At 47.2% G+C, this 127,823-nt stretch overlaps 9 protein-coding genes, 1 long non-coding RNA gene and 4 pseudogenes across 24 annotated transcripts; 9 read left to right on the top strand and 5 right to left on the bottom strand.

The window, feature by feature from the left end:
- The first annotated feature begins 7,526 nt into the window (after positions 1–7,526).
- On the top strand, positions 7,527–13,538 carry LOC136498322 (CBS domain-containing protein CBSX5-like). Of its 14 annotated transcripts, none has more exons than XM_066494267.1 (7): positions 7,527–8,272; positions 8,377–10,700; positions 10,864–10,907; positions 11,997–12,084; positions 12,219–12,311; positions 12,419–12,507; positions 13,212–13,538. In XM_066494267.1, exons 1-2 carry the CDS (start codon positions 7,941–7,943, stop codon positions 9,260–9,262), a joined length of 1,218 nt encoding a protein of 405 aa, XP_066350364.1. In that variant the 5' UTR covers positions 7,527–7,940; the 3' UTR covers positions 9,263–10,700; positions 10,864–10,907; positions 11,997–12,084; positions 12,219–12,311; positions 12,419–12,507; positions 13,212–13,538. The 14 variants fall into 14 exon arrangements, with proteins under 14 accessions (XP_066350364.1, XP_066350357.1, XP_066350365.1 ...); XM_066494260.1 differs by having other exon boundaries at positions 12,419–12,638; XM_066494268.1 differs by lacking the exon at positions 13,212–13,538 and having other exon boundaries at positions 8,377–10,541; positions 10,645–10,700; positions 12,419–13,203.
- Positions 13,539–24,452: 10,914 nt separating this feature from the next.
- Positions 24,453–25,844, top strand: LOC136495493 (rubisco accumulation factor 1, chloroplastic-like; annotated as a pseudogene).
- A 10,567-nt stretch (positions 25,845–36,411) lies between these two features.
- LOC136496243 (actin-binding protein wsp1-like) lies at positions 36,412–37,735 on the top strand. Its single transcript, XM_066491912.1, has 2 exons — positions 36,412–36,554; positions 37,039–37,735. The coding sequence occupies exons 1-2, from the start codon at positions 36,412–36,414 to the stop codon at positions 37,733–37,735; spliced, it is 840 nt and encodes a 279-aa protein (XP_066348009.1).
- A 4,605-nt stretch (positions 37,736–42,340) lies between these two features.
- Positions 42,341–45,644, top strand: LOC136497688 (uncharacterized). The gene is made up of 3 exons (XR_010769384.1): positions 42,341–43,569; positions 45,128–45,188; positions 45,269–45,644. It is a non-coding gene; the product is annotated as an uncharacterized lncRNA (long non-coding RNA).
- Positions 45,645–51,804: 6,160 nt separating this feature from the next.
- LOC136497001 (stem-specific protein TSJT1-like) lies at positions 51,805–53,073 on the top strand. The gene has a single exon (XM_066492786.1). It carries the CDS (start codon positions 51,905–51,907, stop codon positions 52,688–52,690), a length of 786 nt encoding a protein of 261 aa, XP_066348883.1. The 5' UTR covers positions 51,805–51,904; the 3' UTR covers positions 52,691–53,073.
- On the top strand, positions 52,908–54,894 carry LOC136496242 (uncharacterized; annotated as a pseudogene).
- An 11,182-nt stretch (positions 54,895–66,076) lies between these two features.
- Positions 66,077–71,676, top strand: LOC136497997 (cold-responsive protein kinase 1-like). 2 transcript variants are annotated; one of them, XR_010769489.1, is made up of 8 exons: positions 66,077–66,554; positions 67,662–67,814; positions 68,132–68,247; positions 68,347–68,557; positions 68,664–68,901; positions 68,991–69,138; positions 70,820–70,986; positions 71,162–71,297. XR_010769489.1 is itself a non-coding variant. In XM_066493917.1 (7 exons), exons 2-7 carry the CDS (start codon positions 67,745–67,747, stop codon positions 71,507–71,509), a joined length of 1,131 nt encoding a protein of 376 aa, XP_066350014.1. In that variant the 5' UTR covers positions 66,081–66,554; positions 67,662–67,744; the 3' UTR covers positions 71,510–71,676. The 2 variants fall into 2 exon arrangements, 1 of the variants encoding a protein (XP_066350014.1); XM_066493917.1 differs by lacking the exon at positions 70,820–70,986 and having other exon boundaries at positions 66,081–66,554; positions 71,162–71,676.
- A 165-nt stretch (positions 71,677–71,841) lies between these two features.
- On the bottom strand, positions 71,842–75,373 carry LOC136497998 (clathrin light chain 1-like). The gene is made up of 3 exons (XM_066493918.1): positions 74,915–75,373; positions 72,734–72,887; positions 71,842–72,446 (listed from the first exon to the last, which is right to left on the bottom strand). The coding sequence occupies exons 1-3, from the start codon at positions 75,232–75,234 to the stop codon at positions 72,024–72,026; spliced, it is 897 nt and encodes a 298-aa protein (XP_066350015.1). The 5' UTR covers positions 75,235–75,373; the 3' UTR covers positions 71,842–72,023.
- A 2,854-nt stretch (positions 75,374–78,227) lies between these two features.
- Positions 78,228–82,413, top strand: LOC136497995 (uncharacterized). Its single transcript, XM_066493915.1, has 2 exons — positions 78,228–80,553; positions 80,622–82,413. Exons 1-2 carry the CDS (start codon positions 80,405–80,407, stop codon positions 81,409–81,411), a joined length of 939 nt encoding a protein of 312 aa, XP_066350012.1. The 5' UTR covers positions 78,228–80,404; the 3' UTR covers positions 81,412–82,413.
- Positions 82,414–82,511: 98 nt separating this feature from the next.
- Positions 82,512–85,278, bottom strand: LOC136497994 (probable polyol transporter 4; annotated as a pseudogene).
- Positions 85,279–85,489: 211 nt separating this feature from the next.
- LOC136497996 (uncharacterized) lies at positions 85,490–89,055 on the bottom strand. Its single transcript, XM_066493916.1, has 9 exons — positions 88,615–89,055; positions 88,424–88,494; positions 87,979–88,043; positions 87,853–87,897; positions 87,691–87,771; positions 87,036–87,103; positions 86,744–86,792; positions 86,161–86,321; positions 85,490–85,806 (listed from the first exon to the last, which is right to left on the bottom strand). The coding sequence occupies exons 1-9, from the start codon at positions 88,800–88,802 to the stop codon at positions 85,743–85,745; spliced, it is 792 nt and encodes a 263-aa protein (XP_066350013.1). The 5' UTR covers positions 88,803–89,055; the 3' UTR covers positions 85,490–85,742.
- Positions 89,056–92,049: 2,994 nt separating this feature from the next.
- Positions 92,050–93,719, bottom strand: LOC136496466 (protochlorophyllide reductase-like). The gene is made up of 2 exons (XM_066492148.1): positions 93,485–93,719; positions 92,050–93,385 (listed from the first exon to the last, which is right to left on the bottom strand). Exons 1-2 carry the CDS (start codon positions 93,587–93,589, stop codon positions 92,333–92,335), a joined length of 1,158 nt encoding a protein of 385 aa, XP_066348245.1. The 5' UTR covers positions 93,590–93,719; the 3' UTR covers positions 92,050–92,332.
- Positions 93,720–100,300: 6,581 nt separating this feature from the next.
- Positions 100,301–102,004, top strand: LOC136498022 (UDP-glycosyltransferase 92A1-like; annotated as a pseudogene).
- A 4,292-nt stretch (positions 102,005–106,296) lies between these two features.
- LOC136497789 (phosphatidylinositol N-acetylglucosaminyltransferase subunit P-like) lies at positions 106,297–107,839 on the bottom strand. The gene is made up of 3 exons (XM_066493651.1): positions 107,349–107,839; positions 106,926–107,044; positions 106,297–106,820 (listed from the first exon to the last, which is right to left on the bottom strand). Exons 1-3 carry the CDS (start codon positions 107,627–107,629, stop codon positions 106,702–106,704), a joined length of 519 nt encoding a protein of 172 aa, XP_066349748.1. The 5' UTR covers positions 107,630–107,839; the 3' UTR covers positions 106,297–106,701.
- Between the last annotated feature and the right edge of the window lie 19,984 nt (positions 107,840–127,823).

Raw genomic sequence — 127,823 nt, 5'->3', positions numbered from 1 at the left:
AGTGAAATACAAACTTCTCTAGCTCTACAAGGGTTGCAAGCCACCTATCCAATAATTCTAGTTGCAATGATTACTAGGCACACAACTTGCAATATTACTACTCACTAAGAGCTCTCAATCTTGCTACTCTAAAGAGCTCCACCAGATAAACTTAAAATAACAGAGCAAGCTCTTAATTCTAATTACACTAAAGAGCTTGCCACAACTAGTTTGCAAGAATATAAATGAGTGAGTAGAGTGATTATACCGTCGTGTAGAGGAGTGAACTAATCACAAGGTGAATATTAAATCAATCACTGGGAGAATACCAAATGGCAAGAGACAACCAATTTTCTCCTAAGGTTCACGTGCTTACCAACACGCTACTTCCCGTTGTGTCGACCAACACTTGGTGGTTCGGCGGCTAAGAGGTGTTGCACAAACCTCGTCCATACAATTTGGACACCACAAGAACCTACCCACAAGTGAGGTAACTCAATAACACGAGCAATCCACTAGAGTTACCTTTCGGCGCTCCGCTAGAGAAGGTACAAATCCCCTCACAATCACCGGAGATGGCCACGAACAATCACCGACTCGTGCCAATCCTCCTCCGTTGCACCAAGCTGTCTAGGTGGTGGTAACCACCAAGAGCAACAAGTGAATCCCGTAGTAAAACACGAACACTAAGTGCCTCTAGATGCAATCACTCAAGCAGTGCACTTGGATTATCTCCTAATCTCGCAATGATGATGAAACAATAATAGAGATGAGTGGGAGGGCTTTGGCTAAGCTCATAAGGTTGCTATATCAATGCAAATGTCCAAGAGAGTGAGCTTGAGCCGGCCATGGGGCTTAAATAGAAGCCCCCACGAAATAGAGCCGTTGTACCCCTTCACTGGGCACAACTCGGGGTGACCGGACGCTCCGGTTAGTTCGATCGGACGCAGGACCCCAGCGTCCGGTCGCCCGATGCTTGCCACGTGTCATCGGCTTCAAACGCCGATCGCTCGATCTCAACAGTGATGACCGGACGCGTCAGTTAGAAAGTGACCAGACGCAGGACCCCAGCGTCTGATCGTTTCCAGTAAGGTTGAAACGCGAAATTTCACGACCGAACGCGTCCGGTCATGCTCGACCGGACTCACCCGGCGTCTGGTCACTCAATGTTTCCTCTATGCGCCTCACGCCAGCGTACGTCAGCACTGACCGGACTTAGACTATGAGCATTCGGTCAGTTTACACGCCAGCGTCCGGTCACAAGACCGAGACCATGTGCTTACTGCTGTCACTGACCGGACTATGAACCCAGCATTTGGTCACTGCACCACTAGCGTCCGATCACTCTATGAATCCCTATCTTTTTTGTATAGGGTGCCGATGGCACCATCTGACTGTCCGTATTCTACAGGCGGACACTCCGCCGCTGAAGTTTCTAACACTTGCTCAAATGTGCCAACCACCAAGTGTATCACCTTATGCACATGTGTTAGCATATTTTCACAAGCATTTCCAAAGAAGTTAGCACTCCACTAGATCCTAAATACATATGCAATGAGTTAGAGCATATAGTGGCACTTTGATAACCGCATTTCAATATGAGTTTCACCCCTCTTAATAGTACGGCTATCTAACCTAAATGTGATCACACTCACTAAGTATTTTGATCACCGAAATAAAATAGCTCCTACTATTTATACCTTTGCCTTGAGCCTTTTGTTTTTCTCTTTCTTCTTTTCAAGTTCAAGCATGTGATCATCACCATGCCATCACCATCGTCATGATCTTCGCCATTGCTTTATCACTTGGAGTAGTGCTACCTATCTTATAATCGCTTTGATAAACTAGGTTAACACTTAGGGTTTCATTAATTAACCAAAATTAAACTAGAGTTTTCACATATTCTCAAGGTGCTCAACCTCAGCCACGCCCGAGCTTCACCTCTATTTATAGCCCCCAAGCCAAATAGAGCCATTGGAGCCTTGGAACACATTTCTACGCGGTCATCGAACAGCAACGTGCGGCCACCAGACATAGGGTGATAGTGTCCAACTGTCGAATTGCAATGGCTATTTTAAACTAGCCGTTGGGACCCTGGCACCAGACATAGGGGGCGGTGCACTGCCCTATGGGTGGCGGTGCCCCCCCCCCCCCACGAAGTTCCCCCCTCTCTAGGAAAAAGTGGCGGTGCCACACCGCCATGGTCACCGGATAGTCGAGTGACCCTAACTTGCTCCAAATTAAGATTCACCACTTCAGATTTGTAGAGCATTTCATTAGCTTTCCAAAAAGTCCTAGATCATCAAAATTAGAGTTCAGAGTTAGGAGTTATGCCCGAAATATGAAAGGGGTGTTGCTGCTGTTTTTGACACGCCGCAGGGTGGCGGTGCCACTGCCCTAGGCTGTCCGGTGCACACCGGAAAGGACGGTGCCACCCTCAGGAAGGGCTGCGCGTTGGGTATAAGTTTGGTTGCGTTTTCCGACCCTCGGACAATCTAAACTTGCTCTTTTCTTCATATTTTCTTCTTCAACTTCACCAAGTTGATCCAAATCAACTCCATTAACTTCTTCTTTGCAAATATACCAACACCATCAAGTGTACACTATCATGTGCATGTGTGTTAACTTTTTATAAATATTTTATCAAAGGATTAGTACTCAATTCACCACACCACTCAACCCTAACAATGATGCAAAGTTATATCATTCGAGCGGCACTAGATGATTGATATGCAAATAAGTTTGCCCCTCTTGATAGTATGGCCATCTATGCTAAACCCGGTCATAAACTACTCTACACACCTATGACCGGTGAAATAAAATACCCTATAAGTTATACCTTTGTCTTGCGCATTCTATTTTATCTCCTTCAATGTTGGTGCACCACATGCACCAACCTTGATCGACAAATGATATGATCAACTTCATATCATCACGTGATCTTGTTGGTTCATCAATTTTGACCTCACTTATTTTTCATCGTTGCCTACGTCCATCGGCGCCAAGTCTTGCTCAAGCTTCACCGCCACACGGTCCATCGCTCCAAAGCCTCCAACTTACCCTTCACGCTTACCACCGGTCCATCAAACTGAGTCTTGCCTTGATCTTTTCTACCTTAGTCACATGACTCTATGTCATATCTCATATATAATGAGTTCATTCATCACATGTGTGAGTCTGGTAACATATCCAAGCCATTTCACCTTCATAGCATAGGTTACTCACACATGATGTAATTGTGAACTAATCATCTGTGTATCTCACTTAAACACATATTAGTCCAGCTAAGGCTGTCATTCAATTATTAAAACCAAACAAGGACCTTTTAACGTTTATAGGGATAAGTGGACGCTCGTGTATGTGATATGTAAGTGGGTCTCGCAAAAAAAAAATCAGATTTGGAGAACGAAAAAAAATTACTTGTCTCAAATCTCGAAACGCAATGGAGTCGTTGCCTCCATCTTACTGTGTAGCCATGCATGGGATGCATGAACATTTGCAATAACCTAAGAGGGGAAAAAAATAACCATTTCTGTACAGCGTTGAGATCGAACGATGGATCGTATATCACCGCCATGCATGCATCCAGCTGCACACCATCACCATCCCTGCCAGTGCCAGAAATTAAAACGAATCTCTGTTTGTTCTGCAGCTCTGGATCGATCATGCCGCTCGGACCCTAGATTGCAGCCATGCCTAGCTTGGTTTGTCGTGCCTTTTGCTGTTTTGCACGACCGCTGCTAGCCTGCTGCTGCGTTCGAGTATGTAAGGCGGTGTTTGATGCCGTGACTAAAATTTAGGACGTACGTTGAGAGAATGATATATGAGATATTTTAATATTAATAAAAAATAAATTAGATAATTCGTCAGTATTTTACGAGATGAATTTTTTAAGTCTAATTAATTTATTATTAGCATATGTTATTATAGCACCACATTGTCAAATCGTGGACTAATTAGGCTTAAAAGATTCGTCTCGTAAATTAGTCGCAAACTATGCAATTAGTTTCGTAATTAGTCTATATTTAATACTCTATACATGTGTCCAAACATTCGATGGTACAGCGACTAAAATTTAGGAGGAGCAACCAAACACCACCTAAAACTGTCTCGAAGAGCACGTGCAAAGGACAACCCAAACATAAAATATATCATGCACAGTATTTTACGTCCAAAAACACGCTCCAACAGAGGACACATTCAAAGCACCCATTTTGAATACCTAACGAGTCAGAAAGTAAAAAAGTGTCATCTCTCTCGATGACGCAAAAGCATAGCATAAAGGAGGAGCTGAGGGGGGCTTCGGCTTGAGCTCCGTCCACCCGCGTACCTCCGCCATGAGAGATCCCAAGCCGAGGAGAAGCCAAGCAGCCCCCACCCTCGCCGCTAGGCTACGGAAGCACTCCACCCGGCTCCTCCTCTTGCTCTGGTTCGCCCTCTCCCTCGCCCTCTTCCTCTATGCCACGCCGCCCGCCGCTCCGCCGCTCCTCCTTCCTCCGCTTCAAGCCCCGCTCCCTCGCCGCCACCGGCACTAGCATCGGCGCAGCCGCGGCGCCCCCCGTTCGGATCTACGTCTACGACCTCCCCGCCCACTTCAATCCGTGACTGGGTGGCCGCCGACGCGCGGTGCGCGCGCCACCTCTTCACGGCCGAGGTGGCGGTGTTGTCCTTGATCCCCTCTTGTGGCTAGCGGGGGGGGGGGGGGGCTGTAGTAGCTGAAGGGCATCTCGGTGTCGATGGAGGTGAGCGAGTTCACCTTCACGTTGAGGTAGTCGCCTGGGTTGTACTTGTGCGGGTAGCTCCCCGGGTGGTAGAACCCGCGGGCGCCTGGCAGCGCCGCCGTGACGGCGAGGAGGAGGAGCGCGCGGGGGCGGGCCATGGATCTGGATCGGCGGGGGCGCGTGGATCTAGGCCCCATGGCAGTAGGGTCTAGGGTGGGCGGGCGGGTCGGTTGTGGCGCTTGGCCCTGCTCCGACGAGGAGCTCGCTGGAGGAAGGCGAGGAGGGGGTGTCGGTGGCGGCGGAGCAGATCTAGTGGGGCGGGGCGGGTGGGGATGAAATGACACGGGGGGAGGAAGCGGGGGCGGTGGTGTGGTTGCTCGGGGTCTGTTGGAGAAGGCAGAGATTTAGGTCCGTGACCTTTTCACTATAGGTGACGTATACTATTGAATGGATATCGTGTTTGGGTTGTTTCTATTGGAGACAGTCTAAGGGCATGTACAAGAATGAGACAGCTGCTGTCTGTAAACTCTTGGAATTTACAATATAGACGGTTAAACAGACAGTTCGTACAATCCACAGACAACTGCTTTCTGTTTGGCTGTCTACAAATCGTTTAATGCTTGCTTATAGCCATGATCAATTATGAGTATCATTTCTATACAAACGGAGGGGAACTTGGACTGATGGAGCCACCACATCTGCCAAGTGAAAAGCCAACTGCGCCAAATCCGACTGGGAAACCTCGTCTTCCATTGATTGAGGATGAATTGAACCTGCAGAGGGGTTGGGCGCTGGGGATGAGCTGTTTCCGCAACCGACGAATGCCGCTGCCGCGCCGTTGCTGAGACCAGCGAGGTTGGGTGCCGGGGCCGAGCCGCTTCCGCAAGGAACTCGGCTCGCAGCCGCAGCCGCCACCTCCGCCGGCGCCGTAACCGCCCCCGTCGCCGCTGCCACTGCCGCCGCCGCCGCCTTGTTCTTCGAAGGAATCGCAGCCTTCCTCTTTGAAACCATTGACATCTTGCTAGACATCGCCGGAGAGGGAAGGGGCGGCTCCCGGTGATGGCTCACGAGGGCGGCGGAGACTGTCGAGGCGGGGGAAAATAGCAAAGACAAAACATATATGGTGGGAGATTTGGCACGCAATCTTCATCCAGCACGGGCAGCAGGATCCGTGCGGCGTCGACTGAAGACGGTGGCTCCGTACAACGCGCAGCCAGCCGTCTTCTTCGCCTGGGAGCACGAGCACTCGCTGTCGTCTCACCGTGCGACAGCTTCGTTACCCCTTCTCATTTACTGTAGCAACCGGTGCTCGGAGACGACGGCCAGCACGCCGTTGTACGTGCCCTAAGCGGGCATGCGGTTGTAGCATGTGTGCGTGTAGACTCGCTGATCCTCCTGCTGTCCTGCAGTTGATCCGTCGTCCCCGGCCGTCTGCGCGCAGCCGCGCACCGCATCCGGGCGGCGGAGCCCTTCATTGCCTCAGCTCGCGCAGCGCGTGGTGGTGACTGGTGCAGTGGTGCTGGTGCCTTCGCGCGTGTCCACTTCCACTTGGCTCCGCCCGCGCAGATGCATGTCGCACACCTGCCCGCGTGCAGGCCCATGCATATCATGCAGTGTCCCCTGCGCCGGGTGCGACGACGCTACACACAGTCACCACTCACCACCCGTGTGTTCGTGAATCCGTGTCCGTGTCCGTGTCCGCTGGTAATACGGGACGGGAGCGAGCAAGCTTGTATTTTTTTCTCTCTCTTCTGCAATAAAAAAAAACACAGTATAACAAGACGCATTACGCGAGCGAGCTTGTGGGTCCATTCCCCTGCCACGTCCTTGGATACGTATAAAGGGCACACACAGACACTGGTCTTTCGAGTTAATAATAATGATGTACGCGCGTACTTGCCAACCCATGCAATATATACTACACTGACCTCACTTTCGTTGAACAACAAGCGGCATGCACGTGTGATAAATACGTAGGTGCCAGCCGGCGGTCATACATACGGTTACCGTGAGGATCTCGTCTCGCATATGCAAAAACACGTACAACGTATAGGACTGACATACTCGTGAGCTGTACGTACATGACACGTCTTTCTGTACGTGCATCTCAGATTGTTGGTTGCACGAGCCTGCAGTGCTACGCAGCTCCGTTACGCAGCCTGCTCGTTTGTTGATTTCAGCTAGAGCTTATCAGTCAGTCAACTGTGGCTCTGTTCATTTTGGCTGAGTTGGCTTATAAGCTATGGCTGAAAATACTGCTGGCTGGTTTGGTGTGAGAGAAAAATATTATTCATTGGCTAATAAACCAAGGCTTATAAGCCAGATACGAGCTGCCAAATAGGCTGAGTATTTTTCTCTCACAACAAACCAGCACCAGCCAAGCTTATCAGTCCAGAAACCAACCGGCCATGCCGATGAAACGATGAAACGAAACTACAGCGTCGCGCGTTTGACCTTCGTGAAAGCTCTAATGGTTTTTTTTTTCATCAGGGAAGTAGCTAGCAATTGACCTTGGCGACATCTTGGTAGCCACATACGTACGTATAGAAGACGTCTACAACTACGCTAACACAGCCACGTTGCCGCCCTTCTTCTGTCGCGTGACAATCAGAAACCTACTGTATTGTTTACCAACTTCAACGTCTGACGGTTATCCAGCAAAGTGTCATGTATGGCCCGAAGCCCTGGACGATCGAGCGACTTTAACGTCCGACAGTTAGACAGTTAGTCAGTTGTTCAGCAGAGAGTGCGCACGATTACGTGTACGTGTTGCATTCCATGATCAAATAAATACTCCTATAATAAAGCCAGCAGGATATAACCAAAAGAAAACCAGACATCAGTTATAAGCCGGAGTAGCTAAAAGCAGCAGAGAAAGGACAATAACGGGCACAAAGTTTATCTTTGTTTTTCAGGTTTTCATCATCATGTGCTGCCTTGCCACGTCTCCCCCTCCATCGCTGTCCTATGTCCTCACCGGCCACGGCCACATTCCACAACCCATTGCCAGACTGCCACTGCCACTGCCATGGCAGGCACACACATCAAAAACCTCCTGCATATTTAACTCGCGCCTGCATTGTTCTTCTCTGAGCTGCAGCTCGCCACCTCGCACCAGTGACCACCATCCACCGCCGCCGCTGATCGAGCGACGCTAGCTTCTTCCTTTTCTTTTCCCATCACCCACCGCCCGCTCCCAGTCCCGGCTCACTGTACGTCGTGCACCGCACCGGTGCATGCATGGCGGAGCGGCTGCTCCAGGCGCACAAGGTGTCGGACCTCTGCATAGGCAAGCCGGCGTTGAGGTGGCTGCCGCCGCAGTCCACAGTCGCCGACGCCATCGCGGACCTCGAGGCCGGCGGCGGCGGCGGCGGGGACGCGGCCGTCGCGGTGTGGGACGGCAGCGAGGGGTCCGACGTGGCCGGCCGGGTGTGCATGGCCGACGCGCTGCTCTTCCTCTGCGCTGACGCCGCCCACCTGGCATCCCCGGCCGCCGCGCTCCAGGCCACGCTCTCTGACCTGCTCGCCGCCGGCGCGCTGCAGCCGGTCCGCCGCATCGACCCGGACGCGAGGTTGCCTGCCGCACTTGCACGTGTACATCAAAAATTCCGGACCGGGTCCAGTGAGTGTTTTGGTGATCTGATGATGGGGTCGGTCGTTTGGTGTCTATCGGCAGCGTGCTGGAGGCGGTGGAAGCGTTCCTGGGCGGCGCGCACACGCTCGCCGTGCCGATCAGGGAGAGGTGGCGCGCCGCCGCCGACCGTGGCAAGCTGTGCTGGCTCACGGTGGAGGACGTGGTGCGCTTCCTCCTGAGCTCCGTCGGCGTCTTCTCCGCCACGGCCTCGCGGTCCGTCACCGAGCTTGGCGCCGTCCGCCCCGCCGCGCTCGCCGTCGCCGCCGGGGACAGCGCGCTCTCCACCGTGCCGCTGCTCCGCGCCGCGCTGGCGTCCCACGCCTCGGTAGCAGTCGTCGCCGGCACCGGCACCGGCTTCCCCGCCCGCCGCCTCGTCGGCGAGATCTCGCCGTCCGCGCTCTGCTCCGGCGGCGTCGCGTCCGTGGCGGCCATCGCGGCGCTCTCGGCTGGCCAGCTCGTGTCGTTCTTGGACTGGGGCGGCGCCCCGCCCGCGGCCACGCTCCACGCCGTCCGTTCCCGCCTCCGTCGCCGCAACCTCCTCGGAATGCTCGACTTGCTCTATGGTGGTACCACCGACGCGTCGTCGTCGTCGTCGTCTTCCTCCTCTGCTTCGTCGTCATCCTCCTCGTCGTCCGACGAGGACGAGGACATCGTCGACGCCAACGGGAGGAAGCTGATTATAGCATCGCCGCACAGGCACGGCAGCTCGTTCTTGGGGAGGCGACGGGCAGAGGAGGCAACCGTGTGCCACAGGGGAAGCTCGCTGGTGGCGGTGATGGTGCAGGCCATGGTGCACCGAGCGACGCACGTGTGGGTGGTGGAGGAGCAAGAGCTGGTGGGCGTGGTCGGCCTGCTCGACGTGCTGCGTGTGCTCAGGCGCCACCTGGTTGCTGGAAGTGGATGTGGAATGCATCCTGATCTTGATTGATCCCATAGCATAGAATAAACCGGTCAAATCAAATAATTTGCATTGGTAAATACGGTAAATGAACGATACAAATTTATATCAATCTCTATATCTATCTCCTACTATAATATATAACTAAAAGAACAAAAGTAAGAAAACCGAATGGTGCCACAAAAAATTGGGCTCAGCTCTGCCGTTCGACGTGCGATCCTCCACCCGACGGAACAAGATCTTCTCCGCGCCCCCGCTCCCCAATCACCGCCAATCAGCGCCGCCTCCCCGCTCCCCCAATCCGCGCCACCTCCCGCTCTCCCAAACCGTGAGCTGCTCAGCCCTGGCCAGGCACTGCCCATCGCGCACGCCGCACGCCCCGCCCCTGCCCCACTGCGCCGCCACCCAGCACGTGCTCCGCCACGCCTCCACGGACCTTCTCGCCGCTGCGAGCATTGTAACCTGCGACGCGCCAAGGCCGTGCCATCTCCGGGACACGCCGCCCGAGGGTCTTCGGCAGGACGGACGAGCCACCTCGACGACGACTGACACGACCGCACGGAGCCTCGACGCGGGGGCAAGAATCGCCGCTGCGGCCTCGACGAGCGTCGACTAAAGAGGATGGGTGCCGCCGCCACGCCCCGACACCGGCGCTGTCATCATCGCTCCCCCGCACCGGTCCCCTCCCGGCCGACGGTGGCGCGCACAGCCCCTTCGTCCCGACCGGCGGAGGCCCGCCCGTCCTTCCTTCACCACGCGCGGCGCCGGCAGAACCGTCGCACGCCCACGATCCTCCCCCATCTTCTCCACACGCCGCCTCCGCTGCTCTGCCCCATCGCGCCGCGGCTCCATTCCCGTCCTCCGCCAACGGAGGGAGAGGTGGAACGTGGCGTCTACAACTTCACGGCGGAGCCAGCAGCGCTCCCGCCCTCCATCCTCAAGTGGGCGAAGGCACAACTGGTGCTTGGTGGACTACCATGGCTCCGGGATGAGAATCATGGTGATAGCCACCGCGGGAAGGAGTCCGAATCCGGCCTGCGCGCGCTCATCGTGGTGCCCGACACCCACTTCGTGCTCTTCCTCCAGGATGGTGCCACCACGCAGTTCACCGCCGTGCCGCTCAACCTTTGCGCCGGACCTTTTCGACCCTGCCGGATTCGCAAGGCCTTCAAGGCGTCGGCCTCTCCAGAAGATGGTGGACTCGGCTTTGGTTCTTTTTTCCCTTTTCATTCTGGGGATATTTATTTCCGGACCTTTTCGACCTGCCGGATTCGCAAGGCCTTCAGGGCGTCGGCCTCTCCAGAAGATGGTTGACTCGGCTTTGGTTCTTTTTCCCTTTTCGTTCTGTGGATTTTGTTCGTTCATTTCTTCATCTTTATTTCTATGCGTGTGTGTATGTGAATCGGGTGCAGCAGCATGCGGTTGCGGTTTGAGGCAGCTAGGGCCTTCGGCAAGATGATCTAGATCGGTGCGTTTCTTCTTTTCAGTAATTTTTTCTGTCTTACTGCCTTTTTATTTGCATATAAAAATTACTTGTAGGAATTCTACTGAATTAGTGAACTTCCCATCCCTTTCTGCACTGCTTCCTATCAAGGAGCTAGTTGCCTTTGATTGATTATTGTTGGCTGCAGAACTTCTAAAACTTGAAGATGAAGCAGGTGTGGATAACTAAAAGGTAATAGATATAGATAATCCATCATTGTTTATTGCTCTGATGTTGGCCTGTATGCACAAATACCTACAGTTTCAATTTGTTGCTATACATTTTCCTTCAACGCATTCTGGTTGCTCGAATGTTCATCTGTGAAAATACTGTAATATGGAATGATTTTGGTTCTAATCCATGCCTGTGCTGCATCACTGGTTTTGTGTTCCTGGTATGTCGTCCATATTTTCTGCTAAGCTACTTTTAAATTTCTTTTAAACCCCTTCTTGTGAACCAAGAAAAATCAAATAAAATTATATGTATGTTGTTTTGTGCTAATATTTAACCTCAAGATACAAAAGAAGGGATTGAAGACATTGTTGTGCTATACAGCTAGAGTTTTTATTCCTTTAACTTTTGCCTTGCTCATCGGCAATATCGCTTTCATGATAGAACTTTGTGATGAAAAACCATTGATTATGCCTCAAATGAGTATGGGTAATAGATCTGTCAATAGGAAGCACATAGAGAAAATGAAATTTCATATCTGTTTTTGGGTAGGAAGGCAGCATATGTTATGAAGCATTGCCTCTGAACTGAAGTCTAAGGGCCGGTATGACTTTTACTATTATTCTAAGTCTATTCCAGTGCATAAGTCATGTTAAATGGTCTCTTGCAAAGGAATAACATAATTTTTTGACTTTGACATACTTATGGCTAACTCAAAGGTTTATAGTCGCTTGTCTATTATTTTGTTTTGTCAGGTCTGATGCATCCATGGACATGAAACAATCTATGTAAAAAAAGAGAGTTAAATTGATTGATTTCTATAGATTTACACTGACTTCATGTTTCCTTTACTGATTTGTCTCATAGGTTGGTTAGCTAAGATAGAGTTAGTCATATATTAGCTGCATATCAAGTTATTTACAGTTCAATCTTGCTTCATGGTACAAACATATTTATTATTCTTGAATGGAGCCTGAAAATATGCCTATTTTGATCCTGACTACTTTTAGTGTCTAGCTAAACATATAGCAATAGTACAAAGTTATTGATGCAGTGATTTAAGTTAGTAAAAGATAATATAAGTTTTGATCAAAATAGTATTTTTTCCAGGTTTACCATGGTTCTTGGTGGGGAGATAATGCGCGTGATTATGAGGAGCCTGGATCATGCCGCCTGGTTAGATGATGACATCTGTGAGGTTCTATTATTTCTCAGATTTTATATTGCATTTGAGAATTGATGTAATACTTACATTAAAGTTTGCTATTCGTGATTTCATACTATAGAGTGCAGGCTTTACCATGTCTTGTTTGTTGCTTCCTGTGGACACAGATGGTCGTTTCATGGCTGCAACCTGCAAGCTGCAAAATGTGTGCATGGTTTTAACTAATTATTATTATGCATGGACACATATGGTCGTTTCAGGTCCGACTGATGATAGTTTGTTTATTTTTGCAAAGTGTTATTAGTAATCTTAAAATAAGGATCAAGTGACTTTGCATGGCTTTAACTAATTATTATTATGCATGCAGCGGGTGGTGTGATTGCAACTCTTCTCGTATTCCTGTCCGTTGGTTTAGTTGGTGCTACTGATGGTATAGGCTTCCATTCAACTAGGAAGGTAGTAAACTAGAGTGGCATGCCCTTTGCTATTGGTATTTATGGATTTTGCTACTCCGGTCATTCAATATTTCCAAATATCTACTGGTCAATGTCCGATCGCTCTAAGTTCCCTAAGGCACTGTTCATATGGTATGTTTGGCCCGATTCCTGTTTTGGTTTACCTTATTATGGAATAATGATTTTTCTTTAGGTGTGCTGGTGTTTTGCACTTTTGCAATATGCATAGTAATATATGGTTCTTTTGTTGTCATTGGCTTTCTAATGTTTGGAGAGAACACTTTATCACAAATCACTTTAAACCTTCCAAAACATTCGGTTGCCTCAAAAGTTGCACTATGGACCACGATAACAACTGCATCCTGACCTAAGTTTACTTTCTCAAATTCTAGAAATTTTTTCTTTATATTATTTTTAAAACGAATTTTCTATAATATTACTCAGTAATGTTTTTGTATGTTTTCAGGTGATCAACCCTTTCACCAAGTATCCTAGTAGGGGACCGTGACGCCTAAGAGGGGAGGGGGTGAATTAGGCAACTTAAAATTCTAACTCTAAATTAAAAAAATTAATTCGAATGACTTATTGTGCCCCTGTTTTATTGTATGAATTTATTCTCTCTAGTGAATTCAGTACGGCATAATTTTTCATTCACCTGTAATTTCTACAACATCGCCTAATAATTACTGTTGCTGAAATATGCAGATGCTGAACACTCGTTGTATCGTGTATGACGCGACTGAGGCAGGTGGCAGTGCCACTGGGAATGAGAACTGTGATCCACCCTGGCCTCCTCCTCCACCGTACACCGCGGAACAGTTCTTCGCACAGTTCCTTGGAAGTCAACGCAACATGGAGGGCATGCAGCAGAGACCTCTTTTTCTAACCCTAGCAAAACCTATGCAATAGATAAACTATTTAAATGTGCAACTCCGATTTTGCTAATGTGTTGCTATCTCTACCGCAAAAGAAGTAATACAATCAATGTAAATGCGGAAGCTAAAGAGCAAGGTAGAGATATGCAAACTCCCGTTGACGACTCCGATATTTTTATCGAGGTATCGAGAAGCGCGCAAGCTTCCCCCTAGTCCTCGTTGGAGCCCCTCATAAGGAATCCCTCGCAAGGGCCAAGCTCCCGGTTGGGTAACTCCGTGGACAGGCTCGGGCCTTCCCCACGTGCAAGTGGGTCTCTGACGTGTCTTCCAGCAAGCCTCTCCCGGATGCTCCCCGCCATCTTCACTATCAAGTTTCTAGAGGAAACGTCGCGGGCCTTGTTCCCTCCGGTACACGGTGGCGGCCACACCACAAACGCGGTTGGTGTGATCTCGCAAGACTAAAGATGGCAACGGGGCCCTGATACCCGACGGGTATTTGATCTATTAGGGGACGGGGATGGGATCATATCCCGCGGGCATCTAAATGGATAAGAATCTATCCCCGATGGGTATAGCGGGTACGGGAACGTTCCTTGTTTACCCGTCCCCATTACCCGTTGGGGAACCCGACTATTTGAGCTGTCATGCGAGTATTAGGCCCAAAGAAGCTCAACATAGGTATTTTGGTCCAAATCTGAATAATCATACATATAGTTTGTGTGTTCTAAGAACCCTAGTTTAATTTTTTCTTACCATCTTCGCCAGCAGCACAAGCACGCCTTCCTCATGAGCGCTCATGCCCCTCGCTTCCTCAGTTCGGTCTCTCTACCACCTTTGCTCGTCCTCCTCGTAACCTCGCTCCTTCTCCTCGGCATCTTCGAGACTCCGACACTTATACCCGGGTGAAGAAGAAACATCTCCGATTGCAAAGTTGTGACCCCAAGTGTCCTTATTTATCGGGTATGCAGTACCCATCAGGTATCTGTTATCCGACCGATGCTCGATGGGTACGGAGATGGACAAGAATCTATACCCAAGACAGTTAATGGGGACGGGGACGGGGACAGGATGAATTCTCCGTAGTGGGGAAGAGAACGTTCTGGCGATACCCGACGGGTACATCCCCATTGCTATCCTTACGCAAGACTACAAGCTCCTCCAATGTACAACAATGGTGCGCGCAAGCACCGAGTGGTAAGAGGTATGCAAACCTCACTAAACACTAGGCCTAAACCTAGAGCAAGTGCATAAGCGGTGGTCTAATCAACCTAAGCACTTCGCAAAGCACCTACGCTAATCACCTAATAAATCACTAAGCACTATGCAAATGGAGATCACTAAAATGGTATATCAACACTCTTGATATGTTTCCTTAGCTTCACACATCTCAAATGGCCGGTTAGGGGTTGTATTTATAACCCTCATTGAGAAAGTAGCCGTTGGGGATGAAATCCCGCTTTTCTGCTACTGACCGGACGCTGATCACGTCCTGACCGGACGCATCCGGTCATCCCGACTGTTAGAGCCGCGATCAACTGATCGGACGCTGCTAGCGTTCGATCACCTGCAACCAAATGCGCCTGGTCGCATTTTCGCCGCTCTGGAACCTCTCTGTACTCGATCGGACGCTGCTATCCTACGTCCGATCGGTTTGCCGCCAGCGTTCGGTCAATGCTGAATGTGTTGCCGAACTGATGAATAGTGCCATTAGTGCGTCCGGTCATTTTGCTTGTTCAGCGTCCGGTCGCTGCTGTTGACGCCTGTTGTAGTCGAGTCACTGATCAGAGCGTCCGGTCACTTTCCTCCAGCGTCCGATCACCTCTGTGAGCTCGTTTCTTCGTGATCTTGCGTGCGGCTTGGTTCCTATCTTTATGCTTAGACTTTGTTTGATATCTTGGGTTTTCTCTTGTGCTCCTAAGGTCTTGCTTAAGGTGTTGATCATCGGATCATCACGTCGCCTTCGTCCAAGTCACGTCTTGCACCCTATTAAACTACAAAACAATCACTTGCGAATTCATTAGTCCAACTTGGTTGTGTTAGTCATCAAACACCAAAATCCAAAGTAAATGGGCCTAGGGTCCATTTTTCTTACAATCTCCCCATTTTTGGTGATTGATGACAACACGACCAAAGCAAGCAAATAATAGAATTTTGAAATTTAAAAACTACCTACTTGCTAGGATACAATGCAGGGGGCAAGGTTATATGATGCTAAAAGATATTACTTGTAAAACTAAAGAATACCACATAAACACTTATCTTGCTCTTGCAAATGTCCCCATGTGGTATTATGGATTTAAGCCTTGCTTCCTACAAATTCTCCCCATTATATAGACTAATTCATAATCCACTAACCTTCTTTTCTCGGACTATTACCATTTGTAGACCATTATCACTTGTAAATTATTATGATCTAGCTTTTGGTCCTACAAATTAATGCTTGCTTTTGATCCTCTAAATTCCCCCCCTTTGGAATCAAACACCGAAAAGGAAGACATTAGTAGCACAAGGGAGAGGCAAACTTTGTGATCCTTTGTGTGGAGAGTGAAATAGATCACAAAATTTGACTCTCATATTATATAGACTAAGCTTCCCCTGAATATATGCATACATATGGTAGAATGCAAAGCATATACATAATTGGCAAATTTTTGCTCAAGGGAATTTAATCTATATAATGCTTGGAAAAAGCATATAAATATCAAAATGAAATCAATATGATGATATCGGTTTAGAAATACCACATGTGGAAACTAATTTGATTTCTACCACTTACAATAGGTGGTGGATATTTGAAGTGTGATGCTTAACTCCGGAGACTCCATTTTCTTTGTAATGAGACTACTACACACATAATAAGCTTGAAAATGTGTTAGTCTCAAAGCATCCAACTTATAGAGTAACCTCCCCATAAATTTGTGCACACAAGTATAGAATACTTGTAAAAAACATGCACATTGATTTTAGAATAAAAAATACCACTTGAAAGATGACATCATATGAATGTTAGAGTCATTTTTGAAGGCGATATTTGAGAGAAATTATCTACAATTTGAACTTTGGCACATATTAGATGAACAATCGAAAGACAAGTTATGTGCCGTGCTTCTAACCAATTTTAAACCATGTAGGATTGCTCCAAGGAATTAAGAATGAAACTGAGTAAGCCTACCATAAGATATACCTATTGTATGCATGACATAAGATATAAGCATGCAAATATAAACATAGGTATGAAAAGTAACTAGACGCTTAAAAATACCAATTTGTAAGAAATACCACTTATAGAAAATGCAAATTGAATCTAGTTACCTAACATGGGAAGGGGATTTTGGGTCCATAGTATTCACTAACCCACTTGGCAATGATTTTGTCCATCATGATGCACCCCATTAAATGCATCCATACTTTGCCAAGTCTTCAAATTCCCCGTATTCCATCGGACTTCTCACTTCCCTTTCAGGATCCAAACCTTCTTGGTGCTCTTCATATTATAAATGATTTTCTTTGGCACCCAAAAGTGTTTGACCCCATTATTGGCTTACTTGTTCACCATGATGGCCATCACTTTATCATTTTTCTTCTTCTTTAACAAGTATGGTGTAGAGGCCTTCTTGTCCACCTTGTTGGTGTAAGTGTTGGAGAGCTTGCTTGTTTGCTTCTTCTCTTTCTTCTTTGCTCCTCCCCCATTCTTCACGTTGCACTCATAGGACTTATGCCCTTTCTTGTGGCACACGTAGCAAACCATGGTTTGTCCTTCATCAAGCTTCTTCACTCCTTTAGCGGTGTTATCTTGATGAAGTTGGGCTTGCTTAGCCTTGCCTTTCACTTGAGTCAAGTCCTTGATGAAGCAAGCTACTTCATGCTTAAGTTACTCATTCTCCTTTGCAACATCTTGTGTGCATGTATCTACAACAACTTTCTCAACACAAACTTGGTTGCACAAGGGTGAGTCTAAACATAAATCGTTACAAGAAGTAGAGGCATCCTTTTTAGACATGTTAAAGATATAACTTTTCTTTTAGATGCCTTGGTGGGAGTTGAACTAACGGCTTCAAGATTAGTAACTTTATTAGTTAGCTCATCATAATGTTTGCACATGGTTTCTATTTTAGCAAGCAAACTTTTATAAGCATCTTATGAGCTATCCAACTTTTCTTTTAATTTTTTATTTTTCTTTACAAGTTGCTCATCATTGATTGTGCATGCATTTATTGTTGCACTAGTCTCAAATTGCTTAATTTTAGTAGATATTTCAACATTGAGATTAGCAAAGTTCTCATATTATTTAAGCAAAGTTTTGTATGCTTTTTGTGAACTATCTAGCTTTTTTTTTAATTTTTCGAGCTTCTTTTGTCGACTAGTGCAAACTTTAGCATAATTAAGATTTTATTGCACAATTTTCTCATAAGAAGGCATTTCATCATCACTATCACTCTCACTAGAGGATGAGCTTTCGTTACCTCGTACCATAAGGCATATATGAGAAGAGCTTAATGATGAGTGCTTATGCCCTCGCCTTTTGTGATGGTGTTTTTCTTCACTTGAAGAATCATCCCATGACTTTATTGATATGAGGGCTTGGTTCTTGCATGCCTTCATCTTTGTCTTGGGTGTGGGCTTGTTTGGACAAACTTCCACAAAGTACCCCAACTCGTCGCATCCATAATATCCTCTCTTTCTTTGCTCATTTCTTTGACTGGTGAAAATGAGATCTTGAATTCGGATGGGCACACCCTTGACATTGAACCTTTGGATCATCTTCTCCACCTTGTTGATAAGTTTGATTGATTCTTCATCAAGGTCGGAGGTGGAGGATTCATCATCATCATCATCATCTTCTTCTTCTTCTTCATCATCTTCACTTGAGGAGCTTAAGCTTGAGCTTGTCTCAACTTGCTTTCTCTTCATCTTCTTTTTCTCGCTACATGCGAGAGCTTTGCCTTTGCTTGATGAAGAGGCTTCTTCTTGACCCATCTTACGTGACATTTCAAATGCCACTATCTTGCCAATGACTATGCCCGGAGTCATGGTGCTCAAGTCCTCCATGTTGTGGAGGATGGTGATGATACTTGCATATTTCTTTTGTGGTAGTACGGAGATGATCTTCCTCACGATGTCCGCATCATCTAGCTTTGTTAATCCTATTGAATGGAGCTCATTGATAATTAGATTCAAATGAGAATACATATCATGAACAAGCTCATCATCATTCATTGTAAAGGAATCATAATTTTGTTTAGCTAGACAATGTTTTTGCTCACGGACATTTGATGTGCCGTCATGGAGCTCTTGAAGTTTTAACTAAATTTCATGTGCCGTATTTAAAGTGAACGCTTGGTTAAACACATCCATGCTAAAAGATTTAAACAAGCAATTTTTAGCTCTAGTATTGAAATGAATTTTCTTTTCTTCACTCTTTGTGGGTTTATCGGGATTCTTAATGGGTTTTATCCCGTCACGAGTGACTCTCCAAACACCCAAATCAATCGGATCAAGGTGACAAGCCATTCTAGCTTTATAATAGGGAAAGTTAGTGCCATCAAAGTGCAGAGGCCTAGAGGTATCCATCCCAACCACTCTAAATAGCGTCGGCTCAACGGCGGTTAAGCCAAATGTCCTAATTAAGCCAACTGGCTCTGATACCACTTGTAGGGGACTGTGACACCTAAGAGGGAGGGGGGTGAATTAGGCAACTTAAAATTCTAATTCTAAACTATGGCATCTTTTTCTAACCCTAGCAAAACCTATGCAATAGATAAACTATTTAAATGTGCAACTACAGTTTTGCTAGTGTGTTGCTATCTCTACCGCAAAAGGAGTAATACAATCAATGTAAATACGGAAGCTAAAGAGCAAGGTAGAGATATACAAACTCCCATCGACGACTCCGGTATTTTTACCGAGGTATCGAGAAGCGTGCAAGCTTCTCCCTAGTCCTCGTTGGAGCCCCTCGCAAGGAATCCCACGCAAAGGCCAAGCTTCGAGTCGGGTAACTCCGTGGATAGCCTCGGGCCTTCCCCACGTGCAAGTGGGTCTCAGACGTGCCTTCCGGCAAGCCTCTCCTGGATGCTCCCCGTCGTCTTCACTATCAAGTTTCCAGCCAAAACGTCGAGGGTCTTGTTCCCTCCGGTATACGGTGGCGGCCATACCACAAACGTGGTTGGTGTGATCTCGCAAGACTACAAGCTCCTCCAATGTACAACAATCGTGCGTGCAAGCACCGAGTGGTAAGAGGTATGCAAAGCTCACTAAACACTAGGTCTAAACCCAGAGCAAGCTCATAAGCGATGGTCTAATTAACCTAAGCACTTCGTAAAGCACATACGCTAATCACCTAATAAATCACTAAGCACTATGCAAGTGGAGATCACTAAAATGGTGTATCAACACTCTTGATATGTTTTCTTAGCTCCATACATCTCAAATGCCCGGTTGGGGGTTGTATTTATAAGCTCATTGAGAAAGTAGCCGTTGGGGATGAAATCCCGCTTTTCTGCTACTGACCGGACGCTGATTACGTCCTGACCGGACGCGTCCGGTCGTCCCGACCGTTAAAGCTGCGATCAACTGATCGGACGCTGCCAGCATCCGGTCACCTACCACCAGACACGTCTGGTCGCATTTTCGCCGCTCTGGAACCTCTCTGTACTCAATCGGACGCTGCTGTCCTACGTCCGATCGATTTGCCGCCAACGTCCGGTCAATGCTGAATGTGTTGTCGGACTGATGAACAGTGCCATCAGTGCATCCGGTCATTTTGCTTGTTCAGCGTCCGGTCGCTGCTGCTGACGCCTGCTGTAGTCGAGTCACTGATCGGAGCGTCCGATCACTTTCCTCCAGCGTCTGGTCCAGCGTCCGGTCACTTCTGTGAGCTCGTTTCTTCGCGATCTTGCGTGCGGCTTGGTTCTTAACTTCGTGCTTGGACTTTGCTTGATATCTTGGGTCTTCTCTTGTGCTCCTAAGGTCTTGCTTAAGGTGTTGATCATCGGATCATCACGTCACCTTCGTCCAAGTTACGTCTTGCACCCTATTAAACTACAAAACAATCACTTGCAAATTCATTAGTCCAACTTGGTTGTGTTGGTCATCGAACACCAAAACCCAAAGTAAATGGGTCTACTGTCCATTTTCCTTACAATCCTTATCATCAAAACCTCGAAATTTCAGTTTTCTAGGATAACATTTTTATTTTAGTGCCATGATTTTACTTATTCTAACTCTTTGTGGAATTGCTTCATCCTTAATTACAACCAGATATGCCTTGTTGGTAAACCCATTAGCTCTAAGTTTCGAAGAGTTGCGTGCTGAAGGTTTTATGAACGAAACATCGTGCTCTATTGTAGCAAGGACTGCCCTTGTTGCATCAACTGTCTGCATTGCTTTCCTTCTGCCGTTCTTTGGTTAGCATGCACCCATTTTTTGAATTGTGCATCCCACATCACTGTCTACTTCTGTTATCCTAAAAATTTTCTATATATTGTATATCCCACAAATCAGTTCACTGTCTTGACTGAACCCCTGAACTATCTGCTTCGTGTTTCAGGTCTTGTGATGGCTCTCATTGGATCTCTTCTTAGTATACTTGTGGTAAGTTTTTTTTTCATTTAACTTGTTAGCACTGTACTGAGCTGTATTGTGAGACTACTAAGTGGCAAACTTGTTGAGATAAAGGTTGCTATGCTAGACTTACAAAACCAATATTGACACTTAGCCTTCATCTCTAAATTTCCTAACTTGCAGGTACATCATTCTTCTGAAAAAATTGAACTGTTTCACGAGAATAGTGGTCTTGTTTAGTCCCCCCCCCCCCCCCCCCCCCCCATGTACCATGCATTGTTTCATTATTACAATTAACAGTCTACAACCTGTGACCGGAAGGTCCCGGGTTCGAGTCGTGGTCTCCTCGCATTGCACAGGCGAGGGTAAGGCTTGCCACTTACACCCTTTCCCAGACCCTGCACAGAGCGGGAGCTCTCTGCACTGGGTACGTCCCTTTTAAACTTATCAGACAAAACTTTCTGATATACCATGCATTGTTATTTCATTTGTTACCTAAGAAAGAGGCATGGCTGATAGATTAATCATATTTTATTATAGAATGTGGTTAACGGGTGTATACTATTCATAATTACAGGCAGTCATAATGCCAGCCCTGTGCTTCCTGAAGATTGCACAGAATAAAGCAACTTGTTCACAGGTAAATGATCGTCAAATTGCAGTTATCACAAAATGAATTTTCGTCTCCGCATATCGGGCTCTCAACTGGAGATCTCTAATGATACTGCCGGGTGGAAGCATTCTTTTTTTTTTTTTTTGAAAACCTGGTGGAAGTATTCTTTACTGTGGCAATTTGCAAACTTGGTCGCTGATATTGTTACTTCTCAATCTCCAATTTCAGGTAATCTCAAGCATTGGTATCATAATATTGGGCGTCATCAGTGCTGCTCTGGGGACATACTCCGTGAAAAAGATTGCAGAAAACTACTAAGCTCTTGGACAATTGCTGTCTGCAGAGGATACCACCCGATTCCATGTATGGAACTCGAAATGGTCAGGTTTTACGTACGATCTAAATTTTGCTAGAACTACGAGTTTCCTGTAGATTATTACTATTATTATTCGGACCACAATAGTATACTACAGTAAAAACTACATCATCACTTGCAATAATGTAATCATGCGCCCTTTTAGCTGCTTCTCTATCATTTTGATGTACTGTAGAAAGTTCCTTTGCTGCCGAATGTTCCTATAAGATCCTGCTTTTTACTACTTGAGGTTTCTATACGTAAGCTTTATCTGGGCTTTTGCAGTCAATGAATCAGCTTTAAAAGTTTGAAGATATAACTTTCACATTATTATTATCTTATCGTATGATACATGTGTTTTTAGTATAAAAATTTAGCTGTCCCACCACCTGGTATACGTAATATTTGCTCAAGCCGAGTTGTGCGCCAACAGTCGACAGTGACGCGCGTGGCGAGCCCTGAGGAGCACGCATATTCCTGACACGCTAGAGGTGGGTTGGCGCGCGTGTGATGTATGGGTCACGAAGCGGACTTTTTTTCCTAGGGCTTATTTGGCACGGCTCTCGCCGGCTCCGGCTCTGCACGGTAGCGCTACTGTAGCACAGAGCCGGAGGAGCCTGAAACCGTGGTTTCTCCGGCTCTTCCTCTTCCCAGTTCATTTTCCGCCGCAATTTCCGAAACTGCTCCTGCTACAGTGCCCAAACAGTGTGCTACAGTGCCGCAGAGGAGGAGCCGGAGCACCTAGGAGCTGCGCCAAAGAGGCCCTTAGAGCATCTCCAAGAGTTTGTCAAATTTTACTTGATAAATCTTGTGATTTGCCAACTCCCAAAATTATATGCCAAGTAAAAAAACAATCCATCTTCAAGAGTTTGGCATTTTTGACTTGGTAAAATAAAAAAACCCGTTAACAAAACGAAGAGGCCCGCTAAGCGAACGAAGAGCCCCGCTAAGAAACGAAGAGCCCCGGATGCCAAGCCGTATACGCGCGCGTATATTTGAGCGCGCGGAGGAAAGATTTGCCAAGTTGCTATTGATGCCAAGTTGTTTTGCCAAACTGTTGGAGGCTATTTTTTCTGTTTTGCCAAAATTATATGGATGCCAAGTTGAGATAGCAAACTCTTGGAGATGCTCTTACTTCTCAGTCTAGCTTCAGCCCATGCAGCCCAATCAATCTATTTTTTCATTTCATGTTTCTCCTGTCTAGTTTAACCCATGCAAATGTGGGAGTTGAAACGGACGGGGGATGATTTACTTCTATGTGGATGCAGGACCAGTACATACATAATTGATAGTCTTACGCTCCAGAAAATTTTGTATGTGATTACTTGACTTAATATATACAGAAAACTAAAAAAAGATATATAAAATAGAAATTCAAAGTTATTTCTACACTAATACTAGCACTAGAATATAGTACATCTCATTTATCGAGATATATAAGTCTTTGTTTGTAGCTAATAGAAAGGACATGCAGCTTGCATTTTCAGTTATAGTAGTTTTCATTAATACCCTTAAAAACAATGAGACAAGATAAATAAATAAAATATATAAAGTTAAACTCTGTGCGCCAATTAAAATAAAAGTTATATCAAAATAGAATGGGAGTTCCATGCATGTGCTCTTGATGTCTACCGTGTAAAATTTTTTCATTATATAGCCTCGTTCGACTTGCTGAAACTTAGCTAAATTGATTGAAAACGCTGTTCTGGCTGAATTGTTGTGAGAGAAAAACGTTGTTCTGGCTGAAAAAACAAGCTGAATAGTGCGGATTATAAGGTAAGTCGAACGGGGCTATGGGTATATTCATTATCTTCCAAAATTATATATTCAGAAAAAACTTCCTACATGCTACCGTAACATCTATCGAGCTGCATATCTGTATTTTTATATACGAAAATTCAAAACTTTCAAATATATATTTAATGACTTTGTGCATATCTAGCTTTCACATATTTTAAAACCCTTTGCACAGTAATTTTAAAAAAAATTAAATTTAAAAACCCTTTCCTATCGTATGTACTCAATGTTGCACGTACCATTAGACAACGCGGCGAGAAGACCGGCGAGACGGCGATCTCGTGACTGGAGCGGCAGGATCTGTACTCTGGACGGGCGTCGGATTTGCCGGGGCCTCTCGCTCCTCTGGAATCTGGACGTGCACTTGACTCGACGTCCCTCAGCCTGTTGGAATATGCCCCTCCGCTCCACATCGACGGTGAAGATCAGTAGGTGGCGCACGAATCATGGCTGCGGCGGCGTCGACGGAGCCTCCGCCTCCGCCTCTGCCTCCTCCTCGAAGAAGAAGAGAAGCGCCCGATGAGCGCAGAGAAAGGAGAAGGAAGAGAAGTCCCGGATTTAGAAGCGAACGCGACAGCAAACGGGACAAACGGAAAGTACCTGACCGAAAGGGAAACTGAAGGCAAAACAGGAAATGCGCGCCCGTGTGGCGCACGCTAGGACAAAGGATAAGCCCTGGGTTCCGTTCCGTGCTTCCCTGACCCTCTCATTCCTCTTCTCCCCTCCCTGATCCCCTTATCGCCACCATGCTGTCACTCTCCCACCCCCACCCCGCCGCGTCCACCACCGCGCCGCGCCACCAGCGCACGCCCCGCGGCGCCGCCGCCACCGCTCCTCCCGTGTGGCGCCGCCGTCGTGCCAGCCACATCGCCGCGAGCGCCATCCTGCTCCCGGGAGGCGGCAGCACCGCGCGGCGGGGGTGGGCCGAGCGACCGGAGGCTCCCCTTCACACCACCCCCGATAGCACCGCCGGGCCAGCTCTACCAGCCGTTCCACCCGCCGCCGTCCCCTCTCCCGCCCAGCCTCCGCAACCTCGACCTCACCCAGCGCCTCCAGATCCTCTGCGACCGGATGGGCCTGTGGCACGAGTACGCACCCCTCATCTCCTCGCTCTCCCAGGATGGCTTCGACCCGTCCTCCATCCAGGAGGCCACGGGCATCTCGGGCGTCGAGCAGAACTGCTTCGTCGTCGCGTCCTAGGTCCGTGACTCGCTCCTCGACGACAGAGGCGCCGCGTTCCCGCCCGACCTGCTCCCATACTTCGACTCCTATGGCGGGCCCGACCTCCTGTATGAGCTCCGCTTCCTGAATGCGCGCCAGCGCGCCGACGCCGCTAGGCACGCCATCAACTACAGGCTCGAGCCCAAGGGCGTGCGGGAGCTGGCGCGCGCCATGAAGGGCTTCCCGCGCTGGCGCGGGGAGGAAGGCTGGGAGGCGTTCGCGAGAGACTCCCCCACTGACTGCTTCGCCTACACGTGGTTCCGCCAGTCGTGGGAGGCCATCGACGTGGAGGACCACATCGCGGAGCTGGAGCGCGTGCTGCAGGTGGTGGAGACCGAGTCCGGCAGGGCGTGCGTGGAGCTCAAGCTGGAGCACACTAGGAAGAAGGCGGCCGGGGAGGAGGTGGTGGAGGAGGAGGACCCTACCGCCTCGCGGCCCGCCGTCACGGTGGTGTGGCTCCAGTACGGCGAGGTCGCGGAGGCGACCACCGTCTTCATGCTGTCGGTGGTCAGGGAGACGGACGGCGTCGCGGCCATGGAGTCAGCGCCCAGGCAGACCAAGACGGACGTGGACCTTGGCGTCGTGGAGGTGGACAGGGCGTGGGCGCGATGGGCCGTGGTGCTCGGATGGGCCCCGTGGACGAGGCAGTGGACGACGCCGTCGTTATCAAGTTGGCTGACGGCCGGAGGCTGCCGTGGCGAACGGTCGATGAGGAGCCGGTGCTGGTCATTGCCAATCGGAGCAAGAAGGAGATCGTGGAGCAGGGGATATACGTCCTCGAGAAGGAAGGCCGGCTTGTGGTGGAGAGGGGGAAGAAGCTGGCTGAGCAGGGCATAGCCGCGGCGATGGCCGAGGTGGTTATCGTTGTTCGGCCGCCCAAGGATGCGGATGACATGATTAGCGACGAGTGGGACTGATGACTGATCTGGATTCTAGAGAGGTTTATCAAGGGTTTTGGTTTTGAAGATGCCAATTTCTCTTTCTCCATTGGGTGGTAAAGCTTTCCTCTTCTCTTCTTTACAGCCTCGAGTCGATGGATCGATGAATAAGAGGAACGAATTGCCTCCTTCTGTTGTTTCAGTACATGCCATAGGAGCTTAGCCTTAGCCTTGCATCGCTGGCTATTCTATGTGGAGATGTCTCCGGATATAGTTATAGTATGGCTAACCAAAATGTTCAACAATATCTTTCGATCAAACAAGATGTCTGAGGAGTGAAAAAGAAATATATTGGCACCAATCTACAAGAACAAGAGAGATATCTAAAGTTGTACTAATTATCAGAGAATTAAGTTGATGAGCCACACTATGAAGTTATGGGAGAGAGTCATTGAGCAGCGCATGCGAGAAACGACGCAGATATCAACAAACCAATTTGATTTCATGTCTGAAAGGTCAACCACAGAAGCAATCTTCTTAATAAGACATGTTATGGAGCGATTTAGAGAGCAGAAGAAGGACCTCCACTTGGTTTTCATTGACTTGGAGAAAGCTTATAACAAGATAATAAGAAATGTTATGTGGTGGTCTTTGGACAAACATAAAGTCCCATCAAAGTATGTGACCCTCATCAAGGACATGTACAACAATATTGTGACTAGTGTTCGAACAAACGATGATAACATAGATTACTTACCGATTAAAATTGGACTTCATCAAAGGTTAGACTTAAGCCCGTATCTCTTTGCTTTGGTAATGGATGAGGTTACCAGGAATATACAAGGGAATATCCCTTGGTGTATGTTGTTTGCTGATGATGTAGTGTTAGTGGACGAAAGCCAATCGAGAGTAAATTTGAAACTAGAGTTATGGTGGCATACCTTTGAGTCTAAAGGTTTTAGATTGAGCAGAACTAAAACCGAATACATGAGATGCGAAATTTGGCGGAGTTGTACAGGAGGAGGGAGATATGAGTTTGAAAGGTCAAGTAGTGCCTAAGAAGAATACCTTTCGGTATCTGGGATCGATGCTATAGAGGGATGGAGATATTGATGCGGACGTTAGCCATAGAATCAAAGCAGGGTGGATCAAGTGGCGACAAGCTTCTGGCATTCTATGTGACAAGAGGGTACCACAAAAGCTAAAAGGTAAGTTCTATAGAACGACGATTAGACCGGCTATGTTGTATGAAGCAGAATGTTGGCCTACAAAGATTCGACATGTTCAACAACTGAGTGTTGCAGAAATGCGTATGTTGCGATAGATTTACGGTCACACAAGAATGGACTGAGTTCGGAACGATGATATACATGATCGCCTAGAGGTAGCACCAATTGAAGAAAAACTTGTCCAACATCGGTTGAGGTGGTTTGGCCATGTCCAATGGAGACATTCAGAGACACCAGTGCATTGTGGAGTTCTAAGCCAAGTTAATAATATGAGGAGAGGTAGAGGAAGACCAAAATTGACATGGGAAGATAATAAAAAGAGATTTGAAAGCTTGAGAAATACCTAGAGACCTATGTTTGAATAGGAGTACTTGGAAAGCAGCTATTGAAGTACCTGAACCGTGACTTAGGGATCTTGGTGGGTTTCAACTCTAGCCTACTCTAACTTACTTGGGACTGAAAGGCCATGTTGTTGTTGTTGTTGTTGTTGTTGTTGTTGTTGTTGTTGTTGTTGTTGTTGAATATATATATCAAATACATCAATCATATGACATTACTGATAATGGTAAAACCTGTCTACCAAGAACTGAACTCAATAGCCAAAAGGAACCGTGTACTGGCACAAGGCAGCCATCTAATTTGCCGGTTAGGACACTACTACTATCAGGGCTGCGCCCCTTAAACCTGACTAGAGTCAGGGAAAGCAGGACAACATGGATACCTGGCTGGTTCAGAAATCATCAAATCAAAGCAGCAATCCAAAAAGGCTATCAGGGGGCAAGTCTTCTTTTGGCGAAAAACTTATCCCTATGACCATCGACTAGGCAAAAGATGCAGCAAGAACATTAAGAACAATTTCTGTCTGATCTCGACGCCCTTTCCCCTGATGAACTGTCGCATTAAAAATCTAAGTCTTATGAGTGCCAATTCTACATTGACAGTTGATTATGAGTGGTTTAATGCCATTTTGGGCTGGCCCTTGCTCAAAAGTTTTAATCTTAAAAAAAGTTTTACACTCAAAAAAAGTTTTAATCTTAAATTATGCACAAACTTATAAATTAGGAATCACCTGTCCAAACCTGACCAATAGCTGTGCAAATTCAGCACCCTCAAATGTCACAGTTATTGAATTTGTGGACAATGGGTCTAATACAAGTGAGGTTAAACAACTGCTGTGAGAAAATGAATTCATCAGGACAATAACCATTATATGTATCAGTGCAATAATCATTATATTTAGTTCTTCTATTTTCTCAAGGGAACCTGTTTTCTTTTTTGCCTTTTCTTTTCTTATATAAATATTTGCAACAGCAGGGACTTCCCCTACTGTTTTCGATTAAAAAAATATCACTATATGTATCGCATTGGTCAAGATCAATAATGAAACTTACATATATACATCATAATAGAGAAGTACCCATGGAGGATGGAAACTATTGTTAAGTAATGGTAATGAGCCTAAGCCATATATTAAGATAATGCTTTCACAGCAGCTATCTCCAGTGCACTGTGCACGTGACTAAACCACAGGATAGTCCCAGGATCCCACTTTACATTTCAATAACTGGTAAATTCTGCAGAAGGGACATTATTGTTCTACCTTCCAAAGGAACAGCATTCAGATCCCAAACGGAAAATGACAAGGGAGAAGAGGACAATACCAAAAGATTGGTGGCAAGCTGCGCTAAAGACAATAATACCAAATGATAAAAGACGACACCTCAACGGATTATGCATCTATGTCATGTGGAATTTGTGAACGAAAGGAATCGACGGATTTTCCAAAATGATTGTTCCACGCCTCTATCGGTTGCACTACGTACAAAAGAGGATTATGAGCAACGACAACGTGCTTTTCAAAACTAGTTTAGTTTTGGGGGCTTTCATCTTGTTTTTTCGTTTCTTTGCGGGATGGCCCTCTCAAGAGCTTGTGGTTGTCCTGTAGCCTGTTGATGTGTGTCTGCCATTGAGGCAAAACCTTCTATTTACCTTACTTCAATGCAAGGCCTCCCGCCACTTTCTTTAAAAAAAAAACAAGGGAGGAAAAAAACAAGAGAGATGAGATATAACATTTTTTTCACGATCGTGCCTAGGCACGTTTTTCATTAAGCGGGAATAGAGTTTTGTTACAACACTAAACGGCTATGGTAATCCCATGGTTACCGAAGCCCTTACCAGCTAAGCTCGCACGTGATTGTAATTACACACTAAAAAGTTTCGCGACAGATGGAAACGAGAGTGGCCCGTTCTTGGACCAAAGAGATGAGATATAACATATACAGTCTGTTCGCTGGTTGATTTCTAGGCTGATAAGTCCGACTGGTGCTGGTTTGTTGTGAGAGAAAAATACTGTACCATGGCTGATAAGCCCTGACCGAAACCAACAAGCGAACATGCTGATAGGTAGAACTTAGATACAGAGGATTATGGCGGCATCATGGTGATGAAAGGTAAGTGAAAATAAGGCAATAAACTAATAAGTTTTCAATTCTACATGATTGTATAAACCCAAATAATTTACTACTATGACATTCTGTAGTCCCTAAGGCTTAGCCAGTTAGCCTTACATGTTTTTTTTAATTTCCTATTATGACATTCAAACAAAGTAAAGTAGAAAAATATAAAAACGTACAGTAAGAAAACATGTGTTATGATAAATCGAGCATGTACCAAGAGATAAGTATGTGTTATATCAAAGAACCTGACAAACCCAACATTCCAACAACTATTGGAGCAGCTTGTAGTGATCCAGGATTCCGAGACGGTGATGAAATCTTCCAAGATGACTACGGAGATAAACCGTGGTTCAAGACCTGCAATCTCAGACAACTAAAAAGACTAAAAGTAAGACTTTCTTGGTGCGACTTTTTTTTTGGGTCGCTGCTCCCTTCCGGCCATGCGATACCCCACGCGATAGAAAAAGAAACTGTCATCCCTGCGATCCCTGTCGGCTTTAAAGGAAATAAATCGATCACCTGAGGCCATGTGTATGGAAGGAAACAATAATCATGCATGTAAGAAAACAATTGGCAAAGATCAAGCAAGGCTCCTCCCTTCCGGCCATGCGATACCTCGCGCGATAGAAAAAGAAATTGTCATCCCTGCGATCTCCGTCTGCTTTGAAGGAAACAAATCGATCACCTGAGGCCACGTGCATGGAAGGAAACAATTGGCAAAGATCAAGCAAGACGACTCAATGAGGTTGGCCCTTAATTTTAGTGTTTCCAGCATGCAGACCTAAAATTAAAAAATGGCTGCTCGCCTGCTCCTTGAGAACATCAGTGGTGCCAAATAAAAGATGTGCAGATTATACATGGTGAGACTGGTGAACCTTCGACAATTTCCTAAACGAATAGTCTCACCATTCGTATATAGGTCCATTCCCATGCGTTTCTTGTGCTCCAATTAACATATAATATGAAAGTATTGTTGTGTTCATCACGACTTGCAGTTGACTACTCTCATTAGCATATACTTCCTCTGCCTCAAAATATAAGTCGTTATGGGATGTGTGCAGGTCAAACTTTTTCAACTTTGACTAGGTTTGTAAAAAATACGTGCAACAGTTATATCTTCAAATAAGTTTATTATGAAAATATATTCAATGGTCTATGTAATGATACTAATTATGTATTATAAATATTAATATTCTTTTATATATAATTGGTCGAAGTAAAAAAAAAGTTAGACTTCTCTGGAAATGAGAATGAATTCTATTTTGGGACAAAGGGAGTATATGAAAACAATATTAAAAATATTTTAACAATCAAGTTCGTCTTTGTCTGATTGATAAGCTTAGACATCATAATGGCATCAAAAATTTTGACTCTCATGGACACCCTCATGAATCAGTGCAAAGCATCCCAATCCTACATCATACACAAATGACAACCTTAAAGTTATGATATTTTCAAATGGTGGACAATAAAGACCATCTTAGACGTTCTGGCATTAGAGTATATACGTGCAGACACATAGACATGGAGGTGCAAGTGAGCAGCCAGCAGGAGTCGAGAGTTAGGGGGTGTTTGGATCTCAGGACTAAACTTTAGTTCCTGTCACATTGAATTTTTAGATATCAATTAGGAGGACTAAGCATGAGCTAATTATAAAACTAATTACATAAGTTGTGGCTAATTCGCTTGCCAGCGCCGTGTACAGGATGGTATGGAGATGTGGTGGAACTTATTCGTGGATTTATTGGCGCACGAAAGAAATGGATATCGGAAATCTCTTCCTGCCGATATAAAAAATGATCTTAGCCGCATCACGGAAAGATCTACACAGTAGAGTTTGTGAGCCTGTGACGCCATGCTCTCTGTGATTGTGTAAATTTCACGAACTTAGCTTTTTGGATTAAATGTCACTTTAACGTCGGTCATATACTTTTACAGTATTGTTATCTTATCGTGCGATCCGTGTGTTTTTAGTATAAAAGTTTAGCTGTCCCGTAGCAACGCACATGTACGAACCTATTTACATATATACTCGAACCTGTGTGTACATGATTATATGGAGATGCAGTGGAACTTATTCATGAATTTATTGGTGCATGAAAGAAATGGATATCGTAGAATTCTTTCTGTCGATATAAAATATTATCTTAGCCGTATCACGAAAAAGTCTATACAGTCGGCCTGTTCGCTGGTTGGTTTCTGGGCTGGTTTGAGCTGGCTGGTGCTGGTTTATTGTGAGAGGAAAATACTGTTGGCTGGCTGATTTGGGCTGGCTGAAACCAACAAGCGAACATGCTAAGTAGAGTTTGTGAGTCTGCGATGTCGCGCTCTCCGTGACTGTGTTAATTTCACGAACTTTACTTTTTGAATTAAATGTCACTTCGACGTCGGTATTTAATTTAACAGTATTATTATCTTATCATGCGACTCTTGTGTTTTTAGTAAAAAAAAATTAGTTATCCTATAACCACGTATGAACATACTACGTAGTGAGAATAAACTAAATATGGGATCGATCATATGTCCGACCCATGGTATAATGCTCAAAATTGGATTCTTTTTTTTTTGGGGGGAACACTTTGGCTGAAACCAGTAAAAAGGAGAAGAGGCATGTTAAAAACATGATACCTTTTCTTGTAAGGAAAACCAGCGGCGGTTACGTTGCACATTTTCCAGTGCCTTTTGTAATGTGGCCATTTTCTGATAGGCCTAAACACTGCAACATTGTAGATCTCGTTTCTCTAATAAAGTTGTGACTGCCTGATCAGACTGTATACATAATAGTCTCAATCATTCGTCCCCCCTTTACAATGTGGATGTACTAATTAGAAAAACTAAAATTCAAGCATATAAATTTCCATTAACTTCATCCATGGGTTAGCATCATCAACAAGCCTCTGTGAGTGTAAATACCGTATCATCTTTGACACATACATGTTGAAGCCTGGCTGATGTGGATAGACAAGCCATGAGCTCATTCATTATGTTCTCGAAATTGGAGCTGCAGTTGCTCCTAATCCATTTTAGGTGCTCAATCAATGGCCATCTCTACTTTTTTTTTTGAAAGATCCGGTTGCGCGGCACATTGATTAAGAAGTGAGTTTTCGGGGGCCAGGTGACCCCCCTTACAAGCGCGAGAGGCGCTACCACTTACAGCAGACCGCTGTAGTGGTTGAGATCTCTAAGCTAATTACTCAAAAAAACAAATCACGATCTAAAAGGGGCCTGAGAAACGTCCCGCCAGCCATGGACCAAAGAGAGCAAACATCCTTGACTTCCATGGATACTGCATGTGCCGTGCGTCTTGATTCTCTGAATACAACTGCATTACGTTGTTTCCAGATGCACCACAAGCTGAGAATGGTCAGGGAGTGCGCAGCCTTGGTGCCTTCTCTGGTCACAGCCATGAACCAACCTTGGCAATCTGACCCATCTGTCCATTGTGGCGGCCACAAATTTTGGCAGCCACTCCATGCTACAACCTGACGATTGGTGTGTGAATTCAAGTTGGCAACATTAGATGAAACATTACACATAACACTCAGTGCTGCTTTTGCGATACCCATTCTCCAAAAGCACCCTAAAAATTAATCACCCACATTTCTTCGCCCTAGCTAGCTGCTTTAATTTTGCAAAGACTCTCACAAAGGTGCGCAAGCATCTCATCTAGGCGCAGTACACACTACACAGGCATCCTTTCTAGGCGCAGTGCAATCCCGAGCGGAGCTTCCGCTTTTGCTTCAAGAATCACCAGATCCATCCTTCCTTGGCGGACGATCAGTAAGCCGGTGGGTCGTGGTTCTGGTGCGCACCACCACTACCAGCCCGTATTGGCCTGTGAGGCCTCAGTTTATTGGGCACCACGCTGGCTCGAAACTTTGGTGGACTCGGACTGGTAAATCCACCGCTTTCACATCCACTGATCAGCTGTTGCTAAAAAAAAACATCCACTGATCAACTCCAGACTCCAGCCGACAGAAACTTTTTATTTCTAAAATACGCTACACTAACTACTGGATAGATTGAGGCACTTTATTCACACCCTTACGTAGTACACCTTCCAAAAATTATAGCCTTTTTCATATAGTCATATACTTTTCAAGGCAAGTTTAGTGAAGGTGTGAAATTACGCATGTGCCCCTCCTACATCTTCTTCTGATGTGCTAGAACTCAAGAGTAATCTAGAATGTTTCTTCAAAGTACCATACGGAATGAGTTGGTTTTTCAAAGGTGCAATGTTTTTTTATTGGTGGGGTCCATCTGAAAAGATAATCTAAACTCTAGGATTACATGAATTTTGGGACAAAATTTGAACCGTAGGATTACATGTTCTGTGGGACGGACGGAGCATGCAGATAAAACTCATATAATAGTTGTATTTAACGATGAAAATCTGCAACAATATAGTTCACATCATTTCCGTTTGAAGCCACCTTGGTACTTGAATAATCGTTTTAATGTTTAGATCTAGAAATGTAGATCTGAATATTATATCAAAATTTTAATACAAAAGTCATAGATCGCTTGTTTCTCTACAACTTTCATATTTCATATAATTTTATCTTCATCTAAGTTCATACTTAATAAAAGTATTGTTTTTCCTATGTTGAGCTGATAGAAAAGAAGATTGCGCCCCCGGGTGTCGTTGTTAAAAAAAAGAAGAAGAAGATTCCGCCAATTGAACCGGGCGGCAGTAGTATAGTTTTGAATTTTTTTCGTATTAGGACAAATTATTTATGTAGAAAGCAAATTTAAAAAATATAGAAATAAACGGCAGTGGTAGCATCTGGATGTTCGGATGGATGCCCGTGCTGCACTCCTGTTTCCCGCGCTCGGGCTAGCACGCCCTCGTCCGAGCCTGCATTTCACACGCTCACACGGAGCCCGCGCCCCCTTTCGCTTCTCACACGTATTGCAACATGTGCAACACCCGATCTACTTTCGCAACATACGTCTAAAACAGCCGAAACACTTACAACATACGTCTGAAACACTTACAAAACAACAGAAAAACTTGAAAACACGTGTGTAGCCATTGCAAACATATGCAAACATCAAGATGAAACACTAATAACATATGTAAAAAAAACACTTGAAAACACTTGCATATATATGTAACATTCTATCTAGTTTTGCAACATCTAAATAAAAAACTTGCAACATACGTCTGAAACAAATAAAATCTTTGGAACATTCACTTTGAACATAGGTGTATAGACCATTGCAACATCCCAATCTACTTTTGCAACATTCTTATGAAACACTTGCAACATATCTCTAAAATACCTGAAATATTTGAAGTGTACATTTACAACATGCATCGTATCTCAGTGCAGCCTCATCTGCCGTCTACATTGGAGCGTTGTAGCCGTTGCAAGAGGTGAGGCCATAGGACCTCCGTGTCAGGGCACGACGCTTCTCCTTACGCAGCGGCCTCAGTGGCTAGCTGCGCCACACATGCAGGCGAAGCGTGCCGCAGAGCAGAAGCAGCAGCAGGAAGCAGTGGAGCGGCGTGGTGGATCAGGGGAAAGAACAGCGCGGGGTGACTGTCGACGGCGGAGCGAGCGGCAGAGCAGGAGCAACGGGGCGGGTCACGGAGCAGGAGCAGGCGGGATCGATCACCGTCGACATGCGGAGCAGACCGGAGGAGGTCTCTTGTCTCTTTCTTCTTTCCTTATTCAACCGGACTGGTGCAACGGAAAAGACGGACGTGGATATCTAATAAAAAATAAGCGAGCGTGGAGAATTATTGGGTTGATATGCAGGTCCACGAAGGGGCCGTTCTGACGGACGGACGTACCATTTCCGTTTAACAAATCCCGGTTTGACTCGATCGCGATGGCCTGCTGGGCGCGAGAGGCCCATGGAGGCATGATGGATTGCCATCCTAGTATTCTCGAAGGCCTTATCCAAAAATAATATAAAATGAGCAATTAAGGGCAAAGGCGTCTAAGCTCAACCAAAAGTATAATATGCGTGTATTTGAGCATAACTTTTGGATAAAAAAAATATTGGGCGCACGTATGTACACCCATGCACTGTACACGTAGGACCGATCCTCCTGAGTGCAATGCATTAATTTAACAAGAAATACTCACCCGAAAGCGACCACTGTTGTCTTGTTCCAACTTTATATTCTCGATCTATCTAAGGGCCTGTTTGGAAGACAGGTTTTCAATCCAAAACAGATGTAAAATACAGGCCCGTAATCTTTTACAAGCCGAATTGAAAAGTAGTGTTTGGAAGCCTGGTGAGCCTAAAAAAATAGAGAACACTGGTTTTGAGCGAATACAGCCGGAAAAATAAAAACGTCTGAGCAGGCCACACTTTTTTTCCGACAAATATCGGGCCTCCTCGGTCCGTCTCTCACGAGTCTCTCACCCTATGCCTCATCTTCTTCCCGAGGCTCTCGAGATCTCATCTCACGGCGGAGCGGCGACGTCGAGGGCTCGAACGGCCCCTGCTTCCAAGTCCCAGCCAACCACCTCTGCTTCCGATACCGCGCTTGCAACTCCAGCGACCGCCGACGCGGTGAACACTGTCTACGGCATCGTCACATGCCTCGCAGACGCCGAGACGTCGGATTGCGCCGCTTGCCTCGCCGTCGCGTCAGTGGAGCTGCCTGGGACGAGGTGCGCGAGCCGTAGGGACGTGGTTCCCAGGGTCACGCAGTTTCTGGTGCGCTTCGAACAACAACGCCTCCTTCCTCGGCGTAGCGGAGATGTCGCCGGTGCGCTGCTTCGATTTGCCCAGCACGAGGCCCCTAGCAACTTCTCCAACTAGTCAAAGTCAGAAACTCTGGATAGTCGGATGCTCACCGCGGCAGCAAAGTCACTGCCAACACGGACACCACGCTGCACGGGCTGGCGCAGGCAGTCCTTGCCTGGCATCAGTGTCTTGCTTGGCATATGCTGCGCGGACATGGCCGGCGTCAAGCTCAACGACCAGCTGCTATCTGTCCCTGTGTTCATGGTCCGGCAAAACGCCGCCCGTGCTGCTGCTGATCAACCTCATGACGAGCCCATGGAGCTCCAGTGGCCAACGCCGGCTGAACGGGCCAGGAGGTATGTAGGAGACTGTCCATTGATGAAGCTCAGCTTTGCTCATTCGAATTATGTTCAGATCGAATTGGACACAAGAGACGAACAAATGCTGGCTGATTTTTTGCGTGTACTACTTGCATTTGGATTTTGATTTCACGATCCCTTCTCGCAAAGTAGAGACTTGGTTACTGCGTCTCCATTCTTTTTTTTAGGGTTGAGAAATAATTCATATGAACCAAACACAAGAAAATACAATGGGAAGTCATTTCCAGGTGAAAAGAATTACAAGGCTTCCAAACATGCCCTTATCGAAAGAAATCCAACCTCGTGCTTATCTAGAGCAAAGACAAATGCAGGACTATGCATGCCGTAGCGGACGGCAAGAGCGCGTTTGTTTGTCTGGACCAACCGGGCTACTGTGCCGTGGGCTGTAACTTGGCCGCCTATTTGTTTGCCCGGACGTGGTTGGGAGCCCGGCCCACACAGTCATCAAAGCACCCCTCAGCCAGGCCCCGGGGAAACGAAGGGCTCGGCCCGAGCAGACGTTGCCGTCACCTCCGGTCGCCTCCTCCAAAGAATCCTGCGTCGCCCCTCCGGCTATCCCCACCTCGCCATGGGCAGCGCCGCCGCCTCCCTCCCCGCGCCTCCGCCCCCTTCCTTCCTCCCCAGCGGCTCCCCTCCTCCCTTCCCTGGCGGCCTTGCCTAGCCGCAACGCGAACCACGACGACGCCCTCGGCGGCCTCACGCGAAGCGGCGACGCTCCTCCCTCATCTCTGGCCCGGGCGCACCCAGATCTGCCCACGGCGGCCTTGCCCCTCAAGGCTGTGATGGCGGCAGCCTCGCCCCTCCTGGCTGCGACGGCGGCGGAATCGCCCCTCCCGGCTGTGATGGCGGCGGATCCGCCACTCAAGGCTGCCGCTGGGGAGCACGCCGCGAGCGCGGGCAACGCTGCTGCGCAGGCCGTAGGCGCGGGCTCCGTGGCTGCTCTAGCCTCCAACGACGTGCTCCCTCCCCTCCATCTCCGTTCTCTTCTCTTCATCTGTCTCTACTCTCTCTCAGGCGCTGGTGTGAGCTTGAAGGTTCCCCTCCCATCCCGTTCTCTTTCTCGTTCCCCCTCTCGATTCGATCCCCTGGTGGCGCGCCATGGCCGCGAACTGAGGATGGTTCGGCTGCTCACGCCATGCCAGTTTGGTGCTCGATGAAATGGCAATGAGGTGAGGAAGAGGAAGAAGGTGTGGTGGCAAGGCTACCATATTCCTGAGGGAAAATTAGTACAGTAACATTAAAAGATCCGATCTTTAGAAAAATACCATTAAAAGATTCAACTATAGAAAAATACCAGCCATCTAGCACATCTGCTAACTCAACGTTAACTCCTATACCATTAAAAGATCCAACTATAGAAAAATACCAGGCATCTAGCACATCTATTAACTTAACGTTAACTCCTATTGAAAGGTTCATTTGAGCAGCCTTTCACACTCAATTCATTTCAGCGAACATATAAAAAAAAGCAAACACTGAGTAGCCCTCCAGACCTAACTGTAGCATATATGTTGTTGCCTTGTCTAAACCCACAGGATATAACACTCATCAAGGTAGAAATTTCAGCATGATTTCTTTAGAAGTTCTAGCAAGGTTTATTCAGAAATTACACACATATATATAAGACCATAATTCACACACTACAGCATGGTTTCTCTAAAAGTTTCAGCAAGGTTTGTCTAGAAATTACACACATATATATAAGACCACAGTTCACACACTATAATACTAATATAGCTAATTCATCTACTCAATGATGAGCCTTCGATTGATTCCACCAGGTGAGATTGCAGCCATCCTTCTAGTTGTTACACTTGGGCTAGTCAGAGAAATGGATGACATCCTTCTAGTTGTTACACCCGGGCTTGAATGAGGCATTGGAGAGGGTTCAGCAGCTGCTGTAGATGTCCTAGCATTAGTTGTGGAGGCTCCAACAGATTCAGAGTTGTTTATCCTACATTTGAAAATTTGGATTGGTAAAACTACTTTTTAAGCACGTAAAAGAAACAAAATATTATATTACCTTTGTTTTTCCCCTTTTTTGGACAAGGTGGTGGAAGTTCTTGTTCTAATTCACCTTGTGATGGTTGTCTAAAAAGGTAATTGCTTTAGGACATTCAGTTCCAATTTTCTCCAACAATGCATCATGGCTTCGAGCTATACATGCCCATGCAAGAGGCCACATGTATTTCAACACCTCACCTCTGAATTTCTTCCTAAAATTAGCCATTAGGTGCCTAAAGCACTCACAGTGCTCTGCATCACCTTTGAAGACTTTGTTGACACCATATGCTAATCCTTTGCACGCATCAGTATGGATTGTCAACTCAGGTGGAGTACCAATTGCTTTCTTCAGGTTTGCCATGAACCATGCCCAGTTGGCATTTGTTTCCTTATCAAAAATCCCATACGCAACTGGATACATCCAGTTGTGTCCATCAATTACAGTTGCTGCAGCCAATTGTCCATTATATTTTTCAGTCAAGTGAGTAGAATCGACACCAAGATATGGCCGACACCCTGACAAAAAACCATCAACACATGCTCTAATGCACACAAACATCCTTGAGAAATGTATTTTGCCTTTGATCTTCTTGCAATCAATCTCAACAATGCTATCCGGGCATGTTTCTTCTAGAGCTGCTTTGAATCTCCATAATATTATGAAACTCTCCTCCCAAGTGCCATGAATATCATCCATTGCTGATTTTTTCCCAGACCACACTTTAAAATATGACAACTCAATATTGTAATGCTTTTCCAATCTTCTCTGTAACTTCTTTGCGCTAAGAGTGGGATCTTCTTCAATAATTTGTTTTGATCTTTGAGATATCCAGGCTATAGAAGCTTGATGGCCTTTCACCGTTTCTGAACTAGGACAAGTATGATCATCTAATTTTGAGAGTTTGACCACCTACAAATAAATTTGATTATAAGCTACAGCTTGAAAAAAGTATCATTGTACAACGAATATTTGATTATAAGCTACAACTTGCAAAAAATGTATCATTGTACAACGAATATTTGATTATAAGCTATAAAGAAAGAATAATAACCATGAATGTGTCACCACCATGAAGTCTCTTTGCAAAAATTCTCCAATCGCAGTTTGCATCAGCACACCTTGCCCTATACCTCTCTTTGTCACTATGTTCAACCCTAGTACCAAACTCATTTTTATGGCATATGTCCTCAAGGTCATGATGAACTCGTCCTTGTCTTCAAATGTATCTCCTTCATTAATGATCGAATTCTCTTTGTCATATGTTGTGAAAGGTGCAGCATAATCATCTAGCATAGTAGCCTCATCATTATGAACACATTCAGAATCAAAGTCTAGAACAGGCCTTGCCCTCTTTCTTTTCTGCACCTCTACTTCAATATTTTCTATTGGCTATGCATCATTAACTGCAGCATCAACTGGTTTTAAGTATCTCCACTCTTCATCTACTCCGGTTGGCTCATCCCCATCAGGGTCACACCCAACAGTCATGAAGTGCTCCTTCTCCTCCTCTTCAGGCATTGGTGGCCCTGCTATGGTTTCTCCATATTGTGGTATTTCTGTCCATTCAAATCCCTCAAATTCCATCTTCTTATCAACAGCTGGCACTTCATTAGGCATGCCCTCACAATCCATGATCACTGCAGGAGGCATCTCATCCCCCTCTACACGATTGCCCACTATCATCATAAATTTCACCAATTGAGATGCCCTTAGCAAGCTGTGAAGCTGACCATCTGAAATTAATTTGTTCATCCAATGCATCCCTTTTACAACCCAGAAATTTGCCTGCTGGTTGTTGTCCCATGTAAAGTGCGAAGCAATATCCTTCTCTAGATTAATGACTGAATATTTTTCTGAATCAACAACCCAGCTTACATTTCTGCCCCTATTGTAGACCTTTTTACCATGTACAATACTAAAGTATGAGTTCACTGTGACCTCTACTCTACAAGCATTCTTTGGATCAATCCTATGATATGCAACCCGAAATACATGGAACAGAGGGAAAACAGTAAGGCCCAATTTCACAAAAATAAATCAGGTCCTCATTCAGTATGTTCAGATAGCTATGTCCACCCTAAAAAAACCTAGCAAAATAGATACAAATTGGAAGAATATAGAATGTGTCCAAGGAGATTATCCTTCTGGAATTTCAGTAGCATCCATCTTCAATCAAATTCCTAATCCCTTGTCACAGCACTACAAAATCCCTAATACATAGGGTTCAGACCATAAGAAGAGGACAAAAAGAATGGAGAACAAGAAAAGTAGGGAAGAAGAGGGGCTCACCAAGGAGGATAGGCCTGTGAAGTCACTACCACTGCTGTCGTCGTCGAGGGGAGGAGCGCTGTCGCCGAGGGGAAGACCGCCGCTGCGAGAGAAAGAGTGCCGCTCGAGGTCGCGCTCAGGTCCGAGACCTTCTCAGGCTACGTGCGTTTCTGCTGTTGGCTCCGTTCTTTTTTTTTAATTTTCCCTTCAGCTAACGTGCAGTAAACGGGGATGGTAAAAGATATAACGGAGAAACCTTTCAATGTTACTTTTCTGCAGTTGAATCTTTCAATGGTAGTTTTCTAAAGATTGGATCTTTTAATGGTACTGAGCTAATTTTCCCTATTCCTGATGTAGGGTAGGCATACCCGTTTGTACATGCAAACAAACACAGTCTCACCCTCAGTCAGCTCCTACTGCGTTCAGCCAAACAAACAACCCAAACGCAAACAAACAACCCCAGTTGCATCGTCTGGGCCCATCCAATGATGTGCGGGCCCAGTTGATATGCGCCGGCCACCCTAGTGCAGGCAAACAAACACGCCCCAAAGTGATTGTTTCTAAACACGTCAGCATCGTAGTGGGCAGAAGGGGAAGCGAATGGAAGCAGTCGCCAGTCGTTTTTGCACAAATCCAAGCAAGTAAATGCCTCGTTCGCTTGAACTTATCCGCCATGAAATAATATTTTTCTCTCACAACAAATCAATTTTAGCCGACTTATCAACCACGTAAACCATCAAATGAACAACAGTGACAACGTCGCCTTCCTAGCTATAGCAGTCATCAGTTGTCCTGGATAAACCATAGGAACAGTCATGGTGTCGTGCCATTTCGTATACTAGCATTAATTAAGAACGAGAGGCTAAGAAACGTGATTTGCACACTAATCCTATCAAGATTAGCGGACGCCAACCGACAACATGCCGTGGCAGTTCAATTAGTCTGACTTTCTAACGCGCTTGCTAACTACAATGCTAGTATAGGATAAACAAATTCATTTGTTAGTTTCAGTCAGAGTTTTATCAGTCATGGTATAGTATTTTTCTCTTACAACAAACTAGCACCCGTCAGGAATTTTAGAATACCTATCTATAATAATAATATAAAAGTTTTTAAACGTGGTGATCCACCGTTTCCTCCACCCAAAAAACTATTCATCCATACTTCTTTTGTTCCAGCCATCCGATCCCACCTGCTAGCAGCTGATGCCCGCCATGCCCACCAGGCCCCCATGCCCCCACGCGGCCATGCTCAACCTCGCAACCTGCACACCTCTAAGGGTCCCACCGGGGCCCATGGGCCAGGCCACCATCCGCTGCCTCAAGCGTGGTGGTCCGAGGGCCACACAAAAAGAGACGGCCTCCATAGAAAAAAGAGAGCAAGAAAGATGGTGACGGCATCGAGGTCGTCCACCGCCTCTGCGACCTCCGCAGGCTGCGGCGTCGCCCCACCGGAGCGCAGCCTCTCCTGCAACCTTCGGCCGCCGCCCTGTAGCAGCGCCGCCGCACCCCTCCCCCTAGGGTTGCGATGCTGGCGCTGGTCTCCACGACGCCGGAATGCCACAGGTCCGCCCTCTCCGCCCGCCTTGACTTGCTAACGCGCTTCACCTCTCCCAACAGGTTCGCTCCACCACTCCCTCCTCCCGGCTCTAGCGGCCCGATGCTGTGCCGAGCCAACACGGGAGGCCCGAGGCGGGCAAACCCTAACGGCGCACCCCAACTGTCGGCGCGCTCAATGACGGCTGGGTCAATCCTTCCTCGATCTATTCCATAATATTTGTTTTAGCTTTGATACAGGCAAAACATGTTTCGATGAATGTGTTGCTTTAGTAATCTTCATTTGTCATTCGGAAGATCATTGCTTGCATGTGGCCTCTGTACCTACATGTCCTCAAACGAGGATCATATTAACCAGTTTTAGAGGTTCTTAAACAAAATAAATTTTTCGTTGTGCTTACGTTTTTGCTTCATTTCCAGAGGTATACTTATTCAGGGTTTCATATCCAGTTACGGCAAAGTGTGACCATAACAATTATATAGTCTTCTAAATTTCCATTCTAAGATTACTATGATTGCCTCCTATTAATTAAAAAAATGCATTTCCCTTCTTGCCTGCTATTGTATTATGATGCTGAATCTTTTTATGTTGTTTATAATAGATTAATTATCGTCCTATTACTTCCCTAAATCATTCTAATCAGGCACTTCTTCTGTATGGTTCATTCCTATCAACTCTCATAGTATACCTACTAAGCACCGCCAATTTGAAACCTCTACATCTTAATACTAATTTTAGTTTATGGCTTTTTTTGCATATACAATTTGAGTTGTTGCACTGGTATGAAGTGTGCAAATTTATTTTCCCTATCCTATCCAGTTGCGCTGCACTGTTTGCCATTTCTTTACAATGGATTTCGTTGGTTATTTTGATCACTATAAGATGTGCTTATCTCTGCTACCTCTTTTCGGCTGCCATATCTTGCTGCACAATTTATGGCAGTGGTTATTTAGTGACCATATGTTCATTCCGTGCTTCCTACAGTTCCCTATTTTGAAAAAGGATGTTGTGCATTTCTTTTTACACACACATTAGTTTATGTATATCATGATACACGTATCCTTCCTTCTGACCTATTCAGATTTGGCGTTTATCCATTGGCATGCTCCAGAGATCGGATGGATTGCATCTCCAACATAAAAACTTTGGTAACCCTGCATGGTATGGAATGTGCTCCTTCCTTGATTTGGAATTGTTATTTTAAGTGATTTTGGCAAGTTAGGGGGGGAGGGGATTTCTTCACATTGTTTGATCTGTGTGATCTTTTCATAAATAAAGTTCTTGGCTGATCCAGATAGAGCAGTAGTGCCTGGACCCACAACATCTTAGCAATTATGTTATTTGGCTAAGGTAGGATTAAGAAAGTCCTCATTGTTTGCCGGTTTTGGCTCTTTCAAATGCAATTACATGTCAATAGCAGTTATATACATTGGCAGTTACATAGACTCTTCTAAATTTTTGTTTTAAAATTCCTATGCTTGCCTCCTATTATTAATTTAAAAACTGCATTTCCCTGCCTGGTTGCTATTGCATTATGACAGTGAATCTTTTATGTCATTTCTAACAAATTAATTATCATCCTATTTGAGTTTTCGGCGCTTTTTGCCATATAGGATTGGAGCTCTTGCACTGGTATTAAATGTGCAAATTTATTTTCCCTGGCCATTTCACTTACACTGTACTGTTTATCATTTCTTTAGAGTGCATTTCGTTGGTTGATTTCAACAGAGGAGCCACACTATTGCCTCTTTTTTGGGTGTCATATTCTGCTGCACGATTTATGGCAATGGTTATTAAATGACCAGGTGCTCATGCGGTGCTTCCTAGAGCTTCCTATTTTGAAAAGGATGCAGTGCATTTGTTAGGGTTGCAAAAACAAACTGCATTTTAGTTACAATGTGACTTCCAAATAGCAAACATGGTGACTCCGCCACTAATTGATTCTATCATGGCACATCATTAATAGTGCACCTACTTTCCTGGATGAATGTACTGATGCAATTTTCAAATGGTCAATCTGAACATAAATACTGCATATAAACATGGCAAAGTATATTTTCATTCCAACGCTTAATTTTAGTCCATCTCTGGATCTTGGAATGTTGACAATTTGTAATAATGAAGATGCCGATCCACAATGAAGTTGGTTCATAACTTGGACTGCTACCGTCTTATAATCAGTTTTTTGGTTATTGATTGATCTGTGTTTCTTCCATGAAAGAACCACAGTACGTATGCCCGAATGCTAAATTTTCATTGGTATAGACATTTCCTTTTGGTACATTACTTATATTAACCTGTATTGACAAACATGTCTTCCCTGCATTATTGTTTATTCATAATTTTTCCACATATATAAGACATGTGCTTCTAGTTCGTCTAACTTTCTATTAGGAGACCTGTGTTTTCCTCCATGTTTTTTCACATGCAAAGACCATTCCTGCTGACATATTCTTTTTAAGTTGTCATCTCTGGGCTATGATGTACCTAATGTAGACCATGCTATTTTCTATAACTACAATTTTCAAATTCAACATCATTAGATGTACCTTAGTTGTAGGCTTCGTAAATGTACCTTACAACATTGTCCATAACCAATAAGATCATTGCCCAAATTGATTCTTCCTAGGCATTGCTCATACTATTGCACATAAATAGGCGGCTATTTAAAATAGGTTATGTGCTCTTAATAATAAGTTTATTTATGTGCTTGTTCCAGGAATTGTAGGCACTGCTCCACGAATATGAGGATATGCGATTGATGCACTCAAACTGGCCAGGTCTTCTCATGATCCTCCATTTTCTTAAACATCGATCACCTCTAATTTGTTATCCTCTAATTCAGGTCTTATTGTCTCAGGTTCAGTCCATACTGTCTGTTATCCTCAGAGTGTCTGCTATCCTCGTGTAACAATTCAGGTCTTTGGCCCTTCACAAAATCGGTCTCCATATCCAATTACACCATCGCAGTACTATGCTAACATTATCCTACCAAGGGCTTAAATAACAACCCACCTGTAACTAATTTAAAACTGATTTTACTAATCTTTTCGCTCTATGTATAATCATATGATGTACTATAATTCCGGTTTTGCTGGTTCGCACGAGGTACCTGCTGGTCTCCTTTTACTTACAGCTAAAAAGAACAAAGCGTGGACATCTTTGGGTGCGACATTTGTTTTGGTTCATCTGTCTACCCACCCCATGCGATACCCCACGCGATACAAAAAGAAACTGCCATCCCTGCAATCTCTACCTGCTTTGAAGAAAACAAATTGATCATCTGAGGCCACATGCATGGAAGAAAACAATAATCATGCATAGAAGAAAACAATAATCATATATGGAAGAAAACAATAATCGTGCATGGAAGGAAACAATAATCATGCATGGAAGAAAATAATCATGCACGGAAGGAAACAATAATCATGCATGGAAGGAAACAATAATCATGCATAGAAGGAAACAATCATGCATGAAAGAAAACAATAATCATATACTCTTTTTTCAAATAGCGGTCTTCATTTCGGAGCCCTTCATGCAGTTTAATAATGGGTGTTTTGGTTGAGTTCTATAATTGCCAAAAATTGATGGTGCTGATAAGATTGACAATCCTGTAACCCTGCAGTACTTTTCTTTTTTTTAAAAAAGGAGGACAAATGCTACTTATGGTCGAATCCATGTTCTTTTTGTTGTTTTGATTTGATGCCCACAACTCACAGCCCACGTGTTAACTTTCAGATGTGTTTGTAAAAAATCAAAAGGAGTTAGCCTAATACTAATCTTTGTTGTCGTTTTTTTCATTCTTTATATTTATACTAAGTAGAGTGCACGTGCGTTGCTACGGGATAACTAACAATTTATACTAAAAACACACAGATCGCACGATAAGATAACAATACTGTAAAAATTAAATACCAACGTTAAAGTGACATTTAATCCAAAAAGCAAAGTTTATGAATTTAACACGGTCACGGAGTGTGCGGCGTCGCAGGCTCACAAACTCTACTTTATAGACCTTTCCGTGATGCGGCTAAGATAATGTTTTATATTGGCAGAAAGAAATCTTCGATATCTATTTCTTTCATTATAATCCATTTATCTGGACAATGTTTGAGGTAAGGGCACGGTTATAGTTTTTAATAGCTTTACGATATTGTCCGAAGCTATGAGATGATTGATGTCTTGCAATGATTCTTTCATTAATTTAGTTTTCTATCTATGTTTAATTATTTATTCAGTCTATTTTATAGGCACGCCGGTAGATAATGGATGACAAAATTCAAGCATCTATAATTTATCTCTTTGACTTTGAGCATGAGTTTTGTTTTTATTTTTTAATTGATATATGGTCATTTTGTTTTTACGATAGCGTTAGCACAGGCATGCATGAAAAACAAAGATGTCTTTACACTACAGAAATCTTTCAAGAAGATCATGCATAGATTATTCTTGTATTGAATACTATATATATATATATATACATAATCACCTAAATATTCTAATTAAACTATAAAATTTTAAATTAGGATATGAGGTAAGACATGCACACAGATATTTCAAAACTACCTGTAGAGTCCAAAGAACTTAATAAATAAATTCTTCTGAAGGCAATGCAAATTCTCTCCAATCTTTCATTTGGTGTAGTTAGTGTTATCATAGTACCCGCATGTGTTCATGAGAAATAAATCATGGACAAAACATAGATACTTTTTGGTGCGATATTTGAACATGGGTCCATCGTCCTACCAATATTTTTGAGGCAGATCACATAAAGAATGAGAGTCCCTCTATGAGATTGCTCACAAGAGACTCAGACTTATATCTGATCATGATAATATTGAATTGCTTTGCATCAAAAATATCGGCAATGATAAAATAGAGACATAGGTTTTAGTATGCATAGTGGAGGAAAACTCAACATTGATCTTCTCAGCAACTTTTCTAAGTCTATGTAGTGCTAACTTGTCTTATTCAGATAGTCAAGAGGTGCACCATAAAATTATGCACCACTAAGAAAAGTATCATCATTAGTTGTCTTGATCTGAAAATATGTCGAAATTAAGAATTACAACACCTAATTCAACATCTTAAAACAGACACTCAAGTGGATACCTTATTCTACAATATATGTCTGTGTGGAATAATCTTAAAGCCATACATATTGATATGGTGAGTATAACACACTTTGTTTAAAATTTTATGAGAGATTTTTAAAGACACACAGTATTATCCATGTTACAGGCACTAATATTTACATATATATACTCGAACTTGTGTGTACATGATTATATGGAGATGCAGCGGAACTTATTTATGAATTTATTGGCGCATGAAAGAAATGGATATCGAAGAATTTTTTCTGTCGATGTAAAATATTATCTTAGCCATATCATAAAAAGTCTATACAGTAGAGTTTGTGAGCCCGCGACGCCGTACTCTCCATGTCTGTGTTAATTTCACAAACTTTGCTTTTTGAATTAAATGTCACTTTAACGTTGGTATTTAATTTAACAGTATTATTATCTTATCATGCGATCCGTGTGTTTTTAGTACAAAAGATTTAGTTGTTTCATAGCAACGCACGCTACCTAATATATACTCCTTTCGTTCCTTAATATAAGCCATGTAGATTTCTAAAGAAAATTTCAAAATATAGATACGTATCAGTTCCCACGTTGAATAGTTTGAAAACTTTTCCACCGTACATAGCATATGCCTCAACCAATATATTAGATTTAGGAAGCAATCTGATCATGAGAGAGAAGATGATCTGATTTTCCTTTTTTTCCTCAATCTCACATCCTTTCTCAAGCCGTGTGTTAATATTGGTGCTAAAAATTATATAACTTATATTAAGGAACGGAGGTGGACACGTGAGCCGCTCACGCCGGTGGGTCATGGGTGGGTCGTCCTCGTCCCGTGCCGGGAAGTCAGGTCCAGGCCTGGCCCAACAGCGCGGGGACGCCAATAGAAAACGGAGCGGAGGGCCCGCCTGTCCGACGCACGGTGACGTGTCCCCGGCGGCCATGCCGTGCCAGCCTTATCCCTATCCGATCCGCGGGACCACCCCAACTAGACGTGCGCACGCGGCGCCGGCGTAGCGTATCCAGCCGCGCCACCTTTCGCGCCCACCGCCAGGCACGCACGCGACGCGAGGCAGCATGGGGAGCAGCGGGCCCGGCAGTGTCAGTCTGCGCGCAGACCCGCTGGAAAATGGACCAAGCGTCGTGTCGCGACGTGACGCGCGCCTGCCTGCAGCAGGCTGCTGCCGCGAACCCGCGACCGCGAGGGCGAGGGGGGCGTGCTGCGCGGCATGTGGAGTACTCATCGTGTTGGGTTGTTGCCCGTTTAGTTCGGCAAAATTTACATCGACAAGTTTTACATAGTGTACGATTGTTTAATGTAGTATTTCGTTTGTATTTGTGATTTGTTATCTAAATATTGACTAATTAAGATTCGTCTCGTAAAGTTAAAGCAAATTGTATAAGTAGTTTTTGATTTCGTCTACATTTAATACTCTATACATGTATCGAAAATTTAATATAATGAAGAATCTTCTTTTTATATAGTGTATTTTTGAAAAACTAAACCAGGGCTTTGACAAGTTGTTGGGTTGAGTTTGGTTGGGTCCTTGTGAATGGTGGGCCGTGGTACCAAACTGACGGCTGCCGCCCACAGGGACGCCTCCGCGGCAGCTGGTTTCGCCCAGCACCGGTGGGTGGGTAGCCGCCGCGCATCGCCGTCAGTTATCTTATCCGCCCATGTCCATTATGCGCGTGTTTAGTTCTCTGAATTTGAGAATTTAGGTTATTGTAGCACTTTTGTTTTTATTTGGTAAATAGTGTTTAATTATGGACTAATTAGACTCAAAACGTTTGTCTCGTAATTTCCAACCAAATTGTGTAATTAATTTTTTTCGTCTACATTTAATACTCCATACACGTATCACAAGATTCGATGTGATAACTATTATAGCACTTTTTGGAATTTTAGAGTGGCAACTAAACACGCGCTATCTCTCGCGGATGAAATAGCGACTCGATGTGATGGACTGCTAGTTACCCAAAAATAATCATATCCATCCATGGTAAATACTCCTCCGTAGGAGTACTTGTCCCTTGTTCGCTTTGGCTGACACGGCATGATTAAAAATATTGTTGACGAATTTATTGTGAAAGAAAAAATAATATTCGTTTATACTACTTATAAGTCGAGAAAAAAAAACGTTGGAGTGAAAAAAACGCTAGTAGCCCTTGCCTGCCAGGAGCAAAGGAAAAAAAAACAGGCGGTATCAAAAGATGGCAATCCGCTGTTACACGTGGCCCACCGGATAACGTTTCCCAAATGGAAGCGACGGTAGTAGTGCTACTACTACCAGCACTAGTACTGTAACACATCATCATTAGCGACCGGTATTGCCTTACGTGATGATCTTATCCTCTCGGGCCTTTTTCCCATCTCCCTTACAATTACACGTCAGCGGCAGCACCCACTCCCACGTTAGTCTACTCCACGCTTTCCTTGGATCCACGGAATGGATATTTTGCAGACGGTTTTACTCGCGTGTCATTATCAAAGTTTATAATTATTTATAAATCATTAAAAAGTTTGAGCGGTCACAGATGTTACTGGTCGGAACTTCTTTGTCCTCCACATTATTCCGTCTAATTTTGTTTCTAACGGTGTTAAACCACGGTAAAAAAAAAAGTCTAAAATGCCCTTAAGCCTGAACACCATGCAAAAGTTTGTCATTCCTCTGATGCCACTAACCTCGGCCACAGAAAAAATATATAAAGGAATAAAGTTTCATATAGAGGAACACTGTATTTTTTTCTTACAAAAATATACTAGCAAGTGTTTTTCTTACAAAAACAAAAAACTGTTTAAATAGCAAGGAATCGTTGATTTTGTGTTGTTAGCAGCAGTACATAAGATATAAATTCTTATAGCATCCTAACACGAGAACCATGAGACAATTATTTATGGACAATGAAGCAACTTATATTTGATTATTACTGTGTTTTTACTGTTCACAAATGATTTTTTAGAATAATTAACCTTGCCGAAGAAAGAAAAAGTGAAAAACTTCAAAACTCTGCCCCACTCTCATATTGCTAGAGTTTACTAAAATAGTATCAATTCTCTCATTTACCATTTGAAAACCATTTTCGAACCCACAAGAAGAGAGCAAGTAAGCTAAGCCACTGGATACGGGCAAGCACGTCCCGACGAGCCATCAGTGGACCACTATGGTCATCGCAGTGCTCTGGCCATCCGCCCAAACACGCGTTCATCAGACTCAGGCACGACATGCGCGGCGGCCACCACCATGAGGGGCATGCCGAGCATTGCAATGGCGGCTGAATGGATCGAGATTGGTAATGGTTATGTATATGTACCCCGCTGTAGAACTGGAAAGTGCCTCCTGAACGCCTCGATGGCAGCACTAATGGGCTGGTGCGCCCGACGTTGAGCAACGCTTGCTCGTCGCTGGGCGCCACGTCCTCATACCCGGAGATGGTGACCACCTGCTCGCCGTCACAAGCCATGTCGTCGCAGCCTCCTCCTCCATCAGGTTGCCGAAGCGCATATTCACTCCTCGCCGTCACAAGCCTTGCACCGACGCGACCGCTGCCGAGCATCGCATCGTGCCCGACTATGCTGCCGCCATTGGCCTGGATGGTCCTCCACAGGCGCAGCTGCCAGCTGTGCTCGAGGCGGCCGTCGTCTTGCCGCCCCCGGTAGAGCTCGCCACAGCCGCCGTCTCACGCGCCCGGTGGAGCTCGCCCGCGCTCCGCGGATGCCGCCTCCCCACGCCCTCCTCAACTGCGGCGAGCATGCCGTCGACGATGAGACCCCACCAGTAGGGCGTGTAGGGCAGCGCGAGCCTAGCCTTGGTGGCATCTGCGAGACTGCGACGGCGCAGCGAGGTCCCGTAGCGTGACGCTGCTTTCCGCCGTCATGTCCCCGACCGCGGTGTCGACGGACATGATGCGGTCGAGCCGCCTGGTGCTGATGACGAGGCCCTCGCCATCACCGCTCCTGGACGTGGGGCGGCTACGGCCCGCACCAGCTCGTCCTCCGACGCTGGGTACTCTGCAGAGGACCGGCGGCGAGGGATTGAGAAAAACAACCACCAACGGCATTTTGGACATTTCAAGTCACTAGGCCCACGTGTCAGGGCTAGCAAACGGTGAAAATCTAATAGAAGGTGGACGGAATAACATAGAGGGCAAAGAAGTTTTAACCAATGGTATCTGTGACCGCTCAAACTTTTTAATGGCAGGACAGAGGTAAAACCATCTATTTTGTACACATGCCAACACCCTATCCTATTCCTGTCCCTGCCTGCTATAAAAGGCGCGCCACATCTCTATCCCCACCTCCATTGCATTGCATTGCCATTGCATTCACTTCAGATCCGGCACTCCACTCCACAAGCAGCAGTCCGTTCCATCCAGAACCTGCAGCAGGGCACTAGCGCAGAACGAGGATGCTGGCCATCTTCCAGAAGCAGGTGGCGCACGCGCCGCAGGAGCTCAACAGCCCCCGGAGCGGCGGCGCGTCGTCCAACAACAAGCCCCGGAGCCCCGACGAGATCCTGCGCGACTTCCACGCCGCGCACCCCACTGACGCCTTCTCCACCTCCTTCGGCGGCGGCGCCGCGCTCGCCTGCGTCGGCCCCACCGCCTCCGGCACCTACCAGCGGATGTTCTGCGGCCTGGACGACATCTACTGCGTCTTCCTGGGTCGCCTCGACAACCTGAGCGGCCTCAACCGGCAGTACGGCCTGTGCGGGCGGTCCACCAACGAGGCGCTGCTGGTCATCGAGGCCTACCGCACGCTCCGCGACCGCGGGCCGTACCCGGCCGACCAGGTCGTCAAGGACCTCGCGGGCGCCTTCGCCTTCGTCGTCTTCGACAACCGCTCCGGCGCCGTGTTCGCCGCGCTGGGCGGGAACGACGGCGGCGACTCCGTGCCGCTGTACTGGGGCGTGGCGGCGGACGGGTCCGCGGTGATCAGCGACGACCGCGACGTGGTGAAGCGCGGGTGCGGCAAGTCGTACGCGCCCTTCCCCGCGGGCTGCATGTTCCACAGCGAGGGCGGGCTCAAGAGCTTCGAGCACCCCATGAACAGGCTCAAGGCCATGCCACGCGTCGACAGCGAGGGCGCCATGTGCGGCGCCACCTTCAAGGTCGATACCTTCACCAAGATCAACTCCATGCCCCGCGTCGGCAGCGCCACCAACTGGGCCGCCGCCTGGGACGACGCCATCTAGGACAACATGTCCACGGCTCTGCTCTGCGCACCAGCCAAACCATGTCCCATGTCTGCACTGCAACCTCCTCTGCCCAGCCCTCTCTCGTTCGCCGTTGCCCCTGCCCGTGGCCTTTCTATCTAGATCCAAGCACAGGTCAAGACTTGTATCCATCCATTTTCTGAAACCAGCTAGAGGCTCCATCATTCCGATTGGGCTAGTGCTAGAGAGAAACAGGATGGAAGAGTATGCCTTGTCAGTTGTCACTAGAACTTTGTTTTCTTTTTCCCTTTTCCTGCCTTCTCCTTATCCTGGCATTTGTACATTAGTTTCTCCAGTGCTTGTGGCTTGTGGACTTGGTTGTTCAACATGATGAATAAGAAATGAGTTTGCTTCAGAACTTTGCTAAGCTCCTGACTTTGGAGCATCGCTATTGTCTGTTCCGACCAAAAAAAAAAATGCAAGTTCTGTTAGTTGGCTGACTAGAGGTCTCTTTCAGCACGTTCGTTGGTTGGTTTAGGTTTTTAAGTCCGGTCGGTGCTGGTTGCTTATGACTCATAAGCTCTGACCGAAACCACCGAGCTGTTTGGCTCATAGCATTGCCACCTGGGAACACGTCACATTTTTCTTGCCTTCCTGTATATACCACAAATTGCGTGCTTGGAACTTCTGCCAGGAGCCCAGGATCCCTCGCTTGGCCTCTCGGCTAGATGGCCCATGAAACGACATGCTTGGCAGCCCGGAGAGCCGATCTGGTTCTCTTGTGACAGCAAAGGAGAATCTCGCTGATACACAAGTAATTCCTGTGCTTGCAAGCAAGCATATGTGAGCTCACATACACACTACAGGCAGGAGCATGACCAGAGCAGCGCTTCTGGTACCATATGTGGCCTCGTTCGCTGGTCTAAAACTTGGCTGAAACTGACTGTGAAAACACTGTTCCGGCTGAATTATCGTGAGAGAAAAAACACTGTTCTGGCTAAAAAAAAAAGCCGAACAAGTCGAATATGGGGTAAGCCGAACAGGGCCTACCTTGCGGATGTCCAGGGTGATGGGAATGGTGTGCTTGGGCCTGTGCGTGTTAACGTAAGAGGAACAGTTGATGGACTTGCTGGTATTGGGCTCCTACGCGTTACGTCTTCTCCCGTGTCCCTTACGGGCTCGGTTCAAGAAATGGTCAGCAATTTGCCAATGACGAATCAGAACCTAGAATTGACCGCAATGGAGATATTTCAGCAGATGGTCTGACTGCATTGGTTAATCTTAAGCCAAGAAAACCACGCTGCTCATCAGCATGCAGAAAATCTATTTGAGTCAGGCATGCAGACAAGATATTGTAGTGTTGCATCCGTTACCACTCCAGGTGGTTCATCTGTCCAGATGCAGGAGTCAAAGGAGCATGAACTTGGGTCAGATTGGGAAACTGCAGAGGATGCAACCATATCATTAGACATGAAACCACCACCTAGTCATTTTCCATTCATTCCGCTTTGGGTAAGGCTACTGATATATCTGTTTCTGCGGTTCTATCATCAAAAAGCAGTATAGGGCCCCTCATCGAACAGTATGTTGTGTTGTTTACCTGACTGCAAGTAATAATATCTTTGAAGTCACTTTGCCCCCGAGGGTTTACTTTTAGATTACCTGTTGGTTGGTTCCTTGTTGATAGTCTGCCAATGAAGAAAAAAGAAATAAGAATTTTCAAGATAAAAATTGATAAGACTAATCAACCAAAATATGTCTGATATTTATCGTATATGGGATGTGCACATTGATTCAAGATAAAAATGTTGCAGTAGCTCACGATTCAGCTGAGCTAGTTGTTCATAATATGAGGCCTTAGAACCAAAATTTGCTAGCAGTATTCCCCGTATATGTTCTAAATTCAGATTCCTCTAGCATTGCCGCACGCCTTTGCACTTCAAAAAAACAGGGGCTTCCGTCTTCATCAAACCTCAGACAAATCGGGCACCTCGTATCTAGATCACAGGGTTGAGTTCGAGGATGTGCACAGGCTTGCTGATGGTCAGGTGAAACATTCGGCTGAAGTATTTTATGCAGGCTCTCTGTGGAAGGTTAGCTTTGTTGTCTTAAATCTATCCATTCTTCTAATGGCCTACCAGTTAAGTACTGTAATCGGTATACACATTGATAACTAGTGGGCTGAGTCACAGTCTCATGAACAGACAGGTTGCACCCAAATGATCAGCAGACTCCAATGTGCATCCCTGCGCTCTATAGCAATTCAGAACCCGATTTAAGGCCTCGTTTAGATTGCAAATTTTTGCAATCTGGACACTGTAGCACGTTTCGTTTGTATTTGACAAACTTTGTTCGATCATGGACTAACTAGGCTCAAAAGATTCGTCTCGTAATTTACAACCAAACTGTGCAATTAGTTATTTTTTTACCTACATTTAATGCTCCATGCATGCGTCCAAAAATTGATGTGATGGAGAGAGAGTGAAAAAACTTGGAATTTTGAGGCAATCTAAACAAGGCCTAACTGTCTTTTTTTTAATGTCAATTAAGGTAGAAAAAGAATAGTTTCAAGTACAGAACCCGATTTAACTGTCACCTGCATTCTCCTCTGCATTCCTTCTCACCACACGGTCACAAGCACCATAAAGGACGTAAACTCTGACCCGAACATCTTCAGAGAGTGTCCATAGAGCTGCCGACGCGATCCTCTGCTGATTGCTGCACACCAATTGGTATCTGACATTGTGAGTTTGTGACTGTCAACTTAACTGCCAAAACAGTAACGAATTAGGGAATTTGGCCCCTGTGATGGATTTGATCTCCTGCCAAAACATCCGTGCTATTGTGCAGTCAAGCAGCACGTGCCGAATGGATTCACTCTCTGCACCGCGTGTCTCACAAAATCCAGTCGGCTCAATATGCCGACGTTGCAACTCTGACTTTGCCGGCAAAAAATCATGAAGAACGCGCCACCAAAAGACTCTCACCTTCGGTGGAACATTCAGCTTCCATGTCTTCTTCCAAACCTCATCCCCCGAGCTCTCCGGAGCTTCAGTGGCTGGCTGGTGGGTTGATGCAAGGAGACGATATGCTGTCTTAACAGAGTAGACCCCATGTTTCTCCTGCTCCCAGGCCCACCAGTCCTCTCCAACTTGCGCTCTCATAGGGATACGGAGGATTGCTTTTGCATCAACTGGGATAAACACCACCCGGATCAGAGCCTCATTCCATTGCCCCGAGGGCGTCATCAACTCAGACACCGTAGTCACCTCCTGAACATCTCTGGGTCTGAGTGGTCTTGCATTAGAGTGCGACGGAATCCACCGATCTTGCCAGATGTTTGTAGAATTACCGTCACCAGTACGTTTGATCGCCCCTTGCTGCAATACAGTACTTCTTTCCCAGCCAAGATTGCACGCCATGTATGACTAGCGTGCTTCTTTCCAGAACTCTCCATAAAGGTCGAGCCGGGCGCACAAGCTATCAGGCCTTGTAATAAGTCTCCACCTTTGCTTCCCTAACATGGCCTTGTTAAAGAGATGGAGATCACGGAAGCCCATACCACCTCTTGATTTGTGTTGGGTTAGACGATCCCAACAAAGCCAGTGGTCAGTGGATGTGCCGGCTGTCCGCCGATCCTCCCCACCAGTAGTTTGTTACTGCTGCCCTCATTTTCTTACAGGTCGACTTGGATAAGAGGAAGCAGCTCATTGAATATGTTGGTACTGCCTGTGCTACTGAGCTGAGTAGGATCTCTCTCCCCGCGCTACTGGCTTCACGGCCACTCCACGTACCAATAAGGCCTCTGATCCTTGCCGGCAGGAACTCAAAGGCCTCTGTAGTAGAACGACCCAACGCTGTAGGCAGCCGCAAATATTTATCTGACAATGCTTCCGTTGGTATAAGAAGCTCACTCCGAACCAACTCCTTCGTTTGATCCAAACAATTTTTGCTGAAAAAAAAATGCGAACTTATCTCTGTTAACCAGCTGGCCGGAGCCCTTACTATACATTTCCAAAATCTCCTGAATCCTAGCGGCCCCCTTTGCTACGCTTCTGAGAACACGATGCAATCATCCCAGGGTGCGTGAAGACCCACGCGGACGCCATTGGTGCTTGTTTAGTTCCCAACCAAATTCTTAAAAAGTATAGCTATCACATCGAATCTTGCGATACGTGCATGGAGCATTAAATATAGACGAAAAAAAACTAATTACACAGTTTGGTTGAAAATTGCGAGACGAACGTTTTGAACCTAATTAATCTATGATTGAACACTAATTAACAAATAAAAACGAAAGTGCTACGGTAGACAAATTTCTAAAATTCGCAAACTAACACAGCCTCGGATAAATGCACTGGACCGACGGACTTCAGTAGACTGGACAGTCCTTCCGCACACAAGAAGAACAAGTATGACAAAATAGGGTCGCCTTGCCGAATGCCACGAGTAGGCCTGAACCCACTCTACCCGCATGGACCAACACGTCCACCTCGTCGTGGATCCCAGCACCCTGTCCACCATCTCCCCATGGACGCGGCGCCCATGCAGGCCACGCCGCGGAGCTCGAGCGTGGACCCAAGGCGCTGCGGCCCCAGCGTTGCAGATAAGGCGCTACGGGCAGCCTCCAGGGAAACAAAAACACATCCGGTTGCAGCTCATGGGCCTTGTTCTAGATTTTCATCCAGGCAAACAAACACGCCCGTAGATGCTCCTAGGTACACACACATTCGAGGGATGCCCTGGTGCGTAAGAGTTAAAGATGGCAACGGGGACCCGATCCCCGATTCCCCGCGGGGAATTCCCCTATTAGGGGACGGGGATGGAGTCAAATAAGCCTCCACGGGGATCTAAACGGGGAGAAAACGTCCCCCGTTGGGTTTGGCGGGGACGGGTCTGGGGGAGCATTCTCCGTCCCCGATACCCGCATCTCCGTCCCGTTTATATACAGGCTTTGCTCTCTTTCCTGATGGCCCAACCAGCCCACGAAGGCCCAATGTCTTCTGAGTATATATAACAGCAATAACCCTAGTTCTACACCTTTGTAATGATTAATATCCTGCTTCTTGCTATTTAACTATTTTTGGATTGTGATTCGTGGTGTACTCTAATATTGTGTCGATGAACTCATGTGAATGATGATGAATTAACTTGAATGGTGATGAACAAATGCGGGGACGGGGATCCCCGACGGGGATTTTTCCCCTCGCGGAGGCGGGGATAGGGGAGAAATCGTCCCTGTGAGCTTTGACGGGAACAGGGACGGGGATTTTTTCTCCCCGTGGGGACGGGGATGAGGAGGCAACCTCCGTTGCCATCTTTAGTAAGAGTACGCTCGTCTGAGCAGCTAGCTAGTGGTAGCTGTGACTGTGATGATCGGGGTTGTGCGTGGATGTCTGGCTGTCCATGTGATATGACCGTGCGTACCACCCCTACTTGTATAAAAATCCACTCGTAGTTGGGTCTCTGTTGGTTGGACTAGTAGTACATTAACACCTGTTAATCTCCAGCTTAGAATTCAGATTAGTCCGCTGGTTCCGGTTGGCTGGCATGGCCGCGTGGGCGATCATATCGATCGAGGATATATATTAGTAAAATCTCAGTCGAGGATATATAGTACGTACAAACAATGAGAGAATAAGCCGGCCGGCCACGGCCGCATGCACCTACCTCACCGGCGTCACGCGCGCTTTGACTTGGGATTACAATATACAGCACATTATTTTATTGGTACAGAAAATCTGCAAGCGTCACGACTATATATGCCCCCGTTCGGTTGGCTGATTCGTATCGTTGCTGGTTCATGAAGAAATATTGCTGGCTGGTTTGTGTAAGAAAAATACTGTTCCGACTGAAAATTTACGATCGTTTACGTCACAGCCAAACGAACATGCTGTATAATAGTAATTGCAAGCAAAGCAGCAATTGCATGCAATGCGTTGAACACACGACGAAATTCTTGCACTTGCGGACTTGCATGGCACAAGCACACACGGACCACAGGCCGCCAAACCCCACAGCCTGTTCACTTCATCGTGAATTATAAGCTAAAATAGTATTTTTCTTTGACACCAAACCAATCAGCAGTAAATAATCCACGATCGTTAACTGCCTGCCGATCAGGCTGCATATTTCCATGGCGCCGTTCGTTTGTGCGTGGTTGCAGACTCACAGGCACACAGCTGCTTTTGAAATGAAACCAAAACGAAAAAAAAAAAGATGGACATCGAGGACAGACGACGCAGATGTGACTGCGAGCGTGCGTGTGTACTGCAACGGTACGAGCCGAGTGTGCAATGAGCGTTTTCTGGATCGGCGTCCGTCGTAATGGGGGATGAAGGAGACGCAGTACTCACTGGTACATGTAGAGCTCAGCAGCGTGTCTCGCACTCTAAAGTTGACTCTGAAATACGTATACTCACTGCACTCTCTCGTATCGTATCGTATGCGACCTTTACTATACAGTACTAGTAGTACAGAACAGCTGTACCACGACGACACGGACCTGACAAAAGGGTGCAAATGCGCGCGGCCACGACCCACGAAGAGGGGGAAAGAAGAACATGAGCCCATAGTCCCAAACACCCGACACAAATTCCCCCCTACCCGACACAAAGAAGAACATGGCCAATGGCAGCCCAGGACAACTGGTAACCCAGGCTAAACGACCTTGTCAAACAGGAAATGCTAGTTTTTTGGTTGGTTGGTTCCTGCTACTACCATCAGCACTTGAGCAGCCCAAAACGACCTTCTTTTTTTCTTCAAGGCCAGAGGTAATACTGATAGAAAAAGTCAGAGTAAGACCACAATATCGCTTCAAAACTCGCCGAAATCATTGGCCGTTCTTCCACAAACCTCAGCCATTTGACCCCGGATATCATATATTTAATTTAATTTAATTTGTTCAACTAACCGACGCAGTGACGCACACCACAAGCTTGTCACGCGCACGATATTCCGCTTCAAAACTGTACTGCTGCGTAACAAAAAGTCACGCGCACGCAGCATGCAGGTGGAGGTCTGGTGGACATATTCGTACACGCGTGCGGCGCGGTTCCGACAAGTCAGCACCCACGATCCGCTGATGATTCTTGCAAGTTTCGCCTGAACATGACATTTTCCACGTAGTAATTATTATTAAGAAATACATGCGATATTCCGGCCTCTACATTGTAGTTGTATAAACCGTTCACCAATGACCAATCACAGACGACTTCTGTTGTTCTTCTGTATCCAAACTTTTTGAACAAAGACGTAGTCACATGGAACGGAACGGAACGGAAGCAAGGTTTTTATTTTTAGAAATTAAAATTTATCGGGGGTCACAGATAAAGAGGATATATCGAAAATATCGGACCAAATTCAAATAAAATTTAATTTGAATTTAAATAAATTTAAACAAAATTTATACGAAAAAGATAGATATTTCTCTTATCGACACCTACATATAGAAATAATATATCAGAAATATCAGGAGATTTTGACCGAAAAAGAAAACCATGAACGGAAGCAGTAGTTCCGTAGTATCTCCTCGTCACGTTTCCTTGCTAGCTTGGAGGACTAGGAGCAGCGGCAGTGCTAGCGTCCAAGCGAAACGGCTAGCCAGCAGCCAGCGACTGACTGCTTCTCACTCCCCCAATGCAAGCAAGAAGAAGAACCGGTCCGTCCTTGCATGCGCATCGACGGTAAAACGTTTCTTGTTTGACTACCTGGCTACCTGATGATGTCCGGCGGTAAAACGTTTCTTGTTTCACGCACTTTCGCTTTCACCCCGGTAAGTAGAATAGACTGGATCGAGGCAACGGTAATACTACGTCCGGTCAGAAAAAAGAGAGCGAGTATGTCATCGTTAGATTAATAATGGAACAAGTTTTTATAGAAAACATATTTGGATGCTAATGTTGAGACTAATTTTTATAAACTTAATTAAGCTTGTTCAAATCTAGAATTGCTCTCCTTTTTTATCGACGGAGGGAGTACGATATTACATGGCGTATTACCGTTTTTTCCTGGTTGTTTTGAAGACAAGAAGAGGTGTGGTACTGGTGGTAGGTAGCGCCATGTACATGTGAACTGATACAAAAAAAACAGCTACTCGATCGGCTACTTCTAATCTTCTATGGCATGATACGGTCTACTAAATTACATATTACCCATCTATTGTATTATATTTTTTAGGTTAGAAGCTTATTATCATCTGATATTACATTTTATTATAAATCTAACCAAGTTATATATTACAATAGTTAAGATCTATTAGTTAAGATATATACGTGCGGCCTTATATAAACCGAACCGGAGGCGGAGGGAGCAGCACACTAACACCTATTGATCTCCAGCTTAGAATTTAGATTAGTCCACCCATTGGTTGGCGTGGGTGATGACTGATGCAAAGAAGGATAACAAAAAAAAAGCCGGCCGGCCGCATTGCGCACCTGCCTCGCCGGCGTCACACGCTTTGACTTGGATTACATTACAGTACATACATTAAAAATAATCTTGCAATGCAAACGCCTTTCTTTTGGACAATAATTGCAAGCGTCAGTTGCAGTTGCATGGCACGAGCAGCGTGTGCACACGCACACGGATCGGCCGCCAAACCATCCCAACATGGTGTCGTACTCGCACTGTCGTGTGTGGTCATGTGTTCTGGTCACAGCTGCTTTTAATTTGATCGAAAGGAAAGAAGAAGAAGAAACGATGCGGCCATGGATGGACGGACACCAAGATAGGGCGACCACGATGTGGCTACCAGTGTGTGCGTGGACAGCAGCAGCACACAGCGCGAATACGTAAAGGAGGCGACAAGGCTCAAGGCACGCGGTCAAGGAAGACACACGTTGAGAATATAAGAGTGGTGAATGCACTCGGGGCACACCGTCGGTACTGGAGGATGGCGGCGGGCGGAAAATAGAGGAGCCCCAGTCGGTCAAAACAATAATAACAACAACAAGTGCGTGACGGTGACTCGGAACGGCCGGCAAAGGCGAGACACCGCTGCATCGGCCATTCGGCCTCCCGTGGCCACAAGGCGGCTGTCGCCGTCGGCCGTCGTGGCGGATGGAGATGGGGACGCATGCATCTCACCTCCGCCAGACCACCACCGTGACAGTTAGTTGGTGGATCGATTCTTCACCATGGAAATGGAAGGAAAAAAAAAACCAAACCAAACTGGGGCGGCGGAAGAGGAACGGGATTGAGAACTGAGAAGAGGGCGTGTGGCGTCGAGTCGATAAATAAAAGAAAGGTAAATAAACACCCGGCTCGGCGTCGGGCGTCGGCATCTCCCCGGTGTTCGTGCCCACCGAGCAGCAGTATTTGACGCTGCCCACTGCCCTGCTCGTCGTCACGTCATTCCTGGCAAGCCGTGACGCGAGCATGAGGTCACGCCAAAAAGTACAAATCCAACAGAGAGGGCGTGTGAACGCCCACAGAGGCAGCTGGCTTGGCTGGTCAGTATCCATCCATGCGTTGACTGGTGACCACGCTTGGCGCTTGCGGGGGCGTGGCCATGGCCCACGGATGGACAAATCAAAACGCACCAGGTCGTCGCCGCTGGTGCGTCCGTGGGAACGAGATCCTCTGGCTGACTGTTTTATGCAGTCACAGATCTGTCCCGTCCATTTTTCATCAAACGGTGAGGCTTCAAAACTTCACGCTGGATAAGCACAGCACTCGGTCCATCTCAGCCTAAGACGACTTCGCCTTCGTCTTCCTCGTTTTCACACGGCATGTCGGCATCGGGCTCATCAGCGATGTGGGAGACAATGGCGGAGGCATGGCGGATCTAGGATGAAAATCTAGGGGGGGCTTAAGTTCACACGGGGACAAAGACATCAAGCTCAACTCAACGCTCCAGCATCGTCTTCAACCTCAGCTCAACGCTCAAGCTCCTCATTTCTATCATCCAATGGCATAAAAATTTAGGGGGGATGAGGGGGGCTCCACAGTCTCAACCATGGTAGGGGGGGGGGGGGGCTTGAGCCCCCCAGCCCCCCTGGCAGATCCGCCGCTGGGCGGAGGGGAAAGAGATTGAAGGCGAGTGTGATGTTTGGGCTGAGATGGGCCACTGGAACGGCCTGCTAGATGAGTTTAGTTGGGGTCACCGTTGGATCACGAGTAACGTCTCCGATGCGCCGACTGTAGAGATAAGTCGTTGTGCGCGACTGCGGACGATATCATTCCGCGTCCGTGCGTATGCAACCACCGTTTGTACAGTAGTACACATTATACAGAAGAAGAAGAAAAATCAATCAATCAGTGGCTACCGAACATTCAGAAGCCACAGAGGTCAGAGGAATCCGTATATAATATAATAAGAATATACTATGCATTCATTTTGAATTCCTTCCGATCAAACGGGGGATTACGAGTACGAGTACTCGTTGTACGTGGGAAAGGCCGGAGAAGGAATATTCGTGACCAATTATAAACTATCCATAATGAGGAGTTAGTATACAGTATCTAGTACACACGAGCGCAACGTGGGCTGCTGCGATATCTGGGAATTGAACGCGAGGGGGAGTCCAGTACAAAACACACGCGGACGCAACGGGAGCGCCATGTGCAGCGCTGTGAAACAACCACGACCGGATGCGGGGCCGCGGCCTGCATTCCTGCTGGGTGAGTGTGGAACGAACCGATGGGCGATGGGTCATCACAGTACAGTGGCAAACTCGGCAGCTGCTGCCCAGCCGAGAAACTCTCTAGCTAGTACGAGAGCATGCATCTCCAATGGTGAGACTCAGATGCTACGTAAGAGAAGGATGTAGGTTAGTTTTGGTTGACAGACGAAGTAGAATGAGACACTCTTGCCGTAGTTTTGTGAAATAGAATGGTCTCGTCTAGTGTTTGGTTGCGAGGGGCATGATCATCTTTGTTCTGTGTTTGGTTACTCTAGAAAATGAGATCAACCATTGATACGCAGGACACATTTATCAAATTCTTTTTTTCTTTTTCTTCTTCATTATCCTTTCTCCTTTTCGTCACGGAGGCTCCCTCACGGTCCTACGGCCGGGCCTCTCCTCCACATTCGTTGCCGCCACCTGCACCTATGGTCGGCCCTTAGCCCCACGCTTGCTGTTGGTGCCTATACGCACGACTAGCGACCTAGCGTGCCCGCGGCCAGGCCTTCGCAGGGGGCGCTCAAGCCCACGTCCGCCGATAGCAGGCCTCCACATCGGCACTCGCAGGTCGCCTTTTCCCCACGCGCCAAGCCAGCCTCTCCTGCATAGACGGCGCTCGCAACTCTTCTTCCTCCCCGCGCTTGGCCGAAGGCCGAAGCAGCCTTTGTCCTAGGTGGGGCGGACGAGTCCGTCAAAATCTTGGGGACAACTGAGCTCTAGATCTACGTGGAGCGTATTCTTAGTGGGATGGTCCTATCTCTAGTCGACTCTGAACCAAATACAAAGTCCAAGTGGGATATCCCACTTTGTTCCATCACATCCTTAGAACCAAACAGTACTGTAGATGACATTTTTTTACATATGTTTAGCATGTACTCCCTCTATTCCAAATTAAAATATGTTTTGATTTTTTTGGTACATCGAATTTACTATGTATATATATATATATATATATATATATATATATATATATATAGCAAAATAGATTTAAAAAAAGTCAAAAACGACTTATAATTTGGATCGGAGAGAGTAAATGTTTTCTATTATATACTACTACACAAAATCTTTTGCAAGACGTTTCCAAAATGGCCTCGGAGGCGGTTGGGCCGGTTGCCCGCCTCCATTATTCGGTGGCCACAGCTGACCCAGCAACCGCCTTGGTTAATGCTTAACCGAGGCAACCAACCTAACGCAACGGCCTCGGTTAATGCTTAACCGAGGCGACCAACCTAACGCAACGGCCTCGGTTAATCGATATTAACCAAGGCAGGCATTATAACACAACCGTCTCAGTTAATCATTAACAGAGACGGGCATTCTAACGCAACCAACTAACCGAGGCGGGCGCTTAAAGCAACCGCCCTTAAATCGATTTACGGAGGTGGGCGTCTTAAGATGTCTGCCTTGGTTAATGATTGCAACAAAAAACAATTCATAACTTTTTTATATGAACTTGGATGAAGACAAACTTTATATTAAAATTATAGCTCTCGACAAAATCTACAACTTTATAGTTGAAATTTTTTTGATTTGGAACTATTTAGGGTCCCAAAATATTGTTGTAAAGTGCACAGATTTTGAAATTTAAAATTATCAAACGATCTCAGATGTTCACATGGTCTATACAAAAGTTATAGTTCTCAATAGAATCTACAACTTTGTAGTTAAAAAGTTTTTAATTTGAAGATATTTAGAATCCCAAATATGTGTTCAAAGGTTATAGATTTTGAAATTTAAAATTTCAAATTCCTAAACGATCTCAAATGTTCACATACTTAATACCAAAGTTCTAGCGGCCAACCTGATCTACATGTTTGATATTGACAAGTTTTTGATTTTAAGTCAACTAGAGTCTCAAATATGTGTTTGAAATTCACATTTTCTGAGACTCATTTTTTTGAATTTTTCAAACTCTCTCCGACGAAGATACACCTATACCAAAGTTGTAGTATTTCACAAGATTTAAAACTTTGTAGTTAAAAGTTTTTTTTTCATTTGAGTTCATTTAGTAGCTAAAATATCCAATATAAGATTACGAAATATTAATATAAAAAGATACCATATTATATATAGACATGAATGACTGTTCGGTGCAGTGGTAGAGATGTGGTAGTGTTGAGCGCCAGGTCGTTGGTTTGATTCTCCAAAGTCACATGTTTTTTTTTCTGGAGAACATTAACGGAGGCAGGTATTTTAAGACGCCCGCCTCAATTAATCGTTTAACCGAGGTGGTTGGCCGTTATGGCCCGATTAACCGAGATTTTTTTACGGAACGGTTGGCTTGGTTAATCGATTTTGTCCGTCTCAGTTACGTTTTTTGCAGTAGTGTATACTAATGGCCCCGTTCGCTTCGTTGAAAAAGTCGAAATATTGTTCGACTAATTTGTTGTGAGAGAAAAATACTGTTCCGATTGAAAAAAAAAACAAGCTAAAAAAAACGGATTATAAGAGAAACGAACAGAGCCATTGTTCTTTTTTTTAGTCCATATACCGTAGAAGAGAATAAATAAGATACATGTCTTTCATTAGATTAGAGGTGTATATAAAAAAAGGTCTAGTTATTTTCCTCAAGAGAAATAGGGAAGATATTTCTAACATTTAATGCAAACTCATGTAACGAATTCACCATTAACGCTCTAATAACAGAATGAATGAACGAACGAACGAACGAATGAGGACGGTGCCTTGTCGCGGCTCAGCTGGTGGGTCACATCACACTCACACTCATTAGTCATTACTGACACCACCAATGCTCATGCTCGACAGGCGGGAAGACCTTTCCCGGCTGCTACCGCATTTCCTTTATTTTCCCTTTTCCCACTTCCTTCGTTCAATCAATCGCTCCCGTACGTGTAGCGTGCTCCTAGCCGTTTCCGTCTTCTCCCTCGCTGCACTGCACTGCACGGCCGCCCGCGCAGGCGCTGCTGCGGCGCCTTTATTGCACTCACCTGCCTTGCCCTTCCCAGCTGCCCTGCCCTGCCAACGTCTTCCACCTCCAGCAGTGGAGGGCGGCGGAGCTAGCGTACCAAGCGGCGACACGCCAGTAAGCCTGCCCCCAGCGCCACAGAAATCTACATATAATTGCAGCCCCAACCACCTCTTGTTCCTCTTCCTCCCCTTCCCCTTCCCCTTCCCCAGCTAGTGCCTAGCCCGCACCGTCCCTTGTAATCAATCAATCTGCTTTCCTAGCTCCTACTCGCCGGAGAAGAGAAGAAGGGCACACCGCACACGCCACGGATCCGCGGACCTGCTAGCTGCCTGTTCCCTTCAGTTCTCAGGTACGAGTCCCATCTCGATCGACATCTTCTCCTCCTTCTCTCTCTCGGACCATTTCTGCGATCGCTGTGTGCTTTTCCTTCTGCCCTGGATCCTGATCCTGGCATCTCCCTGCTGCGGTGGACAAGGCCGTCCTTGTCTCGTGCCTTTTTTTTTTCATCTCTGGGAAAAATCGTTTCTGCCTGCACGAGAGCTCCCGCGCCTGATCTCTCGTCTCCGCTCAGCTGCGTGCTGGTGGTAGATGCACAGGCGCCCCGACTGCTCTTTCATCGGATGCGACGGGAGAGTCTCCGGCAACCTCAAACCATGATCGTCGTTTTCTCTTTCGTGGCTGTGTGCTTGAAAAAAGCAGAGGCAGGCCAGAAGTAGTTTTTTTCGATGTATTGCCATTGAAAAAATAATAAAAGGTTCCTTTATTAACTAAAAAGAAAGAAAGGCCATGATCGTCTCTCCTCGCTCCTCGACCCGTGTGCACAGACCCAAGCCAAGGTGCCAGGTAGTGACTTGTTGGTCAGGTTTTTTGTTTCGTTCCGGAGGAGGATTTGGGTTGTTTAGCCTGAAGCCAAAATGATGAGCCGTGTTCGATCGTCTTTGTTCCTAGCACCAAATCTTTCCTCCCTACGGACTGAACTTTCATCTCAGGAAAGAACAGGGTTTGTTGGATTGGTGTAGGCGGAGCATATCCAATCTACCGCATGTTCAGTTAGTGCAGCAGCAACCTTGTCCTGCTTTGCGCTGTAAAGAGTAAAGACAGAGGCAGGGTGCCCTGCGGCCACAAATGTTTCCCTTGACGACAGGGAGTAGGGACATCTTGGTGCTTATGAGGTCACATCGTTGTGCTATAACCAAGTGTTCCTGAATCCTGGATGGGGACAGTGATGAGAGGGCACTCGCTGGTTCTCGCCATCCATCTCTCTGAACCAACCATGCATCAGATCCGTGGCCAGTGATAGGACAATTTTCCCGGACACTTGTTTCAAATGATCTGCCATGCCTGTTATTTTTATGCAACATTAGTATCTCAGGAGTCAGGATGCAAAAAATTCTCAGTGAGATGCAATTACAGCTCTCATCTTACACATGGCAAATTGACAATGCATTTTTTGCAGAGTAAAAGTTGCCTCAAGAAGATTCCTCTGCTCTGCTGCATGTTGAATTTGAGCACCACAAGGCTACCGTAACAAGTGTGGATATGAATTGGTGTTGTCTTCCTCGTAGAGGAGTCAAGAAAGAAGAGAATCCTTACTCCAACAGCATAGGCGGTAAGCAAAATGTATTTGCATGCTTCACGATTTGCTGTGTTGGTATGCTAATGCTAGCTGCAAATTATCATGCATTTAGCCAGCACGTATCGGTCTTTAATCAGTTCTGTTTTCAACACTTCTCCCTCTCAATGCCTTGATGCAATTTGGAACAATTGTATGACCTAAGTATATAGCAGAAGTATTTCAGAAATGGCTGTAGTGTATTGCAGAAGATAGAATGAATGTACTAGTGCACTATGCCTAACCCATTTCCTTTTGCATTTTTTGAGCATTGCGATATTCGAGTTATAATGCACATTTTGTACTGCTTTCAGGTATTTATTCTGAGAAGAACATAAGGATCTTCTCCTACGCTGAGTTAAGATCTGCCACAGACAACTTCAACCGAACGAACAAAGTAGGTCGAGGTGGCTTCGGTACAGTTTATAAGGTGACAATTCATTTCTTCATCCGTTGTTCAGTTTGAGGGTACAGACCAATGGAGTGATGAATCTCTTTTAGTCTTAGCATATGTTATTTAATGTTGCAGGGAACCATTCGAAATGGGCGAGAGGTCGCGGTAAAAGTTCTTTCTGCTGAATCCAGGCAGGGCATCAGAGAGTTCTTGACAGAAATTGATGTCATTACTAACGTGAAGCATCCCAACCTTGTTGAATTAATTGGCTGCTGCGTTGAAGGAAATAACAGGATTTTGGTATATGAATATCTTAAAAACAACAGTCTTGACCGTGCACTGTTGGGTATGAACCTTGTACTACTGTTACTAAAATTGATGTTTTGCTACATGATAGAATTGCAACATTGACTTTAGTCGCCTTATTAACAATTTACCCTATGCTTCTGCAGGTTCTAACAGCGAGCCTGCTGACTTCACCTGGATCATAAGATCTGCTATATGCCTTGGAGTTGCTCGAGGCCTTGCTTACCTGCATGAAGAGATCGCATCACCGATTGTACACAGAGACATCAAGGCTAGCAATATACTACTTGACAAAAATTACGTCCCCAAGATCGGGGATTTTGGTCTGGCCAAGCTATTTCCTGATAATGTCACCCATATCAGCACCCGAGTAGCTGGAACAACGTGAGTATCGACCTATTTGCAGTTTTGGCACTTGCCTTGATTTGCGACCCTATTTCCTTAGGGTAACTTGATTGTTGGGCTGCTTGCAGAGGCTACCTTGCACCTGAATATGCATGGCATGGCCAGCTAACCAAGAAAGCAGATATATACAGTTTTGGTATCCTTGTCCTGGAGATAGTGAGTGGCACAAGTAGTTCCAGGAGCATACTGATGGATGACAAGGTTCTCCTAGAGAAGGTCAGTCTTTTTCACTTCATCTGCCTGACTGCTTGCTTTTTTTTTCTGAATGTTTTGGCATCCACAAAATACACAGAACTATAGAAGTGTGCAACCCACTTCACAACAACAGCAGCCTGGCAAAATGTTAGCTGAAGTTGCACAGTAAATTGTTTAGTTGTCAAACGATCCCTACCCGGGAGCCACTTTGGCCAGCGTATGTCGCTCTACGCGGATGACTTGGTGCTGTTCCTAGCCCCTACACTGGAGGACTTCCGTTGCATCCGCGCCATCCTCGACCTCTTCGCGGGCGCATCCGGCCTGATCACGAACTTGGATAAGTGTCTCATCTCGCCGATCCGGTGCTCCAAGGAGGACATCGCACTCGTTCAGCAGGCGTTCCCCTGCCAGCTTTCGCCCCTACCCTGCCGCTACCTGGGCGCCCCCTCTCCGTCGGGAGGCTGCGGCGCTCGGATGAGCAGAAGCTAGTGGACACCATCGCCAGCCGTATCCCTACCTGGAAGGGCAAGCTGCTGAATGTGGCAGGAAGGACGACGCTGACCTGCGCCACACTATCTGCCATACCGGTGCACGTGTCCATCACGTGCTCCCTTTCGGCGTGGGCAATCAGGCAGATCGACAGGCTCCGGCGTGCCTTCGTTTGGAGCGGCACTGACGCGGTCGCCAGTGGAAGCTGCAAGGTGGCTTGGCCGGTGGTGTGTACCCCCAAATGCTATGGTGGGCTGGGGGTCCCGGACCTTCGAATTCTCGGGTTTGCACTCAGGCTGAGATGGGAGTGGCAGAAGAGAGAGCCCAGTGCACCGGCCTGGACGCAATTGCCCTCTAAGCCAATTCACAAAAAAAAAAAAAAAAAAAAAAAAAAAAAAAAAAAAAAAAAAAAAAGCCCTCTAAGCCTGAGAGGTTGGTGGACGCCATGTTCAGTTGGTCGGTACGTGTTGAGATGGGGGACGGGCTCTTAGCTCGCTTCTGGACAGATGCGTGGTTGCCGGCTGGACAGATCAAGGCTTTCGCCCCACACCTGTTCCGGGCCGTGGGCAAACGTTTCCTCAAGACTTCGGTGAAGGACGCCATCTTCCAGCACAGATGGGTGCACCACATCTCTGGAGCTCACACTACACCAGTGCTGTATGAGTACCTGGACCTTTGGGAGAAACTCGAGTCCATTCAGCTCAGGGCGCTCGTGGGCGACCGCTTCGTATGGCGCTGGACTCCGGACGGCGTCTATTCGGCTTCGTTGTCCTACTGATCGTTCTTCCTCGGCATATCGTCCCTCTTGGGCGCCAGGGAGGTATGGAAGGCCTCGGCGCCACCGAAGGTGAAATTCTTTTTCTGGCTCGCTCTCCATCGGCGCATTTGGACGGCAGATCGCAGGAAGAGGCATGGGTTTCAGGATTCCGCGGAGTGCGTCCTCTGCGGCCAGGAGGACGAGATAGTGGACCATCTGCTCGCTTCCTGCGTTTTCACAAGGGAACTCTGGTTTCGCTTGCTTCGCCCTAGCGGTTGGGAGCAGTTGTCGCCTTCTGCTCACTCTCCTATGTCGACCTGATGGATGGATGGCCGGTATTCTGTGCCCGTGCAGCTTCGAAGGGGATTCGATTCCACCGTCCTCCTAGTCTCGTGGCGGCTCTGGAAGGAGCGTAATTCACGTACCTTTGACAACTCCGTGTCCATGGTCCAGCAGGTTGCGAAGCTGGTGTTGGAGGAGACCGACGAGTGGATCGCCGCCGGGTTCGTGGCGATCGCTGAGTTCTTGGTCGCTTCTTCTGTTGTCTAGTGTTTTTGTCGCTCGTCGCACTGTGCTTTTGAGATGTATCCGCTATGCCTGTGTCGGTCCGGTTGCTCGTTTCGGTAAGACTGTGAACTTTCCTATCCTGGCAGCTCGCCGGGATAGCTGTTGTTTGTTTTGTTTACCCTTCTTAATGAAATACACGTGAAGTCGTGTTCTAGAAAAAAAAAGTTGTCAAACGACTGACATGCACAAATGTTTGTCCAAAAAATGCCTAACTCTGAACATTCACAACAGACATGGGAGCTGTATGAAGCGAAGAGGCTCAAGGAACTGGTGGATCCAGCCCTTGTAGATTACCCTGAGGAAGAAGTCATCAGGTACATCAAGGTGGCCCTCTTCTGCTTACAGGCAGCCGCCGCTCGCCGGCCGACGATGCCCCAGGTCGTGACCATGCTGTCCAAGCCCATCCGGATCAACGAGAGCGAGCTGACGGCGCCAGGTTACCTCCACGAGAACAGGAGGAGCCCCGGGTCCAAGGCCACCGTTTCCAGCAACTACAGGTTCAAGAACTCGGCGTCCGAGGATTCCAACATGTTCAGCACGGTTGTGCCACCAACGGTGACTGAGATGAGCCCCAGGTGAAGCAACACCAGGCAGATGTAAATGTAATTCCTTGCGTTGTGAACTGGCGACTATGTAGAGCTACCGATCTGACGGTATAAGAGAGTGAGTGCAATGTGTGTGGTGTTGTTTCCTCCTGCAAACGCGGCAACTAGATCTTGTACATATAGATTAGTGAATTCATGCCAGAGCAATGCAAGATTGCTGCTTATTGCACAGCTTGAGATCATTATCATATTAGTGCAGTAGCATATCATAGAGTATTCAGTTCAACTCTCAGTAACAGTTTCAGATCTGAACTTGAGATCACAGGCATCTCAGTGAAGACACACTTGGACAAGAGGAAAACAGTAAAAATACAACTGCTGTGGTGATACTAATTATGAATGTTCTGCGCTGATATAAAGACATCCTGATGCAGATCTCTACAAAAGATCAGTACGGGACAAACAGGTCTGGAAATCATCAGAAATAAAACACGCTTCCATCTACTGACAGTAAGGCTCTTGTGTTTCTGTAAAGCTACCCTTTCCTGTCACTCCGACGCTGCAGGCTGGTCTTTCTCGGCCTCGGAGGGGCCATTGGCAGGGGTTTCTTGGCTTTCTGCAGGCTGCTTGGCGCCGTTTGCTGGGGCTGCCGCGCCTTGTTTGGCACCATCCTTTGCACCTTCTTTGGCGCCATCCTTTGCGCCCTCTTTAGCAGCAGGTGCTGGTGGAGGTTGCAACATATGTGGCGGTGGAGCATGCTTCAGCTTCACTAAGATATGGCGCATCCGGGAGAGGTCGGTGGGCTTGCCAGGCTTGGGGCCCTGAATAACTGTGATGGATGGCTTCTTGTCCTTGTCTTTCTTTCCCCGCTTCTCAATGGTGGCTATTTCATGTGGGATGAGATCTGAAATCGATTTCCAGTACAGCTTGCCTGCATTGGCATGGAATTTCTCCTGGCTGGCTACAAAAATCTGCAGCATACCACAAGAGCAATTAGTAAAAAAGGGGCGTACCCAGTCTAGAGAGCTCCCGCTATGTGCGGGGTCTGGGGAAGGGTGTCAGTGGCAAGCCTTACCCTCGCCTGTGCAATGCGAGGAGACCGCGACTCGAACCCGGGACCTTCCGGTCACAGGCAGTAAGACTCTACCGCTTGCACTAGGCCCGCCCTTCACAAGGGCAATTAGTATCCAACATATAAATAGATTAGCTTACAAACACAGACAAGAGCCCTAACTGCTTATATATGATAGTCACAAACCTTCTCCCTTTCTCTGTTGTTGACCATATTTGACGCACAGTTCTGTATCCTCTTCTCAAAAAAAGCTTTCTTGAATTCTTCAGCTTCAGCAATTATTTGGGCACGTAGCTCCTTCTCCTTCTGTTCCTTTTTCTCAAGTTCAATAGCATTTTTCCTAAGAAAATTGTTGAAAAAGGAAGCAATAACAAATTAAAACTAGAGTGGCATAAAAAAATCAAGGAAGATAAGAAAATGACATCGTTCGATTTGAGAGACATAAAAGACATGACAGTAACTTTGGTCTGTACAAAAGCACCCTACAATAGTTACAGGTTCCTTACAAAAATGACTTTACTGGGCTTTCCAGAAGATAATCATTAAATCTAAATCCAAATCAATGTCACTCCGAATATAGACAAATCTGCTACTGCTACAAGCCTGGGACGATGTCCTGATGCAGCAGATCATACCAAACACACCTTAAATTATGACACAACACAATTCCAATACTCAAGAACTTCTATTAATTAACTACTAAAGTAAACTCAGAAGTCAATATAGGCGTGCACTAAACCACAAAATAAGCGAGGCTGTATCAACAGACAACTGCTTCATAGACTGTATCAACAGACAACTGCTTCATAGACTATAATGCTAGGAAGCGCACACATTTTGCAAGGTAACAAATGACGAGTGGTAACAAAAGAATGTATGGATTTTCTCTGGGAGGTATACCTTCACTGATTTGAGGATTTCAAGAAAATCAACAGATATGAACATCTAAATCTAAAAGAATAAATGTGTCCAACTAGTGGTTACTTGGTCAGGACTGGAGTAAGATCAACAAAGCATACGGTTGGAAGAATGAAGCACCAGACAAAGCATTAAGTGGTTGCAGAAGACCACTGGTGCATAGCTAACTAGTTATATTCACAACATGTGCATAAGTGCCATCATACATGTGCTAAGACATCCTACAATCAAGGTTTACCAGTATATCCTAGCAATGCATCAATCACCTGGAAGAGAACAATCCTACAGTAGGACTGTATGTCTGTAACTATTATCTGATTCTTAGAGTACAAGGTAATCCAACAAAGAAGAATTCTCCTACCAATATGATTTTTGGAAGCTTAAATGATTGCATGCCACAAATTCATATTTTAGAAGGTTGATTTGGCCTATTCCTCTAGTTTCTGTGAGACTTGGTTCATAAAATACAAGTTTGATAAAATATAATAATAGGCTGTATAGGCAAGGACTGATACAAGATGAATTATGTCATGCTAGCTTAGGTTGAATTTTACTTTATATTGAGTAGCACACCAATTCTAGTTGTATATGCCTAAAGTTATTTTAATAAAAAACGTTCCTAGGTTCCTTTGGTTGGAGTATGTCAAATAGAAACTTGAGCAATACATAGTTTCATTCTAATGAAATCTAGCTAACAGAAAAACACAAATTTCCAAGGAAAAATTGTCACTTTGTTTAATACCTCTGAACTGCTGTAAGAAACTAACTTCAGGGGTAAAAGCACAAGAAAATGACTTTGAGCGCTGGGGCCATAGGCGCTAAGTGGTCATGGAAAATTACTGCACACTGTTATATTTGCAATTTTCATATTGTACCGGCTTACCCCATATTCGGCTTGTTCTGCTTGTTTTTTCAGCCGAAACAGTGTTTTTCTCTCACAACCATTCAGCCAGAACAGTGTTTTCAGCTGGTTTCGGCGAACAGGGCCACATGGTGATGTGCATACAGTAGCTCCGCACATCCTACTGATATCAGTGATAGTATGGCAAAAATAGAGATGCTAGCCGATACAACTATAGTTACAGCTATATGGTACCAACGATTCAAACACTTAATGGAGAACTAGAAGGCCCTAGAAGGCCTGCAGCTATACCCAAGTTCTCAGCTTAGAAACTAGTCCACGACTGGCTATTCCTTAACAGCAATTTCTAGAGTGTCCAAATTCCTAATGAACCGAAGTAATAGAAATCAACAATTTCCGTACAGAAACCCTCGCTGTGTTTCACCACCGTAGTGCAGAAGAAGCGGCTAAAATTAGTCGAAAGAGCGCCAGAAAGCGTTAGATCTGACTCGAACACCCGGAAACCTAGCCCACACACAAGCAAGCATACATGCAGCAAAACAGCGCATCTCCCCAAACAGATCGGAACCGGTGCCGGCGGTGCTCACCTCCGCCACTCGCGGAGGAGGATGCCCTCCTCCCGCATCTCGGTGGGCGGCGGCAGGATCGGGCCGTCGCCGCCGTTGGGCTCGAGCTCGGGGGAGAACGGCGAGGGCGAGTAACCCCCAGAGACGTGGCGGATCGGGACCCCGTCTGACTCGACGGTGATCTCTTCGTCCACCTCCTCGACGCCCCCCTCGGCGAAGGAGGCGTACCCACCGGCGCCATCGCCGTCGGCCGCGGCGGCGCCGAAGTCGTCGGAGTCGAAAGGGTGGGAGGTGGTGCGCGGGAGGTCGTCGGCGCCGTCGTCGCCGAAGAAGGAGGCCATGGTGGGCGAGGGGGACGCGGAGATTTTGGGCGGCGCCGGCCTGGTGGTGGACTGGTGGTGCTGGTGCTGTGCGGGTGCGGGCGCGTGCTCGTGTGTATCTGGATGGGTGCGCTTTGCTTTGCTTGCTCCGCTAGGCTGATTAATAATGCGTTTTAAATTCGCGTGGTCGGTTAAAGATAATTGGAATTTGGTTCGCCATGGGCTTAAGAGTGGGTTTTTTTAACAGTGTCATGGTTGAGACCAAGCCCAATACGCTTGAATTGCTTTTTTTTTTCTTTCAAGAAATTTCATAGGAACATAACTCTTTTTCGCGCAAGTTCTACACGACTTCAACAAAAATAAATGGGTTACAAGTTAGATGCAAAAGGCCAGTGATCGTTGTTTCTTTTTCGCCAAACACGAATATGAAGTGCTCCCTCGATTCCAAAATATATTTCACTGTAGTTTTATCATAAATCAAACGTCACTAACATAGTTGAAATAAAAACACCGTGAAAACAAGTTTATGAAGAATTTAACGAAACCAATTATAGATATTGGTGCATTTCTTTAAACTTGATTGAAATTAGAGAAGTTCGACTTAAACAAAGCAGCCAAACAAAACAAATGTGCTCCAATCATCCAAGCTGGATCTAAAGGGTCAATAATCCAAAGTTTATAGATGAGTCATGTTTTTTAATGGTGAGTAGTTTTTTCTTTAAAAAACTACAACCTTTTGGGCACTTATTACGAACTTTAACCATTTTGAAAACATATGCCACAAAACTACCGCTTCTCCCAAAAATTCAGGTATTTGATCTTGAAGAGCTATAATTTTTCATGGACAGAATATAGTTTTGCTTCAATGGTTGTTTTTTTAAAAAAAAACTACTTAGAAACATGAGAAGATATATGGATACATCGTGTAATGCGGTAGTGAAGGTTGCTTTTATATGTGTGTATAATAACAACACGTTTTTTTCCTAACTAATGGACAACCCCACGCGTTACTGCAGGAAGTGTGGATTGCGTGATTGTAGGATCGAGATAGCGGATCAGAGGGGTGAATAGTCTTTTCTAAAATTAATCGTCCTGGCTTACTGAAACAAGTACGGAATTAAAACTGTCGGTCTAGCCAAAACTACACCTCTCTATCTAAGTTCACAAGCACCTTATAAAGATCGTAATTAGGTAACAAAGGTGCCGGGCTAGCTAGAGCTCACCTAACCAATTCTAGAAACAAGGTCATACAAACCTATGCCACTAGTACTTCAAGCAAACCAGAGAGCACCTACACAATCCAGTAAGCAAAAGCATAAAGCCACCTAAGGGTGTGTTTGGTTGAGCTGTGGCTGTGGGAAAAAGCTATTGTGGGCTGTGAGCTGTGGGAAAGCTGCTGTGGGCTGTGAGCTGTAGAAAAACTGAAAGTTGTTTGGTTAAACAAATATAAAATATACCTTCTATCTTTATCTCTCTTGAAACAACTATGGAAAAGCTTTTTATTCCACTAATTTCGAAAAGCAGAAAGCCAAAAGCCAAAAGCAGGGTCAAACCAGCTTTCAAAAATGTACTGCGGAAAAGCAGCTGCTTCTAAAAAAGCAGCCTCTGATAGCAGCCCCTTTGGTTGGGCTTTTGGCTTTTGGGGCCAAAAGCCAAAGCCAAAAGCCCAACCAAACAGACCCTAAGCTCACTAGCAATGCTCAATAATAAGGCTACATAAGCTAAATTATAGAGCGCAAAATACTTAGCTACACAAACTAAGCAATGTGACTAACAAGGTTACTCAAACCGAATTAGTCATATAAGGGAACTATTTCTATGCTACACAAGCAAGAAGGTAACTAGCAAGCTACACAAACTAACTATTTACAAGAGTAACTACACAAGCACAATGTAAATGAAGTAAATACAAGCTTATGTAACGAGAATGCAAACCCACGGCAATACAAGGATGACACGATGATTTTTATCCTGAGGTTAACGTGCTTGCCAAAACGCTAGTCCCCGTTGAGACAAGATCCAAGGTTGCCGCCGGTCCTCTTGCTAGTGGTGACCCGCAAGTCACACTCTCCCACGTGGAGTGCTTATCACAAGCTCTAGCACTTGACTCGGACGGACCACTTGTCGCCCTTCGTGTCTCGCTCTACTAGAGTTGCTATTCGCGGCTCCCACAGGGTGAGCACAATACCCCTCACAATCTCTTCTCCGGAGCACCGCACAATCTTCTTTACGTGCTTCAACGGAGACCACCACCAAGCCGTCTAGGAGGTGGCAACCTCTAAGAGTAACAAGCACCACCGGCTTGCAACTCAAATACCTAGTGCCACTCGATGCAATCTCACAATGCAACGCACTAGAATCACACTCACTCGCAATCGATTTGCACTCTTGCAAGCACAAGTGAGTTAGAGGGCATCCAAGCACTCTTACACAAGCCACATAGGCGTGAGGGTGCTCAGCTAACGGCCAAAGACTGACCAAGGGGCTATTTATAAGCCCCCACACAAAAAAGCCATTATACCTCTTCACTGAGCACAACTCGGGGTGACCGGACGCGCCGGTCAAGATGACTGAACGCACCCCGCCAGGGTTCGGTCACGCTACGCCGTCCACGTGTCACTTTGTGTTAAACTGGAGCCGCCGATCTCAATGGTAACTTCACGCATCAACGGTTAAGACGACCGGACGCGCCAAGCCCACGACCTGACGCGCCCGAGCCGCGTCAAATCATCGCCGTGCGCTCGCAGCCAACACCTGACCAAACGCGCCTCTGCTCCACGACCTGAAGCGCCACCTCCTGAGTCCAGTTGTTTCTAGTGAGCTCCCCGAGCCTCTGTTTTGCGATCGAACGCGTCAGGTGAGTCACGATCGGACGCAACACCTGCGCCCGGTCCTTCATTGCCTGCCACATGTCAGAGCTATGCCCGCGCCACTGCGTCAGCATACGTCAGAGATGACTGGACGTGGCTCCTGCGCATCAGGTCACTCTTTGCACCAGTGTCCGGTCATAAGACCGAGACCGCGCGCTCTTTGCTGCCACTTGACCTGACGCGCAGGTCCTGCCGAGGCCAGCGTCCGGTCACTCAGTGTGACCTCCTTTCGCCTCTTTTCTTCACCGAGTTGATCCGTTTCAACTCCAATTTCTTTCTCCTTTATAAATGTGCCAACACCACCAAGTGTATGGGTGTTAGCATTTTTATAATTATTTTTAAGGAATTAGCCACTCTACTTGCCACGCCACTCTATCCTAGCAACGATGCAAAGTTAGATCACTCGAGTGACACTCGATGACCGATGTGCAAATAAGTTTGTCCCTCTTGATAGTACGGCCATCTATCATAAACCCAGTCATCAACTTCTCTACACACCTATGACCGGTGAAATGAAATGTCCTAGGTTATACCTTTGCCTTAGGCATTCCATTTCATCTCCTCCAGTGTCGATGCAACACATGAACCAACATGATCGATAATGATATGATTCACTCCATATCATCATGTGACCTTATTGGTTTATCGATCTTGACTTCACTTGCTCTTCACCGTTGCTTCGGTCCATCGGCGCCAAGTCATCACTCAACTTGCCCTTCACAATTGCAACCGGTCCGTCGAGCCAAGTCATGTCTTGATCTTCTTCACCTTGATCACATGACTCAATGTCATGTCTCATGTGCAATGAGCTCCTTCATTACATATTCACCTGTTGTCGGATATCTATACCCGGGTATTCGAGCCAAAGGATTAATGAGCGTCATGCCAGCTCATCCGATGGTTAAGGACGCAACTACGGCCCTGTCCGACCCTTAGGGGCCGGGCCACGCCTCGTTCGACTCCGAGGATGAGGTTTCCGCCTCGTCCGACCCTAAGGCGTGGGCTCTGACTCCTCCGACCCTAAGGCGCGGGCTCCGACTCGTCCGGTCCCACAGGGAGGGCTTCGACTCGTCCGACACCCGAGGGTCGGATTCCGTCTCGCCTGGTCCCCAGGGCGAGATTTCCGCCTCGCCCGTTCCCTGGGGGTCGGATTTGCTACCGGACAAAAGCAGTGGCCCTAGGGTGGGACCTGAACCGCTTCAACCACTACGGCGTGGAGGCGCACGTCCGGGAGCACGTCTCGGGCGCGTCCTGATACGATTGGCGGTCGTATTAGGCCATGCTGGGAGACTCACGTCCCCACCGCGTCAACAGGGCAACACTGTGCTGCCAACTCCCTGCCTGACCACCGCCCAACGTCAGTTGACTGGCACTATATTGCCAGCCCCCCGTATGGCCTCTGTTATGGGACCCTTTGACCATTCCGTCCGCTCGGATGAGATGGAAGACAAGAACGGCGCACGATGCCCGTACGTATGCTGCAGCGGCCAACAGGACCCTGGTGCGACGCCGCTGCCACCATGATCTACAGGGTCAGCGGGACCTACGCGAAGAGGAGGACGGCACACCCCCAGAGCCTTATTTCTCTTTTATATTTTCCCTCTTCCCTTCTCTCGGTCTCTGGTATCCTGTTCTCTCCCCTTGGTCTATAAAAGAGAAGGCAGTGCACCGTTCAGAGGGGGAGATCGATCGACCGATAGATCGAGCAGTAGAAGCATCGAGCAATCGGACTCGAACCGACGGCGAGGACACGACGCCGGAGACGGAGAAGACAAGACTCAAGAACAAACACAACACACGCGAACACTTGGTTTTGGTGCTGCCTGAAAGCGTAGCGTTTTCTGTAGTTCTATTTACCTTTTATTGGAATACAAAGAACAGAGCTGTGCTCGCCACAGCGCGCACGACGCGAGAAGTGTGCGCGTCCATTCTCACGCACCGCGTTCGCCGGCCATGGCTGCATGCCCAGGTGCGTGGCTGAGCGATTCTCATGCCACGACCTCCTACGCGCGCGGCCGCCACAACCTGGGGCTCACGCGCATGCAACATGCTAAAACAGAAAGATGTCATGCAATCCTAACTAACCGGTACACACAATAACAACCAGGACGAGGGCAGCGGAGGCTTTATCCCACCTGTTGGACAACTCAAGGTGGACGATCATCCAGGTGGAAGCTCTGGTCGCAGTGGCCGCTGCGCTGCTGTTTCTCCAGCTTATCTTGGCTGTCTGGAAGCGGCGGTGGCACAACTCCATCGTCAGTTTTGTCCTGGCGGTGTGTAACGCGTCGTTGCTCCCTCTCGTTTTTTACACCCTTAGTATCATGCAGTCCTCTCCAGTCAAGAATTCCATGTACACTGTCTGGGGTGCATCACTGCTCATGGCTGCGGGTGGCACGATTGCTGTCAGCCAATTCGATTACGACGACAAGAAGAACAAGGTGCTGATGCAGTTGATTACTGGTTTTGCTCGGTATGTGTTTTACCTTGCTATGCTTCTTGCGCTACTGAAACCATATAGCTAAAATGAATCATGACCAGGCGTTTGCAGCTCTTAGGAGAGACACACGGGAGTGCAAGTTCCAGTTGTATCTCTGGTCTTTTAGGGGTCCTTTATTTGACAAGGGCCATGGAAATTGTTGGCTTATCCATTAGAGGGAAACTATCCATGAAGAAAAGTGCAAATGATCATCAGAAAGATACTGATCATGAGACCACGGAGGGCGACAAGTACCAAGTTGGCTATGCTATCCGTTGCCTACCCCGACCTAAGGTTCAGGTCATAACCATTGACCAGATATGGGATTGTTGTGGCAACTCAGACCGTGGAGAAACATTGGAAAATGTGTGCTTGTCCCTTGCCTTGTGCCAGTTCTGCTTACAACCCACCATCTTGTCCAGTGCCCAAGAGAGACTTCCTTCAACCCACCATCTTGTCTTCAATGGGTTGCTTCAAACTGAAGAGCATTACGAAAGAGCATTCAGGATTATTGAAGTGGAGTTGGGTTTTTGCTATGACTTCTTCTTCACAAAATATCACATCTACTTTAATATGGTGATGTGCTTTCTAACGTTTCTCTTGAGAGTAATAATCTTTCTTACTTTGGTTCTGGTGTATACTGTTCAAGGCTCTGTGACTATTGAGACTCTCGATCCTATCGTACAAGTACAAATTACAAGATCTGACTACATCATTACTCTAGTACTTCTTGGTACAGCCCTCGTGGTAGAACTACTGCAAGCATTAGTTTATCTGGCATCAGCTGGATCAAGGTATCACTTGCCTGTGTGTATGTCAAATATAAACAAATTGCATTTCTTGAGAAGTTGATCGGTTTTCTCATCAGAGTTTCAATCTCTCCCCAGAGGAGAAATAGGAATTGGATTGCCCAATACACAGTTATTTTGCCGGACGAGGTTTTTTTCAAGTGCAATTTAGACCCTGTTGAAATATCCCCTGAAACAAAGAAAGCTATTGCTGGGTCGATCAAACCAACCTTTGGTGAGCAGACCAATCGGCTAGCATCACAGGTCCGCAATAGTATGTTTGAGCATTGGGCACTGAAGGATCATTCTCAAGTAGAGATCATGCTGATTTGGCATATCGCAACTGACTACTGTCATCTTTCTCCGAGCAGTGGGAATGGGAGCAGTTCAGACCGATATGTTGCAGTTACATTGTCCAGATATTGTGCCTACTTGCTTGCATTTGTCCCGCAACTGCTTCCATACCATGAAGCGGACATAAAAGAGTTGATAGATACGGTGAAGAAAGAAATAGCTAAAGATTTGCCATCCTCTGGGGCGCCTTCAGAAAGGTATCAAAAAATGAAGGAATTAGGAGACAACCCTCCGACAGTCTTCAGGAAAGGCGTGAAGCTCGGCAAGCAGCTTGAGGACGACATGCCGGATGAAGCACAGCGTTGGAAGGCAATGGCAGATTTCTGGGCCAAGACGATCATCTACATTGCCAAGGAACACATGCGACAGTTTGAGAACGGTGGGGAGTTCCTGACCCATGTCTGGGCCCTGCTTTCTCACGCTGGCATCCTGAACCTCGTCAGAGACGACGACGAAGTAGCAAAGCCTGCTCAAGCTCAACCTACCCAAGAAACCTCGTCAGAGACGACGACGACGAAGTTAGCTGCTGCAGTGCTACTCGTTACTTGTGCACCAGCTGCTCCACATCTGCTCCAGCGTCCTGCCGCTGGTCTCCGGCACAAACCTATGCACAAAGACCAGGCCCGGTCCTGTCAATATGTAGACATGGAGCGAAGCCTGGGAGATGAGTTTTTCATTATAATTATAATAATATGCATAAAAATTCTATCCATCTCTATTTTTTTTTCACTTCTATATAAATGCGTGCCTTTTGTCAACACGATTGCACTGAAATTGTAGAAATACTAGGTTCAGTTTAACGTTAAAATAAAAATGACTGTTAGTAAATTACTAAGTATTTTTTTTGAGAGAGACAAGTGAAGAACAGGAATAATAATTATTCACTGTCTTGCACCATTAGAAATTCCCCAATCCCAAATTAGATCTGTCTTGCATCATTAGAAATTCCCCAATCCCAAATTAGATCTGAGTCTTATATTCGGAAGAATAACGACAAGGAGCAAAGGCAATTAGGCAAATTAAACATTGATTAAACAATCAACAAAGGGGCTTAGGGAACAGGGACAATTGGGCACGGCACTTTACTAAACACGTCTGGGAGCAAGGACGTCTCGTATAGTCGTAGTGTCGTACTCGCTTGGCTGGGAACGGAGTTATGGAGCGAGCAAGCGGAGTAGCCAGTGCGCCAGACGGCAAACGTGAAGGCGCGCCGCGATAAAACCACGAAGGAGAGCGCCCGCGACGGAAGGGAAATCGACAGACTCTTTCTTACGCGTCTGGCATTTCGTATAAGCCATATATATATATATATATATATTATATATATATATATTTCCTATTGCACTACAGTACTGCCAACTAGCTTACATACTTGATTGGACCCCTAGGCTTCAAGGGCCCTGTGCGTGGGCACAGCTCGAACCCCCGAGGGCCCGGCCTGACAAAGACCACCGAGAGGGCCGAAATGGCCGCGAAGGCGGCGAACGCGCCCGAGACGGAGATGGCGCGGCAGACAGAGAGGAATGACATGGCCACCACGCCGCTGGTCACCCTGTTCGCCACGGCCCCCAGCGCCGCGGCCTGCGAGCGCAGCCGCAGCGGGAAGATCTCCGAGCTCACCACCCAGCAGATGGGCCCTATCCCCACCGAGAAGAAGGCCACGTCGCCGCACACCGTCAGGATGGCGACGCCGACACCGGCGGCGCGGGACACCGACCCACGCTCCTGCAGGAAGAGCGCGGCGGACAGCGCCGCCAGGCAGGCGGTCATGCCAACCGTGCTGACGTACAGCAGCGGCTTCCGGCCGACGCGGTCGATCAGCACGATGGCCAGCGCGATGAACGCAGTCTTGAAGAACCCGACGGCGACCGTGGCGGCGAGGAGCTGGCGCTCGGTGGTGATCCCGGCGTCCCGGAATATGGTCGGGCTGTAGTACACCAGCGCGTCGATGCCCGTGATCTGCTGGAAGCACTGGATGCCTACGCCGGTGACGAGCATCCAGGCGATCACCGGGGACGGCCTCGACAGCTCCTGCCACACCGTCCTGTTCCTGTCGCCGTACTTGCCGGCGGCGACGGTCGTAGCGGCCGCAGCAGCCTCGATCTCGGCGAGCCTCTCCTTAGCCTCGTCCTCGGTGTCGGTAACCTTGAGGAGCACGGCGCGCGCCTCATCGGCCCTTCCCTGCATGACCAGCCACCGCGGCGACTCCGGGATCACGAGCAGCGCGAAGGCGATGGACACGGACGGCAGGATGCCGATGGCGAGCATGACGCGCCAGTTGATGTGGTCGGGGAGGCCCGAGAAGGCATAGTTGGAGATGTACCCGAGGAGGATGCCGAGGTTGATGAAGATCTCCGGGAATGACGTAAAGGAGCCCCTGGACGCCGCGGGAGATATCTCGGCGATGTACACCAGCGCGATCACGACGCCGAACCCGATGCCGACGCCGGCCAGCAGGCGGCCCACCATGAGCACCCGGAAGGACGGGGCGAGCGTCATGACGGCCGCGCCGGCCTGGAAGACGACGGCGGCGAGGCCGATGGTCCACTTCCGGCCCACGGCGTCCGACGTCCTCCCGCCGGCGAGGCTGCCGAGGAGGGAGATGAAGCTGAGGCAGCCCACCAGGACCTCCTGCTGCACCTCGTTGATGTGAAGATCCCTCTGAATGAACAGAATGCAGCCGCTCATCACACCAACATCTGACATTTGGGTGTGAATTATGAAACTTCATTAGCAAGCTAACAGTAACAGTTAACAAGAAGAAGCAGCCATTGTCATGACAAGGGGAAAGTCAACACGATTCAGGGCTAACCATCTCCAAATCCTACGCACAGTCGATCGCTAAGAAACTCTTACGAAAAGCCAAATCATGATCGAAAATTTCTTCCTCTACTACTTTTCAATCGAAAAACTTCCTGCCGAAGTCGAGAAGAGGAAATTTACCGTAGCCGAGCAGAACAGAGTTGAGGGAGGCGAAGACGGAGCAGGCGAAGACATATCTCCTGCTGCTCTGGCGCTCACGGACACGGACGCCGCCGTCCTCGCCTTCATGCTCCGGAGGGAGGACGTCGTCCATGCGCACGTACTTGCTCTTCGTGCCCAAGAAGTCCGGCAGGGCTACCAGGCGTGCCGCCGCCGCCGTTGGACGCCGACAGCTCGGCGCTCGGAAGCATCATGCTCTGCTCCGTCTTCCCGAGCTTTCTTCCCAGCTCCCAAATCGCAAGACGTTTCGGTTCCTCTTGGATGGTGCTATTAGTGGACTAGGCAATGGTGGATCTGAGGACGGAGGAGGAAGACGAAGGAGGAAGATTTTAATAGGTTCATCGTGTACTTCTCGCGACACGCGATTTGGTCGTCGTTCAACTCATCGCGTTGGGGTCTGTGTTTTCAAATAGGGCGTCTTTCATAAACCCTTGGTTCTCAGTGATTTGTGAACCATTGTTGAAGATGTCTGGTTCCATTAGCTATTTTGGACTCTTGTAATGGGAGCTAATCCATTCGTTTCAAAAAGATTACATTTTTTTGTTTTTTTATTCTTGTTTTTAAAAGAGTCAGACAGTTTTAAATTTGATCAAAACTAACAAAAAATCACTAACATGTATAATACCGAATAAATATTATATTAGACTAATCATGAAATATATTTTCATAGTATACCTATTTAGAGTCACAAATGCTAATATATTTTAAGTTTGACTCGGTCCAAAACTAGAATTGCATCCTTTGGGACAGAAGCAGTAGTACAAAAGGGACTAGTTAGCAGTTTCAAAAAAAAAAAAGGGGGACTAGTTAACAGGTCAGCTCGTCAAGGACGTCAAACTCGAATTAGACATCGTTTGACCACACCCATAAGCCAAGCCGGTGAGTATACTCCAATATTATAGTACAGAATTGGGAATAAGAAGACCTACAGTCACCTTATGAGCACTGCCTCTAGAGATTCTACAACTAAAAACCATTGACACATACAGTTGACAATACACAAGTGCGACATTGGAGACGACAATTGCGGCTTGCTCTGATATGACGTCACATCACATGTTAAATTTTCTGTATCATATTGATGTATGTGTAACTCGAGAACATGACAAACAATCTTCTAAACCTGCAAAGACACATGGAATCTGTTGATTATCTTCAATTCAGAAAAGTGATTCCCTACGAGAAAAAAGACATTCCCTAACTACTGAGTTAAACATGGTCCCTATTGTTTCCTGATACAGGAAAGGTGTTGAGAGATGCCGTCTTTGATGATATATTGGCCGCAATCAGTAAGTCAGTGACTCATTATATGTTGGTGATGATATAGTGCGAGGAACTATATAAATACGATGCAATCAGAAACTTCGTTATGAAATTATAGAGGCTATAAGTGGATTGATCTCCAGCGCTCTATTCAAGTTGGCAGAAACAATGCTTTCTCCATGAAAATGCAAATATGATACACTCTTAGACTTACCAAACCCACTGACTTCTGTGTGCAGCCATTGCCTCATAGCTTCTGGACGGGCTACTGTTAACTAGAGTATAGATTGACTGCTTTGACCTTGAGAAGGAGATCAACGAAGAAAGCCAAATGTCAACCGGACCACTGTACTTGCGAAGAATATTCAGGCTTGCCTGCATTTACAAATAATCCAACATGGATCATCTTTCCTCCACACTAATGTGTTCTTCTAGCAAGAAGAAAAAACATGGTGCAATCAAGACCCAAAAAAAAGGTAAAGTAAAGATAAGGTGACCATGAAGTTTAGCAATACAGAAATGATGTTCATTCATAAAATAGCAAAATCTCTGAAAAATATATATTATAAAAAAAACAAAGTCATCAACCAAAAGGAGATGGCAATGTAGGCTGTAGCATTATAGTTTACGCGTTTCCGATTCCAAGAAAAATTAAGAGTTCCTAGCTTCAGCTAAACATAGCACTGACAAAGTCAACAAAGTAACACACATATTCTCTTCCTCGGTAAAGTGAAAATCGGTCTGAGAAGTAAATCCAAATAATAAGGCTGTAGAAGGATTTAAGGGAAGAAACGTACTAGTTCCCAAGCTTCCACATTCCCCTGCCTGTTCGCATGGAGAAACTTGCTGTCATATAGAAATAAAGTTTTTTAGACTCTCAGTGATAAAAATGCAAAACTATCTCATAAATGTGACATGCATATGTGTAGTATAAAAATGAACAAGTAAATGTAATGAGAACAAGCTGTGCACAGTCAAAGAACAACAGGCCTGATGCCCAACATACCAGAATCCCATTGTTAACAAACAATTTCAGTGATTCATGCATGTGGCTAATCATGCAGTTCTATACCAGATAACTGAACTAACCATATGCCGTGATGAACATCTTTGTGGTTTGGATGGCCTGATACGCCGTATGAATCAAATGTCACGATCTAAAATGGCATCAAATATTGCATCAGTAAGCAGCGGCCATCAAAGGAAGAAAAAAAACTAGAATTTTTTTTAGTTATGTAGTAAATGAAGGTAAAGGCGTAAAGCAACTGAATATGGTATAGAGTACTACGTGACTATTAGCAAGGAAATCATATTGAGATTTGAAAATTATGGAAATTTATTAAAATGTATCAGATAGCAAGGATTCATTCTCAGGATTTTAAGCACAGTTCGCAAACTGTAGTCACAAGTGTCTTTTCTTAAGAAAAGAAATGATATAGAACAAGCATAACCCCAATATATGTCATTTGCTAAATTATTCAGGAGAAGTAAACAAAAAAAAGGAGAACTGGTGACTTGGGTGAGAATTCCTTTGTAAACATGTCTTGTATAGTACACAAAATGCAGACTGGCACATTTGTGTACTTTAACTACTCATGTTACTTCAACACTATAACCTGGAGGATCGAAGAAACAAGCATCAATGGCTCGAGGTAACTTAATACGGGTGAGAGGAAAAGCAGATAGCATACTAAAAATGCAATGTATTTTGAAGTTCATAAGGTCTCTGAGATGTAGCCACTACCGTGTCAATGGCCCATAGTTGGACATGCTCCATGGTAAGTTCTGCTACTAGTCCATGGTCCCATTTCTCATGAAATCCATCCTATGAAATATATAGGGCCAAGATCACATGGTTTTCAAACAGTATGTAGACGTATGCAAGTATGGACTCAAAATAAAGTACCTGCAATTTCGGGTGGTCCAAAACTTTAACTTGTTCATGTGGAATCTGTAATGACATGAGCTGCTTCAGGAACTGTACAAAGGTTGCTCTTTGAGGGTAAAATGAACTAGTTAAGGATTTGAGTACCTTAAGGGTTTCACAGGCATGGTACAATTCTTCTTTACGAGTATTTCCGAGACCATCAGCATTACCTGTGGAAGGAGTAAGTTTGTTATGGGTGATTTGATTTATTGTTCACGTGTCAGGGGAAAAATACTATTAAACTTGTTTGCTAAAAGCTTCCATAGCACTTGAGATGTGCAGAGTACTATTTTTACTTCGTTGGTAACTCACTAAAAATCATGTGTACACAGTGGCACTGCATGTTTAAGCACCGTGCTTGCATCAGAGATGAATATCTGGAGTGTGCTCTCAAGCATACAGTAAACCGACATCATGGTTACCTATGACAGTTTTATGATGCATCCTAGCAGACATTACAATGGCCATTCCTGTTCTGTGCTGAGCTCAGATAAACAAATGTACATGCCAACAGAAATAAACATACAGCGTCAGTTGCTTGCCATCTAACCTGGAGACATGCACAGAATGTGAATACTGTGACCTTTTGACTTGAGGAAAAGAATAGTTGGAGCAAAGAACCTGTAGCAACACAAAAGATGAGAAAGCGATAAGAATCAAGCAACACATCAAACTAGAACTGAGCAGACGTTCCACAGACATGGCAATTGAGCATCCAAAACACAAGGAGAACTAACATACATGGACTCGTCGTCGGGGTGGGCGACGACGAGCAGCACGTTCCGGCTCCTCCTGTCGCCGCGGAGAAGGGGCATGAACTGCGGGCTCAGGGGCACACAGGACGGAGAGGAGTAGGAGAGGATCCGCCCCAGAGAGATCGCCCACAGGAGCACGGCTCCCGCCGCGAGGACCATCCAGATCCACGCCATGGAGAGGCAGCAGGCCCTGGAGGGAGGGATGGAGGAAGGAAGAGAGCCGACGAGATGAGACGAAGACGGGCGGCGTGCCGGCGCGGCGAGGAGGGGTTGCGCCAGGGCGGGGCGGAAGGCGACGGCAGCCGAGGCCCGATGCAGTGGACCACGGCCAGCGCGCGGCAATGCCGGCCAACGGCTGCGGCGAAAATGGGGCTGTGCCAGGTTTGGCCTTGGAACGTGGGCCGTGGGGCCGTGGCCAATTAGGGCCTGTCTGGACTGGGGGAATTCCAAAGGAAGATCATAGAAATGAACCAGAAAATTCTCAAAAAATTGTTGCTAAAAAAAAGAAAATTCTCAAAAAAAAAAAAAGAATGAACCACAGAAAAGGTAGCTGAAGCGCCATGGACAGACAGCACAGCAGCAGGCCCGGGAGGGAGGGAGATAACAGACAAAGTTGGAGAGGGAATTCATATCTCCTGTTTAATGTCAAGGTTTTGAACGAAAAATTTTATGGCAAATCATGATAAACGATAATGATGTATTTTTCTTTTAGTATACAAGAATATATAATTTCCACCCAATTATCACCCCTACCCAAGGAATTGATTAGTAGGAGACTAGGAGTTATTGGCCTTCTAAACTCTTATCCCCTCCCACCAAAACTCTTAGTCCCACTAAACCAACAAAAGATTTCTAAACTCCAGTGAGCATGATTAAAAAAAAGAAGAACAAATGGCTTGAACTCATACTGACGCAAAGCAGGGATATGCTAGACTATGTGCCATCTTCTATGCATCACGTCTTCAATTGATCTATAGCTTTGTAAAAGGAAAAAAGTAGGGAACTGCTCATTGTTTTAAATAGCCGACTAAATCATTTAGCTATGTATGTCTCAAAATAGGCTATAGCCGGCTATATCAGGCAGCTAAGGGCTAACTTATACGTGGGGAAACTTAGCTAAATCCTTCTCAAACAGCTGTAAACGAAGATTTAAATCCTTGGAACTGCTACGGCCCAGGTGCGTAGGCGTAGAAACTTTCGTCCGCACGCCTCCTTCGTCTTCCTCCTCACGACCCCTTCCTCCCCCATGATGCCTCCTCCCCTACCACCCCCGGCTAGCGTCTCCCTCGCCGCCGGCCGCGTCGCCCACCTCCCAGCACCGCCCTCCTCCTCGTCCTCGGCCCCGCCGGTGCCCACCACCCGCGGCGACCTCCTCCTTCCCCTCCCCCCTCCCAACACCGCATTGGCCCGACCACCTCCTACGCCGCCCTCCCGCCGTCCCCACCACCTGGGCGCCCTGCCTCCCCCGAGCCCCTTCTAAGCCCGCCAGAGTTGGGGAAGAAGAGAGGGGGGGGGGGGAGAGAAGCTCGCCGGAGTTAGGGAAGATGCCGCGGTCGGGCGCCCGGCGCGCGGACGCTGGCGTCGATCATCGGAGATGAGTCGCGTGGCCGCCCAAGAGAGAGCGTGCGATCGCCAGGGAGAGCACGAGTGGCCGTCGGGGAGGTTACCACGGCAGCCGGGGAGTGCCTGCGCAACAGTCGGGTGGGGGTCGCGAGAATCGGACGGCCGAGCGGTTTCCACCCACGAATCGGACAACCGCGACGGTGTGCATGCCACACCATCGGATCGTGCGTACTCGAAAATTAGCATTCCTGCAAAAAGTATTTACTGCTAAGTTTCTTCTTAGCAGTTGAGTTTGCAGCTAACTCTAAAATGTCTATACTAATCATATCCCACGTTCTAAACACACGTTGCTATAAAGTTAATGTGTTTTCTAATCCTCTATTTTCTCTTATTTTTATGCTCTACATTTCTTTGTTTCAAGCAAACCTTTACTTGACATTAAATATAAAAAAGAAAAATGTCATTTTTACCCTGGACTATTTGCTATCGGAGTTCAGGTTTTATCCTTAAACCCTAAAACTGGACAAATTATCTCCCTCGACTCTCAAAACTGGTTATTATCTTTCAGCTCTAGTTAGATGTGGATTTCAACACAATATCATCCTTTTTAATAAAGTAATTAGCTTTTAATTTTTAATTTTGCTTTGTTCCTAGGTATTGTACCTTCCTTCTCTACCAATAGAAATAGAAATGGATACCGTCTCGTGTGGGTTTGTTCAAAAATAACTCTTTTACTAGAAAAATCTAATAAACATCTAACAATATTTTTTAAACAACAATCTCAAAGCTTCTAAAACCCGTGATAGAGTTAGATTGGAAGATGAGAATCCTAGACAAAATATCTAAACCCCTTGTCTTTTCTCTTGTCTAAATCGTAAAGTTAGATTGGGACTTTTTTTTCTAAGCCCAGTTTCATTGGGAGTTTCATTTTTTAGTTTTCAACACACACATATTTTGAAAACAGTGCAGCTCTACTCATATGAAACCTTCATCATCTCTCTTTATTAATATAGTGTCATGTGAGCGTATTTAATGCCCGTGAAACTCTGAAATCCACGTTCAGATTGGCATAAATAAAAAGAAGGGTGTGTTGGCCCAAGAGATACTCTTGTCTGTTGTCTCTCTCTAGCAAATAAGTTAATTAGTGCTAAAGGGACTTTTGATTGGATTTGCAGCCTGATTAGAGAACCAATGTATTTCTACTGCCTTGAGTTCATTATTGCTTATGTAGAATCAATAACCTTATTACAATTTTTTTGTATAAGTAAAAATCATTGTATTCAATATGAAAAATGGGCCATTCCTAATTTTATTGCCCACTAGACAAGTAAGTTTGCATTTTTTTTCTTTCCTTTCTTTAAGGTAGTTTGCCTCTTAGAGCATCTCCAATAGTTCCCTAAATCAATTTCTAATCCTTGGTTTTTAGCAAGATGAGAAAAAAACCCTGTCCAACAATTTCTAATCCATCCTCCTAATCTTTTAGAACTTATGAAAAATCACCCTGATCGCGCGTATCTTCTCTCTCCCACGTGTGTTTGTCGACCAATCTAAAGGCGGAAGGGCGTCAAAAGAATAAAGAGTATGAAATGGTTCATGATGCAAATATACAAGAGAGAAAGGATATATAAAAGTGGTTAGGATAATTTAGAAATAGTATATGATTCCTGATGTAAAATTGTCTTCTATATTTTAGGAGTAGATTATTAGAAACTCTTGGAGATGGTCTTTTTTATTTCTTCCAATATTTTTTTAGGAGTTGTAAAACTTCATGTTTTTAGGAAGAAAATATTAGGTACTCTCAGAGATGATCTTATGTATCAAACCAGTCTTCTGATATTGTTTGTTGAAAAAAAACACAGATATTAAGCCTGTTGTTTTATTTCATGGTTTGTAAAAAAAAATTGTACACAATGCATGATCGAACAATTACAGGCTCTTGTCTGACGGTCATTACCACCTCCTAACAACAAACAAAATGGTTGCTAATGGTACACATCGATCAAACAACGAAGCAAAAGCTGCTGCTCTGCTCGACAGAGTCATCACCAACCCCGTGACGACGTCACGAGCTAGCGTTGACAGCGCACGCTCGCGCCTCCACCTCCACCAAGCGTCGTGTCGCCGTCGCCGTGCCGGCAAGCTCAGGCAAGCCCGACGAGCTTCTCGCTGATCTCCCAGAGCTTCCTGGCCTTCTCCGGGTCGCTGGCCTCCTGCGACAGCTGGTTCTCGAACGACGCCGAGTCCTTGTTCCAGCTCCAGTACACTCCCGACTTGGTGAGGCTGGGGTCGCTGACGACCTGCGCCAGCCTCTTGCCGGACTCCGCCTCCGACACGAACCCCTTGGTGATGAACTTCTGGAACGGCGGGAAGAGCAGCCGGAAGAGCGGGATGTGCTCGCGGAACAGCCCCGTGGTGGCGATGCAGCCCGGGTAGAGCGACGCGAACGTGATGCCCGTCTCCTCGTGGTACCGCCGGTGCAGCTCCTGCATGGTGAGCATGTTGCAGATCTTGCTGTCCTTGTAAGCCTTGGCGCCGTCGAAGCTCTCGGAGCCGTCGATCATGGCGGACCCGTTCTGGCCGCGCAGCCCGCTGGCGAGGCCGCGGAGGTCGCCCAGCCCGGCCTTGGGCGGGATGTTCCCGGCCAGCGTGTTGGTGTTGCCGGTGATGGAGCCGAGGATGATGAGGCGGCGGGACGGGTAGTCGGACCGCTGCAGGTCGTCGAGGAGCAGGCGCGCCAGGAGGAAGTGGCCCAGGTGGTTGACGCCCACGCTCATCTCGTACCCGTCCGCCGTGAACGTCGGCGTCCGAGCCGTGGGCCGGTAGATGGCGGCGTTGCAGACGAGCGAGTCGAGCGGCATCCCGGCGCGGCGGAAGTTGTCGACGAACTGCCGCACGCTGTCGCTGGAGGCCAGGTCCAGGTGCATGATGGTGTAGCTGCCGTCCGCCATGCCGGCGCCCTTGGCCGCCTTCGCCGCCTTGAGGAAGTCGCGGCACGCCATCACCACGTGCCACTTGCCGGTCTCCGCCAGCGCCTTGGCCGCCGCCAGGCCCAGCCCTGACGACGCGCCCGTTATCACCACCACGCCCTGCCGCACCGTCTTCTTTCCGTCCTTGGCCGCCGTGCTGGACCCTGGCGTGGCCACAGGCGCCGTCGCCACCTGCGTTCGCACCGACAGCGACGCCGCCTGCAGCTTCTGCATTCATGCTCACGATAAAAATCATGTCAATTGTCAATGATATGTTCAAGCACATTTGCGTGCAAATGAGCAATACAGCAACTGACTGTGGCTGACCTTCTGGGGGACGCATAGGAACGCCGTGTCCTTCACCGCGGCGGCGAGTCTGCCCTTCTTGGGGACGGAGAGAGCGGAAGGTAGGAGCGCCGCCTGCAGGGCCATGGCCGGTGGTGCGGAGAGCTTGGAGCGTAGCTAGCTAGCCGAGTTCAGCTGGACGACGACAGCGACTGAGATGCGCTGCTGTTCGTGGCGAAGTGACTCTGTTCGGAGACGGTGAATGGCGGCGAGCTCACCGGCGGTACTTATACCCGGGCCGAGGAGCGAGGAGCGCCACGGAGATAGGATAAGGGGTGGGCCCGGACGCCAGCGTGGAGCCTCCGCAGCCAATCGCAGCGCGTGGCCCGGATTTCCTTGGACGATATTTTCCCGCGGGATATTGTTGGCGAAAGGCGGTTGCCTTCAGTTCAGCCACCACAGGCGATGGCGACGTCGCAGGATCTTATGTGCCGGCGCGATCTGTGCCCCGTTGCAGCTCTATGGACATGGACACTGCTTTCTGGTGGGCGAGGTGGGGCCGGGACTTGCGCTCGTTGCTGCGGATGGTGCACGGTGTTTGTGTTTGGAGCAGTGGATCGGAGTGTGCAATTATGCAGCATGGGGAGGCGCGGCTGCTGGTGCGTGGGACCAGTTGGTCGGATCTGTTGTTTTGCACGGGAGATGAGCCCACGTGAGCGTGCGGCAAACGAGTGGCTGCGGGGCGTGACACGTAGGAGAGGCCCATTGGGCCTCCGGATGACGTGGAGTCTCACGTGGCTAACGTTCTCTACACTTTTCACCTGGGGCAAACGGGAAATCTTTTTTTTTTGTATAATGCACTTTTGGAGAACTAAACAAGTGTTTCAGAGACAGCATTAGCACCGTAAAAACTAATAAGGTTATCAAATGGCAACAGTAACATGTCCTCCATGATAAAAGCGACATACGGAGTACTCCGTAGACTACACTACACAGATATTCGCCGCTTCGCCCACCGTGTCTAGCGCACTGCGCACTACTTGTTTTTCCAACATAAATTTTGACGTCGAGCCAACGCAACAGCAATGTTCAAGCAAAAACTTATAGTATGATGCTCCCTCGTTCCAAATTATAAGATGTTTTAACTTTTTAAGATGCATTATTTTTGTTATGCATTTAGACATAGCGTATATATAAGTACTTGGTAAAACCTATAAATCTAGAGAAACCTAAAGGTTTTATAAGTAACCAACGGAGGGAGTACAAACTTGGAGTAACCTATATAGCTAGCAAAGCAACTGATCAATGCGCAGCTCTGAAAACAAGTGCAGTCACAAACATGTTCATTTTTTGTATATATTTTTTGCCTCCTTTTTCTGAAAACAAATGCAGTCACAAACAAGTTCACTTTTTTTTTGCCTCCTTTGCTACTATTGTGCAAGCGCTGGTTGTCACCAGCCCAACAGTTTCAAGATGACAAATAAAGGGCTTTGCAATTTAGGTATTGCCAATGTCAAAGCCTGCATAGGAGAGTGTAGTTTAAGTTATCCTTGTCGCCCCTAGGCCCTAGCAAATGCGCATATGACGAACGGTTTTCATCGAACAAATTGTTTGCAGTGGCCAATACAACACGAAGAGCTAGAGCTCTCATGCCAACACTAATGAGACTACTCCCGTGTTAAACCATACACGAGCCCTCGTTAGCTTGTTCATGGATATCCAATGCATGAATCTCTACTCTAAAGCCGCTGTATTTTCCATTCTAGTATTGACCCACATCACCCATTAGCTCTTCGGGCTCATCCATTTACTGACCTCACGATCGAGTTGGACGCCCACTCAATATATACATCATCAACCCGAGAGCTCACAAATCGTCTTAAACCTGTTTAACTGCCTACTTTGCCCCTAAAACCCGAACCCCAAGACCTCTCCCACTCCGCAGCCATGGTCTCACGAGCGCACCTTCGATGCAAGGAATGGATGAGCTCGTCCCTCATATTTTGGAGGACGGATCGATTCCTATTGTATTTTTTTGTACAAACAGGAGGGGTTTAATCCCTACTGTATTCGATAAGGGGATGGTCCTGTCCCGTCTCCTGTCCCGAGACGTTCTCGAAACCAAACATGACACGGACATAGGCTAATGTAGGCAACGATGTTATTTGGGGCAACATATAAACATTATACGTAGACATTTGGTGCTTCTGTGTGTGAACATTCGACGTAGCTCAATGTTCATTAGAGAAATAGTGAGGAATGAATGAAGAGAAGGCAAGCTGATGAATGTCAGGAAAATTACAATATTTTTTCGGTTCAGGAGGGGGCACATACTTTAATTTGGATTCAATAACCTACTCATCCAGGACTTATCTTCTGATGCTGTCAACATGCATGCAGTCAAAGGCTCATAGCCATCTGGTCCATCAACCAGCTTCCCATAAAATCATGCGGCTGTCTTCTTCTTCTTCTTCTCCACCTCCTTTCCATGGCCAGGGGGCAGCAGGGGCCGTGCCCCCCCCCCCCTAACACAGTGAAACTTTATTAAATATACCTATAAAGTTTGTTAATCTACAATACAAAAACACGACAATTCATCTATTTTTAATCATAATTGTCGGTGTTTTGGATCACCGGCTAGTAAATTTGTATCTGCGCGTCTGGCCCGGATGATGTGTTTGGAGGATACAAGGATTTATACTGGTTCGGACGGAATGTCCCTACGTCCAGTCTGCTGCTGCTCGTGTTACCGGTACTGGTTTGTAGTAGGGGTTACAAACGAGCGAGAGAGGGAGAAGTTCATACGTCTCTGTTGAAAAGATCGAATGGAGTTGAGTCTTGCTGAGCTTGTTCAGCCGTGTGCTCGTTAGTTGTCCCTCTTCTTGGGGCGTCCTGCTTCTCCTTTTATAGGTGAAGGGGAAGGCGCATGTTACAGAGAGAAAGAAGGAGAAAAGCGAGGGAGAAGAAGGCATCCAGGGTCGTCGGGTCCTTCTTCTCCTTCATGCGGGTCTCACCGACGTCGTAGATGGTGATGGGGACGGCTCCACGTCGGGCTCCTGTTCACCACTGGTGCCATGCCCCGACGTCATTAGCTGGTTGTGGCGTCCCATCCCGTCCCGACAGACGGCGTGGTGAACCGACGTGCCTGTCAGCGGCCGTACGAGGAGTAGGTAGCACAACGACCACGCACCCATCACTGTTGGCGATGTGAACCCCCGGGCGTGGCCATGGGTCACGTCGAGACATGCCCTCTTCCCTCCCGGTGTCAGAAGTTTGACCCCGAGGTCGTACCCTCAGACCCGTAGTGGTTGGAGACGGTATGGGTCCCCGTCGGGCGAGACGGAGCCCGCGCCCCAGGGGTCGGGTGGGATGGAGCCCGTGCCCTCAGAGTCGGGCGAGACGGAGCCCGTGCCCTCAGGGTCGGGCGAGATGGCTCCCGTACCCTCGGGGTCGGACGACACGAGGCCCGTGCCCTCAGGGTTGGGCGAGACAGAGACTGTCCCTTCGGGGTCGGTCAAGACTGAAGTACGTCCTTGATTATCTAGGCGAGTCGTCGTTCGTGGTCCTCAGATCCCTTCTTCGGGTATCCCTAATACCGATACCCGACAATAATATTGTGAAAATGCGACAAATTCACCTATTTTTCGTTATGAATACTAACTACACATGTAAAAGCACTAAAAAAGTTGTTGAAATATACACTTATGCGTGTCATCATATTTATCCGCCCCCCTTAATTAAAGTTGCTGGTTCCGGCTCTTCATGGCTAGGTTGGTTTATCCGGCTGGGAAATCCGATAAACCGTGGACCTATGATTGAAATTAAACGGCAGGTTGGGGCGTCCAGAGCTAGAGCCATGAGTATAGCCGATTCACTTTTCAGTTTTCACTTTATACAATTTATAAATCAAATTTACCAATTTACTATTTATTAAATAATAAAAAAGTAAAAAATAGGTAGTCTTAATGTTTTCAGTACTGTGCCCATCTGTTTGGTAATTTTCATTACTTTTGTATTGGTACCTTTTATTTTTCTACCTTTTTCTCTAACCACTCTAAAACGTATCTAAATATGTTTACAGAATTAATGGGATATAAGATTGAGCCAACTTCATTGGCAAAGAAGAGGGAATTACAATCTGGCTAATACGGAGTACAAAACCAACTCTCGCGCTAACAAAGACACTAATGAGCTGTTTGGTAACGCAAACGTAAATGATTTAAAGCTGCCGACGTTACCAGTGGGAGATACGATTGAACTAATTTTCTTCACGTTTGCGTTACTGTGGAAACAACCAAACAGCACGTAAATGTCTTGCCCATGCAAAAAAAAAAAACAGGTGGACGCTTCCTCCTCCATTGTTTCGAGCATAACCAAGGTGCTCCATTTCTTGCATTCGAACACTCCAGAGTTACTTTCCTTCCAGATTTTACAGAGGTTAGGAAACACCCTCTACAAGCGCGAGAGGCACTACTACCACTTACAACAGACCGTTCTAGTGGTTTTAGAGCCGTTAGCTAATTACTTGCAGACAAATTACGATCTAAAAGGGGCTTGAGAAATTCCCTTGTTGCCATGGACCAAAGAGAGCAGACATCCTTGATTTTCATGGACATTGCCTGGGCCGTGCGTCTCGAATCTCTGAAGACTATTGCATTTCCAGCGTGTTCGCTGGTTGGTGCTGGTGCTGGTTTGGGCTGGCTGGTGCTGGTTTTTTTTTTAGAGAAAAATACTGTTGGCTGATTGAATAAGCCTGGCTGAAACCAACGAGCGAACAGGGTGTTCATTGCTTCCAGATGCACCACGGGGTGAGGATGGCCAAGGTGTGTGCCGCTTTGGTGCCTTCTCTGGTCACGACCAAGAACCAATCTTCACAGTCAGTCCCCTCTGTCCATTGTGGTGACCGTAGATTTCGACAGCCACTCCATGCTACAACTTGGCTCTAGATTAGAGGGGTGAAAGGGCACTCGATGAATAGGTGGGTAGAGGTTTTCAAATTCCTTTCACATAGGTCATAGAAATAATTATTCTCCCACCCGCTCATTTGCAGTCATGCTGCTGTCCATATTCTGTCTCGAAGGAGAAGCCACATGAAAAAATTTGCATCTTGGCGGTGTCCAGGCTTTCTAGATGAATGTTGGAAAATTAGAAAGGACGTGGCCTCGATGTCGTAAGCCGACCTTGCTGAGTACTTTCCTTCCCGATTTCACACGATATCAACACAAACGCTTCGCATCACTTTCTGTGGAAATGGACTTTGTGGATACATTGTCTCCCGCCACTGTTGCATGTTATCACTAGGTGCCCATGCCAATCTGCAAAATATTATTTTGATTATGTTTTGAAAAGTACAAAACAACGAGTTCACAAAAATTCAACTAATAAATAGCTATTTTTGAATAAAGATACTAATAAAACCACATTCGAGTATCTATTTGGCTTGTGCAAACTATATAAATAAATAAGTAAGTAAAAAAAATATCGAATCAGAAAAAGAAAATATGTCAAGGTGCTAGTAGGTCCTCTAGAGATCAAGCAATCGTTAGACTGTCTTCAACAACGAAATGCAAACCCAAAATACGTCATCTACAGTGATTTTGCCTACCAAAAACACTCTCCAACGGCTCACCTAGATGTACCACCCATTTTGCCTACCGACAGAAACGATACACAAAAAAGCGTCTCCTCTCTCCTCGGTAGGCAAATCTCCGATGGTGGCGGCCGTGGGAGGAGTTGACGAAGGAGAGAGCGCCGCCATGGATACATTGACGAATGGATCTAGGTGCTCACCTTGCTTGAAGCCGTCGAGGGGGAGGGCCGGTTGGCGGGACACGGATGCCGGAGGGGTGCTGCAGAAGGGGCGCCGCCTGGCCGTCGGTGGCCTGCTCCTTCGTGCTGGGAGGAGGCAGCAGGGAAAGGAGCAGGGGGCGTCGGGGCGAGCCGGCGGCCCGGCGAGGGGACGAGCTGAGTCGAGCTGTCGGGGGGGGGGGGGCGCAGTGGGGGAGGTGCTGGCTGCCGACCTGCGACGGTGGTGGCTGGCGGGGGGCGGGTGGAGCCGTGGAGGGTGAACGCCAGCGGCCAGCCGCGCGACGCGCGAGCTTCCGCATCCGCGTCTCGCCCCGCCTGGTGGAGCTCAGGAGGAGGATAAGGCGCCGCCGCCGGCCACGAAATGCCGGTGTCGTGAAAGGCTCCATGGCGGGCAGCGCCGCGGCAGGGATTTGGGGCTCTCTGTTGGAGAGACGAAGCTACGGGGATGCAACGTTTTTTTACTGTACATTACCCAAACCGTGAAATGGGTCTCAGGTATGGGTTACGCTGTTGGAGTCAGTCTTACGTAGTCTCAACTAGGAACCATTGGCCAAATGCATCTTAAAGTCCACCAACGAGGAAGCACAATTTTGAAAAAATATCAATGATGTGGCTTATAGAATTCAGGCCCTGTTTAGTTTCCAAAAATTTTCACCCCAAAGTGTCACATCAAATCGTGCGGCACATGCATGGAGTACTAAATGTAGACGAAAAAAAAAACTAATTGCACAGTTCTCGGCAAAATCGCGAGACGAATCTTTTAAGCCTAATTAGTCCATGAAAAAGACTTAAGTGCTACAGTAACCCACATGTGCTAATGCCCGATTAATTAGTATCATTAGATTCGTCTCGTAGTTTCCTGATGGGTTCTGTAATTTATTTTTTTATTAGTATCCAAAACCACTCCCGACATCCTTCCGACACATCAATGTGACACCAAAAATTTTTATTTCGCGAACTAAAGACACCCTCGCTACTATTGTAGATAGCTATCACTCTGTCAGGCTTAAATTTCATATGCATGTCCACTCATCCCGGCAGCTACGACGAGCCTACGAGAGACTGAAAAGCCCAGTGCCGTGACAACGTGTCTACCATCACCGATCTCCATGGCGGCCACCACTCGGAGGAATCATCATGTCGTGTTGTTCCCCTTTCCGGCGAAGGGCCACCTCGCCGGCTTTCTCGCCCTCGGTCGTCTCCTCCGCCGCGAGCTCCAGGATGGCGTCACGATCACGATCGTCTGCACCCCTCGCACCGTGGCCGCGCTGCGCTCCTCCGTGGCGGACGCGGACGCAGGGTCGTCCTCGAGCATCAGCTTTCACGCGCTGCCGTTTGTGCCGGCCAACCACGGCCTCCCCGCCGACTGCGAGTCCACCAGCTCTCTGTCCAACCACGGCGACTTGATGAAGCTCTTCGAGGCCTTCGACACTCTGGAGCCCACCTTCGACGACTTCCTCTCGGGCTTAACTGGCGGGGTCCACAAAGGCGAGGAGAACGAGGAGCCCGCCGCAGCCAACGTCTGCGTCATCGCCGACGTGTTCGTCGCGTCGACCGTGGACATGGTGCACCGGCGCGGGCTCGCCCACGCCTTCTTCCTCTCGTGCGGCGCGTTCGGCTCCGCCATCCTGCACGCGCTCTGGGCCAACATGCCGGCCCTGCCGTTCGGCCCCGACGGGACGCTACGGCTGCCGGAGCACCCCACGGTTGTGCTCCACCGCTCGCAGCTATCGCCGATTTTCACCTGCGGCGACGAGAGGTGGACCGCGTACCACCGCCGCCACATGCCGCGTGGCTACCTGACGAACGCGGTGATCTCCAACACCGTCGAGGAGCTCGAGCCCACGGGGCTCGCCATGCTGCGGCGCACTCTCGGCGGCGTTCCGGTGTGGCCCATCGGCCCCCTGGTCCGTGGCGTTCCGACCTCAGTGTCAGACAAGGACGACGGCGGCGGCAGCGACGGGACGATTCTCAGCTGCCTCGACACGCAGCGGCCATCGTCCGTCGTGTACATCTCCTTCGGGTCACAGAACACGATACGAGCGTTAACCAGATGGCGGAGCTCGCGGCGGCGCTAGAGTCGACCGGCCGGCCGTTCGTCTGGGTCGTCCGGCCGCCGGTGGGGTTCGACGTCAACGGCGCCTTCCGCGACGAGTGGCTGCCGGGCGGGTTCGAGGCCCACGCGCGCGCCGGCGGCAGGGGCCTCGTGGTCCGCGGTTGGGCGCCGCAGCTCCGGATCCTGGCGCACGCCGCAACGGGCGCGTTCCTGAGCCACTGCGGCTGGAACTCGGTGCTGGAGAGCCTCACGCACGGCGTGCCACTTCTGGGCTGGCCCCTCGCCGCCGAGCAGTTCTACAACATCAAGATGCTGGCAGAGGAGTGGGGCGCGTGCGTGGAGGTGGCGCGCAGCAACCTGGAGAGCTCGGACGTGGAGAGGTCCAGGGTGGTCGAAGCGATGGAGAAGGTGATAGGGGACACGGCGGAGTAGGAAGCGCTGCGGCGGCGGGTGGCGGAGGCGCGACAGGTGCTGAGCAGGGCGTGGGCGGAGCACATAGTTGGCCATGCAGCCTGAGCCCGTCAGCCCGGCATGGCCCGGCGGCTAGCGGGCTCGGGCTGGCACGGCCCGGAGGAGCAGCCCGTGCCTGGGCCTTACCCAGGCACGTGGGCCGACACGGCACGGCCCGCTCCGGAACCGGCGGCCCGCTGGCGGCCCGGCCTGCCGCCTCCCCGCGCCCCGCTCCACGCTTGCCCCCTCCCCGCGCCCCACTCCCCGCTCGCCCCCACCCCCAATTCCCCGAACCCTAACTCCCTTCCCCTCTCCCTCCCCACCGCACTCACTCGTCTGCGCCGGCAGCGCCGCACTCCGCCCTCCTCCGCGAACCCTCCCCCACGACTTTGCTTCCCCGTCCTCCGCTCGTCGGCAAGTGGCGCCGCCGACTGTGCGCCGGCCCCAGGCTCCGCGCCTCGGGTGCGCTGCCACGGCTTTCCCCGCCTCTCTCTCGTCTTTGCGGCCTCCTCCATGCACCGTCGTCGGTCTCGAGCGCGGCAGCCGGCTTCGGGCGACCGGATCTGGCGCCCCGTTGCCAGCTCCGACGGTTGATGCTGCAGATCTGCCTCGAGGCCAGGGCGAGCGCGCCGGCGTCGACCGCCGCCACCGCGCTCCCGTGCTGCCCCTCCTGTTCTTCCCTTTCCTCTCTCTGATGCCGCCGACGCGACCGGCGGCCCCCTCAACCTCGACGCCGTCATCACCTGCTGAAGCAGGCCTTGGGCTAGCCCGGCCTCCTTGACAGGTCGTGCTTATCGGACCGGCCCGGCACGAAAAACAGCCCAGCAGACCGTGCCTGGGTCGTCGGCCAGGCACGAAGCCCAACTCGACATGGCCCGAGAGGCACGGCGTGCCGTGCTGGCCCAAACCCCATCGGGCCATGCCTGGCACGGGCCCGTGCCGGGCCGGCCCGGCCCGTTGAACATCTATAGCGGAGGATGGCGGGTCGTTGCGGGCGGCGCTGCATGATTTCTTTAAAGCCATGCATCTGCTGTGAAACAGAGCATGAGCATGGCAGCATGCGCACTGGACTGTCAATGCTAGCATAAGAATTGATCGACCGCCACTGTTCCTTTCTCCTTGTTCATCGAGCGATTTGATCGATTGCCACTATTCCTTTCTCCTTGTTCTTTGTACTTGTTCATCGAGCCACTAGGTTTCAGTGGACCGAATGAAAATCACAGTGACAAATCCTCCAGAGGCTTGCGCAGTTGGGCGTTCGGTTTGACCGAACCGAACCGATTGATTCTTCGGTCATTTCGAAAGTTCGGTCATCTAAAAATGAGATCGGTTAGTTCTAAAACTCATAACCGAGCAAGTTCGGTCTCGGTTAGTTCGGTTGGGCCTCAATCATGACCGAACTAACCGGACTTATTAGATAGAAAAACTACTAAATACTATAGTTTGTAGCAAAATTTAGAAATATTTTTTTCTATTTCAAGGCAAAAATAACAATACAACATATAGATTAAACATGATAAGACTGATGGTTGATATAAACCCACTAGAATAAATATTATATCATTAATAATAGTCTAAAGTACACATTTTGTCAATAAAATCAAATATATTACGTTAGTTCGGTCACCCGAGGCATATAGCCGATCTAACCGTAAAAAGTTCAAGTAGCATAGACTCGGGACTGATTCGGTGTCGGTCTTGGTTAGTTCGGTTTGGTCTTCGGTCAATTATGCTCATGGCGAGTACTCAAATGGCGAACCCAACTGCTGTGAAAAAAAGATCCAAGGAACCACGTTGGCAACTTCATATTTTCGAGGCCAGTTGTTTAGAGGTTTAGCCTCCTCTCCCCCGCGTCGCTCCCCCACGCAGGGCGACACGGGCGGACCCCTGAGCCGCCGCCGCTCTCCCACTCCTCTCCTCCTCTCCCGCCGCGCCGCCACCAGAGCTGGCCGCCGGCATGGCCGTCCGGCCGGCCAGGAAGGTGGCGGCGGGGCTCTCCCTCCCTCGTGTGGGCGGCGCGCGCCGCAGAAGGCCGACAGTCCTTCACCCCGCGAGCTGCGTGGAGCTTCGGTGGGGATGGTTGCCGCGGCTATGGCGGCGTCGGCTCGTGCCTACGCAGGCGCAGGGGATGGTGGCAGAGCCTTCCTTTCTCCTTCGCTCATCCCCTCCTCCATCAAGACGACGGCGGCGGCGCCGGCTGGGGCCGCATGCCTGGTGCCCGGGCTGCCGGATTCGGTGCCCGGGAGGCCGGACCCGGACCCTAGGCGGCCGGATCTACCTTGGCGGCTAGTGGCAGGTGATGTGGCGGCCGGCGGCGGTTCGGGCGGCGGCGGCAGTTGTCGGGGCTCGTGCAGGCGCTTGGGGCGGCGCTCTCTCCTCTGCCTGCCTCTCCCCGCTCGGCCTTGGCTGCTGCTGCGGTGACCGGCCGGGGCTGCTACGGCGGCGACCGAGCCTCTTCTTGGGCTGGTTGTGGCGGTCTGGGCGACGGTGACGGCAACGGCAATAGACCGGCTCTAGGCGGTGCCGCGGTTGTGGTCAAGTTGGAGGCGGCGGCGGCTGGGGTCGCCCGGTTCGGGGCCTGGCGTCCGGACCCGGTGACCTCGGGGCAGGGGGCGGCGCTCGAGATGGTGGCAGCACAAGCCCTGTGGCTGTTGGCGGCTTTGTCGGTAGCGACATTGGCGGGTGCCTGAGCCGACGACGATGATGGCCATTGGCGGTCTCGGCGTGTGGCGGTGTGACGCGAGCGGCAGAGTCTGGTCCGGCTCTATGTGGCCCGGTCAGAGGGGGTGGCCGTCGATGCAGCTGTGCAGCTGCAGTGTGCAGTCGGCGCGTTGATGCCCCTCTGAAGGGGCTTCCGTGGGGCGGCGGGAAAGCGGCGTTAGCGGTGTTGGCTGGCAGGGGGTTTGGCTTCGTGACTCGGCGTTTGTGCTAGAGGGTCCTTGGGCGAAAGCCCTGGCGACGGCGACGCCGTTGGGCGTCGTTTCCCTGTTGGGGACGTCGTGTTTAACCCTCTAGTATATCTTCCAAGGGTGAAAACCCGTTCCACTTTGGACGTGCGATGGTGGCGTCATCGGCGTTGCTCCCTTCCTGAAGGCGTCGCATTTGGATTATCGTCGTGTTTTCGTTGCGAGTTGACGGTTCGCGCTTGGAAGTCGGAGCTGCTCTTCATTCGAGCTTGGCAACGATGACCGGTGGTGACCGTTAGCTTCGGACCCGTCGGGGAGTGACTAGTGGGTGGACTGCTATGGGAAGTCGGAGCTGCTGGCAGCTTGGCTTCCATGCTCGGCAACGATGACCCATGGCGGTGTGTCGTGTTTGTGCTCAACCGCGTCGCGTGGGGTGGTTAGTCCCTCGAGGGCCTTTTAGCATCTCGTTTGGCTAACCTTCTTGTACATAATACTCTTTCATCTTAATTGAGCGGCAGAGCTCCTGCCTTTGTTTAAAAAAAAAAACTTCATATTTTTTTTGGTGCGAGTGCTGCATCGCATCCTCATCGCTAGGAGCCTATGAGCACCTCAAATTCCCTCTAGCAGATGTGACATTCAGCTATTGGGAGGAATTTCAGCAAGTTATGGTAGCAATTACCAATTACTCCCTCCATCACAAAATAAACACACGTCTCACTTTCTGTTGAGTCAAGCTTTTAAATATTTTGAAAATGAGTGGAGACTACCGGTGGAAATTGAGTATGGAGAGATTGTTAAAGAAAACAATGTCTGGTTGATGCTAGTCGGAGTGTCAAATTAAATAATATTTTTTGAGGCGTGCTGTACAGTAGCGTCTAGGAATGCGCTGCCATCCCATCACTGAAGAACACATCAACGCAAATCTCTAGGTGATTATCACCAAAGATTTGGTGGAAGAACTCAATTACTATTGCTTGTACTAATTACTACTAACTTTTGAGAAATAAAATGATGATGGATGAACTTATCCCATTCAGTCATTCATAATCAAACAAAAAAGTGTGGAAAAATGATCATAGGCGCGGATGAAGCCTTTCAGTTCAAAAAAAAAAAGTTTGCTCACGCAAATATAAGACTGAACGAAAAACTCGAAGCTCGTTAGCTCGTTCGGCTCGTGGCTAGCTCGACTCGGCTTGGCTCGTTACGATAACGAGCCGAGCCGAGCCAAGATTTTAGCTCGTTAGCTATAACGAGTCAACTCGAGCCAGCTCGCGAGCTAAACGAGCAAGCTTTCAGGAAAAAAAAGTATCAAAACTTATATTAACTTTTGTATTACTTCATGTCTTGTACTTTACAATTGACTGGTAACTGGTCTAGACCCTATAAATTGACTGGTAACTGGTCTAGATGTATTTCTTTTATATTATTATTATTCTCAAACTTTAGATAAATGCAAATATTATATTTTATGTATTTTTTATACCTGGCTCGCGAGCTTAACGAACCAGCTTGAGCTTTTAACGAGCCGAGCCGAGCTATCTTTCTGACTCGTTAGAATAACAAGTCGAGCCGAGCTAGCTCGTTATCTTAACGAGCCAGATCGTTATCCAGCCTTACGCAAATGCAAGGTCCACTACAGCAACAAAAAAAAATAGCACTACTAGTCTACTGCAGTGTATCACATTACTACACAACACAAGTAAATACAGTTATAATTGCAGGGAAAGACCGGAGGTTCCTAGGTTGGTCACGCTTGCAGACAATATGAAAGTTCCACTCGACGTGGATTTTTCCGTCATGTTTCCATTGTTTCCAATCTGGCGCTCTGTTGTAAACTCACACTCCAACCAGAGTCATCATCTATCATCAAGCATACGATTGTTGATCTGATCAATACTAATGTCTGAAAATGGGTTCGATGGGGCTCTCAATTGCTTATGCAGGCAATACGAAAGTTCAGCTGTCGTGGAATCTTTCTTCATGTTGCTACTGTTTCCAATCTGGAGCTCCATGGTAAACTCATATTCCACCTGGAGAAATCATCTGTCACCAAACATAAGATTGTTGATCTGGTCAATGCTAATGTCTGAGATGGGCTCGATGGGTCTGTCCTCCTCAATCTCAGAAGAAAACTTCGTGCGCTCCCGACTATTTTCATCTGTGAAACAATCATTGCAACAAGATGAAAAGGGCAATACGTATAAAAACTAGAAGTTGCAAAAACAATACAATCATTTGAAGGAGCAAGGGGATTCAGTCTCACCGAAGATAGTACTGAAGGAAGTTGGGGGAGGAGTGGCAACGAAGTTGAGACCCATGTAGATGCCCATGGACAGCGCCACGGCCACAATCACAAACGATGGCACCGCCAGTGCCCAATACCTGAACGAAAGCAAGCTTGCAATCAGCTACAGCAAGAGATACCCATCCAAATCGAGCAGTTTTCTAAGCTATAATATAATTTACCAAGCAGCAGTGTTATCAATGCCACACATTAATGAAATTCAGGTTTCATTTGATTTTATCTGAATTGCAACCATTCAGTATCTAACTGTTATCCCAGTGCTACTGATGATATAGATTTTATTCAGAGTGAGCAAGAGCAAGGACCAAAAAAAAAAAAACAAAGAAGAAAAGGTCATGGACAGTAAGGGGGCGGTGGGGGAAGAAGAGAAGTGTTTCATACTTGCTAGGGTAGTAGGTGATGCCGAGAGACCGGAGGACGGGCTCAGGCGTGTATGCCCAGGCGAGGTAGACAACGGTGGCGATGACTGTGGTGATGGATCCGACAAAGCCGTACACCTCGGACGGCTTGGGGCCATGGTCGCGGGCGGCGAAGGAGGGGGATCTCGAGGAGGGGGCCCAGTCGCGGTGGGGTCGGCGGTTGCGGATCAGGCTGACCGTCTGCCTGGGGCTGCGCACCACCAGCGACGGTGACGGCGACGTCGACGGCGGCGGCCACTCCATCGTCGTCCCTTTGAACCAAATAAAATGTTGCTGTAGTGAAACAGGTAGCAGCTCGCAGCCGCCGTCCCGAAGGCCGCAGCTCGCAGCCGCCGCCGGACGCCGCCCGCACGCAGCCCCTGCCGGCTCACCCCCAGCCCCGCGCGCCCGCCGCCGGCCACCCGCAGCTGGGTATTGGGTCGGGAGATGAGAGCGAGCAGACCCGCACGCTGGCCGAGTTTACTAAATAGATGGGCTTTTTTTTTCGGCATTCTAGGGAAAAAATTGAACCGTTAACTTGGGCCTATTGGAATGACGGACACCATGGGTTTAGGTGAGTGAATGGTGGACCTGTCTCATATTATTTTTATCACTAAGTAATCTATTATATTCTTCTAAAAAACTAAATAGTCTATTATTTTTGGTCAAAAAAACTAAATAGTCTATTATTTTGACATTTAAAAATAGAAATGAAATGTCATTTAATTGTGGGACTACCTCAGCTTATACTTCATGATATATATTATTTAAATTTTACTGCAAAATTGAAATATGGCACCCAACTATGCGAATTATCCTATATATGTATCTGCTTAAATATCCATATGGATATTGCTTAATTTATTTTTATAATTACTTGTGTACATTTAAATATTTATATGTAATGTTATTTATTCTTGCTATATTAAATTAAGGAAATTTTTATTGATAAAAATGTTTTAAGACCTTTTACACTCATGTTTTAAATGTCTACTATGCTAAAATAATCCAAATAGGTGTTCCACCATCAATAATTTCCGTGCCATTCCTTGCTCTTATATTTGGATAATGCTACAACCTCGATGTGCCAATTCTAGTACAACAACATGTATCCTCTTGTACCACACAATCTTATGCCATGTTCACTGGTCGATGCCTTCATTAGCTTTTTTATTGTTGCTAATGGTTATGGCTCTACCATAGCTATGTGGGTTACATTTTTACTTTGTATCCTAACTAATAACGTTGTGGCCTTGAAAGCTTACTCCATCTCTATGAGATGATACGTTCATTTTGTGGCTATGAGTAGTGCAGAAACAAAATGAATGTATCCTCTCATAGAGATGGTAATTTTATCGGTGTTGATCGTAATATGTGTAACTAGACACGTCACTCTTGTTGCCATCCTATATGATACACAATCTGAGCTCAACTACCACTTGGAACACTATACAAGCTTAGCGATATCCTAAATGTTAAAGCCTTTCCACCTCACCTCACATTGACTTATCCTCTTTCGTTGTTGTGAGAGACAATAGCCTTTGGCTAGCTAGACCGACAAACAATATGCATATGTACAAGAAGGGACAATAAGTTTCATTGTTTATTTTCCATTACTCAAACACATTTTTCTACAATATAGATGCGTTAGTTGTTCTCTTACATTAAATCTGATCTCCTTTTATTTGTCTATTATATTTTTATTGTCCCTAACTTCTCATCTTGAAGTATGTTTCTGTTTTTATTATATTTTGTATCATTTGAATTTCAAATTTTATGGTAGATGCATTTAAGTATGACATGGGTGTTGGCTTCATTTTTTAAATAATGGCATGGCCGGGATGAGTAATACTGAAATAGGTATAAGAGTACTATTTTGGGCTAATGTTTATACAATATACGACAATGGTAGATAAGTTATCAACATGTATATGAGCACTTTGATTTTGTCTTCTACAATATATATGGTACTTCCTCGGTTCAAAATTATAAGTCACTCCTGCTTTTCAAGATATATAACATTTACTATGTATTTAGATATAATGTATATTTATAGGTGCATAGCAGAATCGACGTACTAAAAAAGCTAAAAAATACATGGAGGGAGTAGTTTCTGCAACGTTGGAGGCTCCTTTGTTGACAAAATGGTAAGATAATTATACACATGAAGACTAGACGATGCACGTTCTTCTAATTGTTCATTTTAAACAACCTTGTGAAGGTAGGTGTGTTATCTGTGCGGACACCTATATGCTACTCGGCCAGCGTTACTAAAACGATAAAGGCCATATTCGCTTCTCTTATAATCCGTACTTTTCAGCTTATGTTTTCAGCCGGAACAATGTTTTTCTCTCACAACAAATCAGCTGAAACAGTGTTTCGGCTTGTTTTTTCAGCGAAGCGAACGGAGCCAATGATATATGACGGTCGTTCGGACAGGAACAAACACACCCAAAGCCGCGCCGAATCGACCCGTCCCTGCTGCACGCACCCAAAGCCGCGCCCCGCCCCTACGGCACGCTGTCTCCCACACTCATCCTTATCCTCTCCTCACTCACTCCCGCAATCGGGACGGACGCCGCGCCCAGTCGTTGCCGCCCCGTCCGCCCGCCTGCGCTCCCTCCCTCCCTCCCCCCTCCCGCGACTGCATTGGTATCCCCGCGCCCTCAGTAACACGACTCCCGCTCCTCCCACCGGAGACGAGGACGACTACGGTGGCTCCGACGAGGTAGGTCGATTCTTCTCTAGATCTGAGCCCTCCTCCTCCTCCATCTCCTCCTCTGGATCTGAGCGCTCCTCCTCTTCCTCATCCTCCTCCTCCTCCTCCTCTGGATCTGAGGGACATGGCGATAGCTAGGGTTCCGACGAGCTCTGTTGCAGTAGCCTTGTTTTGCTGTTGCAACAAGTAATATTTTGTTTGTTGCATTAGTCTTTTTTTTGTTTCTGATGTTGCATCTCGCATTGCAGTAGCCTTGTTCTGATGTTGCAATAAGTAATATTTCTTTGTTGAATTAGTCTTTTTTCCCTGATGTTGCTTTCTCGTATTGCGCTTTGTTCTGTTGTTGCAGTAGCCTTGTTCTGATGTTGCAACAAGTCATATTTGTTTGTTGCATTACTCTCTTTTTTCTGATTTTGCATCTCGCATTGCAGTAGCTTTTGTTCCGTTGTTGCAGTCGTCTTGTTCTGATGTTGTAGTAGACTTGTTCTGACGTTGCAGACATGTAATACTTCTGATGCTTGCATCTCGTATTGCTCCGTGTTGCAAGGTGATGGAGCACGGTGGGGATGGGGCGTGGAGGGCAACGGGCGTGCAGGGGATGGCGGCACGGCGGGGGATGGCGACGCGACGAGGCACGGTGGCGCAGCGGTAGACGGGCCGCACGCGGGGGCGCGCTTGTTTTCAGACGCAGGGGCGCGCTCGTTCTATTCGCATTGGATATGTGGTCCCGTGGGGCACGGCGGGAGGAGCCACGGTCGGGATCGAAACGTTACGTGGACTAGGTACGTCCGGACGCGTCCCTGAAGCCGGACATCGCGTCATTACTAAATAAAATACTAATTAGCAAAAAAATGAGCACCTAACTAACCAAAGCTATCTTATTTTAATCTAAAGCAAACAAATAACAAGTTGCATGGTTTTGCGGACCCTGTTGGGATTCTAATCTTCCGATTCAAGATTTGCGTGGGGGCGGGGGGCATCATCTTTTGGCTTTGGCATGACATGCGCATCGCATTCGTTTCATCGTACGATTCGTAGCTATTTAACTGGACGCTTAACCTGCTCGTCTTTGACCAGCAACCGTCCTGATCCTGCACCATAATCATTGGCAAGCCCTGTGATGAATGTTAGTAATAATAGTATATATTTGTAACGCAAAAGGGATCGGAGGACACAGGACAGGTCAGGGGGGTGGTGCATGGTTGACGGACGCATGAGCGTAGAGACGTGCATGTCGAGAAGTAGGGAGGCGTGCGTGCACGAGCAAAGACAGCCTGCTGATTCCTCCTGCTCCCCGTTGTTTAAGCGGCACTTGTGTCAGGCGGCCGCGGATATGCATGCATGCCGTCCGTTCTGCTGCCGTCGCCGTCGCGGCGAGCTTTGGTCGGTAGGGCACCGGAGTTTTCAAATCTGTACCGGCGGAGTTTTCAAGTCTGCGGTCACGTACGTATGACGTATATGTACGTAGGTACGAGAACTTGTTTGTGGGAACAGTCTTTGCCCACGGTTTCTATACCTCAGTCGATCGAGTTCTCGCGATGCTAGCTTAGCGTTGATGATGTTGATTTGCACCAACGTACGCAAGCCTGTGTGGCCTGTGGGTGTCGGCAAAGCACGGAGAATTTGGCATGCAGGAAGCTCGTGGGCAGATCATTGGGGGCGCAGAAGGTAGTAAGACATGATCTTGGAGAATGCATGGTTGGTCATAAAGATGGTTATTACTAGTTGGCTGACCTATTATAGGTATATGTTGGTTTGAAAATTTTGGTAAGGTGGCACACAGCGGCGGATCCAGGAAATATTTTAGGGGGGACTGAACAACACTGCTGCTCGATCTTAAGTCTCAGCCCCCCTACACTATAGAACTTTGCCTAAAAATTCATAGGGGCTCTACAGTAATTTGCACTGATTTGGTTTGGGTAGGGGGGGCTTGAGCCCCCCCGCCCCACCGCTGGATCCGCCCCTGGTGGCACACTTCTTTGGTTTGTGGAATAGAGCGCATCCCTTTCAAGCTAATAGATGGCATTTGTTTCGTACTGCTCAAGTAGTACAACCACGTTCCTAAACCATCCAATGGATTTGTAGCAACATTTGTGATCCATTGATCGCACATTTATATTTCAGCCAACGGATGCTAACCTTGAAGTTGACCTTTCGCCGTGCCACAAGTTTAGGAAGAGGGCTACAAGAACCTCTCGGACATTGCGGGTGATTGGGGAGCCAAAGCGCACAGAGGTTAGCACTTAAGAAGGGCATGGGCAAATTACTAGTAGAAGCATAAGGCATATAATGGTTTATCTTCAAAAAAGATGATTGACTAACATATAGAGGGTGTTTGGATTTGATCAATAGAGTAATCCATCGTTTCTTTGACTAGTCGCCTAACGTGTCCTCACAACATGTCTTTCATTAAGAGAAGCAGAAGTATGTGACTACTCACATTTTTACTATGTGATGAAATAGAGTGGATTGATTAATCACCATGTCACCTCTCACTAAGTTCCATTTTGAACGCAAGAATCATACATAAGTTTTATAAGAATCAATCAATTTATTTATTTATAAGATAAGCATCCTATGTTCTAAACGGAGCCTAACTAATAAATGATGACATCCATCTTTATAGGTTGAGTACGATTAACCGTTCCAATACAATTCATGTAACACCGTGTATCTAAATCAACAGTAAATCTCAGTTACTTTGGGCCTGGTCAAGTAAAAGATCATTGATTTTGAAATGTCTGGTTGCTAGAATTTATTACCCAGCAATCATTTGCCTGCCAGGGCAGCAACAAACAAAAAATGTACTCCCGTTCCGAATTATAAAGTCGCTTATATTATTTTATATCCATTTTGCTATGTATCTAGACATACATTAGATTTAGATGTATAGCAAAATAAATATACCAAAAAAACCAAAGCGACTTATAATTTGAAACAACGGGAGTACCTTTTAGTCGTACGGGTAGCCACGCTCAAATTGGGAAATAAATCGTCAGTTTCGTCGACGTGTGATGAGTAACTTGCCGGGGGATTTGACTTTGAGCCTCACCGGGGGTTTATTAGAAGAGAGAATTTTTTATTTGACACTGGAAAAATGAGTTGTTTCTTTCTTGGCCTTGAAATTTTCTTCGTTCCCTATTTGACACTCACTTCAACTTTCATCCCTAATTTGACACTACCGTCAAATCCGTTAGCTAACGGTGTTAACAGGCTATTAAAAAGACGTTTTTGCCCCTAGAAAAAAAACGGTAAAGCAAATTTGAGAGAAAAAAAAACATACGCCCGCCTCTGATGCATGCGCCCAGCTGCAAAAAAAAATAGGCGCAGGTTTTTTTTCCTCTCAAATTTGCTTCGCCGCTTTTTTCTAGGGGCAAAAACGTCTTTTTAATAGCCAGTTAACACCGTTAGCTAACGGATTTGACGGTAGTGTCAAATTAGGGATGAAAGTTGAAGTGAGTGTCAAATAGGGGACGAAGAAAATTTTAGAGACAAGAAAGGAACGACTTATTTTTCCAGTGTCAAATAAGGAATTCTCTCTTATTAGAACTACATTTTTCATTCGGAGGAACAGGCACACTAGGCGTTGCGTACAGGTTTTGTACTAGCTGTTTCGGTGCGCCGAATTTTTTTATGTTTTAGCCCTTTTTTGAAAATTTTCCATAAATATGTTCCTGGAGGTAAGATTTTAAAATCTGGACTCTTAGCTCGGCGCCATCGTTGTTGGCGCCGAGGTCTTGGGCTCGACGCAGATGTGGCAGTGACTTGGCAGGCAACTTGATGCCGTAGATCCTGGCGCCGAGCTTGGCACCGTAGATCCTGGCGCCGAGCTTGGCGCCGTAAATCTTGGCGCCGAGGTGGTGTTTTAACCCCGCCCCCAACCTTCCTGCCCGAGTATTCTTTCTCCTTCCTTTCGGGTTTTTTCTCTCCCCACTTCGCCCTACATCACGAATCGGTATATTGGACCTTGAAAACTTTGATTTGATCCGTAAATCTTAGAGAGCAAGGTATCCTCGCTCTTCTCCTAGTTTTTTTCGCATCCATTCGTTATATATTAGTCGGATTTTTCAACTTAAGAATCATCATTACTTAGGGTTTCATGCAATTTTTAATATTTGTATTATACAACCGTAGGATGCCAAGACATAGAAAAGCTAGCAAACCAAGGTAACCGCAGCGCATATTGTTATATTATAGGTTCATTGTTGTGTATCAAATGGGAAACCCTAGGTTTAGGGTTTAATGTTAATTGCTTTCGGTTCTTAGAATGAAATTGGTTGTATTATAGTTATGGCTGGATGACCGGAAATGCCTTTGACTCATTGCCTCTACCTAGTGGTGTTCCAGTGCCTATGTGCTTTTGCGGCGATCCTTGCAAGGTAGCCAAGTCCGATGAAGACGACATGTATAGACAGAGGTATTGGATGTGTTCCAATTTTGCGTTTGAGCCTACACTTTGTCAGCGCCGCATTAACAAGATGGTGAAAAATTGATGTTTGTGTCATATGACATCTTGCATTATTTTTTTGTTTTGTAACAATTGTATTTTTTACAGACCCCTCCACCGCTCTGTGATTTTGAGCAGTGGATCAACACTGAGATCAAGCCTGAAGACAAGGAATGGATGCAGAAACTATTGTGGTGGGAGGCAAAGGACAAGAAGATGATGGAGAAGAGACACAGAGAGGAGGCTGTAAAAAAGGAGCACAAGGAAGAGGAGGAAAGGAGGCATGTCGCTGCGTATAGGGAGGAGAGGGAGAAGAAGCTTGAGCGTGCACGCCGAGCAAAAGTAGCGATAGAGGAGAATCCCGATGCCCTGAGGAAGGGAAAGTGGTCTCGTTGCACTCAGTAGTCTCCATGACTTACTAGTTCTATGCTTTATTCATGAACAATGTTGTCTACTGTTGGCACATACTTCTAGTATTATTGTGTTGTTTAATGTGGTATAGTATTGGACTTTTTATTATGTGGTTATTTTTATTATTTGTGGTCATAATATTAAGTATAATGTTGCGGACATAGTGAAATGTGATTACGTGCTGCAAATACAACCTAACGAAGTAGGGCATTATATAATTCAACACACAAAATATATGGAATGACATGTGAGAACATCTACCGAATTAGGGTATAGAATTCCTTCGACTAAACCTAGCATGTCTTAGGTAATTAAACCAAACAACAAACACATGGATGCACCATGTGAATAAGGATAGAGTCGTCCTAGTAGTGTGGCCATATAGCAAATTGTGTTGCACCTTCTCTACAGTAGCCTCTCATTGTTGGTGGTGGTGGTGGGGGTGTGATGGCGGAGGCCCCTTGTTCTTGTGGTTAGGGCAGGTGCAATATAGACATTGCAGAGTGCCTCCTATGAATCGACACCATTATTGTTGTCGTCATGTCTTTCGTTCATGTAACCGCTGCTAACTTCCCTTTCTAGATCAAAGATATGGTCCTACAGGTAGTAGATGTACTCCACATGCAGATAAATAGGTCGAGGATCGATCCACCTAGTGAACTGTAACACCCTGGTGTTACATTGTAACGTTTTGCTGAAACATTTTGTAAGCATCTGATTTAGGTGCATTTGTGTATGATAGGCTTTATAATCCGTGTTTGGCTTTGAAACATTTTTACGAAACGGGAAAGCATAAGGTTATGTTTCGTGTCACATAACACGTTTATTACCTTAATCGAATTATTGTTAATGCTAAATGTTATAAAACGTTTTGGGAATGACGATAAAAAGTTGCGGTCGATGACATGGATGGCAAGCGCGTATGTCCCAGGGGTCAGGTTTGGGGTTTCGACGTGAAACCTTTCAAAACGACGTCCTCCGCGTAAGTTTTTGAAGTGGTCGACGAAGCCACCTTTGGCATTAATTGTAGAACAAATGGCTTAAGAAGTAGCGCAATGTCACGACTGAGAGTGTTGGCTCGGTGTACTCCTTTTCGCATCGAGCAATTGGAATAGCGTTTGGAGCGCGGCGTACTCATTTTCTAGCTGCTTTAAAAGTCGTGCACATCACCTGGCTGAGCTCTGGGCGCGGTCACCACCCCGTTTGGTTTGCCAGCGCGCTCTGCCGCGCGGGCCAGAGCCACTGCCGCGCCCGGCTACGCTCGCTGCACCGTGCACGCGCACGACCCACGCATCCTGGCCTCCTGCTCGCTACTGCCCGCCTACGCGCTCTGCCCCGCTGCTGCTCGCCTGCCGCCACGTTTTCCTTGCCGCCGAGACACGACATGCACGTCTTGCTCTGCTCTACTTTGGCCGGGAGCGCGCCGGTCCCGCGCTGCACGTCGCCTGTCGCCACGGTGGTTCTGCGCCGTTGACATTGCCTTGGTTGTTTGTGCGTTGGACGACGGTCTGCCCGTCGTCACCTCGTGTCGCACTCGCACTGTGGATCTTGTCGGATGCTGCCCGCTGCGTCGCCGTATCGCTGATTCATCGGCTTGCTGCCACACTTTGCTGGCTGGCGCCTGGAGCCACGCCCTACTGTTTCCCCATGGCTGTGTAGGTCAGTAATTGCATTGGCGACCACCATAGGTCCGAGCCATGCCACGCCAGGATTTCCCCTGTCTCCACTGTCTCCTTGCCGCCGAAGCAATTTTCCCCAATTCGCCTTAACCATAGCCGTAGGTCTCAGTTCGTCTTAGGCATGGCTCCGTTAGGTGTCTGGCTGCACCCCATCCCCACCTTGCTGTGGGTGTCCTTGCACATGATCGGAATTTCTTAATTCCATGGCACCGGCTCCATAAGACCGAACCGGCGTCCTCCAACGGCGAACCAGCCCCGCAGTGCATCTCGTATCGATTCAGTGCGCCCACAGTCTCGCCTTATCCTCCTAAGCACCCCGCGCACCTTAGTCGTAGCATCGCAGCAGGCCAGCCCCACCACCGCGGTAGTGCCCCCGTCGGTCATCACTGCACCGCCGCGAGCTCACGTGGCCAACCTTGCTCAGACCGCCTCCAACATACCGTCAACGCAAGGGTGTCAGTGAGTACTCCCTGGTGCTCGCTAGCTCGTGCGCTGGCCTCGCCTTTGCCGTTGCTCACGGGAACGCGCTCGCTCTTGCAGGTCAGGAGCCACTACCGGGGAGGGAGTTTGTGCATGCATCTCTGCTCATCGTGTCGCATCCAGTAGCTTCTACGTGCTATCCAGGTACCTATCGACCCCTTAGGTAGACTGTAGGGGTTCAGGTGAGGTCGGCATGGTCGCCCGCTACCGTGCTGTCGTGCCGGTGCGCGCTCTGGGGGCCCAGGGACCTCCTCGCGGTGAAGAAGAAGAAGTGGGAGGGTGCAGATGTAAAATGGTAGACTAGCGAAACAGTACCATAGAGCTCGTAGCAAATACCGAGTTCGTTGGGGGTGTTCGTGCATTTTTACCAACGCGCGCAGGCCTTCCCCTTCGTGGGCTGTTGGCCATCTGGGCCGCACCTCCACGTGGGCTGCGCGCTGGACTGCTGTCGTGCGCGGGCAGGATAACGCGCTGGGCTGGGCTGCGCGTGGTGGGCCGGCGAAAGGGGATTCGAGTTTCATAAATTCCTGGAATTTGAAATGCTTAATTATTTCCGTTATGAATACAACTTCGATAAATTATAGTAAATTGCATGGTTTTCCAAAAATAGCGAAACTAAGTTTGTTAGGTTCATAAAAATGTCATCTACCTTTTAGTACAGTTAGTTCACCATTAGCGGTTAGGATGGTAGGCTCATAATCTTGAAGTAGAAAGCTTAGCGGTACATCGATCTTAAATTGCAAGATTTGTTGTGATAAACCGACGATAACTTTAGCTTCGAAATCATTACCATAGGTTCCTTAGGCATTTATATACTTGCTGTAAAAATGGTAACCATGGAACGAGTCATTTAATGACGTAGTTATTATCCTTGCCTTATCGTAAACTGGCATTAGGAGTATGAATATCCGTAGTCATCGTAATAATATAGGACACGGTCATACATGTTAGTAGTACTGGTATATAGCTTAGACTTTAGTAGGAAAACCTCGCTTAGTAATGTAATAGAGGTACTTTTGCATTGAGAATTGCTGTGGCCATAGTGTAATCATTGCATCGTCATTTCATGTAGATCACGAACAGGTAGACTTCGTACCCGTCGGTGATCCGGAGTACGATGAGGTGATCGAGGAGTACGAGGAGGAGCTTTTCACACCAGAGGGAGCCCAGGAGCCTGTTGGTACTGACTTTGCTGACTCGGCACCTGCCCAAGGCAAGCCTCGGTGCATAACCCCTATTTTTAAATGATCACTGAATATATTTATATGATATGCATTTACGTTACAAGCATTTTATGAAAACTACATGCATAGATATATCCACCCTGAGTCCTACTAGTGCAGGTCGAGTAGCTGCTATGCTCAGGATGTTGGTAGCGTGAGTAACCTGACGTTACTCACAAATAGGTGATTACACTATAATATCATGATGAAATAATGGGAAGGAAAAATGATGACCGGACAGGGATGTGGATTTTATACTGGTGGGTGTGAGGGGTTGTGTCCTGCGGCCAACAGGGCATAGCTTGGTTACACTTTTTCCCTGTTTGTGTCGATTAAGGACCGGTCATTGCATATGACTCTAGGCAAGTCACAGATTATTGTCCCGAGCACATACTTGGGTATGGGCGCAGGAAAGACTTGCTGCTCTCTTGTCGCGGATCTGGCTCTTTCCAGACCGACTGATGGGAAGAGGAGGTGGTGGAGGTCCTTGCGCCGCATTGAGTCCGGGATTCAGAGGCGGGGGCTTGGAGTCCAAGTTTGGACGGGGACCTGGACACCCAGGACAGGAGAATGGTGGGTTAGTCCTGCTTGTGCCTAGGGTACAAGCGGGGCGTGTGTCTTCGGGGCACCTAGCTGGGCACATTGATTCGCGAATCGCCGGGTTATCTGGTACGGCTTGTCTGCGGTTTAGCACCGTAGTAAGAACTGAAAGTGGAAAAGGAGAAGGAATAGTATTGATTGCTCAACTCTTGCTTGAAAGTAGTACAGGTGCTTATATAGTTTGACTAGATAAAAACTTAATATGGCTGATGATAATAATATATCAATAAGGACTCACTATTAGTACTGCTTTTGGCTAAAAGAAAACTAGCAACCATAAAGCCTAGCATATTCCTTGGAGTCGGAAAAGTATTCCCACTATCGGATAAGTCTTGCGAGTACATTGTGTACTCAGGGTTTATTTACCCCTGTTGCAGGTGATGCTTGAGGAGTACCTTGTGTGGAGGATTCTTCTGGTGGGCTCAGACGAAATCCTCATTATCTTATCGCTAGATGTTATCTTTTAATATTCCGCTGTTTATCATTCCGCACTATGTATTTGGTATTGTAATAATGTACTTTTAAGAAACTCTAATGTATGAGATGGACTTGTGTTGTAACTCATTTTCATTATTGGAACCTTAGGAAAAATGTGGATCTTTCGGGTTCTCCCTCGGGGTGTGTCCGACGGATACCGCTCGTTGTAGTTGCTTTCAGGGTGCTTAGTGTCTGGTAGAAGACGAGCGCCTCCGTAAGTATGCTATTTCGGGTGGTTCAGCCATAGTTGGTACCAGAGCCAATAATGGTCATGAGTTCCTCACTCTTAAAAAAAAGTTTGACCAACAAAAGTTTTGCGAAAAGTAGGATGCGATTAAGTTAAGTTATATAAGTATAAGCCCTAGCTATATGGTGTATCTAGGATAGCGGTACTGGTTTTATCTAATTATTTTTCTGTAGGTACACTGACTTACGTTGTGTAAGAAATCGCTTAGTATACAGAAAGTGAGTGTGCGATGTGCCGAAAATGTTATGAACGCCGCTATATTCCGGCTTGAGTGAACGTATAGGTCGAAGCATGCTTCATATAATAGCATCTTTTGAACTAGGAATCCCCCTTCACGTATAATGAAAGTAGTAAATTGGCAGGACTAACTTAATGAATACTTTAATAAATATGCTGCCATCTCTTTAATCCCTAGATTCTAATCAGGAGGGTGTCCTAATAGATGGTTCGTCTCTCTTACAGATGAATCTGAGGTCCGGACGTGGGAGTACCAGTTCGGGAGCGGCCAAGAGGGCCAAGGTGACAGTGCTCGGGCCTTTGAGCATGACAATGAGGGAGCTCGGGAGGTTCCACCTTTGGTTCTTCATCCTTTCCCGCCGCCACCACCGCCTCCGCCGCTATCCACCACGGAGGTCATGGTGGAGTTGTTGGCTGCTCGTCGGGAGTCAGCCGTGGCTCGATAGGAGACTGCTCGTGCCTTGGAGATTATGGCACATGCCGTCGTGGGTCTCGCCCGTGGAGGACCCAGAGGCAATGGTGGGAATGGGGGTGGTGCTCGCCGTCTTGAGGGACAGTCCTCTTACCAGGACTTCCTCAAGACCCACCCACCCACATTCACGTCGTCGGACGATCCGTTGGAGGCGGAGCACTGGCTTCGCACGCTGGAGCAGAAGTTTTGGCTGCTCGAAGTGGCCAACGAGCAGAAGGTGCACTTTGCGTCCCAGCAGCTTTTGGGGTCCGCAGGTGCCTGGTGGGAGACTTTCCTAGCCGTGGAGCTGCCGGATCACCCGGCAACGTGGCAGGAGTTCTCCACCGCCTTCCGCGAGTTCTTCATACCTGCCGACGTTATCCACCAGAAGGTGACCGAGTTCATGGAGTTGCGTCAGGGGAGCAGGACGGTAATGGAGTATGTGAATCAGTTCAACCACTTAGCTTAGTATGCTGGTAGTCAGGTGGACACGGATGACAAGAAGAAGGATCATTTCTTTCGCGGTCTCACTCCTACTCTTCAGGAGAAACTGTACCTAGGGAACTATCAGACCTTTGGGGCTCTGATGAATGCCATCATTGCTCTTGAGGGTTTTCAGCGGGCATCTTAGGTGGATTGGAAGCGGAGGAGGGTGGCAGCTGGATCCTCCAGCCACCCTCATACTCAGAAGGTGCAAATTGTGAGGCGGGGGTCCTATCAACCATCCGGCGGGCCTCCGTTTCAGTCACCCCAGCAGACCTCATAGACTTCCGCTACTCAGTACAAGGCACCTCAGCAGCAGGTGCAGCCCCAGCAGACTCAGGGACAGTAGGTCCCACCTCGTCAGGGATTTGGGAATAAGCCTGGTGCTTATTTCAAGTGTGGCAAGGAGGGCCACTATGCCAGAGAGTGTCCTCAGCAGCAGACAGCTCAGCCATCTCAACCATCTGCAAATTCCAGGCTGATTAAGAGGACTTTCATCAAGAGGAAGGTGCCCAGTAGATCCAGTTAGGTGCACTTCACGGATGCTCAGTAGGTTGTGCATCAGGAGACAGTTATGGCTGGTATGTTTACAATTAAATCCCATCCAGCTTTGGTGTTGTTTGATTCTGGTGCATCGCATTCCTTTATGAGCATGGGGTTTGTAGAGCGGCACAATTTATTACTTGTGGCTATACCATATGCCTATAAGATCCGTACTGTGGGTTCTCAGATGTTCATCAACACCCACATGGATATAGTAAGTTTGGTATTAGCCACCCACACTTACCATCTATAGTTCATGATAATGCCTGGGCAAGGCATTGATGTTATTCTTGGGATGAACTGGTTGCGGGTGTATGGTATAGTATTGGATATGAAGAGAAGAAGTGTAGAGTTACGGCTTCCGTCTTCTGGGGATAGGATGTCTCTCATCATACCCTCAGAACCGGTCTTACCTGTTGCTGCCCATGCTGAAGCTGTTCCTGATCTTACCTCCATTCCAGTAGTATGTGAGTTCCTAGATGTTTTCCCTGAAGATCTTCCTGGATTGCCACCAGACCATGAGGTACAATTCTCCATTGAGCTTGAGCCTAGTACTGCTCCTATCTCTAGGCATCCGTACCGCATGGCTCCAAGAGAACTAGCAGAAATGAAGAAGCAACTGGAGGAGTTGATGGACAAGGGTTTTATCCGCCCAAGTTCTTCACCATGGGGTTGCCCAGCGATTTTTGTGAAGAAGAAGGATGGTACACTATGGATGTATGTGGATTACCGCCCCCTTAATGCAGTAACAGTCAAGAACAAGTATCTCTTGCCCCGCATTGATACTTTGTTTGATCAACTAGCTGGTGCCAGGGTGTTCTCAAAAATAGATCTCCGATCGGGCTACCATCAGATCAAGATCAGGCCACAGGATATACCAAGGACAGCTTTCTCTACTAGGTATGGGCTATATGAATACCTAGTGATGTCTTTCGGCCTCACCAATGCCCTAGCCTTCTTCATGTACCTGATGAATTCAGTTTTTATGCCGGAGCTAGATAAGTTTGTGGTAGTTTTCATTGATGACATCTTAATCTATTCCAAGGATGAGGAAGAGCATGCCCGTCACCTCCGGATAATACTGACTCGGCTAAAGGAGCACCAGTTGTATGCTAAATTCAGCAAGTGCGAGTTTTGGCTTGATCAAATGTAGTTTTTGGGACATGTGTTGACACCTGAGGGCGTTTCTGTGGATCCCAACAAGGTGCAAGATGTATTAGATTAGAAGTCTCCAAGGTCTGTGCACCAAATCTGTCAGTTCCTTGGGCTAGCTGGATACTATCGACGTTTCATCCCTGATTTCTCCAAGATAGCCCAGCCCATGACTAAGCTGCTCCAGAAAGAAGCTAAGTTTGTTTGGAGTCCAGCTTGTGAAGAAGCTTTTCAGTCACTGAAGACTTTTCTGACCACTGCTCCTATGTTGGCTCAACCTGATATTGAGAGGCCCTTTGATGTTTACTATGATGCCTCGAAGACGGGATTGGGGTGTGTGCTTATGCAAGAAGGGCGTGTGATAGCTTATGCTTCTCGCCAACTGAAGAAGCATGAGGTGAACTACCCTACCCATGATTTAGATCTAGCTGTTGTAGTTCACTCTCTAAAGATTTGGAGGCATTATTTGTTGGGCAACAAAGTGCATATCTTCACTGACCACAAGAGCCTTAAGTATATTTTCACTCAGTCTGAGTTAAACATGAGACAAAGGAGATGGTTAGAGTTGATCAAGGATTATGATTTGGAAGTCCACTATCATCCAGAAAAAGCCAATGTGGTGGCAGATGCTTTGAGTCATAAGTCACATCAGGTTGAGGAAATACCCTTGTCACTCCACCACACTGAGGTGCTAGCTCAGATTGCTTTGACCTCAAAATTGCTGGAGCAAATTATTCAGAACAGAAGGGAGATCACGAAGAGATTCCTCACATCAAGAAATTGCTAGCAGAAGGGCGTGGATCTCATTTTAGCATTGATGAGCAGGGAGTCGTAAGATACAAGGATAGGCTAGTAGTTCTATCCAATGAAGAGCTGAAAAGAAAGATTTTGCAAGAAGCACATCATTCCAAGCTGTCTATCCACCCTGGTAGCAACAAGATGTATCATGATCTGCGCAAGCTGTATTGGTGGTCATACATGAAGCAAGATATCACCCAGTTCATTGCGAAATGTGACACTTGTGGCAGAGTCAAGGCAGATCATATGCGTACTCCTAGATATCTGCAGCCCTTGCCCATTCCTATTTGGAAATGGGAGGATATTTCCCTAGATTTTATTGTGGGTTTACACCGCACCTCCTCTGGTTTTGATTCTATTTGGGTCATCGTGGACCGTCTCACCAAGTCTGCCCACTTCCTTTCAGTGGACACTAGATACAATGCCAAGAAGTATGCGGAGTTATACTTCGATCAGATTGTGACCCTACATGGAATTCCTCTCACCATCATCTCTGATAGAGGGTTAGTTTTTATCTCTCGTTTCTAGGAGAAACTCTAGGAGTGTTTGGGTACTCGTCTTCTTAGGAGCTCGGCATACCACCCATAGACAGATGGTCAAACTGAGAGGGTGAACCAGGTGCTTGAGGATATGCTGCGGGCTTGTACAATCTCTTTTCCTAAGAAATGGGATCAGTGTTTGAAACTGGCCGAATTTTCTTATAATAACAGCTATCAAGAGAGTATCCGCATGGCGCCATTTGAAGCTTTATATGGACAGAAGTGTAGGACGCCACTAAACTGGGTTGAAGTAGGAGACCGTGGGTACTTCAGGCCTGATTTTATAAAGGAGGCTCGTGAGAAAGTCAATATAATTCGGGAACACTTGAAGTCAGCTCAGAGCCGACAGAAGGCTTACGCAGACAAGCAAAGAAGACCTTTGGAATTTGCGGCTGGAGATTTTGTGTATCTCAAGGTATCTCCTATGAGAGGGGTACATCAATTTGGTGTCCATGGCAAGTTAGCCCCTCGGTATGTGGGTCCATACAAGGTGTTGCAGCAGTGTGGTCCCGTTGCTTATCATCTCCAACTCCCTGAAATTCTCTCGGCAGTTCACAATGTATTTCATGTCTCACAACTGAAGAAATGCCTACGAGTTCCTAAAGAATCTGTGGAAGTAGAAGGACTTCCGCTCCAACCTGATCTATCTTATGTGGAGCATCCTATAAAAATCTTGGATGAGAAGGAGAGAGTGACCAAGAACAGGGTGATAAAGTTTTACAAGGTACAATGGCAAAACCATTCAGAGGGCGAAGCCACCTAGGAGCAAGAGAACTACTTAACAAAGCATTACCCCCATCTCCTCTTTGGGTCGGATAGTTAGTGTTGCGCCAAATGTACTCCATACCCTTTCTCACACTAGGCACATGAAATCTCGGGTCGAGATTTTGTTTTAGGGGGGTAGATTTGTAACACCCTGGTGTTACATTGTAATGTTTTGCTGAAACATTTCGTAAGCATCTGATTTAGGTGCATTTGTGTATGATAGGCTTTATAATCCGTGTTTGGCTTTGAAACATTTTTACGAAACGAGAAAGCATAAGGTTATGTTTCGTGTCACATAACACGTTTATTACCTTAATCGAATTATTGTTAACGCTAAATGTTATAAAATGTTTTGGGAATGATGATAAAAGTTGCGGTCGATGACATGGATGGCTAGCGCGTATGTCTTGGGGGTCGGGTTTGGGGTTTCGACGCGAAACCTTTCAAAACGACGTCCTCCGCGTAAGTTTTTGAAGTGGTCGACGAAGCCACCTTTGGCATTAGTTGTAGAACAATTGGCTTAAGAAGTAGCGCAATGTCGCGACTGAGAGTGATGGCTCGGTGTACTCCTTTTCGCATCGAGCAATTAGAATAGCGTTTGGAGCGAGGCGTACTCATTTTCTAGCCGCTTTAAAAGTCGTGCACATCACCTGGCTAAGCTCTGGGCACGGTCACCACCCCCGTTTGGTTTGCCAGCGCGCTCTGCCGCGCGGGCCAGAGCCACTGCCGCGCCCGGCTGCGCTCGCTGCACCATGCACGCGCACGACCCATGCATCCTGGCCTCCTGCTCGCTGCTGCCCACCTACGCGCTCTGCCCCGCTGCTGCTCGCCTACCGCCACGTTTTCCCTTACCGCCGAGACGCGACGCGCACGTCTTGCTCTGCTCTGCTTTGGCCGGGAGCGCGCCGGTCCCATGCTGCACGTCGCCTGTCACCATGTTGGTTCTGCACTGTTGACATCGCCTTGGCTGTTTGTGCATTGGACGATGGTATGCCCGCCGTCACCTTGCGTCGCACTCGCACTGTGGATCTTGTCGGATGCTGCCCGCTACGTCACCGTATCGCTGATTCATCGGCTTGTTGCCACACTTTGCTGGCTGGCGCCTGGAGCCATGCCCTACTGTTTCCCCATGGCCGTGCAGGTCAGTAATTGCATTGGCGACCACCGCAGGTCCGAGCCATGCCGCGCTAGGATTTCCCCTGTCTCCACTGTCTCCTTGTCGCCGAAGCAATTTTCCCCAATTCGCCTTAACCATAGCTGTAGGTCTTAGTTCACCATAGGCATGGCTCCGTTAGGTGTCTGGCTGTGCCCCGTCCCCACCTTGCTGTGGGTGTCCTTGCACATGATCGGAATTTCTTAATTCCGCGGCACCGGCTCCATAAGACCGAACCGACGTCCTCCAATGGCGAACTAGCCCCGCAGTGCATCTCGTATCGATTCAGTGCGCCCACAGTCTCGCCTTATCCTCTTGAGCACCCCATGCACCTTAGTCATAGCATCGCAGCAGGCCAGCCCCACCGCCACGGTAGTGCCCCCGTCGGTCATCACCGCACTACCACGAGCTCACGTGGCCAACCTTGCTCAGACCGCCTCCAACCTACCATCAACGCAAGGGTGTCGGTGAGTACTCCCTGGTGCTCGCTAGCTCGTGCGCTGGCCTCGCCTTCGCCGTTGCTCACGGGAACGCGCTCGCTCTTGTAGGTCAGGAGCCACCCGCCGAGGAGGGAGTTTGTGCATGCATCTCTGCTCATCGTGTCGCCTCCAGTAGCTTCTACGTGCTATCTAGGTACCTATCGACCCCTTAGGTAGACTGTAGGGGTTCAGGTGAGGTCGGCGTGGTCGCCCGGTGCCGGGGGCCCGGGGACCTCCTCGCGGTGAAGAAGAAGAAGTGGGAGGGTGTAGATGTAAAACGGTAGACTAGCGAAACAGTACCATAGAGCTCGTAGTAAATACCGAGTTTGTCGGGGGTGTTCGTGCATTTTTACCAACGCGCGCAGGCCTTCCCCTTCGTGGGCCGTTGGCCATCTGGGCCGCGCCTCCGCCTGGGCTGCGCGCTGGACTGCTGTCGCGCGCGGGCGGGATAACGCGCTGGGCTGGGCTGGGCTGCGCGTGGTGGGCCGGCGAAAGGGGATTCGAGTTTCATAAATTCCTGGAATTTGAAATGCTTAATTATTTCTGTTATGAATACAACTTCGATAAATTGTAGCAAATTACATGGTTGTCCAAAAATAGCAAAACTAAGTTTGTTAGGTTCATAAAAATATCATCTACTTGTTAGTACAGTTAGTTCACCATTAGCGGTTAGGATGGTAGGCTCATAAGCTTGAAGTAGAAAGCTTAGCGGTACATCGATCTTAAATTGCAAGATTTGTTGTGGTAAACCGACGATAACTTTAGCTTCGAAATCGTTACCGTAGGTTCCTTAGGCATTTATATACTTGCTGTAAAAATGGTAACTATGGAACGAGTCGTTTAATGACGTAGTTATTATCCTTGCCTTATCGTAAACTGGCATTAGGAGTATGAATATCCGTAGTCATCGTAATAATGTAGGACACGGTCATACATGTTAGTAGTACTGGTATATAGCTTAGACTTTAGTAGGAAAACCTCGCTTAGTAATGTAATAGAGGTACTTTTGCATTGAGAATTGCTGTGGCCATAGTGTAATCATTGCATCGTCATTTCATGTAGATCACGAACAGGTAGACTTCATACCCGTCGGTGATCTGGAGTACGACGAGGTGATCGAGGAGTACGAGGAGGAGCTTTTCACACAGGAGGGAGCCCAGGAGCCTGTTGGTACTGACTTTGCTGACTCGGCACCTGCCCAAGGCAAGCCCCGATGCATAACCCCTATTTTTAAATGATCACTGAATATATTTATATGATATGCATTTACGTTATAGGCATTTTATGAAAACTACATGCATAGATATATCCACCCTGAGTCCTACTAGTGCAGGTCGAGTAGCTGCTATGCTCAGGATATCGGTAGCATGAGTAACCTGACGTTACTCGCAAATAGGTGATTACACTATAATATCATGATGAAATAATGGGAAGGAAAAATGGTGACCAGATGGGGATGTGGATTTGATACTGGTGGGTGTGAGGGGTTGTGTCCTGCGGCCAATAGGGCATAGCCTGGTTACACTTTTTCCCTATTTGTGTCGATTAAGGACCGGTCGTTGTATATGACTCTAG

This window comes from Miscanthus floridulus, chromosome 12 (assembly GCF_019320115.1).
Source record: "Miscanthus floridulus cultivar M001 chromosome 12, ASM1932011v1, whole genome shotgun sequence".
NCBI classification, from domain to species: Eukaryota; Viridiplantae; Streptophyta; class Magnoliopsida; order Poales; family Poaceae; genus Miscanthus; species Miscanthus floridulus.
This window is presented reverse-complemented; position numbering and strand designations above follow the sequence as displayed.

Coding starts and splice junctions, on each gene's coding strand:
- LOC136498322 (XM_066494272.1), top strand. CDS start 7,941: ATGGCGGAGCGGCTGCTCCAGGCGCACAAGGTGTCGGACCTCTGCATA. Junction 8,273..8,376: donor CGCATCGACCCGGACGCGAG/GTTGCCTGCCGC, acceptor GTCTATCGGCAG/CGTGCTGGAGGCGGTGGAAG.
- LOC136496243 (XM_066491912.1), top strand. CDS start 36,412: ATGGCCGGCGTCAAGCTCAACGACCAGCTGCTATCTGTCCCTGTGTTC. Junction 36,555..37,038: donor CCGGCTGAACGGGCCAGGAG/GTATGTAGGAGA, acceptor AGCACCCCTCAG/CCAGGCCCCGGGGAAACGAA.
- LOC136497001 (XM_066492786.1), top strand. CDS start 51,905: ATGCTGGCCATCTTCCAGAAGCAGGTGGCGCACGCGCCGCAGGAGCTC.
- LOC136497997 (XM_066493917.1), top strand. CDS start 67,745: ATGAATTGGTGTTGTCTTCCTCGTAGAGGAGTCAAGAAAGAAGAGAAT. Junction 67,815..68,131: donor TTACTCCAACAGCATAGGCG/GTAAGCAAAATG, acceptor TACTGCTTTCAG/GTATTTATTCTGAGAAGAAC. Junction 68,248..68,346: donor GCTTCGGTACAGTTTATAAG/GTGACAATTCAT, acceptor TTAATGTTGCAG/GGAACCATTCGAAATGGGCG.
- LOC136497998 (XM_066493918.1), bottom strand. CDS start 75,234: ATGGCCTCCTTCTTCGGCGACGACGGCGCCGACGACCTCCCGCGCACC. Junction 72,888..74,914: donor CTCCTCCGCGAGTGGCGGAG/GTGAGCACCGCC, acceptor CAATTTTCTTAG/GAAAAATGCTATTGAACTTG. Junction 72,447..72,733: donor ACAACAGAGAAAGGGAGAAG/GTTTGTGACTAT, acceptor GGTATGCTGCAG/ATTTTTGTAGCCAGCCAGGA.
- LOC136497995 (XM_066493915.1), top strand. CDS start 80,405: ATGCAGTCCTCTCCAGTCAAGAATTCCATGTACACTGTCTGGGGTGCA. Junction 80,554..80,621: donor TTGATTACTGGTTTTGCTCG/GTATGTGTTTTA, acceptor AATCATGACCAG/GCGTTTGCAGCTCTTAGGAG.
- LOC136497996 (XM_066493916.1), bottom strand. CDS start 88,802: ATGGCGTGGATCTGGATGGTCCTCGCGGCGGGAGCCGTGCTCCTGTGG. Junction 87,898..87,978: donor ATGCCTGTGAAACCCTTAAG/GTACTCAAATCC, acceptor ATGTCATTACAG/ATTCCACATGAACAAGTTAA. Junction 87,772..87,852: donor TGGACCACCCGAAATTGCAG/GTACTTTATTTT, acceptor TATATTTCATAG/GATGGATTTCATGAGAAATG.
- LOC136496466 (XM_066492148.1), bottom strand. CDS start 93,589: ATGGCCCTGCAGGCGGCGCTCCTACCTTCCGCTCTCTCCGTCCCCAAG. Junction 93,386..93,484: donor TCCTATGCGTCCCCCAGAAG/GTCAGCCACAGT, acceptor GCATGAATGCAG/AAGCTGCAGGCGGCGTCGCT.
- LOC136497789 (XM_066493651.1), bottom strand. CDS start 107,629: ATGGAGTGGCCGCCGCCGTCGACGTCGCCGTCACCGTCGCTGGTGGTG. Junction 107,045..107,348: donor ATCACCTACTACCCTAGCAA/GTATGAAACACT, acceptor GCTTTCGTTCAG/GTATTGGGCACTGGCGGTGC. Junction 106,821..106,925: donor TTCCTTCAGTACTATCTTCG/GTGAGACTGAAT, acceptor ATTGTTTCACAG/ATGAAAATAGTCGGGAGCGC.